The sequence below is a fragment of the Dendropsophus ebraccatus genome, chromosome 4 (assembly GCF_027789765.1).
Source record: "Dendropsophus ebraccatus isolate aDenEbr1 chromosome 4, aDenEbr1.pat, whole genome shotgun sequence".
Taxonomy (NCBI): Eukaryota; Metazoa; Chordata; class Amphibia; order Anura; family Hylidae; genus Dendropsophus; species Dendropsophus ebraccatus.
Genome location: NC_091457.1, coordinates 125,949,991 through 126,094,169, shown reverse-complemented (window position 1 = coordinate 126,094,169; position 144,179 = coordinate 125,949,991).

Sequence of the window (144,179 nt, the reverse complement as noted above, 5' to 3'; positions counted from 1 at the left end):
ACACAAGGGATTACACAGATCACCATGATTAACGAGGCCAGTAAAACTACTCCTAGCACCGTGCCCACCTGTGCTAGCCACTTCTGCCATCCGCTCATCCAAGAGAAGTACTGGTCCCATGGGTCCGTTATACCAGCATTCCTCTTTAGCTCTTCAGATATGTTGTCTAGTTTTTTTAATGGCTAGGGTTACTTTACCGTTTGGACCAGTATTGTCAGGTATATAGGTGCAACAAACATCCTTGATCATTTTACATACCCCACCATTCTCTGCCAACACCATATCTAGGGCCATTCTGTTCTGGAAAGTCATAATAGATGTGGGGCCTAGTTGGTCTACCAATCCATGTAGGGCATCCCGAGTGTAATTGACAAATCTCTGTTGATTGTAATAAATATAGTTTATCCAATCCACATTCTTGTTTATGGTTATCTGAGGAAAAATTGATTCAAATCCTGCTTTCACCTGGTCCCTAGCTTTAAACTCATCTGGCACCCCCCTTGGGACTCCTATGGCATCTATGTATATGTGTGGGTCAAAGCTTCCCTTTGGGGTCAGATCAACAGTTCTCTTGTGTCTGATGGAAGAGTCAAGGGACCTTGCAATTCTAGAATGAGAAAACCTCTTCCATCTTACCATCTTCAAGGGGTATTACATGAAGTGGCATTAGGGCCTTGGCTAGTGCACATTCCCCTGTCCAATTACCTTCAAGTTTGGGTCTTATTTTCATATCCCCACAGATCCAGAACACATCAGCTACTGATTGGACCTGGTTCAGGAGTTGGTCTCTGGTTACGTTACTGTAACTTCCACAATAGCCTGGTTCAAACTTACCCAGGTTTCTACCCTCCCCTTTGCTCATGAAGCATGTGTAGTTACCAGGGTATATTGTGATTCCCTGGCTTCGGGTGGGTGCTTGTGTGATTATGGGATATTTTACTTTCCAAGTCTCACAAATCGGGTTGTTAGTAGTACTGTTGGTAAACAGGCTGAGGAAACATTGTTCTGAAGCTGGGTCTAGATGTAGGGGAACTGACCCAAGGTGTGGGCGGGCACTAGAGCATACATAACAGTTTGATTGGTTGTATTGTGTTGCAGTGTATTTCATCCATTCTAACCAATAGTTAGTATCACTGTATCCTGTCGCTACTGCATATACCTCTTCTACCGTGGGGTCTGAGATAGCTACCATCTCATTATACATTTGCATGTGGGATTTGGCTAAATGTATTATATCCGTTGTTTGTTTCTCCTCTGTTCTCCACTCTGGAGAATGGAGCATGTCCTTCAGCTTGATCCCTGCCTTATAACCAGATGCCATTCCCCCATATCCACCTATAATATATGTTCCTGCATCATTAGCACTGGGGTTCTCTATGGTTATAACTAGTTTCACTTTCTTCCTCTTAACACACAGTGGTTTGAGTAAGGTCAGTCTATTGAGTAAGGGTTTCCCATTCTTGTCTTTCCTCTGTAGTATAGCCTCTGGTCTATATCCCCAATCAGTGTCTCCAGTGTTCCATCCCACTGCCCCCCAGGAATCGCAATGTGGACCCCAATAGTTATCATCAGTAACACACATATACCACACAGTCCCCTCATCGCATGTCATTCCCCTGGGTAGATTAAAATTGACCTTAAAAGTTGCTATATGGGTGTTGGATGAATTATACCAGAGAGTAATGAACTCCTCATCTTGTGCAATGGCTACATCTGGTGTTCCCCAACCCACCCAGGCAGAACACATTATAAAAAGGATAAAGACGTCTTTCATGGTGATGGACTGGTGGGTGACACCTTCTTGCAGTGAGAGGCGTGTATCCAGGTGGTTTTCCCTTCAAGTTTCACAGAAGTTGGAGACACCAAAAGCACTTGCTATGGGCCTTCAAATCTAGGCTCCAGAGCGTCTCTGACGTGCTTTTTCACAACCACAAAGTCACCTGGTTGGAGGGAATGAGTGCTCTGGTCAGATTCTGGATCTGGAATAGAGGAGAAAACTGCAGCATGTGTTACTTTCAATTCATTGCACAGGTTTACAACATACTTCACAAGATTATCATTCCCCACCTTCAACTGTTGTGGGTAATATGCCCCAAGCCTAGCGGGACCCCCCAATAGAATTTTATACGGGGTTAGACCGGTGGGCTGCCTAGGGGTGTTCCTGACAGAGTAGAGGGCAATAGGTAGGATCTCAGGCCATGGGAGGGATAACTCTCTGCTTGCTTTTAGAATTTTATTTTTCAGTGTGGCATTCATTCTTTCTACCTTTCCACTACTTTGAGGGTGATAGGGGGTATGTAAGCCTAAATCTGCCCCTACCATCTTCCAGATCTCCCTAGTCACATCTGCAATAAAGGCTGGGCCTTGGTCGCTTTCAATAACTTCTGGAACTCCAAACCTACAGACTAGGTCGGTCAAAAGTCTTTTCACAGTAAGTTTGGCTGTCATGTTAACAACTGGGTAGGCCTCCGTCCATCCTGAGAACATGTCCACCACCACTAGGACATACTTGTATCTTCCACTCTTTGGTAGTTCCATGTGGTCAATCTGGATCCTCTGGAAAGGATATAGCGGTTTAGCCAAGTGTTTCTTGGGAGTATGCACTGTCCCCCCTGGATTGCAAGTCCTGCAGATGTCACAACTCTTAGCATAGGTAGCTGCTGTGATAGAGATTCCAGGTGCCAGGTAAAACTTAGTGATGGTGGAAATTATCTGGTTCTTCCCTCTGTGGGTGACTCCATGGGCCCACTGCACCACTGCTGGGAACAATGCTCTTGGTACACAGAGTCTCTTGTCTTTTCTCCAGAATCCATCTTCTTGCATCTTAGCACCTTGTTTTTCCCACTCCTTCTTTTCTTCTGGACCTATCTGGGACTGGAATTGCTTCAACAGAGTAATTCCTGGATTGGGTATATCTTCTTCTTCTCCGGCTTCATCTTCTTTTTTTCCTCCCTGCTCTTGTTAGCACGTGTATAGCAACTTCTGCTTCCTCTCGAACTTCTGGGAGAAGTGCTGTGGCCTTTGCTGCTAGATCTGCTCTGTAGTTGCCCTTGGCTTCTTCTGTCTCTGTTCTTCCATGGGCTTTAATCTTCAGGATGGCTACTTGAGCCGGTAGATGGAGAGCTTCCATCAAAGTCTTCACGGCTTTGTGGTTCTTGATGGGCGTTCCACTAGCTGTCTGGAAACCTCGTAAGGCCCATTTCAGGCCAAAGTCATGCGCTATTCCATGCGCGTAGGCTGAGTCTGTGTAGATATTGGCAGTCATCCCTTCTACTAGCTTGCAGGCTTCGGTCAGGGCCCTAAGTTCAGCTTCCTGGGCCGACATGTGGGAAGGAAGGGAGCTTGCCATCACAGTTTCTGATAAGGTGACCACAGCAAATCCTGTATGGAACTGTCCTCTTTCATCCGCGTACCTTGAGCCATCCGTGAAGAGAATATAGTCAGGATTGTCCAGTGCTGAAGTAGAAACATTTGATAGACGTGAAGTCTCATCTTCCATCTGCTGGACACAATCATGTTCTGGATAATAATTTTCCTCTGCAGGGTAGTCTTCATCCCTGTGAGATGCAGCACTATTGCCTTCAATAGAATCACATTCCCCCCTTGAGAGAGGAAGCAGAGTTGCAGGGTTCAAAATTGTAGATCTTTGCAGTGTGACGTTTTCAGGCAAGAGGAGAGAACTTTGCAGGCGTGTCTTGCGCTGCATAGACAAATGAGGTTGTTGAGATAATTTCAGAATGGCTTGTAAATTATGTGGTGCCAAAATAGTAACAGGATGTCCCAAGATGAGATCAGCTGTTTTGTCGAGAAGTGCTTTTGCTGCAAGAACAGCTCTGAGGCAGGTGGGTGCTGCTCTAGCCACTGGGTCCAATCTGCAAGAGTAATATCCAAGAGGCTGTGTTCTTCCACCATGTTTCTGGGCCAATACTCCTGAAGCATGACTATTGTTCTCAGAGATAAAAAGGAAGAATGGTTGAGTATAATCTGGTATCCCCAAGGCAGGGGCTTGTAAAATAAGATTCTTAAGTTCATAGAAACAGTTCATAGCCTCTATGGGAAGACTATGTGAGTCCTTGATATCAGAAAAGGAGTCATAAAGCGGTTGCATCAAAGCCGAAGCGTTGGGAATCCATTGGCGGCAGTAGGTAATCATCCCAAGGAATGCTTGTAGTTGAGTCAGAGTCTGGGGTGGCTTGATCTCTGCCACTGCCTTCTTGCGGTCTTCTGTAAGGTGTTTGGTTCCACTTGAGATACAATGTCCTAGGAAAACAACTTTTTCACTGCACCACTGCAGTTTTGACTGTGACACCTTGCAGTTAATAGAGGCTAGGTGTTGAAGTAGGCTGATAGAATGATTTTCACAAACAAAGGCATTTGGGGCACATAAGAGTAGGTCATCAACATACTGGAGGAGAACCACATCCGGGTGTGCCAAGATCCATGGTTGTAAGCATGTCTGAAGTGCTTGAGTAAATTGGTTTGGAGAGTTTTGTGCTCCCTGGGGCATTCTTGTCCAGGTGTACTGTTTCCCACGATAAGTGAACGCGAAAAGGTATCTTGAAGATTCTTCCAGAGGAACGCTGAAGAAAGCGTTTGTAAGATCGATTACTGTGAAACAAGCAGCAACAGGAGGTATTTGGGAGAGGAGGGTGTTAGGGTTCGGAACCACTGGGGTTTCCAGGACAGTAGCAGCATTCACAGCTCTGAGATCTTGAACCAAATGGTATTTCTCAGGTTCACCTTGTGCAGTCCTCTTCTTGACAGGAAATAAGGGTGTATTGGCAGGTGACATGCACGGGATAAGCACACCGTTCCTTAGGAAGGTGGAAATCTGTCCTTCCAGAGCCTGTTCTTGACCAGCTTTCAAGGGGTATTGAGGTAGGTGGGGTGGTAATGCATCTTCTTTTAGGAAGATACGTACTGGGGTGACAGGAAGTAGGCCAATATCATCAGGGCCTGTGGCCCATAAACCATGTGGGATTAGGGGTAGTACTCTTGGAGGGATATGTTTCTGGCAAGGAAGCACTAGGAGTGTGTGTATGGCTTGTAGAGCACATACTTCTTCCTTGATAGGAGTGTTTTCGAGGTCTAGATACATTCCAGATGAATCAAATCGGATAGTTGCTCCCATCTTCTGTAAAAGGTCAGCTCCCAGTAAGTTGGTTGGGCATAAGGAGAAACAAGAAGTCTTGACAGTATACTCTGGTGTCCAACAGGTACTGGATAGGTAAGGCGAGTTTTGGTAGGTTGTCCGTCAACTCCCACACATGATATATAGTCAGGAGAGAGGGTGACTCCTGGTGGGATATCCGAGGTTTTTAAAACTGATCTGGCTGCACCCGTGTCCACTAGAAAAGGGATTTCATGACCATTTACTGGAAGTTTAACTGTTAAAACAGGGCCAGATTGATAAGAAAGGTCTTTGTCCGCCAGGTTAGTAAAAACAGTAGACACAGGCTTGCCAAGTTCCTATGCATCAGGGTAAAACCAGTCCTGAGGAGGAGGAGGAAATGATTGTTGATCAAGTTGGTCGTGCTGTTGAGATCTCTGTGGTTGACGACCCTGGCCTGAGGGTCGATTATATCCTTGTTGGCGGTCATGCTGGGTCATATTCTGTTGTCCCATGTTCATATTGGAGAATCCTCGGGTTGGTGGGTAACCTTGCTGGGTTTGAAGATGCTGTGCGAAAAAGAGACGGCATTGCTTCCTAATATGGCCTAGTTTGCCACAAAAATAGCAAGCAGGTTTAGGCCTTTGGGGCCTATTGTTGTTGTTGGGTATCTGTTGTTGTCTGCCAGGGAAAGGACTTCCTGGATAGAGTTGAGCTGGCTGATTATACATAATCCCCTCCACTCGTGAGGCATTGTTATTATCAGTCCTTCTTTGTGGCGCATTCTTAATCTGTTGCTTTTCAATAGCTTTGGAAATGAGCAAGACTTGGTTGTGGGGTAATTCTATATATTCAGGGCGAGTTTCTTCCAATTTCCTCCTGATGGGGTCAAGAAGGCCTTTGACAAAAGATTCCACAAAGAGGGTGCGCTGGTGTTTAACCTTCATATCAAATCCCTGGTCTTGGAAGAGTGCCAACATCCTAGCATAGTACTTTTCCACTGTCTCAGCGGGTTCCTGAGATGTGTCAGCCACACTGACAGAGGAGTCAGCTAGTCTATCTTTGGCCCATTTAAGAAGTCTACGGCAAAACTCTTCACCCGAGGGATAGCTGAGGGTATCTAACATCCCATCTTCCAATAATGCTGACCTGATAATAGGCCAAAAGGAGTCTCCTGCCTTGATACAGGTAATATTAGCTAGACCCTGCCAGTTGGCGGAGTAGGTTTTCTGCACTTCATTGAGCCTACGGTAAAAAGGCATTGGGTGTTTCTCAGGATCAGGCAACTGGCTCAGTAGATTATTGATTTCAGCAGGGTTGAAAGGAACATACTTGGGTTTCTCTTGATTAGTCAAAACGTGTTGAACTGGGGAAAATGGTGGTGGTGGTGTATTGGCAATTGGTGGTGGTGGTGGAAGCGGTAATGAGTCAAATGAAATCAACGGTGGAGGAGGAGGAGGAGGAGGATCCAGACCTGGAAGGAGTTCATCACTAAATGGATTGTGTCTCGATAAGGGTATCATCCCGGTTGAGTTTCCCTGCGCAGTGGGGAGAGGATAATCTGTACACATGTACTGCCAAGTTTCTGCAAGTAAGTCAGCTATATATGAGTCTTGAACTACGATCTTAATAAGCCGTACGCCGTAGCGTGTGGATGTGGCCAAAATCTCGTATTGCAGATAATATTGTCTCACAACAAGGCTTCTCGGGAAACCCAAATAGGCCAGCACAGATAAGTGGTAATGAGAGTGAGGTTAATTCTTTAACTTTGACATTCTGGAGTACATTGTGTATTGTCTGTCTTAGTAAGCGGGCAACTTCTTCATGAACATAATCTCTGTATATGGGGCCTACTGCATGTAGAATGACCCTACATTTCAGGTTGTAACCTGGAGTTGTCACTACTCCTGTCACTGGTAGGTAAGCACCCTGTCGGCATGTAAGGATGTCATCACAGTCTAACTGTACCTCCTTACCACCGTGCTTCACTATCTGTCTAGCCATACCTCCATTGTGCTTGAGGGCAGCGTTAGCTGGATTCACTAAGGCCTCTGTATCATGATGTACCACATCACCTATGCCTATGACCAAGGTGGTCGTGAGATCCCATATCTTGGTAGAAAATACTGGAGTGAAAGGTATCGGGTTAAATGTCACTCTATTAGGTCCCTCAGACCTTCTAGTGGTAGTGTGGCGTGGGGTTATTGGATGATATGAGTCAACTGATACACGTTCATCCTCAAAACCAAACCCTGGGGAAGGCTGGTGTCTAGTCCTAAGTGACCCGCGTTCAACTGGCCCGGGGGCAGATTCCCCTTCTGCATCACTCTGGTATGGAGATTCCTCCTTAAGTCTGATAGGGGTGTTATGGAATAGCTGAATTGTAGCTGCAGGTACTTTATCAAACTCATGAGACAGTGGACTGAATGGGTCACCTGATGGTCGCTGTGGAGATAAGATCATAATGGGAGCGGCACCTGGGGTGGGTACATAGTATGCTCCAGAGGCAGTCAATAAGGGATAAAGGTTGAGAGCGCTGCTGTCCGGAAGGGTGGGTTTGGGTATAGCAATATGGCTGCCGGAAGTAGGCTGTTCCCCTTGGGTGGATGGGGAGGAGCTGGGAGTCCCAATATGGCCGTCTGCACTTACAGCAGTGTCACTAGGTGGGGCAGATTGGGTGGTTCTACATTCAGGGGCTGGATTTGGGCATCCCCTTCCACAACTACTGCAATATTCAGCAGAGGGTGGATTCTGCTGATGGCAATGTGGACACTCCCAACATCGTGGTTCACCGTCGCCATCATGGGATGTGTCATCCCCCATACAGTACATATATGCAGTAACTTCCTCTTTTGCATTGACAAATTCCACCTCCACATAATTATCTTTTGCAATTGAACATGCGGTGCGATGCCATGCCTGGGCAGCCAAAAGCAAGTCATTATCCACCAAGGTCCCTCTGTTCTCTCTAAGGGCCTTGTCCCATAGTGTAGCCTGCAGTCTCCCCTTTTTATGCATCTGACAGACATCCATTAGTTTTTTCATGTTAGCCACATGTTTCTTTCCTTCTCTTCTGGTTACCAGCTCGACTGGGCTTTCAAAGGGATTATCGGGAGGCTTCGAGGCAAACAAGGATCGCAAGCTTTCCATCGCGTTGCGAGTTTTTTTTTTTTTTTTTTCAGAGCTCAGAGATCACGGGTGTGCCTACTCTACACTAATACCTAGTTCGTGCAAGCACGCGACCGTAAACCCAGCAAGTGAAACACTTATTTAAGATATCTGAGGAGACTAATCCTTCACAATATGGTCATTGGAGGCCCACCGGAGGGGAATATAAATGTATAACAAACTACAGAAACAAGTGTTTCCTGTCTGTTTGACTTCACCGGAAATAGGGAAGTGAAAGTCAAACTAGAGGAAGTGTCTGGAAATAACAGACCAGCTAACCGCAGCTGCTTAGACAAACTACTAGGCTACTACTCCTATCATACGTTCTTTGTGTTACATGCAGCCACAGTGTCTGCGCTCAGAAAGAGAAAAAAAAAGGGGAAAAAAGGAAGTAAGAAGTTCCACTTGCATTAAACTTTAATATTAACATACGGCCGCTCTAAACAATATCTTCAGAACTGGTCTTGCCCAGCACCACAGCCAAGGCTAATTCACTGACTTGAAACGGACAGGTTATCTTGCAAACCCAAAATATCTAACAGATTCTCTTTCAAACCCCAAATTCTATCAGGTTCTCTCCCAAACCTCAAATTCTATCAGGTTCTCTTCCAAACCTCAAATATGTATATCTCTGTAACACAGGTTCTCTGTCAAACCCAAAATTATCTCTATACTGACACCTGATACCAGTTCTGACAAGTTAAACCACCACGTGTCTCAGAGCCCCAGGAAGAAACCCATAGACAGTTAGTTGGTTACGACAAGCTGTACGTACACAATGATACACTTACATTTACGGGTTCTCGGGACGGCACAGCGGGAGGAACACCTCGTCGCTAAGGTCACCACGGGGATCGAGCAGGTTACCCACAGACTCACACAGGACCGCCTGACACAACAGGTAAGCTACAGATTTATAAAATCAGCAGACTTACCGTTGTGGTGGAGTTGATCAGGCTCGTTCAGTCGGTCCGGGATCGTCTAGCAGACAGCCGGGTGTCGGTCCCACGGGGTAGGCCCCCCCTGCAGATGCCGGCCTATTGTTCGGGCGCCAGTGTCGTGGCAGGGAGGTATGGGGTAATTAGGGTAATTTATTCTGCCACGCTTCAACTAACTGTCTATGTCTAGATCGTAAAATAGGGAAGTGTCGGCCGTAAGGAAATCACACCAACAACCAGTTTGGTCCAAGTTCCATATACACTCCTCTTTATTACTTCCTTGATCCATACATTTATACGGTAGAATATAGGGGTGGTTACAATATAACATTATTACATTCCTCTTTGATCTAATTGGATTACACCAAATTTCTATTCATTTATGCATTTTCTACTGCGTAGCTTAGGCCGTTAGACTCTTGTAGTAGTAACGTTTTCTATCTTCACATATCTTCTGGACGTGACTTCCTCTAGCTTCCTCTGCAAACCACCAGCATACCATTCTTTGTCCAGGACAGGAACCATTAATCTTCCATGTGAAGGCTTTGCCTTGCAGAAGCAGTTACGAGCTACTAGTATATATATATATATATATATATATATATATATATATATATATATATATGTCTCTGAAGCAGTTTGTTAAGAATTATATATTGTACTGAAAATCACGTGTTAGTATACATTGTAGATTTAAATGTTTCTCTTATGAGGGTCATACCTTGACCCCATACCTGACACAAGTTCTCCACTTTTAGCTGCATTTTTCCAAGGTAGAGGACCTAGGAGATCATGGTCATGTGATCATGATCATGACATCATCACAGGTCTATTATATACTGCCTGGAGTCCCTGCTATGTGTCGATGTAGGCCCAGACAGAGACCCTACACCTCACCAGACTGTAAACTGTACCTCACAGTTTTAGAAGCGCTGCCCCACACTACCCACACTCATAATGTGTATCAGTTCACTCTGGTGCATTTCAAAAGATATATGTTTCACTATTAATGTCTAGCCTGGTTCAGCATAACTGTTATGCCAAAAAAAAAGAAGAAGAAAATACTGTAGTTGTGACTCTCACATGACTTCATAAGGTTTCCAATGGGGCATAACAGAGAAAATGTTAGCAGAGTAAGTCTGTCAATTAAGTGTAGTACAGTTCGGATCAAAAAACGAGGGTTCCATTTACATGGGCAGCCAGTTGCCCTTTATAAGCCAGAGCATATTGTTCCTGTGACCAGTCAGCCAATGAACAAGCTTGTGTGCCAGCTGATAGGGCCATATTTATTCATACTAAAGGCATCCATAAACTTTAGTAAAAGTGACTTAAGTTTGGCTGACTTTGACCTATTCTCTAATATGTATAATGTCAAGGGAGAGAAGAGTCAGGCATGTTGGATTGCCCGAGCCTTCTGTTCTCCAAAAGATAAGCCTCCACTAGAGCTGTCTGGCAACAGCTTCTTCCTCTTTTTTAGATTCATAACACATAAATGTTTGGCTGTGCTGAATGTTCATGTGTATTAGGAAATCAGGAGAGATAGCCATAGGTTAAATCTTCCGCTGACAGCTATTGAAGGTGCATTGCAACCTTTACATTCATTCCTAATCATCAGTCCATGTAAAGGTCCCCAAAAGACAGATAAATAGAATAGAGAGTTTGTATGTCCACCAATATAGTGAGGAAGACTCCACTTGTTGGTATCTGCTTTATCGGTTTTGATTTCCTAAGCAATTATTATTATTATTATTATTATTATTATTATTATTATTATTATTATTTATTTTGATAATTGCTACAAATTATATTTTATTTTGAGAAACAAACAAACAAGCTGCATAATCACTTGTTGTTATTCAAGGACTCAGATCCACATAATATCTCGTGAAGCCATCTGGCCATCAGTTCTTGTCTCTTGTATCTATTTCTACAATTCTCTATTTTAAAAGCGATGGATCCACCACCCAGTTAGAAATAAACAATTGTATTGTTATCAGAAGAGACTGTCATCTTGATTCCATCTGATATCTCCCACTGCGAGTCCAGAAACCACCAGAATGATAGGCAGCACAATAAACATTGTGAGAGATAGTCAAATGATCTAGTAAAAAGAGACTGAAAGCGTTTAATAGACCATGGCAGAAAAAGTGTCATAAGGAAAATTGAAAGAATGGGAAATTGTGCCGGGTGACGGGGAATGATTGGCGCCAAGTGCTCTGATGTGTGAGAAACTCGTTGACATTGGTGTCGTGTTACATATGTTTTAAAGCCATAAGGTTTACAAAACATGTTTCTATCAATTCTCGTGCTTTAGCTGCTTATGTTACCTTGGTCCCTGAGAGATTTATCTAGGAGCAAAATCTGAAAATTCCATTACTGAATTAACTCTTCAGCTGAAAGCGTAATACATACCAGCACTTAGACTCGCGTACTGCTATCTAACCAGCTGGCACAACAGGGTTGAAATGTATGCCCAGGTGGTACACTTACAAACCAGGTCACACAGTTGCACCCTAGGGGTTGTTTGAATGGCTTGTTGTTGCACTAGAAGCTTGTACTGGAAACCGGATACCACTAATAATTGCAAAATTCCAGGCTGAGAATATGTATTGCCTTGCGAAAAGCAATCCCTGGTGTTTTTCCTACTTTGCTGCATTATAGTCTGGAATTTAAAGAGATTTTTTATCAGTTTTGAACCATTTTACACATCATGCCTACCACTTTGAGAGTAAGTTCACATAACATTTGTTTTCTGCTTTATTTTTGGCCAGACGTCATTTTGAGGTGTGAAATTAAAGAGCATTATCATTATAAACGGACATATTTTTGCCTTGAAATGATAGCTGACCAAAGATATGTCAGAAATAAACCCAGAGGTTTTTTTCACACTACGCTTTTTTTTTTTTTTTTTGCGGGGAAAAAAAATCAGTTATTAGCAAAATACACCCGTATTTCATGATGTTTATTTATGGCTGTTATTAGCAAAATATGGCTGAATTTTCAGTGAACATAAACTCAGCTCCACCTATAGTAGTTTATTTTTGATGTATTTTTGGTTGTTGTGTCAACATACACTAAGGCTACAGTATGTCCCCACTATGTACTGTTAAGCACAAACAATGGCTATTGTTGTGCAACAATGGCCGAAATTAATAATCATGCCAATTAATTCTGTTCCTTGTTTTACAACAGCCGTTTTTTGCGCTCAACAGTATGTAGTGGGAACATAGCCTAAAGCCCCTATTCCACAGGGCTCTCAGCGCTCGTTTGTTCCTCGTTCCCGCTCGCTGCCACCACTATTCCATGTGTCAGCAGCGAGCGGGTGAGTGCGGTAGGGGCCGCTGGGAGGTGCGGAGGGGCTGCCCGGGTAATTGCCCGGGCAGCCCATAAAGGATAGCGGTGGTCTGCTGCCGCCGCTCCTATTCCACGGACGGAGCGACGGCAGCAAATCGCTGCTATCAAAGTCCCTTGTTTTTCAACATGTTTGAAAAACAAGCGACGCAACGATCACCCTCTATTCCATGGGACGATTATCGGCCGTAACAATTGATATCAGCCGAATACGGACGATAATCGTTCCGTGGAATAGGGCCTTTAGGTTATGTCCACACTACGTAAGTTCCGCAGAAATCACAGTCGCTGTTACAACAGCCATGATTCCTGTGGCACTTATATAGTGCTGCAGGCTGAGTGAATACCAGCCTGAGTGTATACACATAGCATAAACTTTGTCCGGGATCCCTAGCTAAGCTGTAGAAAACGGACATGTCATTCAATGAATAGCAGTCTCCGAAACCCCTATCAGTTCACACGGTGGAACGAGCAGCTCCGACCACACGCTCCATAGTGTGCAGTAGGGAGTTCTGTTGTGGGTGTGCACAGATGTGCCCGCATCAGAACTCAGCAACGCTAAAGATCATCCGGCCGGTACTGCAGTACCGGCCGGGATGATATTTTCTGAGACCGTGTTACGGAACGGCAGGTCTCTTACAGGGTATGAACATGGTCTAATGGTGCAAACCAAACTACTAGTAACATCCTAATTAACCCTGGTTCTACAGGTCTAGGTCGCCCATTTCTAGTTAACAGGTATTCTAGAAATCTATAATGCAGTTTAGATAGGCCCATCTTTAACCCTTTACAGCAGTATATAAAGACCCTGCATTGCCCATGTATCACAACTGAATGCTCAGAATATATAGTAATACTACAGTTCCCCAACAATGGCAGTAGATAATTGTTGTTGATTTCTAAAGCTACAACTACCACCATAATGGTATAATTTACAAAAAATTGAGTCAGCCTCATTAGAAAATAGGAACATTAAGAACAGGTAAAGGGGTAGTTCACAAAAAAGTATATTTCAAATCATCTGGTGCGAGAAAGTGTCAGAGATTTGTAATTTACTTCTATTAAAACTAAATCTCCATTCCAGTCTTCCAGTACTTATCAGCTGTTGTATGTCCTGCAGGAAGCAGTGTTTTCTTTACAGTCTGACACAGTGCTCTCTGCTGCCACCCCTGTCTGTGACAGGAACTGCCCAGAACATTGGCAAAGCCCCATAGAAAACCTTTCTCCAGACTAGAAAGAATACACCTCCTGCAGGACATATACGGCTCATACTGGAAGACTTGAGATTTTTTTTAATAGAAGTAAATTGCAAATCTCTTTCAGGCACTAGTTGATTTAAATGTTTTTCTTGTGAACTACCCCTTTAATCCTTTTGAGGAGTCTTTGCTTCCTAGGTCTACAGTGTAGGCTGAGCAAACTAGACCCACTTTCAAAAACTTTTTGTTTTACTAAATGTACTGGATGAAAGAGAAGGTGGACATGTGTTCTTAATATTTTATTCTTTTTGGCTTGATAAATAGGATAAATACGCTAAGAATAAAATATGCAATTCTAGCATGCTTTAAATGATAAGAGTAGGCTATAAACTTACTATTCCTTTAAGAAAAATCTGAATCCTTTTAAATAAACTCATATTCAAGAATCTCACACTGAGTAGGTTTTAATGTTCTTTAATCTATTTGACCCTGATTCAGTAGGTACATTTTCACATGCAGAACACACTTATAATAAGTGACAAGTTATAAAAGTCTTCTAAGGGTTTCTTCAGGTGTGCTGTCAATTAGGAGCGGTAAATTAGAGCTATCAGCACGGCCTACTGTGTATGCAAGGTCAGCTGCTCCTTCCAGTAAATCTTTTTAATTCACTTGGTTTGAAAGCATTGATTGAACCTAAGCTCTTAGTGACAAGATTTCTGTGGAACAGACACACCTGGATCATTTATTACGGCTAACTATTGTCTAAGATGTACACAAAATACAATACAATGCTTCCTGCTATTCCTTAGGGGTTATCCAGTGTTTATTTTTTTTTTTATCTATTGCTGGCCTGTTGGTAAACATGATAAACATGTTATGCTTACCTCTCTGTGCTCCCCTGGTGTCCCATAGCTGCCTTTATGGTGTTCCCCACTGACCACGCAAACTTGTTTCAGGAGTTACAGCCAACTCAGTCAATTACCAGCCGATCACTGGCTGCGGACACTGGCTGCGGGGCCAGTGATTGACTGAGGAGGCTGTCATTCCCAAGACAAGTTTGTCTTAGGGGACACCAGAGAGGCTGTTATCTACCACCAAGTACCATCTCTTTCACTATAGCCATACAGAATTTCGTAAATGTGACACTTAGATACACTGAAAGTACTTACAGTAGATACAGTCCTGGGTTACCTAACAGCGTCATACAGAGCTTATCCGAGTGAACAGTTTATTTGATGAATTTCAGTGAATCTACCCAACCAAATTCTTAAAATGATTGCTCATTTGTACTCCTTACACTGAAAAGGAGGTATATGCATGTAACATATGTCTCTAAAAACACAGGACACTTTCCCCGCTCCAACATTTTAGACAGCAAAAAAGGAGCTAAAAATGTTCATTAAATGTGCCTTTAAAGTCAAAAACAGAAAAATTGTGCAAAATGCTCTGCAAAATGGATACACAAACCTTAGTAAAGGCTATTATAGCCGAAACGTTGCGCATCTGGTGTGATAATAAACTTGGATTCTTTTTGGAAGTGCCGTCTTCCTCTCTATTTCCCTTTATGTGGGTGGCAGTACCGATAGTCTGGGTAGGTGATAACTCCACTCCGGACCACCGTGATAAGTGCCCAAGGGACCCATCACAGCCCGGCAGGTCACCGACCACAAGGGAAAGGGGCATAGCCAGCCTCAAAAATTTAAAGCAGGTGTGCCTCCATACCTGTGTGCTGAGTCAGCACTGGCGTCACGACAACCTACCATCCGGCTGAGCTATATTTCACCGACCAACCACCACAGAAGTGGCGTCACCCGTAACAACTCCATAGGTGACTGGTCGAGCGTACACCACATGCAGCCCTAGGTCTACCTAGAAAACAGCCCTTTAGCTGTATCTATATTTTTCAGGTAGCTCTAGGGCTGCAGCCATCTTCTTCAACCACCTGAACTCAAATACCAAGCCCTCGGGTTTGTACAAACTTACTGTAAGTTTGCCCATCTCTAGTAAACACCATGCATTGCAACTCGTATGGTCTGTGGCTGTTCTGTATAAATGGGACCTGTACCAAGCCTGCATTACTGTTCCGGCCTAGCTCTGAACTCTTCCCACACACAATGGAGGAAATCAGCAGCTGCCAGCAGCCAGCAGCCAGCAGCCAGACCCTCCTGTCATTCTCCCTGCAATTGGTCTGCCTAGAAACATGGACCAATTGCTGTAATTTCTGGCTGGGGAGAGTGATGATAGGTTACTGGCTGATTTTGCATAGCAACAGTCTAACTAGTTCCTGTACATGTATATGAGGTTGCACTAACAGGCAGCAACACCACGCACATATATGTGATTTTGTGTCAAAGGGTTAAAGGAGGTTTATAAGATCATATTATTAAAATCTCCTTTTCCCAATCACAGTGTCCGGCATAACAGGGCAGCCCCAAACATGAATGGGGCCCGTGTCGTACTGGCCCATGGGCCCTCAGTTTTAGAACCTGCCCAAACACTGAATGACATTTTGTTTCTCAATGGCTCTTCATTGGTGGGCCCCCGGGATCATTAACTCTTGTGGGCCTCAGATATCCCAGTCCGACACTGAATGGGGCTTTGCTGCAATACCAGATACAGCTCGGGGATAAGAGTGAGGCTGTTTCAGAAAAAAACATAGCGAACCATTTTTCTTCTAACTCCTTTAAAGGGTAAATGCTTTAGAAAAAAAAAAAGAAAGAGAAGAACTCTTCAGAGTATATTATTTCATGCCTGACGAGAAGATCCCTGCGAGGGACTGCAACGTGCTGCGCTAATACGTTCAATAAAAGTTGTCCCTCGCTGAAGATCTCTGTGGACGATGAATCCTTTGTCCTATCTGATAGCAATGCCTGAGTAGAAAAAGAGCAGCTTGTTTGTTTCATCTGTCTATCAATATTGTTCTTGACGAACAAAAAGGAAGAATCAAATGTTTCAGTGCTCACCTTTCTGTGTTGTGTTATACAGGCACAACACTGCAGATGTGTGAGAAGTGGGAAGACTTGCTACCGCTTCAATGCAATCCTGAGCTTCATCTTTTACAGCAGCAACAACATTGCACAAAGATTTTCTCACATTGATGGTATACCAGAAGACAGTCACTTTGACAAATACCTGCTTAGAAGGGAATCTGCATATTGAATGGCAATTTACAATTTTCTTCTATACCAGCTTGCTGCCAGTGTTAGTTTAGGATTTCCTGGAGAAATTATTTCTGGGGGTCCACCCTCAATTGGTACAGATCATATGAATGTACAAATATCCCTCCAACATAATCTTTGCTTTTTTTAATAAGACATATGATCAATATCATGCAATAGGTTATCTTGAATCAACCCATAAAAAAATAGATCCAAGTGTTAAAGGAGAAGTCTGGCGAAAATTTTCAATATAGTATTGTATTGCCCCCCAAAAGTTATAGAAATCATCAATATACACTTATTACAGGAAATGTTTATAAAGGGCTTTTTCCCTGTACTTAAAACTGCATCAAGGCTTCACTTCCTGGATAACATGGTGATGTCACTTCCTGGATAACATGGTGATGTCACGGCCCGACTCCCAGAGCTGTGCGGACTGTGGCTGCTGGAGAGGATGATGGTAAGGGGACACTGAGGGACACAGGGCACTGGAGGGACACTGAGCATCCCCCTGCCATCATCCTCTCCAGCAGACACAGCCCGCGCATCTCTGGGAGTCGGGTCGTGACATCACTATTTTATCCAGGAAGTGAGGCCTTGATGCAGTAGTAAGTGCAGGGAAAAAAGCACTTTATAAGCATTTCCCGTGTATATTAGTGATTTGTATAACTTTTGGGGGGCAATTCAATACTTTAATAAAAATGTTCGCTGGACTTCTCATTTAAGCGTCTCCAACTGTGATTGTTTTTAAATAAACCTTTGAAATCTGTTGTAGCTAAGCCTAAGGATGGGCATAAATTTTTAGAGTTTTTTACAGTTATTTGTACTCCCTATACATACGAACAATTGGCACAGCCGAGCAGTCCTGTGTTCTCTATAGGTGGGTGGGCTAAGATGGTAGGCTAAGACACAGCCAAACCACTTTAACAGTTGCTTGTAGTATAAAGTGTATGGGTAGGCCAACAAAAGGACAACCTAGACCAGTTTAAGAGTTCTTTTAAATGGCCCAACTTGGTACATTTTAAAGCTTGCTCTGAAGATACAGTTTGCCCAGTCGTCAGCCGATCGCTGTCACTTTTACTTTCGCCAACTATCAGCCATAATCGGCCTGTATAAAAGGCACTTGACCCTCTCTGCTACATCCTAACATGGCATTGACTGCTTTAATGGTTAAAACCCTTTTACATACAAGAGTACATTAGTGAATATCTAATCACATTACTTGTTTATCCCTGAAGCATTCTTCAATTAAGTTCAGTGTTTCTTATCTTGAGGGGATCCATGTTTATTCTGCATGTTTTTTTCCTGTTAATGGTTGTTATCACAACTACTAATTTATAATATTCCAAAATATCACATATACAATAAACCTAGAAAATAAAAGAATTATAAACAGAATATTGTTCTCTAATATGGTTTAACATTCATTTATTTTAAAGTGAATCTGTCACCTACAAAACTGTTGATATGCTTACAAGGCTATGGGTAAAATAAGACTAATAGTATTGGACCTTTACTTTCTATTAAAGATGAGTGATCTTTTAAAAACTTTGGTTAAGCAAGTTTGCAGAACTTTATAATAACCAAACATTAAGGAACCGCATTAAAAAAAAGCTAAACCATTGTAGATTTTTAATTGTTTTAATGCGGTTTTTAAAGTGTGCTCCTTATACTTACATGTCCTTCTTCTCTAGTCCCATCTGGAGAGCACCGCAGCCTGTGGTTGGCTAAGAAGGCTGTCACTCTTGAAACAAGTTTGACAGTCCACTCAGCCAATCACAGACTGCTATGCTGTCCCATCCTAATCAGCCTGTGATTGGCTGATCGGGCTATCACTCTTGACTTAGGAGTGACAGCCCGCTCAGCCAATCACAGGCTAATGTGCAAGGGACAGTACCACGGGCTATGGTTGGCTGAGTGGGCTGTCACTCTATAGACAAGAGCAACAGTGAAGATTTGGTTCGGTAAAAAAACGAATATTTTGCAAACTTCAATAACTAATCTGGGTTTGGCAGGTTCGGTTTGCTTATCTCTACTTTCTATGTATGTGGCTAGAATGTAAAGAAAAAAGAGTTTAATGGCTGTTGTGAAGTGTCATAGAGGCATGGCCCCAGTGACTCAGGCTGCAACACCTCTCTTTACCCTCACTACATAAATCCAGTGATGGAGTTGGCAGACTCACCATGCATGTGCAGGATTCTATCAGGCCTTAGGGGTCTCTGTCTATACATGAAAGAATGAGGGGAAAGAGTGCAGTGAATTACAGGGGAGAGGGGCATTACAGTCTGCCGGACCATGCTTCTATGACACCTCCAAATAGCAATTGAACTTATTTTTATGTGTATTTTGACCACAGACATGAAAACTCAGGTACCATTAGCCTTATTTTACTATGTAAGCATTTCAGCCGTTGACTACACGTTTTCTAGCTGAGAGATTTACTTTAAAGGTCATGTGATATTGTGCATTGATGTGTGAACTAAACCATTACTATTACTAAAATATATATTTTCTATGCAGTATCAAACCTAAACCCTTAAACAGCCAAGGCTCATAGATGACATTTTCATTTAAAAAAAATAATAAAGTTGCAAGAAACCTTATCAAAGAGAATCCAGCAATATTTATACAAGGTCACTCTCACTGCCTTTCCTTTAAGTTATCATTGATGTTTGTCAGGATGTGTGACTATTGCACCCAGTTCAGTGTATATACAGTAGTTGTGTCCATGCAATTACAACTGAGATATCTTTACTACTACTGAGGTCTGCAGCTTCATACCTGATACAGAGCTGACAAATTACCTATTAAATCTACCTGCAAACAGAGAGTTCTCAAAATGTTAAAGCATTAAAAAGCCTCATACCTTTTATGCAACCGATGCATTTTATGCCATTAAAAAACCTTCCATAAGCTTTAAATTTCAGCTATAAAGAGGTGGAATTTATGACCCTATGTTGACCATAATTTGACTACACATCTATTGATGGCTTGGAAGCTAGAGGTCATAGCAGATGGGTAAGTTTGCAAGAAAAAAAAAGTGATTTTCACCTTAACTCAGCATTTTCTGCAATTACTCAGATGTCATTATGAGAAGTAGCGCCATTGATTATATCATATTTGATCCACCACAGACTTCACACAAATTCAATGTTTTGGACAGATGCTCACAAATGCACTGAGGCTATAGAAACCACTGATAGAAATCAATTGTCTGATGTCTGAGATAATGGAGACTTTGTGCTTAAAGTGATTGTCCACTCTTCAACCTTATTTAGCTTTTTTTTTTTACATACTGTAGGTCTAAAATTGTATATTGCTATATCTTTATAACTCTTAAAGTCCAACTGTTACAAAGATTAAAGAGAATCTGTCAGCTGCAATTCAAGTTCTAAACTGCTGTCACTGTTAGATAGCTGTTAGGTTAAGGTGACATGTTACCTTTTATGTAATCACCTGTGCTTTCATAATATAGAAAATGCTTTTATTCTATTGTATGAAGAGTCCAAGAGGCTTTCCTGAACTCCTGAAGTGCAGTAAGCTGTAACACCCCCTCCGCCCCCACACCTGACTCTGCTGGGTACTCAGCTTCCAGGTGTCAATCAAGCAGGGAGGAGGGAGAGGGGAGGCATTACAGCTTGCAGCTATTCAGGACATTGGAAAAGTCTCTTTGACTCTTTGTACTAGAGAATAAAATAATTTCTCTAACTCCTGGATGCACAGCTGGATATATGAAAGCTACCATGTTTTTTCAGAAAAATAAGCCCTACCCCGAAAATAAGGCCTAGTTTAATTATATTGGGTTTTTGGAATAGGCCTTAAATATGAGCTCTACACTAACAAGGAAAAAAAAATAGGACCCTGTGTTTTAGGGTTTTTTGTACCACGTGTCTTCTTGACCTTAAAGCTGTCCAACAGTGTCAGCAGTTTGGAATGTGAATTACAGCTGACTGATTCACTATCAGTTAAATAGTAACATTCTAGACTTACCACTAGTCGAAGTGTAAAAATCTACTGCATCCTGTTCATACACTGAACCTAATAATAACATAGTGTACACTAAAGGGGTACTTTAGTGATTTTTTAATAAATAAGCTGCTCCCAAACCTTCCTGGGCATGCCGTGAAACTCATTCTTTCTCCACCCCTGTCTGTGAGAAGAGTTAACAATTGCTTTGTAGAACTAACCCAACCCAAAGGTCACCTGATGCCTCCGATGTCATCTGTGGGCCGGGTTAGCTATTGATTTCTATATTTATTCCAGACCAGAGAGATAAAAGTCACATGTCCTCTGTGTCAGAGGGGAGGTTGAAGAGCGAGAAGAGGTAAGAGGACCTTGCACTAAAGATTTTGGAAGGGGTAATGTCGGTGCAAAATGCCATGAAACGGCACTATAAGGCTATGTTCACACAACGTAAAGAGACTGGCCGTTCCGTAACTCGGCCGGGTCAAGGAACGGCCATTCTCTGCAAAGATCATTCCAGTCGGTACTTAAGAACCGGCCGGATGATGTTTCCCGGCGCAGTGTTCTGATGTGGGCGCATCAGCGTGCACCCGCCTCAGAACTCCCCATAGGACACAAAGAAGCAGGCTCGCGGCTCGCTTCATTGTGTGAACTGACAGGTCTTTCTGCGGCCGCAATTCACTGAATTGAGGCCGCAGAAAACTGACATGTCAGTTATTTGTGAGTCCGCATCGGATGTGTATACGCTCCAGCCGGGATCCCATAGCAGATAAGGCAATGTTCCACTCAGGGCCGTTTCTTGTGCCGGGCCGGGCGACGGCACGGGGCACCGCCAGCTAGGGGGCGCTACTGGCTCCCAGCTGGATAGTGTGCTACGCGCCCCTGGCCGCCTGCACACGCCGCACTACACACTCTGGTGCCACCCCCTGCTCAAGGTGCCGCCCCGCCTGATTCCTGGCTGCAGCGCCCCCGCCCCCGCAGATCACCTGATCAGCACCCCCTCATATCAATCACTCTTGTGACCGCAAGCATTGTCTTGCTTGCGGTCACAAGAGTCCGTCTCCCCCCCGGCTGATGTGTGGCTGCCGGGGGTGTCCCATCCTATCCCCGGCAGCGTGCGCATCACACAGCTCCCTGTATGCCTGGGCCCTGACTTCCGGTACTGACGCTCTCTGTACCGGAAGTCAGGGCCCAGGCGTACAGGGAGCTGTGTGATGCGCACGCTGCCGGGGATAGGATGGGACACCCCCGGCAGCATAAGGCTGCATAAGGAGAGAGGCTCGACAGGGGAACGTGGGGTAGGTGAGTTGTGTGTTTTTTTTATTTTATTTTTTTACATCTGCCTGCAGGAAGGGGAGAGGGGGGCCATCTATAAGAGAGGGGGCCATCTATAAGAGAGGGGGCATCTATAGGAGAGGGGGGCCATCTATAAGAGAAGGGGGGGCATCTATAAGAGAGGGGGGTTATCTATAAGAGAGGTGTCCATCTATAAGATAGGGGGGCCATCTATAAGAGCGGGGGGAATCTATAAGAGAGGGGGCCATCTATAAGAGAGGGGGGTCATTTATAAGAGAGGGGGCCATCTATAAGAGAGGGGGGCCATCTATAAGAGAGGGGTGCATCTATAAGAGAGGGGGGCATCTATAAGAGAGGGGGCCATCTATAAGAGAGGGGGGCCATCTATAAGAGAGGGGGGCATCTATAAGAGAGGGGGCATCTATAAGAGAGGGGCCATCTATAAGAGAGAGGGGGCCATCTATAAGAGAGGGGGGCCATCTATAAGAGAGGGGGCCATCTATAGGAGAGGGGGGCATCTATAAGGGAGAGGGGGGCCATCTTTAAGGAGGGGGGAGAGAGGGGGCCATCTGTTAGGGAGGGGGGGCATCTATTAGGGGTGGTGGTCATCCTCACCACCATCATCCTCCTCACTATCACCACCACCATCCTCCTCCTCTTCCTCACCCTATCTACAAGGGGGTAGAGGGGGCTATCAATAATGGGGGGGGGCATCTACAAGGGGGGGGGGGGGCATAGGGGGAGAGGGGGGCATCTATAAGGAGGGGGGAGAGAGGGGGCTATCTATAAGGGATGGTGGTCATCCTGACCACCACCACCATCATCCTCCTCACTACCACCACCCTCCTCACCCTATCTATAAGGGGGGGAGAGGGGGCTATCTATAAGGGGGGGCATCTACAGGGGGGGGCAACATAGGGGGAGAAGGGGACATCTATAAGGGGACAACATAGGGGGATAGGGGGCCATCTATAAAAGGGATAACACAGATGGGGCATATATTATTAGGAGGTCACATAGATCAGCCTACCCACTATATGAGGGTGTAAAGGGGCCAATACAGATGTGCGGTGTGTAGAGAGATGAGGATGATGCCAGAGTGAGGAGCCTAATATGTTTCTCTGGTAGATTCTGTGGATTCGTGGCTCGGAGAAGTTCTCATAATGGCCCAGGGCAGATGGAGAAGACGTCCTCTGTGAGTCACTGGATATAACTGCACTGTAATGTATATGGTGTATAGAACCTGTGTAGAGCTGTGTCCACCTCTATATGACAGTATGAGGTGATAGTGATCTGTATACAGTGGATGTTATTCAGTAGCGGCGGTGGTGTTAGTCAGTATGTGGTGGTGTTATTCAGTAGCGGCGGTGGTGTTAGTCAGTATGTGGTGGTGTTATTCAGTAGTGGTGGTGGTGTTAGTCAGTATGTGGTGGTATTAGCCAGTATGTGGTGGTATTAGCCAGTATGTGGTGGTGGTGGTATTAGTCAGTATGCGGTGCTGTTAGTCAGTATGTGGCGTTGTTAGTCAATGTGTGGTGCTATCAGTCAGTATGTGGTGGTATTATTTCTTACTTGTTATCTGGTACTGTGTTTTATTGGTCTTGGTATACTGGATTTGGTCAGTAACAATATGGTGGTGATGGTAGTGGTTGTGGTGTGGCAGTAATATTTCCTTCCTATATACTGGTAATATTGGTCTCAGTATACAGGATTTGGTTAGTAACAGTATGGCGGTAATATGTATGGTGATAGTATTTTCTCTTCCTATAAGCTGGTGTTATTGGTAATATCTGTCTTGGTGTGTGTAATTCCCTGCTACCGCCTGCCATTCTCTGACCTGGACGTGATCTCCCCCTCTTGCAGGCGCACTGATATGACGTCACTGCGTCTGCTGGAGGATCCGTCCCTGCGGTGACAGGAGAGAAGATCCGAAGACAGAGGGACCCGCTCCATGCCAGGATTTGGTGAGTATATATTTTTTTTTTGTGCTGGGCAATGCAGGGGACAATGGGGCACTATTACAATGCGGACAGTGTTACAATGGGGACAGCACAGGGGAATGGCGTTACAATGAGGACAGCACAGGGGACAGTATTACAATGGGGACAGCACAGGGGGACAGCGTTACATTGGGGACAGCACAGGGGACAGTATTACAATGGCGACAGCACTGGATGACAGTATTACAATGGGGACAGAGCACTGGGAACAGAGCACAGGGGGATAATATTACAATGGGGACAAAGCACAGGGGGCATTTTTACTATGGGGACAGTATTACATTGGGGACAGAGCACAGGGGGGGTATTATTACCATGGGGACAGAGCACGGGGCATTATTACTATGGAAACAGTATTACTATGGGGACAGAGCACAGGGGCAGTATTACAATAAGGACCGAGCACAGGGGGACGTTATTACTGTATGGAGGGCACAGCAGTGGGCATTATTCCTATATGGGAGCACAACATGGGGCATTATTCCTATATGGGGGCAAAGCATAGGGCATTATTACTATATGGGGGCACAGCATGGGAACCTATATACAGGGGGAATCCCACATACCTACTGACTTCACTGCACAAACATGTGGAAGGAAGTTGTTGTAAAAGTGCGGAGCCTAGGATGTTCAGAAGAGATGAATTGTAGCTGCAAGAAATCATCATGGTGGTCTGGGCCGGATGGAGGGGAAAAGGAAAGTGACGCCTCAGATCAAAGAAGACGTAACCTGTGAGTCACTGTATGATGATTTTTGAAAGGTTGGGTAACACTGCTCTGTGCATCTCGGACATCATGGGGGGGGGGGGGGGGGCGCTTCTGTCAGGATTCACCCTGTACTCAAAATTACCTAGAAACTGCCCTGATGTATATACAGTATGTGTGCTTCTAGAAAGAGCTGTCAATCACTGAACAGGACCGCCCATATGACAAGACGAGTTTCCCTACAAATCTTCCGCTCAGCTCTTTTTTTCTGCTCTATAACATGATGCCTTCACATTTAGGCTGTATTCTCCCGTTCTGTGTTCCACACGGAACACGGACATGGAATGCCTATAACGGACTAGCCAACCCCCCCCCCCCCCAAGCCACTCTAAGCAGCATCTGTGACAAGAAGCTAAGAGTGGGGGAACTGTAGAGATATGCGAGCTCTTTAATGAATCAGCCACACGGCGCTGTCATTACAGCGTGGCGCATATCTGTACGGTTCCCCCGCTCCTAGCATCTTATGACAGATGCTGCCCGGGCAGGGGGGTAATGCGTTACAGGCATTCCACGTCCGTGTTCCGTGAGGAACAAGGGATGTGAGAATGCAGCCTTACCTTGAAGTTCTCTTTAAATACTTACCCACCAGTGATCATGAAACAAGATGGTGACATTACACTCTGATATTAGCATTGCAGTGAGTTCTCAGTATTCCGTTTCCTCCTGGCATTGGTTTCCCAATAGCTCAGTGAAGCCTCGTTCCCTATGTACAGACAAGACAGATCAGGTCATGGAGATGGGATCCAAGCTGCTTGTTTTGAACAGATGGAAAGGTCAATCTGGGAGGTGTTACCAAGATACCTGAACTAAATATTCCATCTATTCCCTATTCCCTGGGCTTTATAGTCGGCATTTAAAGGAAAATACTTCTCCAGGGGGGTAGTGCAGATTTATTACACAGTAGGCTGTCAGCCGGATAAACAAGGCTCCCTCTTCTATACACTTCTATATGACTAGTGTGTGAGGAGTTGAGAGGGCAGAGCAGTGGCGGAACTACCTCCGTAGCGGCAGTAGCTGCTGCTACGGGGCCCGCCTCATCAAGGGGCCCGGCAGTGCGGACTGTCTCCGTGATTTCCCCTGGTAAGCTGTTCAGGATGTTCGTCATGACACTAGCTAACCAGGGGAGAACGGTCTTTGTAAAAATGCAGGGCAAACACTCACCAGCAGGGGGCGGCATCACAAAGTAGGGAGAGAGAAAGACTGGCCTGTGAGCTGATGCACGGAACATCCTGTGAGGTTTGATGACCTTTGACCCCTAGCCCTCTCCCTTCAGGACCTCGGAGAGACAGTGACAGCTCCCTCCTCTTTCTCCTGTGAGTCAGCACTGACCTCTCTGACCTCTGAATATCAGCTCCCCTCTGTGTAATCCTTTGTTCTCTGCTGGCATATCTCCCTCCTTCCCCCTCCCCTCTCCATAGAACAGACAGGGGCATGTCTGATGCAACAAGACATAATTTCCTGATAATGAGCACTGAATGGAAAAGAGTATGGAGGGGGGGGGGGGGGGGGGGAGGACCTGGGGAAAGTCTTTTTGAATTTAGATAATGGCATATTTGCCTAATAAACCCAATTACAAAGTTTCCTAAAATCCTCTGTACTATTTCTGCAAAAAATAAGATACAACAGTGACACTTTAACATTCTCTAAGAGGGAAGCTTACAGCTGTCCATAGATGTCTATGGAGGGGAGTGGGAAGCTGAAGACTAGCCGCTATGACTACACAGTATACAGAGGGGGATCTGTATACCAGCAGTAGGGCCCCACAGATCACACTGCTATATAACTATGTCATAAGGAAACGTATGAGATTGTTGATCATTAGTTGAATATATTACATACCTCCCAACTTTTTGGACAGCCACAGAGGGACACTTGTGGTTCAATCTAGGAAAATTTCCATACTTTTTATTTCAATGATGCATTCACATATCCAGGATCTGCTGCAGATTGATGCAACCAAAATACAGGATCTGCTGCAGATCAATTCAATCACACATACAGGATCTGCGTTGGGGAATGGAGGCGGAGCCACGTAGCGGCGTGAGCTAGCTGCTGGCTCCTACACCACGCCGATCGATGGCTTCCCGGGAGGTACTAACTATCTGAGGCCGAGTCGATGTGACTTACCATGGGCCGCGCGGTGGTCTGTTTCCTGCTGGGCTGTCGTCGGGATGGCTGCCTGTGTGTGGTGGGGACCTGGTGAGGACGGTGGAGCCCCCGGTGGGAGACCGCGGCATGGAGGCGGAGGGAGACCGCGGTAGCGGACATAGGCGGGCAAGGAGCCGAGGAGTGAGGATGGTGACGGGAAGTGGTGATTCGGGAGGCCCCCGGAGCACCACGGACGGAGCGAGAAAGAAGTCCCGGTGCGGATTTTGGAGATCACTCCGCAGCACTGACGACAAAAGGCCCTCCTCCTCTTGCATAAGTGCAGTGGCCGGCTGAGACGCCACAGATGAACAGCGCGCTCCTATAACCCACATGCTTTTCAACTCAATAAGGTAAACTTAGGACAAATGAGGGGGAGTAAAAGCCTGGAGACATGGGGACCCCTTGCCTTGTAGCAGTTGCAAGCAAAGTCCGACAAATTGGAGAAGAGGAGCAGGGGGACCTAATTGAAAACTAATGTATTGGTATAACCTGGGTCTAATGTGGAGGATGAACAGGGGTCGGCGAATGGACAGATACTTATCCTGAGGGGGGTTTGGTAGGGGTCTGAATATTGGGGTAATGATTACTCACTGCTTGATCCTTTTTATCTTGTCTGGAAGCTTTATAACGACCTCCATGGCTTTCTCCCTGTATATAGCTCCTGAGCCTGCAAAGGGGGTCTCATATACCGAGTTCCAAGTGTGGTGCTTAGACGTATACACAGCAATAAGGTATGTCCATCTGCAACACATACAGGATCTGCTGCAGACTGATGCAATCACACATCCAGGATCTGCTGCAGACTGATGCAATCACACATCCAGGATCTGCTGCAGACTGATGCAATCACACATCCAGGATCTGCTGCAGATTGATGCAACCACAATACAGGATCTGCTGCAGATCAATTCAATCACACATCCAGGATCTGCTGCAGATCAATTCAATCACACATCCAGGATCTGCTGCAGATCAATTCAATCACACATCCAGGATCTGCTGCAGATTGATGCAATCACACATCCAGGATCTGCTGAAGATTGCTGCATATACTTAGTTACACTGATATCTGCAAATCCTGTATGTGTGACCGCATCCTTAGTTTTTTTGTGGCACAGATCTTGTCCCTAAAACAGCTCCGTAACACCTACAGATGTGTGTATGGGGCCTTATGAACTGCATGACAGGGGCCATAATGTCACATGATTCATCCCAATATAACAATACAGTATTATTTATATTTATACCACAAGTTGACAGTTATAAAATTAACCCCTTCAGCACTGGGCTAATTTTCATTTTTGCACTTAAATTTTTTCCTCTCCATGTTTATAAGGCCATAGCGCTTGCATTTTTTCACCTAAAGACCCACATGAGCCCTTATTTTTTGCAGCACTAATTGTACTTTACAGTGGCAGACTTAATCTTTCCATAAAATATGCTGTGAAACCAGAAAAAAATTAAATGTGCAGTGAAATAGAAAAAAAAAGGAATTTGTTTTCATTTTCGGGTGTTTCATGTTTACACCATTCGTTCTATAGTAAAACTGACATATCATATATGTTCCTCAAGTCAGTGCGATTACAACGATACGTAATTTAGATCACTTTCATTTTATCTGACTGCATTTAAAAAATTAAATCCTTTTTAAAAAAAAAAAAAAAAAAAGGTAAATGTGTTTAAATCGCTCTATTCCCATCCTTATAACGCTTTTATCCTTGGGTCTATGACGCTGTGTGAGGTGTCCATTCTTGCACCATGATCTGTTCTTTCTATCGGTACCTTGGTTGCATATATGCAGCTTTTTGATCACTTTTTATTACAATTTTTCTGGATTTGATGTGAGAAAAAAAATCAGCAAATTTGCACTTTGGCGTTTTTTTTGCGCTTACGCCATTTACCGTGCGAGATGAGGAAAGTGACAATTTAATATTTCAGACGATTACGCACGCGGTGATACTAAATTAGTTTATTTATTTAGCAAATGGGAAAAGGGGGGTGATTAAAACTTTTATTAGGGGAGGTGATTTTTTATTAACTCTTTAGCGACCCATGACGTATCTGGTACGTATCTGGTCATGGTGCCGCGGCGGGTGTTTAGAGCGAGGTCTAGTGGGTCAGATGCGATCGCGGGGGGTAGATCTGTTATTTTGCTCGTGCTGGGCCTCAGCGTTGCAATGACGCCTATCCCGGCTCTGCAATAGATTGCTGTGGCATGCAGCAGGCCAAAGCAATCTATGATCGATCTTTGCTGTATATATACACAGCATTGATCTTTATGAGAGATCAGTGCTATGTTATGAGAGATCAGTGCTATGTATATACAAGTCCCCCAGGGGGACTTCTAGTTCATGTAAAAAAAAGTAAAAAAGTGTTTTTAATAATAAAAAAATCCCCTCCCCTAATAAAAGTTCAAATCACCCCCCTTTTCCCATTTTATAAATATTAATTAATAAATAAACAAATAAATAAACATATTTGGTATTGCCACGCACGTAATCGCCCAAACTATTTAATTATCACATTCCTGATCTCGCACGGTAAACGGCGTAAGCGCCAAAAATGTAATAAAAAGAGATCAAAAAGTCGTATAAGTGCAATCAAAGTTCCGATAGAAAGAACACTTCATGGCGCAATAAATGACACCTCACGCAGCCCCATAGACCAAAGGATAATAGCGCTATAAGCCTGGGAATAGAGCGATTTTAAGGAAGGTATATTTGTTAACAATGGTTTGAATTTTTTAAAAGCCATCACATAATATAAAAGTTATACATGTTACATATCATTGTAATCGTAACAACATGCATAACTAATCAGTTTCACCATAGATCGAACGGCGTAAATGCAAAACTCCCCGAAATTAAAACAAATTCCTTTTTTTTTTCAATTTGACAGCGCAAATGATTTTTTTCCAGTTTCGCTGCATATTTTATGGAAAAATAATGCCTGTCATTGCAAAGTACAATTGGTTCTGCAAAAAATAAGCGCTCATACACGTCTCTAGGAGAAAAAATGCAAGCGCTATGGACTTTTAAACATAAAATGGAAGAAGCAAAAGCGCAGAAACGAAAAAATTGGCTTTGACCTTAAGGGGTTAATAAAAACACTTTTTTTTTACTGTGTACTGTAACTTTTATTCCCCCTGGGAGACTTTTATTATTACTGCAGTGTTCTTCCATAGAGATCACTGCAGGATACTTAATACAGCAATGATCGATTAGAGAGGTATCGGCTGCTGGAACGTCCTGAATGCAGCCCCATGGCCGGCAGTTTAACAGCGTCTGTTGCTATGCAACGGGAGCTGTTATACATAGTGTGAACATAGCCCAGATTATATATCCTCAAAACCGGATTAAACTGGAATAAACTCCTAGGAGAACATCTATACAGGTGGAACATTGTGCTTGGTGATGTCACAGGTGACAGATATAGGGACTATGATGACATCACCGAGCTCTAGACTAGATATCAGGGATCAGCAGCTCTAGCTGTCAGATTGAAGGAGAGAGAGACGCGGTTACTTGTGACCTCTTTGTATCTTCTGTGCCTTTGGCTTGTGGTTTTTTTTAGGGGTGGTGGAAATGATTTTTAGAATCATCTTTTTTAATTTCTGGATTTCATTGGTCATTGGACGTCCCATATCTCCACCTGGGATGGAGGAAGATGACCAGTCATCAGATAAAGAACAGCAGCAGATCCTAGTCAGTAAGTATCCACCACATGTAATATAGGAATTAGATAAATGTATTACCAGCTGGGATGTTACTGCAGGCGGCTTATACACTTATTACAGGTTTTATTGTTAATTCTTTCAATGTAACGGTAAGGTGGGGTCTTTTATCTTCAGGGGAGGATTAAAAATAGCTGTTTTAGTAATGAGATTTTGTCTTGTTATAGGAACCCGCAGATCCTGGCTGCTGAATATGGAGGAGATGACGGAACGCTGGAAGGACATCCCCAGAAGTGTGACCATTGGGTTCCCATTCCTGATCCTCCTTTTTGCTCTGCTCTGCTTTTGTACGTAAGTAATATTTCATTCTTTTTCAGAACCAATAACCATGTGATGTCATTTTCATCTCTCTCTCTATATAATATACTAAACTGATAACATTGTGTTTATTACAGCATCTACCTGGATCCTGAGGAACCGGACGACATGAGTGTGGACATTATGGACTGATATCTCGGATTGGACCTTGGCTATGGAACACGGAATACGATCTTGTCTCATCCTTCGGCCTAGTTCCTCTCTTTCCTGGTGATGAACCCTGACCTATTTCCACACTACGATTTTGTCTCATCCTCCAGCTCTTCCTCTCCTGACTGATATTATGGTGATGACCCCGGCTACGTTCCTGAGTTCTTTGTTACGGCACAACCACCACCAATCCCTGACTGTTCTAGGGACACAGAACTTCTGGTTTTGATCTATTACTTTATTAAAGTATTTTCCAGACCAATAAAGTTATTGTCTTGATTGTCTGAATGGTATGGGGGCATGGGGGGTATAAAAACGGTATGGGGGGTATACAAACGGTATGGGGGCATGGGGGGTATACAAACGATATGGGGGCATGGGGGTGGTATACAAACGGTATGGGGGCAAGGGGGGTATACAAACGGTATGGGGGCACCTGGGGGGGTTATACAACATTATGGGGACACAAGGGCGGTTTATAAAAACAATATGGGGGCACAGTGGGTTTTTTAACCAATAGTATGGGAGCACAGAGGAAGCCTATATAAAGTATATAGGGGTACAGAGGAGGCCAATAAAAGGTATATAGGGGCAGAGATATGGCCTATATAAAGCTTATGTGGGCACAGAGGAGGCCTATATAAAGTACATGGGGGGCACAGAGAAGGTCTATAAAGCAGTTGAAGGCACAAGGTAGTCCTAAAGAGAGCAATAGATCAAATTCAATATCCAAAATTGTGTTCTTTATAGTGGAGTCTTCAGTACATTACTCAGGCATCACATCGGGGCATGGAGAGAGGGAAGGGAAGCAGCTGCAGGAATGGGCATTTCCCGCTCCATTTTTTAAATTCGTATAAGAATGCCAGGAGAGCCCCAAGGGGACAGAGTGTATAAGGATCCATCTCAATACCAAGATGATGATGATTTTGTTTTTTTCAGCAGAATGGGGAAAACTGCAATTAGAAAGTTTATTTAAATTTCTGCTACTGACACTACAGAGGAAGGAGGAGGAGGAGGAAATAACCACAGAACTATGCAAAGCAACAACTGACATCACAACCAGACAAACCGAACAACAGAATCAAGCTTTTTTAAAACTTTTTTTTAAAACCTTTTTTAAAAAGATAAATTCCTAAGAGAGAAAACAGGACTTTGACAATAACAGTGTAAGTGTCCACTGTCTCTGACAGGAGCTGCGACATTATAGGACTACAACTCCCAATGTGGTCTGTCTGCTATCTGTACCCCCTCTCCCAAAGACACAGACAGACCACACTGGGAATTGTAGTCCTACACTGTCTATATAGAAAGCAGCCCTGTGACTGCAGCTCTTTCAGGACTAGAAAACTCCCTATGCATAGTAGTGCCAGGCTGGATATTTATAAATATATATATATATATATATATATATATATATATATATATACAGTAATACCTTGGTTTTCAAACGCTTTGGAACTCGAACTGCTTGGTATTTGAACAGAAATTTACCCAGAAGTAGTGTTTGGAAATCGAACTTTGCTAGTTTTTCAAACGTTTTTCGAACGTTTTTGCGAGCGTGGATGGTGGGTTGTACCTGGCGAGTTAAGCAGTGGTGAGGCTTCACATACAGTACAGTGCTGTATAAGACTGCTGGAGTGCATATACAGTGCAGTAGTGGTACAGGCAGTGCACCACCATCTCCCATACATTACAGTGCTTGGATGGGGGGGGACGCTATACAGTAAAGGATGGGTGAGGAGTTGGTGACTACTGTACTATAATTGCTGGTTCTGATGAACATTTCTTATGTTTAATGTCCTGTACAGTATAGTGCTGTTCTGTACTGTACTGCAGTGATTATACTGAGCACTTATCAGTGTAATAAATGAGTATTGTAGGTAATTATTGGTGACTGCTGGAACCAATTAATCACATTTATATTATTTCCTTTGGGAAGACACTGCTCGGTTTTCAAACTGCTTAGTTCTCAAACTGCCTACCGGAACCAATTAAGTTCGAGAACCGAGGTACCACTGTATATTTATGCAGTGCCAGACCGTAATATATATGGAGGTATCAGGTCTGGTGTGGCGGTGTTATCCAGTCACAGTATGGTGGTATCAGGTCTGGTGTGGCGGTGTTATCCAGTCACAGAATGGTGGTATCAGGTCTGGTGTGGCAATGTTATCCAGTCACAGTATGGTGGTATCAGGTCTGGTATGGTGGTGTTATCCAGTCACTGTATGGTGGTATCAGGTCTGGTATGGTGGTGTTATCTAGTCACTGTATGGTGGTATCAGGTCTGGTATGGCGGAGTTATCCAATCACAGTAAGGTGGTATCAGGTCTGGTATGGCGGTGTTATACAGTAACAGTATAGTGGTATCAGATCTGGTGTGGCAATGTTATCCAGTCACTGTATGGTGGTATCAGGTCTGGTGGTATTATTCAGTCACAGTATGGTGGTATCAGGCCTGGTATGGTGGTGTTATCCAGTCACTGTATGGTGGTATCAGGCCTGATATGGTGGTGTTATCCAGTCACTGTATGGTGGTATCAGGTCTGGTATGGTGGTGTTATCTAGTCACTGTATGGTTGTATCAGGTTTGGTATGGCGGTGTTATCTAGTCACAGTATGGTGGTATAGTTCAGGTCTGTTATGTTGGTGTTATCCAGTCACAGTATGGTGGTATTGTTCTGTCTGGTATGGCTGTATGCTTTTAATGAGCATTCTCTGAAGATGTTGTCTACCAATCCTGTGACAAGAATCGCTACAGACAATGCAGATCATTTAAGCAGTTAAAAACCATGTAGAGAAAAAAAAATTCAGACAGTGCATGTGGCTGAAACCACACGTCAATTTCTTTCCCAGTAGCCGGGAGGGGGGGGGGGGGGCATTGGAAAGTTTGCTATGGGGCCCAGCCATTTCTAGTCACGCCCCTGGGGCAGAGGCATAATACACCTGAGCTCTGGGCACTGAATTCTCTGCACAACTATGTGTCCAGATCAGGGCCGCCCGCCCCATCAGCTGCCCAGATCGCCGCCACCCCGCCCGGCAGTAAGCTTCCGGCACAGGCAGCTTGTCACACACCTGCCCGGAAGCTCACCGTTGTAGCCCCGCAGCGGCCAGACATCTCCTCTCTTCTGTTTGGCAGTGGACATGTGACGTGATCACATGACCGCCGCTAAGGAGAGAAGTCCGGGCGCTGCGGGGCTACAGCGGTAAGCTTCCGGGCAGGTGTGTTACAGGCTGCCAGACAGAGGGAGATGCTGCTGCAGGATCCAGCATCCAGGAGAGATGAATGTATTTTTTTTCTCATAATTTCTGCAGTGTGGGGCTACAAAGGGGCCAATAGTATGGAAGGCTACACAGGGGGGGGGGATACATGGGAGGAGGGCCATACTATGGGGGGGGCTATACTATTGGGGGCTACTCGGGGGGAGGGCTATACTATGGGGGGCTACTCAGGGGGAGGGCTATACTATGGGGGGCTACTTGGGGGAGGTATATACTTTGGGGGGCTAGGATATACTTTGTGGGTCTACACGAGGGGATAGAGCACAGGGGGGATTATTACTATGGAGGGAGCACAGGGGGGATTATTACTATGGGGGGAGCACAGGGGGGATTATTACTATGGGGGGAGCACAGGGGCATTATTACTATGGGAATAGAGCACAGGGAGGGATTATTACTATTTGGGGAAGCACAGGTGGGATAATTACTATATGGTGGTACAGCAGGGGATCTTATATACAGGGGGCAACCCACATACCTATTGACTTCACTGCACATGACACAAAAAAGTGGAAGTTGTTGGAAAAGTGCGGAGCCTAAAATGTATGTCTGGCAGGTTCAGAAGAGATGAATTGTAGCTGGAAGAAATCATCATGGAGGTCTGGGCCAGAAGGAGAGGAAAAGAGAAGTGACGCCTCAGATCCAAGAAGAATGGGGGTGCTTTTAGCAAGATTCGCCCTGTAGTCCAAATTACCTAGAAACGGCCCTGGTTCCACTCCGCATAAAGTACGGCCGTACTTTTAAGTAGTGTGAATATAGCCTAAAGGAAATAGTTGTATGTTACAAACAGGAGGGGGTAGATTTTTAGGCTTCTGCAATTTGTAGAATTAAGAATTTCTATCCAGAATATCCCTTCAAGCTCCTAAGCTTTCTCCAGCAGCAGACAGCCAAAAATTCTGAAACTTAAAAGGCTATTCATGTATACAAAACATGACACCATTCAAAAGTAAAAGGTACAAAGTACTGTAGGAATGCTTAATATAGAGTAATATTCTTTGGAGTACATTCTTACAGATAGATCCACAACAGGCCCAAAATGTGATGTAATGTAGGGTTACGACCTATTGTTTAGCTTCAGCTTGTTGGTCGAGCATGCTCATTTGCATTTCCTGTGTGTTGAGACAAGGACCAGGAAGCAACGAGATGATCAGTACAAGGACCATGTGCATTAGAACAGCAGCAGCCAGGGGATCGGGCAGTGTGACCTATGCGGAAAATATCTAAATGAAAAATAAGCATTTCAAGGTATTATGAGAGAATGGCTCTAAATGTGAACAGAGGGGGACGCCTGGGCGCAAAATACTAGATTTTCTCCTGAAAACATTCTTTCCACTGACATCACTTTACTTTTCTATGAGAATAATTGCTTTACTTCTTGTTATTTTGGCTTTTGAATCCACTGAATAATCATTTTTAAAATTTGTACCATTATTGATAAGGTCATTGCAGCAAAAAGTAGCATTTTGGAGCTTATTGGTTTTATTTTACAAACGTTTAAAACTATTCAAAGCATCTTCTTGAGGTTACCAGAATAGTCGCATGAATAAAAGGTACATACTGGATATTAAAAAAATTAGGTTGACAAACACAATTCCTCTAAGCCCTATTTATTCTCCTCCAGGCCACTTTCTGCAGATTATATAAGGATAATTTACTAAGAATAACTTCTTTAAAGAGAATCTGTGAGCTCCTATGCCCTACATAAAGTGCTGACAGTGTGCTGTAGTTTGCAGTCCCCTTGTAAGAATATTAACTTTTGTTAATTTGTCAGTGCAGTGGATTATGCACAATCTCAGAGTCAAAGAGGAGTTGTTTGTGCCAATCTTTGGCACACCTCACGACTCCTTCCTCCTCCCTCCTCTTCATTGCTGCCCAGTCTCCTGCTTGCTCAGCTGTCAGCCAGTGTCTCTGATTGCAGATCAGTCCCCTTAACCCCTTAGGGACCAAGCCTGTTTGGGCCTTAATGACCAGGCTCATTTTTCAAAATCTGACCTGTCTCACTTTATGCGCTTATAGCTCAGTGATGCTTTAACGTATGCTAGCGATTCTGAGATTGTTTTTTTGTAACATATGGTACTTTATGTTAGTGGCAAAATTTGGTCACTGTATTGTGTGTTTTTTGTGAAAAACATCAAAATATAATGAAAAATTTGAACATTTTGCACTTTACGAACTTTGAAATTCTTTGCTTCTAAAAAAAAAAAGGCACATGACAAAAATTAGTTAGTAAGTCACATTATCAATATGTCCTCTTTATTCTGGCTTCATTTCGTAAACATATTTCACTTTTTTAGGGTGTTACGGGGCTTAGAAATGTATCAGCAAATTATCAAATTTTCTTGAAATTTCCAAAACTTATTTTTTTAGGGACCAGTTCTTTTTTTAAGTTGATTTAGGAGGCTTGTATACTGGAAACCCCCATAAGTGACCCCATTTTGGAAACTAGACACCTTAAAGAATTAATCTAGGAGTATAATGAGCATTTTAACCCTACAGGGGCTGGAGGAAAGTATTCACAATTAGGCCGGAAAAAAATGGAAAATAGAAATTTTCCAATAATATATTTGTTAAGATTAAAGTATCTCATTTTCATAATAAATGTGAGAGAAAATGCACCCCAAATTTTGTAATGCAGGTTCTCCTGAGTAGAACGGTACCCCATATGTGGGCGTAAACCACTGTATGGGCACACAGCAGGCCTCAGAAGGAAGGGAGCACCTATTAGCATTTCCAGTTCAGATTTTGCTGAAGAAATTTCTGAGCGCCAGGTGCGTTTGCAGAGCCCCTGTAGTGTCAGCAGAATAGAACCCCCCCAAAAGTCACCCCATTTTGGAAAGTACACCCATCAAAGAATACATCTTGGGGTGTGGTGACCATTTTGACCCCACAGGTATTAGAGGAAAGTATTCAAAAGAAGACAGTAAAAATGAAAAAATAGAATTTTTCCAATAATATGTTTGTTTAGTTTGAAATTTCTCAATTTCACGAGGAACAGGGGAGAAAACTTACCCCAATATATGTAACGCAGGTACTCCTGAGTAGAACGATACCCCATATGTGGGCATAAACCACTGTGTGGGCACACAGCGGGGCTCAGAAGAGAAGGAGCGCCAATTAGCATTTCCAGTTCAGATTTTGCTGAAGAAATTTCTGAGCGCCAGGTGCGTTTGCAGAGCCCCTGTAGTGTCAGCAGAATAGAACCCCCCCAAAAGTCACCCCATTTTGGAAAGGACACCCATCAAAGAATACATCTTGGGGTGTGGTGACCATTTTGACCCCACAGGTATTAGAGGAAAGTATTCAAAAGAAGACAGTAAAAATGAAAAAATAGAATTTTTCCAATAATATGTTTGTTTAGTTTGAAATTTCTCAATTTCACGAGGAACAGGGGAGAAAACTTACCCCAATATATGTAAAGCAGGTACTCCTGAGTAGAACGATACCCCATATGTGGGCATAAACCACTGTGTGGGCAAACAGCAGGGCTCAGAAGGGAAGGAGCGCCAATTAGCATTTCCAGTTCAGATTTTGCTGAAGAAATTTCTGAGCGCCAGGTGCGTTTGCAGAGCCCCTGTAGTGTCAGCAGAATAGAACCCCCCCAAAAGTCACCCCATTTTGGAAAGTGCACCTCTCAAAGAATTCATCTTGGAGTATAGTGACCATTTTGACCCCACAGGTATTAGAGGAAGGTATTCAAAAGAAGACAGTAAAAATGAAAAAATAGAATTTTCCCAATAACTTGTTTGTTTAGTTTGAAATTTCTCAATTTCACGAGAAACAGGGGAGAAAACTCACCCCAATATATGTAACGCAGGTACTCCTGAGTAGAACGATACCCCATATGTGGGCATAAACCACTGTGTGGGCACACAGCAGGCCACAGAAGGAAGGGAGCGCCAAGCATTTTCAGTGCATGATTTTCCTGAAGAAGTTTCTGAGCGCCAGGTGCGTTTGCAGTGCCCCTGTAATGTCTACAGAATAGAACCCTCCCCCCCAAAATCACCCCATTTTGGAAAGTACACCCCTCAAGGAATTTATCTTGGGGTGTGGTGAGCATTTTGACCCCACAGGTATTGGAGGAAAGTATTCAAAACTAGACCGTAAAAATGAAAAAAATTGAATTTTTTCAATAACATGTTTTTTAGTTTGAAATTTCTCAATTTCACTAGGAACAAGGGAGAAAAAGCACCCCAAAACTTGTAACGGAGGTTCTCCTGAGTACAATGGTACCCCATATGTGGGCATAAACCACTGTATGGGCACACAGCAGGGCTCAGAAGAGAAGGAGTGTCATTTTAGTTACAGGCAATATGTGGGTGTTTACTGGTTATCTGGGGTGGTAATAGACAATCTCAGGGTGTTTACTGGCTATCTGAGGTAGCAGCAGGCAATCTGGTGGGGTTATGGGCAATCTGGGGTGGTTACGAACAGTCTGTGCCAATCTGGGGTGGTTACGGTCAATTTGGGGTGGTTACGGTCAATCTGGGGTGGTTACGGTCAATCTGGGGTGGTCACAGGCAATCTGGGGTGGTCACAGGCAATCTGGGGTGCTTACGGGCAATCTGGGGTGGTTACTGGCTGTATGGGGTGGTTATGGGCAATCTTGGGGTGTTTACTGGCTATCTAGGGGTGGTTACTGGCTATCTGGGGTGGTGATGGGCAATCTGATGGTGTTCACTGACTATCTGGGGTGGTGACGGGCAATCTGGTGGTGTTCACTGACTATCTGGGGTTGCAACGGGCAATCTGGGGTGGTGACGGAAAATCTGGGGTGGTGACGGGAAATCTGGGGTGGTTGCGAGCAATCTGTGGTGGTTACAGGCAATTTGGGGTAGTTACAGGCAGTCTGTGGCAATCTGGGGTGGTTACGGGCTGTCTGGAATGGTTATGGGCTATGGGGGGATACGGGCAATCTGGGGAGATTACGGGCAATCTGGGGAGATTACGGGCATTCTGGGGTGGTGACAGGCAATCTGGGGTGGTTATGGGCTGTCTGGGATGGTTATGGGCTGTCTGGGATGGTTATGGGCTGTCTGGGATGGTTATGGGCTGTCTGGGATGGTTATGGGCTGTCTGGGGTGGATACGGGCAATCTGGGGTGGATACGGACAATCTGGGGAGGTTACAGGCAATCTAGGGTGGTTACAGGCAATCTGGGGTGGTTACGGGCAATCTGGGGTGGTTACGGGTAATCTGGGGTGGTTAAGGGTAATCTGGGGTGGTGACGGGTAATCTGGGGTGGTGATGGGTAATCTGGGGTGGTTACAGGTAATCTGGGGTGGTTACAAGTAATCCAGGGTGGTTACGGGTAATCCAGGGCACTTGACTTTGGTGACAGGCGTAAAAAAGTGCCGGCACCATTTGGAACAAGCGATCAGTGGTATATAGTATATACCGCTGATCACTTGTACTAGGACCACACCGGGTGGTCACCGATCATTGCCCCATGCTCTCCGCCACCTCCGGTGGTGGAGAGAATGAAGCTTGGATCATTTTTAGGAATCCATCACTGTGAACAGAGTCTGTTCACAGTGATGACGGCGGCCATCTTGGATCAGATGGCCGCCCAGGGAGGGGAGGGTCAGTGGCCAGGTCACTAGGGTTAATTCTGGGGATGGGGGGACATGTTTTCATCTCCTCTCACTGTAGATTCACGGTGAGAAGAGATGAAAGCGTTCAGCTGCGCTGGCAATGCCCGTTACCGGTAGCCGCCTTTATACTGATAATAACGGCGATCACCGGTGAGGGGACTGGCCGGGACTGACCCCACACTCTCCCCCAACCCCTCAGCTACCGGAGGTAGCTGAGAGGAGGGGGCTGCAGGCATTACCGGCGCCGCTGCACTATTCTGCACCATCGCCATAAAGAGCTGATGGCAGCAGAATAGAGCCCATTAGTGATCGCCGTAAAAATCCGTATCGGCGGTCACTAATAACATAATACATGTATTCTCTGGGTCGCTACGGTTACGGCAATACCACATTTGTATAGTTTTTTTTAACTATTACCGCTTTGGCGCAATAGAAACTATCTTCCTAGCCAAAACACACAAAAACTGTCCCTGCATTGCAAGATCCATAGCGTTCTCATCTTTTGCGCGACAGAGCTGGTTTTGGGCTTATTTTTTGCGGGAAGATCTGTAGTTTCTATTGATACCAAGTTTTATATGTATATGACTTTTTGATCTCTTTTATGATGTATTTTCTAAAGTGGATTGATAAAATACAGCTATTCTAGTACTGTTTTTTTTATTTTTTTTTTACAGCGTGTGTCGTGCGATATAATTATTGATATAGTTTTATAGATTGGGTTGTTACGGACGTAACAATACCAAATATGTATAGGGTTTGTGTTTTTCATCACTTTTATGTAATGTTTTATAGTGTATGGGGAATGTAATGCATCTTTATTATTGGGGGGGGGGGCTGGGGGGGGCTGTGTTGTGTTTGGTGCACACTTTTTTCACTTTTTTTTACTTTTACACTAGTGTACATTACTGTACACTAGTGTAAAATACTTTGATCACTGATACAATACATTGCAGTACCTGATGTACTGCAATGTATTGTATCATGCCTCATGCTGACAGGCAATAGCCGTGGCCACCCCTGTCAGCATCAGGCATCTCCATGGTGACCCCGGGGGCCTTCATTAGGACCCCAGAATCACCATGGAGACATCGGGACCCCGGACGGCGCCGCGGGACATCGCGATCATGTAAGTGACCCACGGCGCCGTCCGGGATCCACCGGGACCCGTTAGATGCCGCTGTCATGGTTTGACAGCGGCATTTAACGGGTTAAACTGCCCAGAGCGGAGAATCCTCCGCTCCGGGCAGTTACAGGAGGGTGTCAGCGGTCACACTGACCGCTGATCACCCGTCCTGCAGCCGCCGCCGGGCGGTAATTTATTCCGATGCGCCCGCCGTTAAAAGGCGTACGCATCGGAATAAAGCCCATTAGTGGCCGCCGTGAAAAGGCAGCATGGCGGTCACTAAGGGGTTAAACAGTTTATGTCTAAAATAAACACTCCAGCAGTTCATTCTTTGGTTTAAATCGCTGTTGAAATTGAGTGGATGGCCACCACTTATTAACAAATAATTGCTGTTACTTTAAAACAATGGCTGTTGTTAAAAAAAAAGGGCATTATTTGCCATTCAATGATGGCCATCCACTCAATTTCAACAGGGTGGTCTTAAGACAGGTGAGTTATCTCTACATCACAGCTCCAATACATTTGGGATGAGAAATTCAACTATATCTCAGTGTTAATTTCAGACATAACCTGCCTACAGAGGACTGATCTGCAATCAGAGACATTGGCTGACTGCTGAGTGAGCAGGAAGCCGGGCAACATTGATTATTAACACAGGTCAACAGCATTTTTGGGGCCAAAGATATTTCAACGAATTTAGGGTAACTTTGGGGTGCTGATTCTGAATATGTCATCACTTTTGCCAGATTGGCTCAAGTTTTTGAGAATTTTCGTGAAATGTGTAAAAAAAAAAAAAGACGTAATTTGCTACACGCGCATTAACTTTATTGCTATTGTCATGAATACAATAAATTTTACAAAGTAAATGTTGATTTTAGTTTATTTTAACTAGTTTTAGAAAGTAATCTTCAAAAATGAACAAGACATGAAAAAAAACTTGAGCCAATCTGGCAAAACTGATAGCATATTCAGAATCAGCACCCCAAAAATACCCCAAAATCATTAAAATATTTTGGACACCAGTAATTTTTTTTTTTTTTGTTGACCTGTGTTATTAATCAATCGGGAGGAGAAATGAGCTGTGAGGTGTGCCAAAGTGTGGCACAAACAACACTTTGACACTTCATTACAGTAGGATTAAGCATAATCCACTGCATGGACAAATTATCAAAAGGCACCATGCTCACTAGGGGACAGCCAACTACAGCACAATGTCAGCAGCTTAGGTAGGGCCCGGGTGCTGACAGATTCCCTTTAATCTGTATCTAATTCTGGGAGAACTAAACATTATTACAGTTATTGCTCAGCCGTCCTAGACTTTTAATAGCAAATCTTTTTAGGCTGGGGCTTCATGGAGATTTTGGCCACAATTGGGGTTGCCTAACCAAATGTGTAGATCATGCTATGTTTCTGCTATGGTAAGTAAATGGGGTAACACCTTGGCCCAATAGTGGTTGCAAATAGAATTTTTCAAAAAGTAATTTCAGTAGGTTTGCTGAACTTTGAAACAAAGTTCGGGCTTGTCCAAACCGAACCTTAAACAAACCAAACCACACTGAAATAGCTAAACTATTGCAGACATTTAACTGTTTTAGTGCTGTTTAGAATGTTCGCTTATCAATACTTTTAATACTACTGTCTGCACTCCCAAGGTGTCCTCCTTCTCCAGTCTAAAATGTCCCCTGAAGCCAAGATGGCAGTCTGCTTACGAGAGCGACAGCCTGCTCAGCTATTTACTGTCCCGGTGACAGTCCCATCTTAGTCAGTGACTGGCTGAGCATGCTGAAGGTGGCTGAAGATACCTAAGACCTGGAAGAGGACATCGCAAGAGTGCACATAGGTGAGCATATCTTTTTATTTTTGTTTTTTTGGGTATATTAAATTGTGCGGCCACCATCTAAACAAACTCATTACTAATCGTGTAAAAGGTTTGGTTCAATCAGTACCAAATCTCGGTTTTTAACCTCAGTAGTTCCTAGTTTCAACCCAGCATTCCCCAAAAAATCCAACTGACATAGATTTATCGTGGTTGTCTTGTCCTGTTTTTTTTTTTTTTTATTTAAATTTTTATTTTATTTTCTTGTTTCCACAAAAATTACATTTTTATATTACATATAAAAAAGAAATAACCAATTATCATTATTATATTATTGTAAGTCCGCATTCTCATATCAAAAACCATTAACATTTCCAAGTTTATTTCTTAAACCCCCTCCCACCCCACTTCCCACTTCATCACCAATGGGGGTAGAACTAAAAAAAAAAAAATACTAATAAGAATTATCGCTTCTCCTCCTTCCTGGTCCCCACTATGCTTCCAGGTTCAAAAACATCTCTCTCCCATTCCGCCTTGCTAGGTACGCCAGCAGCTATCCATCTATGGACCAAAAGTAATGTTGCATAAAACAGCCACCTTAAAAGAACCTTAAAGCGCAACTATAATTTAAGTAGCCAAAAAATGAAATTCCTCAAATAAAAAGCCCACGTGTTACCCTTTGAAAAGAGCCCTAAACTGCGTTGATAGCTTGTGCGCTCACTGAGATATCACCAGTTGTTTGGCTCAGAAGAATAAATGAATTTTTCTTCTGGCTGAGACAAAGTGGGCGTGGCCTATCCCTAATCTCCCTGGCTGCATGAAAGTGGGCGTGGCCTATCCCTCATCTCCCTGGCTGCGTCCCACCATTCACTGAGCAGCAGCTTAGCAGATGTATCACACATAGCAGGATCAGATAGAGCCCCAGCATACAGTATGACACAGTAAGATTAGATACAGAGCCCCAGCAGATGGTATCACACACAGTGGGATTAGATACAGTCATCTGCTCTCATTACACTGTAGGATAATATCAGCGATGGAGGTGGGGGCACCTGTTGCAGACATCTGATAGTGAATGTTATACAGTATGTACTATGGAAGGACTACAGCTGTGTTGTGCTGGGACTTGTAGTCCTCCCCTCTGTGACTCACCCACTCTTCCTCATGCAGCACATTGGAGTCATGGCTGGGATGTCCCTCCTTGTTGAAGCTCTGAGTACTTGTCTCTCCATCCAGCTCTTCCCCTGCGCTGCTCCACACACACAGCACCCTCAGCTCTGCTTAGTCACCTCTGTGAGGGGAGGGGGGAGAACGTGCTGCTAGGAGGGGGGAGGAGGTTTTGTTTCTGTTTCTCTCTCTGTGTCAGGGCTGTTATCTGATCCTCCTGTCAGAGTCCGTACACTCAGGACGAGTAGGGCTAAAAAAGTGGAAAGGGGGCCATAGGGTGATAACGTAAACAACAGATTGTAGGTCGAACAAGCTGATAATAAAACTGCTCACCTGATGGTGTTGTGCTAAGAACACAACACCTGTATGCACTATCAGTGAAGAGAGAGGTAGTAGCCGTAGCAGCCAGGCTCCAAGGGTAGATGCCGAGATCCCAAGCCAGGAGATCAGGGAATGGAGAATGGTAGATGAAGTGTCGGATCCTCGGGGTAGGCGGGGACCACAGGAGTCAGAATGACGGCGCTTCACGGCTTCAGGTTTAATGAAGTAAAACAATGGATTTTAATGGTCTCATAAACAACGCGTTTCGAGGCATAAATTGCCCCTTTGTCAAGTAGGAGAGACACTCAGGACGGGTCTCCAGGGAGGCGGCGTGTCCAGCAGGAATGCAGAAATAAGTCAGAGCCAGAGAGGGCTGTAAGGGCATAATCAGCCTTATGTATTTAAAAAACTGTTCATTTTAGGTTATTAATGTATATTGCAAAAAGTCTTATCATGACCTAAGCTAACTAAAACTGAAAGGTCAAAATATTTTATAGTTGCGCTTTAATTTTTTTTGGGGGGGAGCTTGACTCTAGATGTGTCGCCCAATATAACCAGCTCTAGAGATCGAGGTATTGTTATTTGTATCTTTAGTTCTATTTCATTAATGACACTCACCCAGTAGTTGTGTATCTTCCCACACAACCACAGTATATGTACAAAATCGGTGCCCTCCTCACCACAACCAGAGCACTTATCATATGTCCATTTTTTAATCATAAGTAAAAACACTGGGGTATAATATAGTCGCTGAACAATGTTATATTAATTAATCCAATGACTTGCAGCTATTGAGGGTTTTTTCACATTTTTGTACTCAGTTGTCCAGTCTATATCCTTCTTGCCTCCACTTTCACTTCTCCACTTTCTTTGACTACCAAATGTATATTGCCCTGTTATGGTTGTTGCCACTTGGGCAAAATGTGACCCCATTCAATTACCTTAGCTGTGGTCCATTCTATTCAACACAAGGATGTTTGATCACATGACCCCTGTCATGGCCCAAATCATTGTGTAGTCCCAGGCTTATATGTTTAAATATACATGACCCGGGCACAGTTAGTTCTCAAGATTCCACTAAAGCTTAGGGGACCAAATCCTATAAGAACTATAATGCCATCCTTATTACTTGTCACCCAACTACATCAGGATCTGATATTATTAATAGAATTTTCAAGATCTCAATGGACGAGGGTTTTACATTTGCTAATGATTTAGTCATGGAAATGCTCCTAATTCTATCAGTAAACATACGGGATCATTATATTCAGAGGAATTTATTTTCATTATTCTCGGGGCAATTAGGACCCGATGTGTTTCCTGACATTTAATGACAATAAGCTGCTATTGTGATCGCTCCCATTAATTATAATTTGTCATAAATAGCACCGAACCAAGATTTACAGATTTATCTCGCCCTTATTGTAAGCGCTCCTCAGAAAAAAAAGAACAATGTTATGCTGAATAGGCTGAAAAAAGGTCATGTACTCGCAGGAAACTCACTGGGATTACATTTCAAACTGCCAGCCCAATTCCTTGGACACTCCGCTCGCTTTCAAGCACTGACAAGACCATCGCTTTGCCTTTCAAGTCGTTGAGGAACAATCCTCAGATGTAAAAATGCTTTCCACAAACATGTCTGCAAGGAAATGTCTTTAGCCTGTTTTACTGGAAGAGAGAAAAAGAATCTTTTGCTTATAGGTATGACTTAGTCACCTTCACGATAATTAGAATTGATTAGAAATAGGTAATAGTCAAAGCACAATGCTACCATCACATTCTGGAACTTTCCTTGACATAAATGTAAATAGCATTCACAGTAAATTGAGTAAAAGTATTGGGACAAACCTCTTCCTCAGATTCATTTTGGGAGATTTCCCTCAAATTAAGGCATTAAATTTAAACTCATTTCAGATTCAATTCCAATCCAGATTTGACCATACTTGAGTGTAAGGAGCCAAGTAGTAATGCATAGCATTGCCAATTATGCAGGGGTAAATCAAGCCTCTCTGCTTTTTGAGGCAAGCTATAGAAAGGCACTTTACCATATAGCCCACCCACCCCCCTAATTGGATAAAATCCCCCCTGTAGGCATCTCCCCAATAGTTACCCCCTCCCCCCACACACACACACACACACACACCGTAAATAACCCTTCTCTCCAAGTAGACTTCCCCCTGTAGTGTATTTAAAAAAATAAAAAAAAATCACCCATATTTCCCTGGGACAGGCATAGTCTCCTGGCATCTTCTGTTCTTCCCCCCTGTCCAGTGCTTAGTGACGTTACTTGAGAACTAAGTAACAGGAGAAGACAGTGACCTTTTTTGTCTGTAGGCATGAAGCTTCCTGCATTCAAAAGAAGCACTGAGGTCCTGGCAACCAGCCCAGGATTTGTCGCTCACCTGGTGACAGGTTCTGGGTTTGTTTGTTTTTTTTTCTTTCTGTGCCACCCCTCCTCAGACAAAAGGTTGTGCCGCTTAAAGCAGACACTTCAACTGGCCACATAGCAGAAGCGCCCCTGCACTTTAATCCTTATAAGAAATATGTGCATATCACTGTTTATTCTACAAGAACAGGGACTCCAGTCAAAATGACAGAAGCCCCTGCTCTTCCAGGGGTCATTTCCTCTGTGAGCTGTATGGATAACTAAGTGGTAAATAAAAAAAAAAAAAACAAGTGTTTACCTGCAATCTAGCTCTCCTGCTTGAGCTTGATGCTTACGAAAACAAGTGTTTTATTCAGTCCCATTGCCACAGGTATATAGAATACAGCACATAATGCAGTCTACCTTTACAAACATTTATGAAATACTTCCATATGAATGGCTATTGATTTAGAATGGGGTGTCCTAATGCTTTCGGTAAGTATATCAATATATTTGTTGATATTGTGTATTCTAAAGGGAGCGATGGAAGGAAGGAAGAAATACATAGATAGATGACAGATAGATAGATAGATAGATAGATAGATAGATAGATAGATAGGAGATAGATAGATAATAGATAGATAGATAGATAGATAGATAGATAGATGATAGATAGATAGATAGATAGATAGATAGATAGATAGGAGATAGATAGATAGGAGATAGATAGATAGATAGATAGATAGATAGATAGATAGATAGATAGATAGATAGCCTTCTATACTTGAGTTGATATATAGCTGAAATACAGCTATAAGAATACATTGACCCAGCCATACTAAAAGTTACATTATGTCAGTAGAGGTCTGGGCATGCAGCGGCTGCTGCTATTATCATGAAATTGTCACTGCCATATAGTCATAGAGCTCAGGAGGGGTAATTTAGATTTTCTTTTCAATATAACAAGCAGCTGCTATTTACACAGCAAGATTGCAACTGAACTTGATAAATTTGATACATTTGAGGAAAAATGGGAATATATATAATACGTTGCAGTTTACAATTTCTGCAAATGACACAACATTTCCATGTACTTTGATGCTTTCACGCAGCCTGAATTTATTTGTAAAACTTTATTTTACTTCCATTGGTGGGAAGGTGACCTATGAAGGGTTAAAGCTTTTTGCACAGAGTACATGGTGTTGACATAGGTAATGCAGGAAGGCAGTCTGCTCGACTCTAATTGTAATTCTAGTTTGGGTTGCATTTTTCCAATTTGCATAATCAAATCCCTTAATGCACTCTTCTCCCTGCGCTTCATTCAATAATTCCATTTGACAAGCTAAATATACATTTTCAAAATTGTTTTAATGTCACTTTTTCCAAAGTGGGACAGACATAAGTACACAAGTCTGAATGAATTCGGCTGGACCCACCGGATGTATAACATAATGAAGGACCAAATGAACATCCTAGGAGTGAGCTTAATGGCATTTTTAGATTGTGATGTAGATTGCATAGAACATTATGTTTTTCCATAATATGGAAAATATAAGAAGATGTTTGTGTGCAACTTTGCTATTAAACGTATGCACCAGAAAGTCTACCTCATAGTGTTTCATCTATAAATCCATTGACAATCTAATAGCGAAATACCAAGCTGTGCCTTCTTAAAGGAATTATCCAGCCCAAATCTTTTTCTTTTAAATCCACTGGTGTCAGAAAGTTAGATAGATTTGTAATTTACTTCTATTTAAAAATCTCCAGTTTTTCCATACTTATCAGCTGCTGTTTGTCCTGAAGAAAGTGGTGTATTTTTTCAGCCTGACACAGTGCTCTCTGCTGCCATCTTTGAGACAGGAACTATGCAGAGTAGTAGAAAATTCCCATAGAAAACCTCTCCTGCTCTGGACAGTTCCTGTTTCGGACCAAGGTGGCAACAGAGAGCACTTTGTCAGACTAAAAAGAATACACCACTTCCTGCAGGACATACCGCAGCTGATAAGTATGGGAAGACTGGAGATTTTTAAATAGAAGTAAATTACAAATCTATATAACTTTCTGACACAAGTGGATTTAAAAGAAAAAGATTTGGGCTGGATAATCCCTTTAACTTATCTCTAAATTTAATGACCATGATTTAAGTGAAAGCCACTGTTTCCTGTAGGTTTTTGGAGGCCAGTTGATGCGCTACAGGATAGGAAGGGTGCTGATACAATGCATCCCTGACGTTCAGTTGTTGAGCATTTAATTTTTAATTGGGGTGTAGCTAGGGTTCATGGGTTTCCATAGCGAGAAATTGTATGAGGCCCCATGAATGCTGTATGCCTCCCCCCATACTCACGTGACCTTGCGCAGTCCCGTGGCGTATTGTTCTCCCAGTTCCCTGGCGCACGAGTGACATCACTGGGCGCTGGGAGAATGGAATGTGAAGGGACTGCGTCAGGACAAGTACAGGAAGTATGTATATCAGAGAGTGGCCCTTTTGTGGCAATTGGTGCTGTGAGTTAGCTACCAGGGAGGCAGACCCCATCCCACAGGCCCCATAGCAGTTGCATGGTCTGCCTTCATGGTAGCTAGGCTCCTGGCTTAGCCTGGGCATACAACTACATAATACAAAATCCTTGTGACAGTTATTATTATTGCATATAGATCTGTGATGGAGAACCTTTGACACTGAAACTACAATTCCCATCATGCCTGGACAGCCAAAGTCATATCTTTGGATGTCCAGGCATGATAGGAACTGTAGTTTTGAAAAAGCTGGAGTGCTAAAACCTCCCCATCATTGGTATAGAGTGATCAGGCTTTGGTCACTGGGTCGGTTTTTTTTCTAGTTTCTAGTTGCGTCTGACATTATTCTAGCTAGATATATAGATAGATGTTGAAGTAGATGGAAGTAAATGCATTCAGTTTATTGTATTGTTTACAATAACAATACTGCAAATACTGTAAAAAAAAAATTCTGTAATTCTGCACCTCAAGTAACCAGACAGGATAAACGGAATTCCAGAATAAGACTCTGCCATTAATCAGATGAATCTTTTCTTGGATTATGTATAAAACATGAGACATTGCAACAAAAGCTTGGGGAAAAGCACCATCTGCTATTTCTAGTTGTACAGAAGAATTGTCTCTGACAGGAGCAAATAAATTGAATTATCAAAGATTAACATGTAATACTGCAAACTAACAGAAAGATTACAAGTGTAATATATGGAATAATATACCCTCTATTATACATCATAAGAATATCAGAAGACACACTGGTAATATAAAAGCATCTGGGTGGTTGATTCTTATTTTAGGCCGTATAACTCATTGCTTTACAGCAGCAGACCAGGATACCTGATGAGTCCAAGCGTAATGGCTTCATAGTGCCAAGTGGATGCTTCATCAGGTTCTACAGCCATCATAACAATACACCAAATGATATACATACCAGCTGCTGCAGAACCTCTTTAAAAAAGGAAGGGGAGGTTTCTGTAAACGAATGATTTATTGACCTTTGTGTCTTACTTCATTTCTATTTTACAGCAGAAACATAGTGTATTATATGCTGTATTAGAGGCATCTTGACTGAGCCACTAGTCATTGGCATTAAAGGTGTTATCCAGCGCTACAAAAACATGGCCACTTTTCCCCCTACTCTTGTCTCCAGTTCAGGTGTGGTTTGCAATTAAGCTCCTTTTACTTTAATAGAACTGAGTTTCAAAACCTCACTTAAACTGGAGACAAGAGTGGGGCAAAAGTGGCCATGTTTTTGTAGCGCTGGATAACTCCCTTTAAGCTCCCTATAGAAGCATATAACTGTGTTGGTGCTGGTTAATCCTTAAAGGGGTATTCACATCTGAATTAATATAGTTATACTTGTATGGCTCATCAAGAAATCATGGCTGATCAATTAATATTTTTGTATATATATTCATTTAGCAATTGTTTCCTTGTTCTGATATGCTGAACTTTTTCTTCCCTTGTTGACAGCTTGTTGTCTAGGTTTCTGACCACCACACCATTCTAAAAGCAGTGGTCTAGATGATGTATATACCAGCCAGACCACTGCTTTTACAGCAGAGTAGTAGTTGGTAACCTACACAGGTAGCTGTCAACATTGGGAGGGAAAGAGCAGTATATCAGGACAAAGCGGTATGTTTGCTAAATGAATGGAAGTGCAAAAATATTTATATTGACAAGCTGTACAAGTATATATAAAAAATACACTTTGGTTCAATGCCCATGGTAAGAAGGCAAAAAAATCTCATTACAGAGTATTCCACTATTGAGATCTCCAGCAATCAGTTGCAATATACAGTAGGTGAGCTCAGCGGCAAGTATTAAATTTTCCTTAAATTTTCCTTAAATTCTCTCTACAGGCAGAATAAAGCATTGCAGTGTACATATTTAGTAAAAATTGTAGAGCCATGAATTTTGTCTTTCAAAGCAGGAGATTTACTCATCGCTACTTAGAAGCAAAGTTCTAAGTCTCCATACACACTATCAGTTTTTACTGCCAGGAAATACTGATCAGGCAGCTTTAGAAAGTGTTCAGCAGTGTTCCCTTTAGGCTATGTTAACACCACGTATATTTTCGTAAAACCACGGCCGTTGTACAATGACCGTGATTAATACGAAAATATATGTTACCTTGCCGTCTATGGGATCCCGGTCGGAATGTATACACATAGTATACACTCTGGCCGGGATCCCTAGCGACGCCGCAAACAACTGACATGTCAATTTTCTGAGGCCGCTATTCATTGAATAGCGGCCGCAGAAAACCATGTCAGTGCACACTATGAAGTGAGAGGCTCCGGCCACACGCTCCATAGTGTGCTGTGGGGAATTCTGATGCGGGCGAGCACAGATGCGCCCGCATCAGAACTCTGTGGCTGCAAAGATCATCTAGCCGGTACTGCAGTACCGGCTGGGATGATGTTTTCAGAGACCGGCCGTTCCGCGACCCGGCTGGGTCACGGAACAGCCGGTCTCTTACGTAGTCTGCACATGGCCTTAAGCTGTGTGGCGTACGTCCTTGCACTGCTGCCAGCTGCCCGCTCAGCCCGAGATGTTGGGCACCGGCTGGCAAAGAACACAATATCTGTGTCCTCCTTCAGACACAGATGCAGTTAGAATGGCAGGGACTGCGCTGCTGGTACCCACTCTGCCATTCATTCTCATAGACCACAGTACAGATGTGCCACTATGTCTGTTTTACCACCTGTCAAAAGGCAGCTCTCTCAGGTGTCACACTCTGAAATGGTGGGAGCCTTTCCGCAATATGACCACTTGGTGTCTTCCTCTATACCATTGTCAAGCACAGCTGAAGGTGTAAGGGTTAACTGATGTTATTCAGTTCACTGTTTTGACCAATCACTGGTGCAGTTACCTCACACACTCTCCACCTATTACACTTCCTTCTCCTTTCTCTAGCCTTTTCCCCACCAATAGGAGGTTAGACCTGGTTAGCTCTTGATAGGAGAGTCTTTTGTCAGTCAGCTGCAGTGAAGAGAGAGTTGGTGCTGCAGTCTACAGCCAGGACTAACGTAGGCCAGGGCCCATGTAGCAACTTCTTGTAGTCTTCTATTCAGTAGTGGAGTTGGTGTGAGACAGAGACAAGGTTTCTTCAAAGAGCCTTTCCAAGTTAAGATGCACTGCTAAGCCAAAAGGTGGAGTAACTGTCAGTTGGGTCTACCTCCCCTATGCCTAAGATCCTTCTTACCAAGTCAGGATAATCTGCAAAGCTAAGGATCGATTCTCATTGGGACAAAGGGCCTAAGCCGAAGTATCTCACTGGTACATGTTCTACCTTGATGGGTTAGCTTCACCCAGTAGTTCAAGCCTGGGACTTGTACTACCGAACCTGACAATCTCTGGGCTGGATTGGCAAAAGGCGGTCTTGTTTACAGTTATTTCCTATTAACCGTGAGTACAAGGATTTAAAAAACAAACATACAATGAGTCACACTTTACACTATCCCAGCAAAGTACTGTACTATTTAGGCAAGGTCTCCATGACAGCCCCTGAACCGAGCTCAAGTCAAGCTATACTTCTTTCTGCTATCTGTCTCTACCTCAAGCGCAACTTACATTTGTACCTACACTTACCAAGCTGTTTCCTTTATCAACTCGCATTGAAATTCTCAAGTAAAGCCAATTTTTTGTTTAATTGCTGGACTCTGGTTAAATGTTTGGCTCCGCCGCACCTGCAACCACACCTTGTACTATGCCTTACAAAGCTCGATGCCAGTGTGTCTGGGGGTGGGTAACACCACTCCTGTCCAGCATGACAAGTGCCCCAGTAAAACACCAGAGCCCACCTGCTGTATACCACCTAAGCACCCCGGGGCCATGGCACAACTTCTCCAGCCACTGGGAGCCTTTGCTCAATACTAGTCAGAAAGCTTCAAGAAATCATCTTTGTTTCCTGTCAGTGGTGAGTATTTAAGTTCAGGAAACCATTCAGGATGTCCTGATCAGGAAAATAATTTAAAAAAAGAGCCAAAAGATTTGTTGCCTAGCGACGTCTCCAGGAATACAGACAGCTTACTGATCCGGAAACCCTCAAGAAGTGCAGATGCTACAATAAATTTCTTTGGGCTACTTTTTGTTTGGCATTCGGGAACAAATTACACTCTAGAAGTCTGGAATGTTGGACAGTTTTCCGGATTTGGAGCTGTCTGGAATTCTGGATGCTCCTACAGATTTTTATGGGGAGCAGGTGCAGGAATTCAAGATGAAAACAGGACCAGTTCTATATTTTCTGGACCTATTTTTCCGAAAGGACATCCTTCAGGAAAAATACTGAATGGTGTCCATGCCTAATATAAATCTATAGGTCCGGAAATTTATCCAGACTTCCTGAAATGCGGATAAATTTCACGGCTGTGTGCATTGGGCTCAAAAAGAATATTTTATAATATGTTTATTTAACAGACAATTGTTTATATCTGTTTATCTTACAGTATAAACCCCTGTTACGCAGTTAGAGAACATCTCGAATGCCTTGAATTCCTAATCTTTCTAGAACTTACTCATGTAGTTAATACATTAATACAACTACATATTGTATAAGTCACTAGAATTTCTCCATGAACACATTTGTAAATGCTTTCTGTATACACAGAGATACTGGCGTATATGTAAGTACTGCGACAATGTAATTCCAGTAAGACAGAGACATTTTTTTATGCGATTCCAATTGCTTCAAAGCGAGATCTAAAGCCATTTCTTCGGTCACAAACCAAATCTCTATTACTGTGTCATCGTTTCAAGAGTCAGTTTCGACTCTGCTTCTCATTCTCTTAATCCGTCGTCCAAGCCTCTCTCTATTATGCAGCTAAATGCATGTACAACACACGCGGTACAAGCTCTGGCTGGGAAGTGCCTGCCACCATTGATTGCAATAATAACACCTTAATAGACTGTGGGCTTCAAAATAAATTCTCCAGCCATCTTTGACAGTTAAATGAAAAGGCAGATTGGTGTTACTATGGTGATAAGACACAAAGTCGTGTTCTCATTTAGACGGCTTTTCCTGTAGTGTTACTAGAGGTGCAATTACAGATGTGGTAAAGCATAATGGAGCAGATCTTACCGAGGGCTCCACAGGTTCTGGATTTCTGAATAACAACGTCCTGTTTACAAAAGTTATGAGAAGTTTTATGTGAGAGTGTAAAAAATGCTGGATGTGTAGCTGGTTTCATGTTATGCATAGTAACACCAAATTTAAAGGGGTACTCCGGGCAAGGGACATTTTTCAACATATGCCCGGGGATGGGTTGTTTTAAAATAATAAATCACATTTAACTCTCTGGCTCCACCACCACTGCTGCAATCCTGCCACCCCATCCAGGTCCTGGGGCTGTGATGTTGCAGGCCTGCCAAGCGAATCAGCAGCTGCAGTGGGCCCTGCCTCAGTCACTGATTGGCTGGGAGGGCCTGCAAAGTCATGGCCCCAGGGCCTGGAAGCTGCTGAGCAGCCAGATGGGGTGGCAGGATAGTGGCTGCAGCCACAGAGGTAAGTGTATTTTATTACTTTATTTTATTTTTAATTTATTTTAATAATTTATTTCTTTCAATAAACTTCAGCCTCTACTACTGTCCATCTGGCAATTGGCTGAAATCTGTGTGGAGGCATCCAAAAGCAAGTGTCCAGATCACCTGTAGTGCCCCATAGCTGAAGCAGTATATATATATATATATATATATATATGCACCTAATTACTTCCCTATAAAGCTACACCTGTCCTGACATTCCCTGTTGGAGCCTCTGCATGCTTACCTTAGAGTGTAGTCCCAGCTTTCTGTGGTTCCTGCCCATGGTTTCTGCTATGTTCCCTGTAGCCTGTGGTTCCAGCCGTGAGTCTTGCTGTTCATCTGTCTGCCTACGTGTCTCCAGCTGCATCTCGCCCACCGCCTTTAGCAAGCCTAGCCAGGCGTATTGGCCTTGCGGCGGACACTGTTGAAGACTAGCGGCCCCTTAGACTCTGCCCTGGGGTGCAGCCTATGCCATTGCTAGCGGTGGTACAGTGGATCCGTGACTCCAGTCGTTACACTACTTTCTTGCAAAAACAGTACCATCCCCCAAGGTTATATATGCTAGTGGGTCTTGGACTTGCAACTGCCTAAAACAGTTAGTCCAAGTGTTAACTGCAGTTAATAGATGCACATGGCGGCTGAAAGTACCACTATATGTAATAGCACCCTAAAAGTAGGCTATCAATACCTGATCAGCACCTCCAATAATCAGCTGAATGAAGTGAACATTGTGTGCCTTTCATTGTTAACCAGTCACAGTGCCATAAACTTGGTTGTAGCTGTTCCTGCTACTGCAGCTCAATGACTGTTGCTTAGGGGTGCTTCGCCTGTGTTCTCCCCCAACTTGTATTGGCAGTGACAGCTCACTCCGCCAATCACTGACTCAGATAGGACGGCACTGTGGGCAATGATTGGCTAAGTTGTCTCTCACTGCTGTGATATATTTTCTTCTCAGAAGTGGCGGCGGCTGCAGTCAACGAGAAATCAGGAGACACCACAGAAGGACCCTAAGGGAGTGTGGTGAGGTAATAAGAAGTTCTTTATGATGCCCTTATGTTGCATATAAGGACAGCATTATATAACATGTTTTAAAGTGCCATAATACCCCTTTAATAGGGAAAAAATCTGCATTTGATCTCCACATATCGGCATAGGCACAACTAAATGTATAATATGTGCCCAATAAACAATAAAAAAAGTGATGCTAAGGCACTCTAACTCTTCATTCAGTATCTCAGCAGGGATTCCAGGCGTTGAACCCCCACAAACAGATGCTGATAGCTTATTTTAATGGGACAGCTTTTTTTCACAAATATCCTAGCTGGGTAAACTGTTGGTGGTATAAAGGATATAAAAGCCTGTATCCAGGGCATAATTATGAAATACTGTTTCCATAGTAGCTGATATCCGAGGATACATTCTTATTATATCATGCCCTAACAGTTCAAATCAACTGTATATTTAGTCTACATTTATCATAAATGGAAATCAAACATGAACGGTGCTAAGGGAAGGGACAGTAACATCACGCAAATCACTATTCAATGCATTGTTAAATAGCATTTGACATATTACAGTTGAGAGCCTTGCTATGCCATTGATTTTGCATTCTGGTCGTTATGAATGGCCTTTAATCAGTTCACAAATGCTGTAGTGTTTCTCATGAGCTTGTCATCTTGTCCTGCTGCGTTCCGGGGCGAAAACTACAAAAATCAATAACACATCAACCCAAGGGACCTGACAAATAAATTATTTTATTTAGAACAAAAGTCCAACGTTTAATACAGCTTTACAGGCAGAGATAAATAGGAGGCAGATAATGTTACATCGGCCATACAGAATGGAGACGCATTGACACTCTAGCCAAGGTATTACATAGCAAGTACAGTAGCTGTATCATTGCATGATCTTTCTGCCTTCTATTAAAGGGCACCCTTAATATTGCAATGTCAAGACTATTACTATCTATATACATGGCCGTATTTATGGCTCATACTGCCCTTTATTAATATATATCCAGAATTTAAAAAAAATACAGCTACTTGTCATGGCTGTGGTGGCGTCCCAAGCTTCAGGTCTCCGCCACCGCCGCTTCACTTCTCACTGTTCCCCTCTCACAGTGGGCACCAGAGCCCATGTGCAGAGTCCCAGTGCCGATGTCACTTCGGCCCCTCCAGACACGCTCCAGTCTCCTCCTGCTCTGATCGGAACGTGCGTCCCCACCTCCTAGGGTATGCACGCCCAGGTCTTTGCGATTTAAAGGGACAGTGCTTTCCTGATTGGTAGTGCACCTAATTACTTCCCTATAAAGCTACACCTGTCCTGACATTCCCTGTTGGAGCCTCTGCATGCTTACCTTAGAGTGTAGTCCCAGCTCTCTGTGGTTCCTGCCCATGGTTTCTGCTATGTTCCCTGTAGCCTGTGGTTCCAGCCGTGAGTCTTGCTGTTCATCTGTCTGCCTACGTGTCTCCAGCTGCATCTCGCCCACCGCCTTTAGCAAGCCTAACCAGGCGTATTGACCTTGGGATTGCCTGCTGCAGCAAGCCCACCCCGCCTTGCGGCAGACACTGTTGAAGACTAGCGGCCCCTTAGCCTCTGCCCTGGGGTGCAGCCTATGCCATTGCTAGCGGTGGTACAGTGGATCCGTGACTCTAGTCGTTACACTACTTTCTTGCAAAAACAGTACCATCCCCCAAGGTTGTGTGTGGTATTACAGTTCAGCTCCATTCACTTCAATAGAACTGCGCAAAATATTTCTCAGCCACACAACAACTCCTGGATGGCTGTAGCTAAGAAACTGGTAATAGGACACTACAATATTATTATGAAATAAGATTGGATGCCGTTGTATACATGCTTGGACAGACATGGGCACCACTTTTTATTTACATAGTCATAGTAAGACGGTGCCAACGTTTGACTGGATGGCGATATAACCATGTCTCAGATTCCCCAAATGTGATATGAATACTTCAAGTCAAGACTGCTATGTTGGTACATTTCTACCTCCTCTTCCAATGATCCTTTTCCTAAGACAGTAATAGAGTACTACTATTGTCTTCCAGCCATGTAGCTACTATGTGCCTCATAACCACACGATCCCTGAAAAATATTACAGCAATAAGATTATATGAAACAATAATATCTTCTGTTTGCCTGGGAGCGCAGTAATTCCACATAGCACTGAATGCTGCTACAATAATCTAACAGATTATTCACATGTAAAGATTACGACAGGAGAGAGCACAGTACAGTGTAATGTAAAGGTAAGGCTAGTAAGGACGGTGGAGGAGGGTGTCAATGAACTATGAACAAAGAACTCCTTTGCAACTGATAGAAAAAGCTATGTCTTACATAATACTGAGAACTGTGTGTTAACTATTTGTGCTTATTTTTGCAGGAAATGTATTGTGCAGGAGCCTCAGGGAACTGGGGCCAAGGGAGTTTTCACCAACGAACCGCAAGTCCATATTGTCGTCTCTGCAACTGTTATTCAAGTGTATCCCTCTAAATGAAAACTGTTAAAGGGGTTGTCCGGCGATAAAAAATTATTCACAGAATAACACACATTACAAAGTTATACAACTTTGTAATGTATGTTATGTCTGTGAATGGCCCCCTTCCCCGTGTTTCCCCCCACCCACGCTAGACCCGGAAGTGTGGTGCATTATACTCACCGCATCTCGTGTCGTCCACGGTCTCCGATCCTCAGCAGTGACGTCTTCTTCGGGAGGCCAGCGGATCTTCCCGAGTGCCGGCCACCCTCTGCAGCGTCATCCGAAGCTCAGCCGCGATTGGCTGAGCATAACTGTGCTCAGCCAATCGCGGCTGAGCGGCTGATGACGCGGCCACGTCATCAGCTGCTCAGCCGCGATTGGCTGAGCACAGTTATGCTCAGCCAATCGCGGCTGAGCTTCGGATGACGCTGCAGAGGGCGGCCGGCACTCGGGAAGATCCGTGGCCTCCCGAAGAAGACGTCACTGCTGAGGATCGGAGACCGTGGTCGGCACGTGACAGGTAATGTATAGTGCACCACACTTCCGGGTACACGGGTGGGGGTGGTGGGACACGGGGAAGGGGGCCATTCACAGACATAACATACATTACAAAGTTGTATAACTTTGTAATGTGTGTTATTCTGTGAATAATTTTTTATCGCCGGACAACCCCTTTAAGCATTAAAATATATAAATCTATAAGGAAAGAATTGCAATCAGGTGCCTTGTATCTTGTTCCCCCTATACATTGAGGGGTTAAACTACAAGGCCACCACTCACATTTTACCTCTTCTACAAGCTTTGTGCCATAACATAAAAAATGGCATTCTGAATTAAGACTTTGATAAAGTAAACAAGTTGGATTTCATTGACAGATGAGGAGAGACGTTACTCCCTGGCTGTATATCAGTATCCCAATGGGTCTCTGGAGTGGTACCAAGTATCATCAGTAACTTTGACGTGTCTGACAACACGTCAAAGGTTACTGCACATGACAGTAATGCTGTATAATAGCGGCATGCATATTCTCTTTCTTTCTCTATCTTCCAATTTCAGGTTTTGCAAATGAAGGTAGAAAATTCTAATGTCAGAACTCAACCTAACAGTAGTGCTAGGAAGAGGGGTGTACAGCGAGTGCACTACTTGGTTGGAACCAAGAACCAGCAAATATGAGTAATAGAAGTAGTAGGCTCTCTAGCGTAACTCCCCTTAAATTATCCAAGTTAATATGTATAGTCTTAGATATATATCATTGCTGGTTATATCATAAATGATTGATTATAATAAGTCAGAATTGTGTGTAGAGATAAATAATTTTTATATTCATAAGATGAAACAAATAAAAAATAAAATTAACCAGTGAAGAATACAAGCAAAATTAAAACACACACCTGTATCAAGATTCATAAGGCTCTATAGGCATATATATCAGTATTTATATTCATAGTATGATAATCACAGGAGTATACATATTTATATACTCCTGTGATTATCATACTATGAAGATATATACTGATATATATGCCTATAGAGCCTTATGAATCTTGATACAGGTGTGTTTTTTAATTTTGCTTGTATTCTTCACTGGTCAATTTTATTTTTTATTTGTTTCATCTTATGAATATAAAAATTATTTATCTCACAATTCTGACTTATTATAATCAATCATTTATGATATAACCAGAAATGATATACATCTAAGACTATACATATTAACTAGGATAATTTAAGGGAAGGTAGAAAATTGTTGTGTTCTCTTCCATAGCTGTGGGGTCCAGTAACTTAGACACAGCAATGCCCCACTCTAGGGTGCACGTGCTCCAAATATATAGCAATTTAATCAGGGTGCTAAGCCAGACCGATGGCCCATTCCAGGGCAGTGGGATCCTTTACTATATCTCCTCACAGGCTTCTCCTTCCTACATTCACAAACACTGTCCTCATTTCACACACCTCTGCATTCAGCTCCCTTCTACATGATCCACTTACTTTAGAAGAGGTTATCCACGATAACCTCTTCTAAAGGGGTTTAAAGGGGTTATCCACAATTTTTTTTTTGGGGGGGGGAGGCTGCTTTCTTCTAAATACAGCACTAGACCTGTCATCAAGTTGTGTGTGGTATCACAGCTTGCCTCCATTAACTTCGATGGAACTGTGCTTTAATACCATATGCCAACTGAGTAAAAGTGTGGTAATGTTTCTGGAATACAGCAGTTATGTTTTTCTAATCCTGGATAACACCTAGTGCCAACCTGTCAGCTCAGTGCTCGCTTCCCCCTTGTTCCCTGCTCGCTGCACTGTGCTATTACACACACACACACACAGACAGCGAGTGGGAAGCAAATGAAGGGCTGCCGGAACTGTCCTTAGATTGTTCCGTCGGCCCATTAAAGTCAGCAGCGGTCTGCTGCACAAATAGCAATCTTTCGACTAGAGATGAGCAAATTTACAGTATTAACAAAGCAAAGCTCTTTGGTAGTTTGGCAGCCAGCTTAAAGGGGTTATCCAGCGCTACAAAAACGTGTCCACTTTCCCCCTACTGTTGTCTCCAGATTAAGTGGGGTTTTGAAACTCAGTTCCATTGAAGTAAATGGAGCTTAATTGGAAACCACACCTGAACTGGAGACAACAGTAGGGGGAAAGTGGCCATGTTTTTGCTGGATAACCCCTTTAACAGTCAGCTGCATTTGAATTGTGGTGCTCCTTGCTCACTGCTCCAGAGGCTGATAAAGCAGACTGCTGAGCTAACAAATCACTTTGCTTCATTCAGGCCATGTTCACACAACATAAGTAAAGTATTAATCACCGCCGTTGTTGATGATTTGCAACACGGCTGTGATTATTACTTAACTTACACTGTATTGCAGCTAGAGGGAATTCCGGCTGGAGTGTGAACACATAGGGGGAGATTTATCAAAGGGTGTAAAATTTAGACTGGTGCAAACTGCCCACAGCAACCAATCACAGCTCCTCTTTCCTTTCAGCACTGCCTAAAGCTGAGCTGTGATTGGTTGCTGTGGGTAGTTTGCACCAGTCCAAATTTTACACCCTTTGATAAATCTCCCCCATAGTACACACTCCAGCCGGGATCCCTACCAGCGCTGCAAAAAGCTGACAAGAATAGCAGCCACAGAGAACCTGTCAGTTCACACAATGGAGCATGTGGCTCCGGCCACACGCTCCATTGTGTGCAGTGGGAATTCAGATGCTGGTGCACACTGATGCGCCCGCATCCAAATTCAGCAGAAGTGAAGATCATCTGCATGGAACTGCAGTACCGGAAGGGATGATCTTCAGTAACACCAACCATTCTGTGACCCCGCAGGGACACAGAACAGCCACTGTTATACGTTGTGTTAACATGGCCTCACACTGTAAATGCAATCACCTCTACTTTCAACGTAATGAAAGACCATGATCACTCGTCATTGTGCATGTCAGCTGATTGTGGCCTATCAGCATGTCCTATTAAACTAACCAATTATCGTCCTGAACCATAACCAAGTAAGGCCAATAATCATTAAGTATAATAGGGGTTTCACAGATCTTTCACAGTCTTTAAACATCATTGATATAGGGACAGAGAGGAGAAGAATTGCGGGAAATGGATGATTGACTGGCTGATTCTCTTTTTTTTCCTGATTTTCCGATTTTTGACACTTTTACAACAACATGCTTTAGCAAATTTGCCTTTCTGTAATAGTCCCAGTATTGTAGCTACTATGGTTTTGGCTGTTTTCATGAAATTCATTAAGATTCAATTTCTTAATCTTAACAACATTGACTAAAAATTTGTGAAGCTCGCAAAAGGAATTTCCTCCTGCTTCGCTAATCTCTACCTACAGCTATCCCCTTACACAAAATAGAAAAAGAGTAGCAGGGGGGCAAAGAAACAAGTCGTAGACCCTCCAGAATAAGGTAATATGGTTACATGAACAGCAGCATAGCTAAAAAATAGGATTCCCTCTACCTATTGTACTCTGGCATGAATATCAGCCTCCAGCAGATTCATAGGGAAATGGTCAGAGATTTTCTGTTATTTTCTAATTTTTTGTATAGTTCTCCACAAATTGGAGGTGAAATAAATTAGGGTTATTATGTAACCATTGCATTGCCCAACTGGAAGCTACATGCTGTGACATTACATCCCACTCCGCAGAAGATGTTAGTATTAGTCCTACTTTAGATAAGGCTGTGACAGTTGTAACACTTAGGTTAATGCATTGACTTATATTAGCAATGCCTCTCACCAGGTTTCTATTAAAATCATGCAATAATAATTACTTCCCTGACTTGAGTTTTAAGGATTGGTCACTGAAATTAACATTACAATAATAATAGTAGTCTGTATTTTAACAAGATCCCTGTAGTGTCATCAGCTGCCACTTCCTTCCCAAATCCAGCATGATACATTTGCAGAAACTAATACACCTTATCTTACTGTGCAAATTATAAAAATGAACGTGGGATCTTCTCCGGCTATTACCATGACAACAAACAACTGTGATTTGTACCTGATCATGTACGAGAGGACAAGAGACACAGCGGTGATGCATTTATGTGGAAATATCTAGAAATAATCATCTAAAATCCAAAAGGTTACAATTAATTAAGTTCAGAGCAGATCTATTTTCAATGGAAGGTATTATGGCTACTGATCTAATTTAATGCCAGGCATAAGCCTGACAGGTTAGAATGATTTCCTTTGATTAGTCAGGTTAAATATGAAAATACCTTCAAATATAAAAATTAATTTTAGAAATGTGGAGAATTAGAATCTGGATAGATTTACTTTATACATCAAAAGCGGTTAAAAGATATATTATGTAACAGAAAATCTAAGCAGCACTGCTCAAAAATGTTCGGGTGCCAGCGGTCCTGGATCCTGACCACAGATCGTTCCCAAATAGCAAATAGATAATCCACGGCACTCACGGGGTTAAACGGTGAAAAAAGTAAGTGATTTATTGCAGCATGTCTTGTTTTGGAATGCTGCAATAAATCACTTACTTTTTTCACCGTTTAACCCCGTGAGTGCCGTGGATTATCTATTTGCTATAAAAGATATATTAGAAATGTGCAGAACGTGTTATTATACAATGAATTAAGAAGCGCTTTGGCAAATTTTTATATATTTGAAGCTTGAATTGGCAATTAATTAGAGATACAGATGCTTTAATGCAAATGCTTTTGTGTATGTTTAGAGGGGGGTACATCAGGGGGGTACAGTGAGCCCTATGTAAAAGCAACCCTCTGTCCTAGCCTACTTGACATGCTGGCAAATTGCCCTAATACACCAAGTGATTATCGGACGTATTTGGCTAATTACCGGCCATCTGAAAATGATCAGAGTCTGCTGCCCATCGTTCCGTATAATAGGAGCAAAGGCAGCAGACTACTGCTCTCTTTAATGGGCCACCCGGATGATCTAAGGATCGTCCGGGCAGCCCCATATGCAGCTACCCCTCCCCCCACCACTGGCTACTCCCCTCTGCTGTCTGTGCGTGTGCTCCACATGTTGTGCTGTGTTATATGGCCCTAAGATGGCAGACCCCCAACTGGGCAATGGCCCTACACTGCTAATGTAATATTCAGTAGTCTACTTCAGCAATAACCAGTCTCAGTTAAGCCACTGGTTTAGTATAGCAAGCCAAAAAGTATCACGAGCAGTTATGGATAAAAGCTGACCATTTAAGTATCCCACCCTTACTGTGCAGAGTGTGTTGGGCTGCTCGTGATTGGCTCAGTGCTCCTGTATATTTGTTTGGCTGGCCTGCGTACACATAACTGTGGCTCACCTAAACCACCTGCCCCAGGTTCATTCTTTGGACGGAAGGCAGAATCCGCCCCACAGTATGCAGTCTAGGGTACGGGCAGAGACATGCGTGGCTGCCAGAGTCCGCGAGTGCATGCAAGCTGCGGAATGAGTGACAGGTTTTCCGTCAGGATTCCGTAGTGTGCATATAACCTAAGGCTATGTTCACACTATGTAAAAGTACGGCCGTTGTTGCCATCGGCAACAACGGCCATACTTTTTGCGGAGCGCAACATAACCTTATCTGATATGGGATCCCGGCCGGAGCGTATACACATCGTATACACTCCGGCCGGGATCCAATACGGGGCCGCAAATCACTGACAGTGAATTCCGGCCGCAGAAAGACTTGTCAGTTCACAGAGTGAAGCGAGCGGCTCCGGCCGCTCACTTCACTATGTGCTGTGGGAAGCTCTGATGCGGGCAAGCACTGATGCGCCCGCATCAGAGCTCTGCGGCCGGAAAGATCATCTGGCCAGTACTTAAGTACCGGTCGGATGATCTTTCCGGACGCAGAGCTCTGATGATCCGGCCAGAGACCGGTCGTTCCGTGACCCGGCCGGGGTCACGGAACAGCCGGTCTATAACATAGTGTGAAGATAGCCCGACATTGTATGTGTTTCAATAGAAGTGAAGACATTACCTATAAATCTCTCCCACAGTTTTAGAAAGGGCGGAATGGTCAGGAGATGTTGAATACCACGCTTTTTGTATATCCTTGGCATCACCTTCCCTGCATAGTTCTTAAAGGAAGATAGGAAGGAGTACGACTAGCAATTAGGCAAATGGTTCAATGTATTTAAGCTGGGGTAAAAATAAACAACAATTTAGTCTTCTAGTTTCAAATATTAAAAACCTGGCTGAAGCAAAGTGGCTTCTGGCACTAGCACCTAGAACCCCATTAAAAGGTAACTCCAGCATTTTATTTTCTTTTAAATCAACTAATGTCAGAAAGTGCCAGAGATCTGTAATTTATTTCTATTAAAAAAATAAAAAAGTCTTTCAGTACTTATCAGCTGCTGTATGTCATAGACATAGACATAGATATGTATGACATACAACAGCTGATAAGTACTGGAAGACTTGAGATTTTTTTTTCATGGAAGTAAATTACAAATCTTTGGCACTTTCTGACACTAGTTGATTTGAAAAAAAAAAAAAAAAAAAGTTGCCCTTTAGCTCCTCCCCAGCTACTCTCATTGAGGAGTGCTGTGTAAGCCTTTAAAGCGACTCTATACCCACAATCCCTTAATTTTCACAGAGCTGTTCACACACAGCAATTTTTTTACAATAATAATAATATTCATTTGTATAGCGCCAACAGATACCGCAGCGCTTGAAATGAAAGTAACTGCCCCATCCATCTAAATAGGCTTTCAGAAAACCATCAGATAACTCCATTCAGATGAATGAAACTTTTCAGTTGCAGAAAATTCTTAAACAGATCTATTGTATGTGTATATATTCCTACTGGGGTTTTATAGCTGTTTCACTTAGCAAAGAAATGTGTAGCATAAAAAACAATGCCCTCAAGGATCTTTTTCTAAACCTTTAAAGGAAGTTTAATAGCTAATTAAAAAATAAACCACAGTATAAACTATGACACAAAGTCCTAGAAGACCCCTAGGCAACAATGTCTGAAGCCCTAGGTCTGAAGCTCTTCCCCTGCTGGTTAATGACAGCAGACTTATCCACTCTGCTTTAGGATTTTTACATTTTTTTTAATTGAACTTGAAAATGCCATCCTACCATTTCCATATACGAAATACCGAATAATTCTAAAAAAAACCTAATTTTACCACTCCCATCTATTAACCAGTTTATGTTCAACTGTTAAATAAAAAGTCAAAAATGATATAATCTGCAAAAAATTACAGCTTGAGGCTCTGTTCCCTCAATGTCTTTTTAGGCAAAATAATTGCTGTTGTTTTTATAATAAGGCTGCCTGGAAAACATAGATACAGCCATAGGCCAGGTTTACATGCTGTAAGAAAGTGGCCGTTCTGTGACCCGGCCCTGTCACAGAACGGCTGAGGTCTGTGAAGTTAATACCGGACTGTACCTGATGGATGAACTTCATTTCTCATTAATTGGAATGCTGGCGCATTCGTGTGTGCCCACATTCCAATTAACTATAGCCGGCAATGTAAAGTACGGCCGGAGCTGCACTTTACATTGTCTGCCCTGTCAGTCTTGTGTGGCCGCTATTTATTGAATAGCGGCTGCACAAAACAGATATGTTAGTTTTTTATGTGTCCGAGCCAAGCATTATTGTGTTTGTATGGGGATAGGAGTGGTAAGCTGCAGCGAAAGCCAGAACTCCAACAGCATTAGGGCTCATTCACACTACGGAAAAAGGCATGTCAATTCTTTTAGCGGAGAGGCATGGAGAGTAGAGACGCGTGAGGCATCCCATTGAAACGGATAGCAGACAGGATAGCGAGTGAAGTTCCCGGACGGGGGTTCCGCTCGGAACACTTTTTTCCATAGTGTGAAGGGCCCTTAGGGTCCTGGTACTATTCTGTCCTTGTACTGTACTCCAATCTGATTGCTTCTCGGGTCTTTCACTTTTCACCTCCCCTAACATGGCTTTCAACTAAAAGTATAGCGAAAAAGTTTCCAAGCAGACAACTAGTGAGACAATTACAAATTCATCATGTGTTGTCTTGTCCTTTCTCCTGCGCACAGTAATGGACTTTTATCAGTTGATATAATATTCTTTATTTTCAAGTTGAAACCTGCCCTATATATGAAGTAAAATAATATGTTCTTTCAAGTAACAGATTAGATTGTTACTAAAGATGAAAACATTCAGATGTGGAATGAGAATTCTTGAAATGTCCTTTGTTTTCAGAGGCTGAAACGATAAAGGGATATTCACATCATACAATACCTCCATATTGCTAGGCAATGCCATTATGCAATGATAGAAGAGGTCTGACATCTGGGACACTGAACTCAAGAATGAAAGGGAAAAAGACCTTGTGACTTTCTACCTTTACAGCAAAGCTCTTTTCCTCGCATATCCTAGCAATATGCCATCAGAAACAACCAATTGAAATTAGTGGTACAATTTCTATCTGTTTAAGGCTATGTTCACATAACATATATTTTCTATTAATCACTGATTGTGATTAATAGAAAATGTATGTTGCGTTGAAATTAATGGAATCCCGACCGGAGTGTATACATATAGTATACACTCCGTCCGGGATTCCAAGCAGCCGCAAGAAAAACTGACATGTCAGTTTTTTTGCAGCCGCTATCCATTAAGTAGCGGTCACACAGAACTATCAGTTAACACAATGGAAAGTGCAGCTCTGGCCACAGTTTACATTGTGTGCTATTGTGAATTGGGATGCGGGCGCACCCGGCCGCTACTTCAGTGGCGGCCGGGATGAACTTCACTGACACCGGCGGTTCTGTGACACGGCCGGGTCACAGAATGGTCAGTTTCTTATTGTGTGTGAACCTAGCCTAAGTGTGCACTAGACTACTCGCCATCAGCAGTATATGGAGCAAAGAACTTTCTATCATCAACAGGTTCTTCATGGTAGAACCCAATACAAATCTTTGAAGTACCCGTCCATACAATAGAATAATAGAATCATAGAATCTCATAGCATTCCATATTTTATCTCTTTGCGCCTCCACTTTAACATAGAAAAATACTGGCATGCTTAATTGTACCCAATGTTTTCCTTAGAAGCTTTGCTGCACAGGTTCTCTGCATAAGAGAGAAAACATTGTAGAATTCTCTTTTGCAGCACACAATGTAAAAGTTTTTTGTGACTCTTCAGAATAGGCTATCAATATATTCAAGCCTATACTCAATGAATTAGGGCAGGAACAGATGTCTCTGTTCATTGTTTGGTGGGCATACCAGATTACTACAGCTCACTGATCACACATTGATGCCCTCCACTGGGCATAAACCATCAACAAAAAAAGTCCTGGAACCCCCTTTGAGGGTGAAGAAGGAAAAAAACAAAAAAACACCACCAGAAATAAAAAAATTGGTGCATACTCTTTTTGGGGGCCAAAAACTATAGCCGGTTAGCTGAGAGTCAAAGGGAAAGTGCAACACCCACGGGACATTTAATGCTAAATAACAACATACAGTACTTGCAATTTTTTTGTTTTTCGTTTTTAGTTTGTTTTATTAAAGCAAGGAAGGAACACATAAAGACACCACGAGAACTAGTGAGGAAGGAACACATAAAGACACCACGAGAACTGTTTGCACTCAATAAGACGTATCTAGGATTTTGTTGAGTACAGCTACAGAGGCAATCATGATACCTTAAACTACTTGAATTAAAGATTCAAAACCATCTGAGCTTTAGCGATTGGGTGACCAAGTGCTTCTTAACACTTCAATAGGGCAAGATGCTCAGATATAAAACCTACTTGACCAGAGTAATCTGAGCAACCAATCCAAGCTGCTGTTCTGGCAGCAAGCCAACCTCTTCATATCAGAAGAGAAACTATATAGTTCAATTTTGCATCCATGCACTATAATTGTGTCTCTGTTTTCTGTGGTGTTATTGTACTGCAGATATTAGATAGACAATTTTGCAAATGAGAAAAATTATAGATAATAATAAGTGAACCTCCCAAAATATGTTTTGGGAGGATTCACTCACATTGAAGATTGGATTTAATTCAGATTCCTATAGGAGTAAGGATTCTTTTTGGTGAGGTGCTGATAGCCTGGCTCAGAGAATTAAAGGCCCTATTACATGAAACGATTATCGGCCGATATCAGCCATTACGATACGATATCGTCTTGTGTAATAATGATCAGCTGACATGAATGATGTCGGCTGATCGTTGCAGTCGTTTGTCTTTCAACATGTTAAAAGACAAACAACTAATATACAGTGGCAATGATCTGCTGCCATCGCTATGTGGAATAGAAGCGATGATAGCAGACCACTGCTATCTGTTATGGGCTGCCCGGACGATCTAGCGATTTCCCGGGCAGCCCCCCGCAGCTCCCCACGGCTCCCCCCCCCCCCCACCGTACTCACCTGCTCTCTGCGGAGGTGTGTAATAGCAGCGGCAGTGATCGGGGAACAAGGAGCAAGCGAGCGCTGTCAGTGCTCGTTTGTTCCTCTCAGTCACCCCTTGTAATAGGGGCTTAAGTGAGTGTAGGCGGCAATGCATACTACTGAGCAACTTGACCATCAAAGGTGGTGCCTGCTTAACTGGCTTAGCCTTAAGGATAGGCTTTCTCACAGACCCCTGGTGGCTACCCCAGGATAAAGCCTCTATTACACGTGGCGATCTCCAGGATCAGGTCAGCGCTCACTTGCTCCTCGTTCCCTGCTTGCTGCTGGTGCTATTAAACGCACCAACAGCGAGTGGGTAAGTGCGAGGGAGGGGGGGTGCAGGGAGCTTCAGGGGGCTCATAGAAGGGAGCCCATAGAAGATGACGGCGGTCTGCTGCCACCACTCCTGTTACACGGAGAGACTGCAGCAGATCATTGCTCTCCACGTCCTTTATCTTTCAACATGTTAAAAGACAATGAAAGACAACGATCAGCCAACATCGTTCATGTTCATTGGCCGATCGTTGCCTTTTATTACAAAAAGCGATTATCAGCTATAATGGCTGATAATAGTCAAAATGAGGTCAATAATCGCTTTGTGTAATAGGGCCTTAAGTCTCCAAGGGTAGTGATGGCTCACTGATAGATGAACAGAAAACACTAATTTGTGGCACCAAAGCAGCAGCCAGGAATTCTAGTTGTTCAGGCTGAGATCAGGGTGAGGTGAGTACTTTCACATTTGTATACAGACAATTGGTCAGGGTGGTAAGCAACAGAAACACATGGTCAGAAGCAAGGACCTTATTGCACGGGGGCACTGAGCTGTATTAGCTTTTGGGGCTTCATTGTCGACCACAGGGGACCCCAAGTGCAGAACAGCAGTGAAGAGCAGGATGCCAGCCAGAACTAGAGATGAAAAAAACTTTTCAAAAGTTCGTTCCGACCGGACTTCCGGATTTTTTCGGAAAGTTCGGTTCGACCAAATTTCGGATTTCTTCGGGATTTCATAGTTTAAAGCATTTAGGGCTCTACATGTCAGTAACATCATTATCTTTTCGATATTTCATAGTCATTTTTTTTTTTTTTAGACTTTATAAGACAATATTCACCATTACAGGGTCTATGCAGGAAATTCACCATTACAGGGTCTATGCAGGAAATTCACCATTACACGGTCTATGCAGGAAAAAGGTCACAAATAAAGTGAAGGAGCAGCAGTAGTCATTGGAGGCCAGTGGAGGTCCAGCAATAGTCATTTGAGGCCAGTACCGGAGCAGCAGTAGTCAACATAGAGAACAGGCATCAGCAACAGTAGTCAACATGGAGGCCAGGCAGAAGCAGCAGTAGCCAACATGGAGCACAGGCATCAGCAACAGTAGTCAACATGTAGGCCAGCCAGGAGCAGCAGTAGCTAACATGGAGGCCAGGCAGGAGCAACAGTAGCCAACATGGAGAACAGGCATCAGCAACAGTAGTCAACATGTAGGCCAGGCAGGAGCAGCAGTAGCTAACATGGAGGCCAGGCAGGAGCAACAGTAGCCAACATGGAGAACAGGCATCAGCAACAGTAGTCAACATGTAGGCCAGGCAGGAGCAGCAGTAGCTAACATGGAGGCAAGGCAGGAGCAGCAGTAGCCAACATGGAGGCCAGGCAGGAGCAACAGTAGTCAACATGGAGGTCAGGCAGGAGCAGCAGTAGCCAACATGGAGGCCAGGCAGGAGCAGCAATAGTGAACATGGAGGCCAGGCAGGAGCAGCAGTAGCCAACATGGAGGCCAGTACAGGAACAGCAGTAGTCAACATGAAGGCAAGGGCAGGCACACCAGTATTCAACCTGGATGCCAGTTAAGGCCCTGCACCAGGTATTTTTGTCTGTCTGGATAAGATGGATGTGATATACACACTATCAGAAGGGTCCAAGTATAGAAATTGTCTATATGTATAGCCCTTTTTTAAAGACTTTTATGCTATACACCTAATCTTTCCTTTCCTACAATATCTTCTCAGTAGTACACAACAAGTGCAGCAGCACCAGCAGCGTTTTGATAATCACGAGCTGTGTGCACTGCAGCCAGTAACAACCTCCTTCCTCTCTCTGTGCAGACTGCGTGGTGCGGTCATGTGACCGCTCCTCTTAAAGCAATACCGACGTCACACAGGGGGTGGGCTATTGCAAGATCCCTGCTGATTGGATGTGTTCTGGGCATCATGGGAAAGCGCTTTTCCCGCCCGGAACACCTCCTGCTTTCTAGAATGGCGGCTGCCATTTTAGAAAGCAAGAAATAAAAAAAATCGGGGCGGATTTCCAAAAGTCCAAATCCGATTGGACTCGGATTCTAACCGGATCCGAACCGGATCCTATTACGGCCGAACCGGTTTGCTCATCTCTAGTCAGAGCATGCATGATACTGATTCCAAACAATGATACATGCATTACTTTTATTAAGTGTAATTTATTAGATCATAGGCCAAGAAGCACAGGGGTAGGAGACATGACCAAAATATTAATAAGGAGACAAGGTCACCTTCTATGAACTATTAAGCAGTCAGGCTAAAATATGCAGTCATAGTGCAAGGAACCAGTGGACAATTGCAGAAAATGCAACTTTATTATCCAACTCAATGAATAGAGAAGAAAAAGTTAATAGTAAGTTTAGCTCTGCTACATACCTATAAAAAAAAGTCTTATAACTGAATTAGCCTGTTTAGCAACAGCTGCTAGGTAACAACTGCTGCATGTTGTGCAAGATGAATCAAGCATATTCCTGTAGAGCGGCTGCATAATATAACTGGAAATAATATTACGGCAGCCACTATATAAATATAGTTGTGTGATAGTTTAAGTAGGTACTCTATGTCATAGGATGGCTGGAATTCTATTTACAAGAACACGTTAATTGAATTTTTCTGAATTACGAGAAGACCTGGCCAGACCTGAATGCCGCAATAAATTTCTGTAGCAGCTGCCTGTTAAAGGCAATGATTAGTCTTATTAGGGTCATTGTTTCTCATTATTTACATAGCAGAAGTAAGAAAATATGATCATAACACAGTTTTGGGGGAGTGTGTGAAGACCATTTGGCTCATCAAGGCTCATTTAGTTTAGTGCTCCATTTCCCATTATAGTCATCTGTTTGTTTACCGAGGAGCCGAATCCTCCTGCTCCAACAACCTTGTCTGGTAAACAATACAATAAATAAAAGCATCCGATGCACAGTCATAGTCAACATGTAAATTATCTCATATATTTCTTCATTTTTTCTACATTCTCCACTTGTCTATTTGTGCTTAATTGTGCGCTGGGATCTGTAGGTCAATGTTTTTTTTTTCCATTCCCTAATACCAGTAAAGGATTATACTTATATAAACTAGTCAAGAGTTTTCCTACAATTTAGAAAGAACCTATGGTCACAAGGCCAACATATTCTAGTATTATTAATAGTATGTCCTCTGGATTGATATATTGAGAAATTGAGTGTAAGGAGCCCCCAGGTAACCACCCTTAAAGGGGTTACCAGGACTGTAAAAACATAGCTATTTTAACCTTAAAACAGCACCACTCCTGTGCCCAGGCTGTGTGCAGTATTACAACTTGGCTACATGCACTTCAATGGAACTGAGCTGTAATACTACACACAAACTGAGGTCAAGAGGGATATGGAATGGAGTGGCTGAGCTAATCGCAGATAATCTATTTAAATAGGACAGAAAAAGACAAAGACTCCTGGTGTGATAACATCAGATAAATGTGCTCCGGAGAAAAGTGCAAATTAGAAGTACTCACCTGGTTGTGCTGGAGGATAAGCACAACACTATGGTGGGCACAAAAAAAAAAATTGGCACGGCAGTTCCTGGGGAGACCACAAAGTGGTGTATAGGCATACAAGAAGACGAGCCACATGGGACCAACAGACAGGTCACTTGACACATTGGGGGAGACTCATCAAAGGGTGTAAATTTTAGACTGGTGCAAACTGTCCACAGCAACCAATCACAGCTCAGCTTCCAGCTCTGGTGAAAGGAAAGAGGAGCTGTGATTGGTTGCTGTGGCCAGTTTTCACCTTTGTACACCCTTTGATAAATCTCCCCCATTGTATCATTTTAAAGTAGCGTCTTGTAGCAGTTTGTTCATAAGGCTGATGAAGGCCTGATTTTACTATTCTGGCCTAAACGCGTCCCAAATAAACAATTGGATTACATATACAGTTTGTGCGATACAATGTTTACTGCACATCTATACCTAGGAGTATCTTCTGCTACACCTGCGCAGATCCAGATAGAGGGGTTCCTATGATCCGTTGGTCCGGTGTGGATTGTCTTCTTGCATGCCTATTTAAATAAGCAAAAGGCAGGGTGCATGTCATCGCTAGCGGTGGTAGATCTTATCCACGATTTCAGACGTTACAGAAGGCCTTCTTACACCTCTGTCCGGAAAGGAGTCCAGGAATATAGTTTTGCCACAGAACCTGGATAATAAAAGTGATAATGCAGTAAAAATGAATGAATACATAAATAAATAAATTGATGTCACATTACACATGGTTAATAAACAGTGATGTCACAGAACACGTCAGTGTGTTTCACTTTACATGGCCAATGCACAAATTAATGTCACCATAAGAATAACCAACACAGTGATGTCACAGAACACGTCAGTATGTTTCACTATACATTGGCAATGCACAAAGTAATGTCTCTCCACATGAGAATAACCAACACGATGATGTCATGGAACAAGAATAACAGAGTTATATGAAAGGTTTATTTCTCACAGTGATGTAACAGTATAGGGATAATGTACAGAGTGAATGATGACTTTGAGTAATGGAAATGGTATGAGTGACTAGTGCTCTTGGCTTTGCAATATTTTTAAAAAAGTTGGAGCAAGTACCCTGAGTGCCAGTGGGTGTGCCTACAAGTCTCTCTGTCTTTTTTGTGGTATCCAGTTAGGGTAGCAGACTGTATCTTTGCCCCAGGTAAGGGAAAGCTTAGGTACACCTCTGGAAGAAAGCATAAGGGAGGAGGTTTGCTTGGCACAGCCACTATATTATACAAGAAGATGTAGGTTAGGGCAGGGTGGGGGCTGGAGGATACACAGAAATGTAAAAAAAAAAAAAAACATAAAGAAATTAGAAGAATAAAGAGTTTAGCTGCTATATTATATAAGAAGGTGTAGGTGGGGACACAGCAAGGGCTGGAGGCTACTTAAGGGGCAGAGAAGGACAATGCGTAGTCAGAGTGGGGGTGGGGGGATGTACGGTTCAGCAACAACTGAGACGAGTTATAGAATGTTCTATGTTCGATAGGACAAGATCACAGATGCACATCGCTGTGTATTTACAATTTCCAACCACATAACTTCTGCCTTAATTATCATTATTAAGTGGAATATTCAAGAAAGAAAAAAAAAAAAAAACGAAGCTGCGGTTTTGATTTGACTGTGCTGTAAGAAGTAATATTAGCTTTGAGAAATAAAACCTGTTGGGATCTTCATTTGCATAATGATTTCTACTTCGGAAACAAAAGAGGTGGCAGCTTTTGGCAAAAGTGTTCATTATGAGTACAGTTTAATGAATAAGTAGACTATGTAGCAAATGATGGTAATTGTTTAGCTGAAAAGTGTTCTCTATCTGGAAAAGTGCTACTTTCCCCACTTTTTCTAACGTCTTTTTAATTTAAAGTGTAGGCAGAAAACAAAGCGTACACTGTTATTTGCTGCGCTAAATACAAGGGACGTGTGACTGAGTTGTGTGCTGTTTGTGAAAGTGTGAATCAATCTGTCACAATGAATTTTGTGTTTACCGAAAGAAAAAGCCAAATAGGGAACTTGAAACAGTAAATAATGGTTACTGATATGAGGAATGGGTGCAAAGCTGCCATCTAGAAGTGCACACAAAACGGGCAGATATCCTAGCACCACTCCACTGCTGTACTGGGAAGTATCCTATGCATATCTGTTTTTATTATTATTATTATTATTATTATTATTATTATTATTATTATTATTATTATTATTATTATTATATACATATACATTATCAACATCAGTAAAAAAAACAACCCCCCCCCCCCACACACACACACACACACACTAAACTGAGAAAGTTTGCATAGTAAATTCACAGGATATTTTTTTTTTTTCTTTGGGGGGGGGGGGGGGGGTGTTATCATCCAGGTATATATTGGCAAAAAATAGCCGATTTTTGCGCAAACCAGCTTGTACAGTTGTTGTTTATAACAGAGGTTTTCAACTGTACTATAGAGAAGAGAACATGGATGCAAGGGATGAGCTACACCGTCATAACTTTGCAGAGAAAGCAAGAAAGCCTCTTATCCTACCTGCTCTCCTGCACTTCTTAGATGATAACTTTTGAAATTATGTGTGTGGGGGTGTTGGGTGTGTGTGGGGGTGTTAGCATGTGGCAGGCATTGTGTGTAGGCAAAAACATGGCAGTAGCTGTCTGATGTCGCTGTGATATTTGTAGCATCAGGCAGCTATTGGCCAGTGCCCAAAACATGCTCTCATCCCCCTCTTGTCTCAGAAGTTACCACTGAGAAGGCTAGAGGGAGGAAGTGCACATCGGAGAGCAGAAGAGCTAGAACGTTTTCTGCCCTCCCTTTAGAGGCTAGAAATGCTGATGTTTTCACTACAACATTTTTAGTATTTATTTGTTTCCTGTTCTTAATCCCTACAACATACTTTTGCAAATGTATTTGTTTTACCTACTTTTAAATTGTAAAAAAAAATGATTTAATTTCATTTGATGCACCTTGCTGTTGTGCAAAGTTTATTCAGGTTTAAAAAAACATAACCATATCTTCCAGAAACAGCACCACTCAGTTTGGGTGTGGTTCTGCAGCTCATCTGCTGTTTTTACAAGAAAGTAGCTGAGCTTTTTCTATACCTGAAAAATCCTTTTAAGGGTATAAACACACACACCGTATATGCAGCGTATTTACTGCTGCGATACGCAGCAAACTCGCAGCAAACTCGCAGCAGATTAGATCTAAATAACTGAACACAGCATCAAATCTGTACCAACAAATCTGCTGCGTATTTGTTGCATATCTGCTGCGTATACGGTGTGTGGGTTTATGCCCTAAAGGTGAGACTTTTGACCACTTTCATGCTGCCTAAAACACTGACACAGTCCCTTTGTAGAATGCTATATGAGTCAAGGCTTCAGTGTTGATAATAAAACGCTTAAGTGTTTCCGAGTAAGAAATAGGACTTTGGGCATTGCCTCACAGTGATTTATGCTGTTTGTGGTTCAGGCAGCATGAAACTGGTGAGAGTTTTACTCATTTATTTTACTGATTAATCTACAAATCAGTACTCTTCTTCTAATATATTAAGAGGTGCAGGCTTTTTAGTGAATTAGGTGCACCTGTGGTTGCCGCTGTATCTCTGAGTGAAATATAGGACATAACTTGTAAAATCAGCATGAGCAGAGGCCATACTCCCTTTTCACTAACTCTCACCCACTTAAAAAACCCAAGTGTTTTGAGTGGTGCAAAAAGGTAAAAAGTCCCTTTATGTTTTTTGCCGCCTGGTATATACTAATAGGTAATGGTATATTTCCCAAGTGTCCCTCTTTTGAAGGGACAGTCCCTACTTTTTCCTCACATCCCTCTGTCCCTCTTTGCCCCTTATGACCCTCTTTTTGACCTAGGAATTAGATTTGCATTAATAAACTTTCAATGTTGCTCTAGAAAGTGTCTGGTTTCTTACTGTATAATAGACCCAAACTTGCATATTATTTCATCATGTGGTGTAAGGTCGAACCTAAAAGTTGTTATATTTAGATGAATCATGTGACATTATAGCCCCTTTCACACATAATTTCACACATGCAGATCATTTGGCCCCATACACACATCTGTAGGTGTTACAGTTTTGGGGCCATTATCCGTGCCACAAAAAAAGCCATTATGCGTCCGTGTCACTTATCTGACAGTGGGTCCCTGCAAATGTGGATAGTTACTGACACACATTTGTAATCCTGTCCGCAGTTGCAAGTCTGTAATTACAGAGTTACTTAGGATGCGACCTTAGGATGCAGTCACACATAGAGGATCTGCTGCACATTTGCAGATATCAATGTAACTAAATGCATCAATCTGCAGCAGATCCTGTATGTGTGAATGCATCTTTTAATTAAAAAGTATAGAAATGTCTGTCAAATTTTCATAGACTGAACCACAAGTGTCCTTGTTGGGAGGTAAAGGTGATATAAGGCTTGTTGGATTACTTTTAAGGCAGACAATATAGTTAATGCTTTTGTTTTGAATATGTGATTTCTTTGAAGCTGTAACTCATTATCATACTCCCAGTATGTCCTAAACCAGCAGTGCCAACAACCTATATCATCTGCCGTGAAGAAAGACATAAAAACAAAAAACAAATTACATTCCAATAAACTCCCCGCACATTCACATAGACAACAAACAACAAATATCCTGCTTAGAGCAAAATATTATTTTGCTCATTTTTTAAATTACAGTTGTAAACTATGAAGCAGAAAAGTGGCGCAGTCCTCGCCAGAGCCCGTGCACATTTCAAAGAAGTTTCGTTTTCTACAAATAATTTCCTAAGGTGAGCTAATGCACATCACTTTTTATGTTTGCATATAGTTGTAAACTGTATGGCTTTGTTCACATGACATTTTTCTGTTCCCTTTTTTTTTTCTCAAAATGATGGACATCATTTTGAGTACCAAATGACGTCCATCATTTCGCCTTTTATGATCCTTCAGTACAATGACGGCTGTTGGTACGTCATACTAGTTCAGGCCCTTTTGGGTGTGGTTCTTTTTTGAAGGTCATTGAAGTTATTAGTAAAGACGGTGAAAGGACGGTGAAAAAAAAGTGTGGGAACAACTAAAAATAAGGTCAACTGTTGGCAAAATAATGGCCGCAAATAATTGTCAGGAATATTAATTTGACGTCTGCACAAACAACGTCCATCATTCAATATGCTATGTGTATTGGGTGTCCATCATTCCATTGTCTTCAATTATATTTCAGTAGAAAAGAGGGGTTATTTAAAAAAAAAAAAAAAGGTGGACACCTCTTTTTCTCCTCCCTCCCTCCCTCTCTTTCTTTTTTTTTTACACAGTGTGAACATATCACTACTGACGGAGTCGCCTGTTCTGATGCAAGGGAAGGTGATGTTTAATTACAATATACAAGGAAATCTATTTAACAACCCTGTTAGTTTGAAGTGCATCTGTACTACTACACTAGACAGCCCCCCCACCCCCCAACTGCTGGTCCCAGTTTAGTTTTTTGTTTCCTGGTGTCGGTATTTAGGAAAAAGAAACATTTTTTATTTCAGCGACACAGGGTCAAAGAGGAGGGGAGTACAGTATCCATGCCCTAGGCCTTTTGAAGATAAATATCCAGCTCAGGGGTGTACCTATAAAGTAGAAGGTTGAGAAAAAGAAGAAGAGAGAAGTGCTAGTGCACGGATGCTTTAGGCCCCCCTCTTTGATCCAGGGCTGCCAGAATAAAAGATGTTTTATCCCGAATATCAGAACTAGAATACAAACAAACCCTGGGACCAGACATGCATTGAGGAAGGCTAGAGAATGGTACTGGCGGTTCAGGGGGGCAGGGGTGGATAAAGATTTACTTTGAGTTTTGAGGGTCTGTCCTTACTTGTTATTCTTTTGTCATTTTTGGTATCTACTGTATCTAGAGACACACATATGTTGTCACTTTGCCTTTTTTTAATAACATGCAACTATTTCAGCCCCCCTCCCCCTACTCAATATATTGCTATAGACAGCACATAACCTTATCCCTCGGAGAGAAGACCTAACTCAAGGCAGATTTACGAAGTTTTTCAGAGCATATGAAGAGTACAAAAGAAGTGCATGGAGAAGGAAAGGAGTCTGTTAGCTTGAAAATGAGGCATTTTCTATAATAAGGTAAATTATAAAGTTTTTTTTAATGTTCTTTTGCACTATTGATTTATTGTTGAAATGGCAGTGACCTTTTAAAGTATAGTATCCAATTACTGTAACATGAAGCTTATAAAAAGTTATAATTTGCAGTTGGGCCTCTTATTTTAGGTCTGATGCACTTAAGATGGGGAGAAAGTCTATAAAATAAGTAAAATCTGAAAAGAAAAATGAGTGTCCTTTAAAATTGTTCTTTTTTTCTCTGTAGATGGTTTGTGTTACATTGTTCTAGATTAAATAAGGACATGATCAAAGTTAGACGGCATGCTTTGTTATATTTACTCTCAGATTCTCGCTCCCTCTTAAATAATGCAGGAGTACACTTTTTCTCTTGGATATTACGGCTTTAGAGTGGTGCACACATGATTTTTGAGGTCACATGCGTCTCTTTTAAATTATTTCACAGTGGATTTGGGCAGTTTCAAGAGTTTTATTTAGAACAAAAACAAAAGAAAATCTGATTTGTACAAAACTGGTTTGATGTTTTGCTGCTTTTATATAAGCATTTACCTTGGTGTAGATATTTAGCCGTGTTTTTAACATACCAAAATGTAATATATACTACTGTATATGAACTATATACAGTTATATGAATATACTGTATATAGTTTAGTTTTATTTGATATGAAATCCTTCCAACCATCCCATGAGTCCCCATTATAGTAGTGTTCATCTGTTGTAAGAAGCAGTGTCTGTGGACAGTAGCTCTGGAAACTACATGACTCACAATGACTTGCTTAGGTTTGACATAGGGACAAGAGGGAAGATCACATATAGCAGATACTATAGTTACATACATCAAGGAAGATGCTGGAAAGATACATGAATAGGCACAGAAGAAGCTGCAGACAGTATGTCACAGCCAGTATGTAACCTACGGCCTACTGCAAGAATGAATGGTGAACAATAGTCTCCCATCATCCTCTGGAAACATGAAGCAACCTAAAGAAGCTTAAAATTATAGAGGGCTAAAAAACAGTAATGAAATAAGTACAAAATAGCTATTTCACCTATTTGATTTACTTTGATGCACAGATCCACATTTGGTCAGTGCGCTGCATAATCCACCAAGACAAACAAAAGCACTTGCCATAAAATTTCAAATCTTTATTTTCAATGCAGGTTTAAAAGCAGAACATCACTTCACACCACGATTTTTGAGATATTGGAGGCTCCACTGGCTTCTTTGCATATTGATGTTTTGCCAGGGGGTAATGCACCTAGGATTTCACTGTATTGAGCACTTTAAGCAGCAGCTGACAGTAGGGGCGTAACTACCACTGTAGCAGACATTATTAGCTGCTATGGGGCCCTATTGCCTGCTCTTGCAATACCCTAAATTATCCCGAGCTGTCTGCTATACGCTGAGCCCCCTGAGCAGTCATCATTCGGAGTACCAGTGGCCAAGGAAGCCTCCGGGGTTCTGCAAACATTCCTTTAACTACAAGCACTCCTGAAAATCACTTTCATTTATGACTAGACTTGACAGCTAAGTGGTCAGTCGGGAAGGAAGGGGGGCCCAATCAAAAGTTTGCTATGGTGCCCAGTCTTTTCTCGTTACGCCCCTGGCTGACAGTGTCTTCTTTGGCTGGTCTCCATGAGATCAGTAATCTGTTTGCTGTATTGGTTTACTAGGCATTACTCTCAGCCATAATTTTACTTGACATTGATGAGGGAAAATACCCCAAAACAGCTGTCTGTGGATGGATACCTGGCTTTGGTATTTCCCTTGTCATATCCTTAGGGCCTTATTCCATGCGCCGATCAATAATGTAAACGAGCGCCGATCTGCTAGATCGGCGATCATTTTCTGGGCCTATTCCACGGCCCGATGATCGTTCAGTGATTGTTACCGATGTCCTTGCAGCCCTTGCAGCATATATTACTTAGCAGAGCTTTTCCTCCGCTCCGCTTTCATCCAAATCCCGCTCGCAGCATCAACTCTGGAGCGGCCTGACTGAGCTGTCAGACCGCTCAGCCAGTCACTGGCCATGGTGGTCCTGGCCTGTGATTGGATGAGCGGTCTGACAGCTCAGTCAGGCGGCACCGAAGCTGCTGCTGCGCGTGGGATTGGGATGAAGACAGAACGGATGAGAAGCCCTGCTAGGTAATGTATGCTGCTTGAATCGTCGTTCACCTGCTGCGCATTGCTCTTCCACGTAGATGCGCGGTGGGTGACTGATGATTTTAGGTTTGGGCTTAAATAAACGATCAGCCGATGACATGATCATTGGCTGATCGTTTTGTCTATTCTACCGAGCGATAATCAGCCGAATCGGGCCGATTCGGCCAATTATCACTTTATGGAATAGGCCCCTTAGACTTGTAACTGAGTTGGATCTTGACTGGAGGGGCCATTAAATATAATGGTTTTGGTGGTCTCCGTACAGAAGCCATCCCTTTGCTAGGTCTGCTACCTGGAGGGATATCTGGCTAGCTCTATGTTTTAATACTTGTTACTTAGGCTCCGCTGACTTTTTTGCTTATTGATGTTTTCACACCACGATGCAACAAACCACTAGTCTCTGGTGATGCTTTTTGAGCGCACACTATTGTTTAAATGCACAGAGGTCAGCTGTGTAACTGATTACAATTAACATGCACATGATGTGAAGGTTGATGCATGATGTGAAGGTTGCTAAGTGCATCCTGCCAGAATGCTTCCCTGTCATGTAAGTGTCAGGATAAATCTCCACCTTGTATTTTTGGATACGCTTCCTCAATACCATAGATTTTAAAATTTTTACAGAGTCCTCCCTGTAACTGTAATAAATGTAGTTAGGCCCCTGATTTTTTGTCTCTGTGGGTTGCCATTTATGTAATTAATGTCCCATTACTCTAATTTTAAATAACTCGTAGTGCAACTGTCGTGGTAAAATTTTATGATCCCAAAACCCCAGGATTTCACCATGATGTCTGTGTGCTTTCCCATTCTTGACTATCCTTCTGGAGAGTAAGCAGGGTCGGCTACAGATTTTTGTGGGCCCTCGTGTGACACAGCCTCAGCAGGCCCCCCACAATGCACCCATCATCTACACACTATGCACAATCACTTGAGACACTACTCCCATCCACAAACACACATTACTCACACACACACTGAATGACTGATTGACTGACACTGACTGACACTGACTAAGTGACTGACACGGACACTGACTAACACTGACAATGACTGACTGGCACATACACTGACTAACACTAACTGACTGACACCAACACTGAATGACTAAATGACAATGATAGACTGACAAAGGCACTGACTAGCTGAAGAAAAGATGAGTCCAGCTCCCGGCCAGGTAGATGAATGAAAGAGCTTTATTTTTCACCTAAGCACCGTGCACACACTGCGGCAATCCCCCCAACAGAACCTCCAATGCATTTCAGCTGCTGACCGCAGCCTTAATCATGGCCTTAATCACAGCCATGATTAAGGCTGCGTTCAGCAGCTGAAACTCGTTGCTGGTTTTGTTGGGGGGTTTGCCGCAGTGTGTGCACGGTGCTTAGGTGAAACGGTGCTTAGGTGAAAAATAAAGCTCTTTCATTCATCTACCTGGCCGGGAGCTGGACTCATCTTTTCTTCTACCATTGACGTATGCACCTGTCGGAGTGAGAGTCCGTGCAGCGAGGCTCAGGAGGAGGCGGTAAGCTGGCAAACTTTTTCTTGTATCACACTGACTAGCTGACACTGAATGACTGACAATGACATACAGCACTTACAGCTCAGTCTTCTCCCTCTTCCTCTGTCGGGCTGTTCTCCTATAATGTTTAGCCCACCCACCCTGCACTAAAGTGAGTGGGCTGAACATTAGAACACCAAGTTCTCTCTCCCACTCTGGGTCCCTAGAGGCGCTGTGGGCCCCAGCACTTGCCAGAGAGGATGCCGGAGAGGATGATGGCAGGGGAACACTGAGGGACACAGGGCACTGGAGGGTCACTGAGCATCCCTCTGCCATCATCCTCTCCAGCAGCCACAGCCTGCACAGCTCTGGGAGTCGGGTCGTGACATCACCATTTTATCCAGGAAGTGACATCACCATTTTATCCAGGAAGGGAAGCCTTGGTGCAGTAGTAAGTGCAGGGAAAAAGGCACTTTATGTGCATTTTCTGTAATAAGTGTACAGTATATTGGGGAATTGTATAACTTTTGGGAGGCAATACAAGCTTTAAAAAAAAAAATTGCTGGACTTCTCTTTTAATGTTACAATTCATCCAATAGGGTTCAGTCTTTAAGAAACTGTTTCAAATTAGAACTGCCCAACCCCCCATATGGGATGCGACCATCCGTTACAAATTACATACATAAACTACGTTGTTTGAATCGCAGTCAATGTGTTGTTTTATTTGATGATCTTTATTGTGTGATTTTACAAGGTTGAGTAAAATTGCACGGTCTAAATGGATGTCGGCCGCAGCGATGAAATTCATTATACTGTAACCATGTGACATTTTTATTTTCAGTTTGAATTGTACTTGGTGAGATTATGTCTCCCAATGTCCTTGCCCTTTTAGGGGACAACATGACGGCCTTCTGATAAAGTCTGTGCTAGTTTTTTGATGTGTAAATGTTTATGTATAATGGATTTAACTTGGATTGTATAAGGTGGATAGAATGTTTGTTTTGTTTTCCTTTTTTTTTTTTTTTAATATTTGCTACAATTTATTGTGCTCTGCTACAATGTAAATGGGTATATCTTCTCTGTTTTAGTCTAAATTGTAAGTCTGTTACTTCCTTGTTATAGTTTTACTGCCAGTGCTGGATTGTTTGTTTTCTAAGAAACAGTAATGGCCTTGAAGTTTAAGAATACATATCTCGAAGATGCTTTAGTATCTGAAATTCCTCCGCATTATGTTACCAGTTTGAATATTTTTTTCATCAGTTAAATGTCCCTGTCACTTTAAAGAACATTTGACATGCCCTTGAGATATGCTTTCAGACCCTCACAATTGTTAGGGAAAGCTGGGTGAAGCACTTGGCTAAATGTTTCACTCCCTGGTTCACTACATTTTCTATCTCACTGCAAGAGATTTGTAAGTCTATGGAGCCTCTCTATTGCAATGAGATGGAAATTACAGTGAGCCAGGGAGGGAAACAGGCATCCAAGTGCTTCTCTTGTCTTTCTGTAATACCTGAAACCCCCCAGCCCCAACTGATTGAATCATTTGTTGTGTTTCTAGGCCATGTCAAACATATTTAGGGACACATTCATTAATTAATTCATTCCATAAAAATGTTATTTGCATCAGGGGGATGTATTGTAGATTGTGACTGTAATGATTAAGGAGATGAGGAGTGTGATCCTAGGCTGTCCACTGTCCCTATCTACTAGGATGAACAACACTGATGGCCAACTGGGAGATGATACCTATACTGACACAGCGTATTGTGCTTACACTTTACAGACATCATCAACACTAGCACAGTAGAGAATTCTTTACTGTTATAGCAGTGAGACTCTGGAACTCTTGCCAGAGGAAGTGGTCATTGTGAAATGGGTTATCCATCTATGAGCTAAATAATGAAATGCTAGCTGGTCTGACTCACCATGTCCCCATCAGTATTTTGAGCCGTCTTCTGTCTTTCTAGCTGCTGCCATTCCTGAGTTAAAAGTTTTTCTAAAAGCCAATCTATATGCAAGATGGCGTCAGCCAGGAAACTACATTTCCCAGCATGCATCTCCCTGATTGGTCCGTTTGCATACTTGCCCACTTATCTTTCTTTCCTGCCCACTGCTGTCATTACTATTGCACAGTAAACACAGGACTGTTTTTTTCACTGATTTTGCATCACATCATCCCAATATGTATTCCTTACTAGCTGATGTAGCAGAGCTGCTGCGCGCATAGTGTAGCTGTGGGTTGCATATTGGGCCTCTCTTTACCGGAGGTGTAGTGTAGGTTTAAATCACTACTTGCAAAACATTCTAGTTCCATCCAGACTCTAAGAACACTTACAATATACAGAACTGTAACACAAAGACCATATATAGTTTATAGGGTCCATATGCCAGCCCTATAAACTATAACTATAAATGTTCATATTACAGAAACTTAGGCTCAGGGAACAAATGTAAGTCTATGGAAGCAGCACTATCACTAGAAGTGATGAGGTGCATGGAGATGATGCAGATAATGTCTCCCGGGAGTCGGGTTACCAAGTCAATAGACAAGCAAACCCAGCCCCCAGAGATGAGATCACATGTCCTGTGTCTACAAATGGAGGGGGAAAGAGGGAGCAGAGTGTTGTCAGAGTGGACGCAGATAAGATGATTTTAGACATCCAGAATTGGTAAATATGAGAAAAAACAGAGAAAGGGTGCAAGATAGGTTATACATATATATTAGACATAGGGCGGTATTGGGAACGGGGGTGGGGGTGGGGGTCATTTAGAATATTGTTTTTGTTACCTGGATAACCCCTTTAACTCAATAAAAGAGTTCAAAAAGGACTTGGATACTTTTCTGGAATGCAAAATTATTACATGTAGGGCTATGTTCACACTGCCTATGATTCCGTCCGTAGTTCGTACGCCGCCGTACATGTGCGGCTGAAACTACGGGCGTGGGAAAAATCGACATGCGGCCAGATGCGTACGAACCGCGAACATACGCCCGTAGTACAGTTATGCTTCCCTAGCTTGTTTCGAAGCGATCTGAGGCAGGTCATTTACTTGGAAATCTTCGCCCAGCCCCGTAAACCACACAGAACCTTTTGGATCGAAAAATCAAGCTCAATTTGGCTGAAATAAGTACTTCGTACGGGACCGCATGGAAATCCACGGCCGTGAGTTTCAACATTTCCGTCCTCAAACAATGGTCTTGTTCATTTTTCATGGCGCCGTATACGATCCGGCCGTAAGCTCATACGTAGTGTGCACTGTGCGGGCGTATATCGTATACTTTTAAGCGAACGCATCAACTTCAAAACTACGTGCGTATATTCACGGTTCGAACTACGGACGGATTCATACGCAGTGTGAACATAGCCTAAGGCTACATGATGTAGCACATATGTTTCCTTTGATCCATTTTTGAGCCATGGGTCTTTTTGGTAGAATAGACTAGGTAAGACCATTCAGGGGTGCAATTTATAAAAGTCTTTGGGAAATGTAACACCTTGCTGAAATTGGGAATACATAGCCAATCTTTCAGGAAGTTTCTACTTACAAGGCTGATGGATAAAATATTCTATACGTGTCTGTCAATTGATGGGAAGGAAGCAGCATGCTGGACTATTTATAAATGACATGAAAGTCATTGAAAAAAAATGACAGTAAGCCAAAGTACATCCTGCTAAAACTTTAGTAATACACCTATCTTGATGGATGCCAAGAAGAAGACAGTGAGGTGTGTTGGTGATGCGCCTACCCCGGAAAGCTGATGACTCAGCAGTGTAGAGCATCATCAATTACTTCTCCTTGTCATGCCTTGGTTTATGTTGAAGTTATTGCAAACAGATTAACAGGGAACTATGAAGGGATCATTCTTCACATGGTGCATTTATATATCTATCACTCTCCTAGCACTGGCATGAATTTCCACAATTTATTTCAAAAGAAACAAGGAATATATTGCACAAAAAAAGACATTAAGAGACTTGTATTAGGAGAGAAAAAAAATAATTTAAAAGGAAGATATTATTCTGAATGTGTTTTTTTAAAGTGTTACTGTCATCTGCAGAAACTTTTGCAGGCCATTAGCATCGTTAAAAGTTACTAGAGATGAACAAACTTGCTGAAATTAGAATCCTGCTGCATAAGGAAGGTGGATAAAGACTGAGGACTGCCTGGAAAAAAATGGAGGTCCTCAGGCTTCATAAAGTTTACGCCTCTGGCAGTATCCATGTTTTCCAGGCAGTCCTCGAGCTGCATTCACCTTCTTCAGGCTAAGGATTCAAATGCTAATGATTTGTTCTAAAGTTATTGATTGCACTTGGTCTCTCTCCGTAACCCTAAGCCCAAGAGACAGTCTGGGGGAATATATGTCAGTGAGCTCTACTCCTCAGATGGCCAAACATCCAACTCTTTTCCTTCATAGGCTGTAATGAAGCAAATGAGTCAGATTTAATTGACACCCAGGGAGATACATGTATTGCCGCATGCTCCCCCTGTATCTCAGTATAATAGTGGGCCTTAGAAATGAGACCTGGTGCTATCAGTAATTTTGATGTCTGTAATTTTTAAAATCTGATGACACATCAAAAGTTAGTACAAATGACAGTAACACTTTCAAGGGATAATCCGGAGGGGAGAAGAAATGTTTGCAAATGACTTGAAGCCAGAAAGCCAAAAAATACATATATTTTTTAATTTATTAATTTTACAGCTGCTGTAGGTGTAGCGTGCAGGAAGTGGCATATTCTTTCCAGTCTGACACAGTGCTTTCCCATGTCAGGGACTGTCCAGAGCAATAACAAATCCCCATAGAAAATCCTCATAGAAAGCAGGGTGTCAGACTCAAAAGAATACAACCCTTACTGCAGGGCATACAGCAGCTGATGAGTACTGGAAGACTTGAGATTTTTAAATAAAAGTAATTTACAAATCTGTATAACTTTTCTCAGCAGTTGAACGAAAAACTTTTATTTTCCTCGCCAGAGTACCGTTTTAATAAATGGTAAAGGGTTTTAACAAGACTAAAACCTATAACCAGGATGCAGCAAAAGTATCTAAATGGGTAGGATCTGTCTATTAGGAAGGAACAGCGAGTCCCTTGTCCACCACTTTTTATACACTTGTTATTGGACAGGGTTTAGATGGAACCTGCACATTCACTAACTGAAGCATAAGGGTTTGTTCCGATAGACTGCACATAGGTTTTGCTGCAGCACATTTTTACTATAAAAAATTTTTTAGGATACACTTGCTAGACATTTCTGATTAAAGAAAGTTTTACCACTTAGGTTATAAAATCATACTGCTAAAATTGCCCATGATGAGCGACGCTTTGTACAACTTTTATAGGCAGTGGCGAGCCTGCAGTCATGCTGTAATTTGGAACAATGTGTTCCTTTCCATGATCCCGGGGCTTCTATACACTGTAGTAAGTTCCAAAAACAGATAATACATAAAGCATCTTAGTACATTGAAGCAGGACTCCATAGCAACAAAGTGTCACCTGCAGGTCAGTATAACATCACAAGATTGATCGCACCATGATCTCAATGTTTCCCTACAAGAAAAAAAATAATTGTAAGCTGCCTTTTCCATAGGGAATTACTGAAGTTGCATCACAGTTATGGTTGTCCCACAGTTTTCTTGCCACACACAGGCAGCTCTATGTCAGCATGGAGCCCCAGCATTTTTCCTTTCACAATATAAAATAACAAAACTGAAATTTTACCGGGAATGTCATATTACCTTAAACTTTTCTACTTGTAAAAATTTTTGCCAAAAAAAAAAAAAAAAAGTTTTGGTTCTTTTACAAGAAGTTTGTTGGGCAAGAAGAGTACAGCTTCATTACGCAGCGTGAGGTGTTGAACTAACAGCATTACATGAGTAATTTTAAAAATAATAATAATAATAATAATAATAATAATAATAATAATTATTATTATTATTATTATTATTATTATTATTATTATTATTACATTTATTTATTTATTTTAGATTTATTTATGTAGCGCCAACGGATTCCACTGCTCTTTACAAATCTAGGTGTACATACATAGACAATAATCAGACATTACAGAGATACAAATGTAATTATCAAATTATTAACAATTTATATTTTTCTACAAACGGCAACGTTGCCAGTCCCTTTAAAGGGAACCATTCACCCCGTGGCCCCCGTTAGAAACAGACAAACAGTTACATAAAGGTCAATATACTTACCATATCGCTCCCGGTCCCGTCCCGGATCTCGTTGTTGACACGGAGAAATCACCGATTCTTCTTCTCCCGCCCATTATGGTAATGAGCTGAGATGAGTCCAACGTCCATAAGAAACGACGGACGAGTCCAACTTATTCATGAGGTCCTCTTCTCGTCGCCGCCCATCCACGCCTCCTGGAACTTGATTGACGTCTTCAGTCTTCAGTCTCCTCACGAATTCCCGCGCAGGCGCCGTTGCGAAGGTCTCGTCATCTCTTCTGCGCCTGCGCGGTAAACAGGATACGTGCTTGTGACGTTCCTGTGTACCGCGCATGCGCGAAGTCCAACACGTCACTTCAGCTCTGACAATCGGCGCACGCGCAGTAAACATTGAAGCTGTGGAGCGGCTTCAATTGTGAACTGCGCATGCGCCGAAAACGACCGTCACGGCGCCTGCGCGGGATCCGGCGAGAAGAAAGAAGACGAGGAGGAAGAAGACCCGGCGTCAATCAAGTGTCGGAGGCGGGGAGAAGGCTGGACTTCGGGCCGGCGGCGCTCATTACCATAATGGGCGCGAGAAGAAGAATCGGCGATTTCTCCGTGTCAACAACGAGATCCGGGACGGGACCGGGAGCGATATGGTAAGTATATTGACCTTTATGTAACTGTTTGTCTGTTTCTAACGGGGGCCACGGGGTGAATGGTTCCCTTTAATGTTCTCTGCAGCACAAATATTGTTCTGTGTAGGGCAATAGCACTTTATGGTCAGACATCAAATATCTTACCATGTAACTAGGTAAGTTATGAATAGTCTCCCTAGAGCTTCTCTGACTTGTATGAAGGGTGGTTTATGTTAATTTTGGCTTGAGTTAAATCAGATCTGCCATTTCCCACATCATCTATATGCAAGAAATACAAGCAATAAGCATATAACCTGATGGGTCCATGTCTACTGGATGAACAGAGATGTCATAACTCATTTACCTGTGCTTAGCTGCTGACAGAATGTCATCCCAGAAATTAAGGGATTGAATACTGATGTATAAATGCAGCAATCTCCCAGCCATCATACATACAATCGGCTTGTAATAATACAACAGACATCCATCTATCTCAGATGCCAAAAGGCAGAATCCTCTCTACATTAAGATAATAAATCAATATAGATTCAATGTAAAGTTCTGGAGCCAGATGTGCACTATATATGGAGCTTTTATCTAAATATAGAAGAATGACCTCTCTGGTTTGAAGAGTCTCATCAATAATAAAGGGTCATCCTCTATGACTAGAGGAAGAAAAGGCTTTTTCACCAACACAGAGAGGGATTCTTTACTGTTAGAGCAGTGAAGCTATGAAACTTTTTGCCAGATGACATTGTCAAGGTAAACTGACTACGACAGTTCAAAAGGGACCTGGATGGATTTCTGGAGCGCAATCATAATACAGTGGGAACAAAAGTAATACTAGTGATAACAGTGTCAAAAAGGCATTCCAAAATTCCCTGTGAAAGGAAAGCATCCCCTTCTGCAGACAGCTGTTTTATAGTTGTTGTCCCTCATCAGTGAAGAGCAAGGTGCTGACTGGCCAAGTGGGCCAAGGGGATACTAATTCTACTTGAGGAGAGTGTCGTAAAGATGTTTGAAGACTTAATGGCCATTCCTGCTCCAAAATTTTGGAAAGAAAGGATATGAACAATTGGACTGGTGGTAATTATCGTTTTGATTTTTTTTCTATTTTTCCAGGATGCCAGGATTTATTCTACAGTGCTGGAATACTAATTTAACTGTTTTATCTGCCCTTAAGCTTGTAACAATGCATTATATTTGTTTTATTCTGGAAAGAAGTGATGGATTATCACTCTTTTTGGAAAAAAAAGATGCCATATTAAGGGAGTATGTTTGTGATTTCCCTGTAAATTCAATCTATTTGCTTCCATTTTACATCTAATGCCATAGGGCATTAGAACTATATAGTGGTATGTCATGACATAAATTCATCCATTTGACCCGGATCTATTACTCCACGCTCCAATCTCTTTTTGATCTAGGCTGGCCTAATTAATGAAATTGTTAAAAACTTTAATAGTATTAACTTTATCCAGACCAGGTTAGGTCATTCGGGAAATTAGTAAGGGAAACTGGAGCAGAGCAAATCATCCTGGGAGTTGTAAGCCAGGTATGTTATTAGAGTCAGTAAAAAGGTACAGTACACAGTGTCTACTGCTATAAGACATACACATCACTATACAGACAAAAGTATTGAGGCCCCTACACACTACACCAACAGGAGGATATCCCATTCTAAATCCATAGATATAACCATACTATTTTAACCCAACAAGGCCTTTATGAAACTTGCTGAGTGACCACTTCTCCAAAGTCCAGTGGTGGCATGCTTTAAACATTCTACATTCAGAAATAAGCAGCACTACCCTTGTAACTAGAATGAGAATATCCACATCGCATAATTGATATTCATGTAGTTTATCAATCAAGAATTGTGATAAGAAATTGTAAAAGTAGCTTGTCCTTATGGAGCTGTCCAGTGCTGAAACACATATGAGTGAACTATAAAGGTTTGCCAAAATTCTCTGCAAAAGGAAAGCATACCCTTGTGCAGATAGCTGTTTACGGGTTACTGTCCATCCTCAGTACAGAGCAAGGTGCTGACTAGCTATTGTAGTGGGGCCAAAGGGATACTAATTCTACTTGAGGAGAGTGTCGTAAAGCTGGTTGGAGACTTAAAGGCCAGTCCTGCTCTGCTGGAAATTTTGGAAAGAAATGATATGAAAAATAGTTCTCTAACCATCTTTCCCTTCAGTTTAGTGTTTCGCTCCAACTAGGAGTCTTAGAATATTAACAAGGGATATTTGCCGAGCTAAAAAGTTAGCGAGGGAAAGAATACCCATGCAAAAAACACTGTTTTTGGGTTATTACCCTTGTCAGTACAGGCTAAGTGGGTTCACACTATGTATATTTGAGGCTGTATTTGGTCCTCATGTCAGGTCCTCATAGCAACCAAAACCAGGAGTGGATTGAAAACACAGAAAGGCTCTGTCCACACAATGTTGAAATTGAGTGGATGGCCGCCATATAACGGTAAATAACTTCCATTATTTCAATACAACAGCCGTTGTTTTAAAATAACAGCAAATATTTGCCATCCACTCAATTACAACATTATGTGAACAGAGCCTTTCTGTGTTTTCAATCCACTCCTTGTTTTGGTTGCTATACAGCCTCAAACATACATCCTCAAATATACGTACTGTGAACATAGCCTATAGATGCTAAATTTTGGAAAACATACTGTATATACAGCCGTACTGTGTCCATGTTTTCCTGGACTCATTAGGGCCACCGCTAATCAAATGCTGCAAAATAGCCAGATTTGAAAAGAGCGTAACAATAATACAGTGGGACCAAAAGGAAAACTAGTCATAAAGACGCTCAACTCTAACCAGAACCCTTTTACTGAAGTAAACTTAATAAATAAATAGCCAGATTACTAATTATTAACCCTTTCAGGCAAAAGAACCCCACAGAGTTAAATGGAAAAAAAGTGATGCTCCGTAAATGCAATGTAGAAAAAATTGCATTTTCTTCAGGGCTTTACCAACATTAAAAGTTCTCCTTTCCTTCCATTAAGAATGCCACCCATCCATCCAGAAAAGATGACCTATTGATATGCATATTATTCTATTCACAAATCCTTACCTGTCTTTAAGTTGGGTCTGGTATAACAGCTAAAATCCACTCCTTCAATAATCATGTACTAACCCTTTAGCACTAAAACTACAGTAAAGGGATGCACAAGATATAGCCTCCATGCGCCTTCAATTTGTCCCCAATGCATGTTGAAAGCATTATAAACTGTAGTTTAGGGACAAGTGAAAATTAGAATTGTAGCCCACAGAAGGGATAATCAGTGAAGAATGTTATAAACAATATAAGACTATGTTACCACAAAATATGTTTTGTATAAATCACAGCTGTTGTTACAATTTGCAACAACGGACGTGATTTATACAAAACATACATTGTATGTGAATGAATGGAATCCCGACCAGAGTGTATATTTGATAAATCTCCCCTATAGTATACGCTCTGGCCAGGATTCCATTTGGCCACACAAACAAATGACATGTTATTCCTTGAATAGCGTCTGCAGAGAACATGTCAGTTCACACAATGGAGCGTACAGCTCTGGCAGCACGCTCCATTGTGTGCATCGTGGATTCGGATGCGGATACACATAGATGCGCCCGCGTCCGAGTTCAGCAGAAATGAAGATCATATGTCTGGTACTGCAGTACCGGGCGGGATGAGCTTCAGTAACACTGGCCAGTCTGTGACCCAGCCAGGTCACAGAACGGCCAGTGTTTTACAATGTGTGAACACGGTTTAACTAATGGCCACAAATAGTGCAACTCCTCTTATACCTTGTGCTTAGGGCCTGGGTAATTGAGCATTTCTGCTCATCAGAATATTGGTGAGTATTGCATTGTACCAAAGCAGAGGCGGAGCTGACATATCTGATTGACCCCTGGTATAACTGGCTTAGTACTGTTTTCCTTTAATTTGCTTATTGCCAAAGTAACCCAGTATAAAAGAGAGACTTTATAAACCTAATCTGCCACTATTGGATTAACACTCTCATCATTCCATCAGTTTGTATAAGAGTCTCCAGATAACCTGCACTCCTTGTCTGCCTACATTAACAACTTTCACACCGGACTCTCAGGTCACACTGCTCTGTTTATTCATGATATCAAACATGACCGAAACAGATGCTTAATCCCTTCTTCAAACAGCACATCTCCAACCAGAACTTACTCAAAAGTCAAGAGCAAATATTTACTTTACAGCAAACATAAGCTGCACTATTTAAACATCAATTGGTTAGTGCGGCCCGGTGCACAGCTGCACAGCATTGACATAATCACTGAAAATGCACTGCAAATGTTAGATCCGATTTTTCAGTATAATCTGACGATGGCTGAAATAAGTCCTGTTTGTTGGGAAATTGAAAATCCATCCTGTAAAACATAAAGCTTAATACGAGATGGCATATGACTTCAAAACCTGCTGTAGCTGGGAGATTATATTTTCATGTATGTAGCTGCATGTATACAGATACAGATTACTGTATGAGAAATAAGTCAAAGCAGATACACTTAAAGATCTATCTATCTCCTATCTATCTGTCTATCTATCTATTATCTATCTATCTATCTATCTATCTATCTATCTATCTACCTATCTTGAGAAAGACCGCGAAAGGCATTTGAAACTCTGTTTATGGAATAAATTCACACTAATTTCTTCACAAAGAATCAAGTTCTTCTGGTTTATCCGTATCTATCTATCTATCTATCTATCTATCTATCTATCTATCTATCTATCCATCAAAATTGTTATATCAGTGATAATCTTATCTCTCATGCAGTTCCTTCCATCATTCCAGAAGATATACTTGTACCCTCCCTCCAAACCTTTCAATGCTTTCTAAAATCTTAACTTTTCCAACTAACTATAGATTCTCTCAACTGGATTTTCACCACCACCTTCACTTTCGTTTATGTACTGACTTCCCACATATATTATAAGCTTACAATGGCAAGGCTTAATCCTGTGGTAATTTTATTGCCAATGTCGTGCACGCAGTAATACTAAATATGTGTACTTTTCCCCCCTATGTTTATTATTTGCATTACAGCATATGGGGATTATGGGGACATTTATGAAACTTGCACTCTTGGAGTACAACAGGGAGAAGGCACCACCTTTTCCATGGCGTATGTCAGCTGTAACCCCTGCTCACATAATGGGCAGGAAGGGGAAGTGACCAGGCAGGGAGGAGGTATGGCCTTTTCCTATGCCTAATTTACCATAAGTTATGCCTACTAGCAGGCGTAAATCATGGCAGAAATCTACAGTATACCTGTGTCTGTGTATGGAAACTGTGAATGTATATATATGCAATGTGCAAGTGTGTATGTGTATAAAGTGTGTTTATTTATGCAATGTGTGTATGCATGTATGTGTGTATATGTGCCATGGCGTTTGTACAGATACACTTGTCAAAGTGGCCAGAAGAGGTGTTACCCACCCCTGGGCACTGGAACTTGAAGGTTAACACAAGATGTGGCTGCAAATGCAGCGACAAAAATACCCAAGGTGACTTTTACTGGCAAACTTCAGTGCAATACAGGTGAAATACTCAGAACAGTTGATCTGTCAGGATCAGTGTGGAGAATAGTAGTAAAGAAGAAAGAATACTCACAATTACCTATAGATATATATCTGTCTGCCTTCTTCCCAACCAGGTCAGAGAGTGTCAGGTTGGGTAACATGAGCTCCAGGACTTTATAACTGGGCATAGCAGACTTCCCAACACTTTCCAGGATAGCCGTGCAAGACCAGTAAGATACTTGCTACATTTTGTCTTACTGAGGATCAGTCCTGTACCTTCTTTAGAAAACTTTAGAGGGATCCCTAGTGTAGACAAGGTGGTCCCTAGAGGACGGATGGAGTCTCTTGCGCTCTCTCTTTCTCTCTCTCTCTCCCTCCCACTTTGGGTCTGTTTCAAGCCACCATCCACTACTGAAGACCTTCTACCAGGAACTAACTGGGCTTATATAGGGGTGACAGGTTCTAACACCTATTGGTGGGGCTGCGTAGGAAAGAGGAGAAAGAAGTGTAGTTAATTATGAACTGTGTGAAGCACCTGCATCTGTGATTAGTCAAAACAGAAAGCATATAGTAGCATAGTTAACTTTTCACCTTCAACTGTGCTCTGACAGTTAGGGAAGAGTGAGACACCAAGTGGTGAAGGTGCAAAAAGGTAGTTTCATTCCCTTTGTATGACACCTGACCTTTACCTGAGTGACATAGGACTTAGTGGACCTCCCGTACCCGGACACTCCTTATGATGTATGTATATGGTGTATGCAGGTAAAGTATGGGAATATAGGATGTATATATGGTATATGTATGTACAGTATGGGTGTATATGATGTATTTATATGGTGTATGCATGTACAGTATGTATGTATACAGTATGATGTATGTAAATGTGTATGCATGTACAATATGTATGTATTTGCTGTATGTATGTACAGTATGTGTGTATATGATGTATGTATATGATGTATGCATGTACAATATGTGTGTTTATGATGTATTGTATGTATGGGGTATATGCATGTACAGTATGCGTATATGGTGTATGTATATGGTGTATGCATGTGCAATATATGTGTAAATGATTTATGTAGAGTATATGATATATGTATATGCATGTACAGTATCTGTGTATATGATGTATGTATATGGTGTATGCATGTGCAGTATGTGTGTTTATCATGTATGTATATGGTGTATTAAAATTGCCCTGGAATGATGGTCCTAATGCAGAGATGTTGTTAAGCAGTGCTAAGAAAATTATGGCCCGGAGGTTGAAGAATATGATACCAACACCTGTGAGGGTAAGTGAATCTGTAAGTGAAGAATAATGGAGCTACTCTCCTCAAATACAATATTGACCAATAATAGTCAAGTACTGTCTGGTCCTTGTATTGTCATAATTCGGGTAGGCCTATAGTTGTATTGGGTAGCCTGCTACTGACACAGAGAGTTGGGTTTGGCAAAAAAGCACAAGGCCATTAGGCAGAAGGTGGGAAGTATAAGGGTACGTTCACACTAAGGAATAGGTGAGGAATTTCAAGCTGAATCCACACTTGTAGTCCAGTTGAAATTCCGCCTGTAAAATATGTACACAGCAATGTCCCATTTTGTTCAATGGGATTTCCACACAATTGTTAACACAGCAGAATTTACGCGTAGAATGTTCCATTGTGGATTTTCTTTCTGTCCAAAGAATTCTTAGCCTATGCTTGAGTGTGAACATACCCTTAGGGTCCGTTTAGGGGGCGGGTGATGATTCTGCAACTGGGCCACCAATTAGATTTTTTAATGAGAATCTGTCAGATTGTGATCCGCACCCCCATGTCATACAGTACAGGTATGTCATGGGTCCTCAAGGAGTTAAGGGTTTAATAGGTCTAGTTGCACTTTTTAAAAACATTTTATGGATTAAAATAATCATTAAAGGGGTACTTTGAAGACTATCTGTCTTGTCCTAGATCTGATTTTTTTTCTGTATAATCTCATGATAGACTAAAATAAGCCCTGTTTCTTGGGAACTAGAAAATCCATCCCATAAAACATAAAGCTTAATACAAGATGGCATATGACTTCAAAACCTGCTGTAGCTGGAAGATTATGTTTCAGCTAAGTATATCCTAGCTAAGCATGCTGATATATATTATTGTATGTGCAATAGGTCAAAGCAAATACATTTAAAGCCTTAATCTCACTGCTTTGCCCTATCATCCATCTATCTATCTATCTATCTATCTATCTATCTATCTATCTATCTATCTATCTTTTAAGTTTATATACTCCCCTTCTATTTAAAAAGGGTTTCCTCCAGCATACCTTAAACTGGATTCTTACTAAATTGGGTTTAGTGCTTGCTTTTACCTGAAATATGTATGTATGTTTGGATACAATCCTTTGCAGGTGTGTGTATGTGGGGTGTGTGGTTCTTACACAATGGATCAGTATATCCACGTGTACATTTATACTGCACTATTTCATTGAATCTTTCACTACCAATACTCACTTTGCTCTAAAATACCTTACTTGCTGTAGCCTGTAGTACTGCTTATTACCACTAGAGGGAAGCAGGCAATTATTCGTTCTAAACTACAGTATTTTGTGTGTGTAGCAGTGTGCAGAAAAGATGAACATTAATCTTTTGTAGATTATTCCCGCAGTAATGTGAAAATCCGGCTCTATACTTTTGAATACAACAGAAGGGAAGACTACTGGGTAATAATAATTCTTCTCTCTGCATTTAGAATACAACTGAACAGATTTTTCTTGCACGGGTCTCTATATTACATTTGTATTATGCTGTATTCAGTTCTGCCTAAAATGTATGTCAACGTATGGGGGTCTATATTTCTACTTTTCTTTTATACATGACTATATACTTTCCTACATGAGTATAGCCTTAATCTTATATCTGTGTCAGTAAGTTATTCTTTATAGATTGCTCCCACTAATTCAATATAGCTTATATTGGCATAAAGAACAGAGGGCTAATGCTGCCACTAACTATTTTTCTTACAGCCAATGGCAATAGGAGGCATCAGGAAGGCTTCGATCTATCGGTGCCCTGTCTGTAAGGGAGAGTAAGGGGTCAGGCAGGTCCAGCAAGTTATACAGGTAAAACTGTAGACAACTTCCTGGTGTCCTACAATCCTGCTTTTTGTGCTAACAGTACTAACATTTTGGGGGGTCTAAGGGTATTGTGTGCAATGAATGATGTTTAAACTGCATTTCTGTGTCTTCAACTTTGTATTACATTCACTGACAGCAAGCATATGCTAAAGGACTGATAAGGGTTAACTGTGTACATGATTTTCTGTGCATATTTGCTCGCCACGTGCTTGTGGAGAAGGACTGTCTCAGGTTTGCTCCCCCTTCTAGGCCAATCAGGGTCTTTGCTCAGTTCTTCTCAGTCATTCTTCTCAGCCTATCACTGGTAAAGTTACCTTATGATGCCTTCACCAATGGGAAACTCTCCCTGTAGTATGTAAAGGTAGTTACTGCAGATCTGAGGGGGTGGGGTGTCTTCTTCTCCTGACTTTGTTTCAGAGACGGCCCCAGCTAGTTCCTGCACCAGCTGTCCATTCCAAGTTCCTACGCTAAGAGGGTTATCAATTTTTCATTCTAAAGTCTTTAGTTAAGTCCTGCATTCCGCAGTAAGTCTCAATTCCAGTCTAACCAGGGGTTGGAGAAGTTCCTACACGTGAAGACTGCATTCCTAACAGCGACGAGGAGAGGAAAAAATACTTCAGATGCTCATCAGAACATTACAGTATTTTCCGACTTATCCCCTGAGACTCTACGACTACGTAGGTCATTTGCCAGCCTAACCAGGTCGCTCAGGGACAAAGGGATCCCATATCGTTGGCTTTCCCCAGCACGTTTACTAATACTCCATCACAGTGGCAAACACCTTATCTCCAACCCGGTGGAAGGTCAGCAACTGTTGAACTCTTGGACACCTGCTTGAGCTCCCGAATACCTTGATTATGACTATCGTAAGGGCCCTTGATATAGGCCGAACTCTGTGCCCCCCACTCCCCCTTGGCATGCCTGCTCATGTAGAAATCTGACACGCTGGTTCCACCAAGCTTATACCTGCTACACATTTTAGCTTTCCCTCCTTTATATGTTGGCTGTTTAAGCAGCCTCTGTGTGTTCTTTGGTTTTCTGTTTTAGTACGGTGGTCGTCTGTGTCTACATTTTATTCTCATCCATGTTCCTGTGCAGCGTTATAAACATATATTCTAGTCAGCATCACAACTGTTAGCATTCCCATATGGAGCATGCCAAGCTCATATCCTGCTTCTACACAATACACAAGTAGGACCATGTTTCCTCTGCCCCATGTGGTGTATGTCTTGTCTGTTCTTGTATACTGTTAATTTTCTTAGCATTATACCATGCTTGTTCAACCTGCATTCTTCTAAGCTGTGCGTTGCTTTTCGGTTTTAATAATTGCAATGTTTGCATTATAACCTGCAATATACCTATGACTATTTCTGTTATGTAAAGTTGAAAAATCCTGTCAATAAAAACCTATTGAAACATTAACAAGTGTAACATCACAGCAAGGTTGGATCTTTACAATAAGTACTGGTTCAATACCCAGCAGACCTGCTCCCAAGTTATACTCCTCTTGTGAACAAGGACTGTAAACCATTGACTTTATTCCTCCATATTTAACCTTACAAGAATTTTCCAATAAAGTTAAAGTGGCTCAGTTTTCCTATGACTCCTCATCCTTGATGTCACCCACCATCAGCCAACAGGAGTGTGTGTTGAAACAATAGGAGAGCTAGTGTACTACTCAGGCCCCATGACAAGTGCTGCTGCAGTATTGCACTACCTACTAGCTCCTGAACTACATCACTGCTGATGGTCCAAGACTGGAACTACAACAGACATATGCAAAATAGAGATGATTTAGGTGTATAGTAGGGAAATTAATAAGTGTATATGACATGGATGTATCTTAAATATATCTCAAACATTTTCTTCACCCCTTAATGGTGTTGTCCCATAAAGTAATGCAGCATGCTGGTTCAGTTTTTAGCACTGTTCCTATGTAGCACTGGGGCCCTAAGCTCAAATTCTACTAACATCTGCAAAAAGTCAGTATGTTCACCCTGTATTTGCGTGGATTTCTTCTCACACTCTAAAAACACACAAATAGGGTTATTTAAATTGTGAGCCCTAACATAGACAAGGATCGGAGTGATAACAATGCACCATGCTACGGAATATATTTGTGCTAGATTGAAAATGAAGTTCTTATTATAACTTAGTTATTTGTACACTAGGTGGTTCCCCTCCAGGAAATGTGCCAACACAGCCCAATACTTTTCTCCCCACTTGCAGATGATGGGACGTGTTTACAGTGTTGAATGGGGGGAAAACTATGCGTGCATGTGGTGGCCAATGGACAAGGCGGTTAGGTGAGATAACTGAGACTCATCCATACATGAGTACGAGGAATTCTTCAACCACTCTAAAGAGACTTCACCACATTCCAGCAGAGTCATAGAACATAGGCAAGGGCCCTCCTATCCGGTCCCTGACACCTCTTACCTTACTGTTTCGTCTATCAACTCACCTATCTAGTAAAATTTTAAAGTTGTTAAAAGTTATCTCTGCCACCGCACTTGCACCTTTACCTTGCACCTCACCTTAGTCCTAACCGAGGTCAGGTTGCCGTGTGTGCGGGGGGGGGTGGGGGGGGGGGGAAGGGGGTACCACTCCTGGCCATCGTGACAAGTAGCCTCCAAAACACCAGAACCCACCAGCAAGCCCAACATCTGTTCCAGCAACCCAGGCCACGGCAGAAACATGTTTAAAATTTTAAGATCTGGGTGTTCATCAATCGCAAGAATGGGTCAGTAGAAGGGCTTGGCAGAACTCTTTTCTTACCATATCAGTAACTTCTCTGTCTCACTGTAGGAGTCACTGTGGAGTCTTTCCTGTGTTGAAATGGAAAGAGAAGTACTCAGTCAAGTGCTTCTCCTGGGTCGGTCTAGATATAGGTGGAAGACTTAAAGGGGTATTCCACAAAAAATCATTTTTGCAGACCCATATCCCACCAATAGCTTTATAGCTTCCTATGGCTTCTGTACCATTTTGATGCATTCTAGGTGGACTCACCTCATCTGGATGCTTAAAATCATCTAAACTGAGTCCTCTCAGTCTTGCTCCTTCTTCCTGGTCCTCATCTTCTGTGTTGGGGAACATGTGCCCTCCCTCTTTTTTTAATGGGCAGGGATAGCTCTGAAGAGAGGGAGGACATGTGATCCACTGACATCACATTCTTTCCTGCAGGAAGAGCTCGCTTAACGCGCATATGCTCGCTCATTCGCTGCAGTGATGATTCACTGTGCTGTGCAACTAAATGCTTTCCTTGACCCTCTGTCTCCATTTTCCCCTGCACTCCAGGACTCTTTGTGAACTTACACACACTGCTGCTACATCTCCTTATTCCTCTGTGTCCGTTCGCTCCTTACCCTTGCACTCTGTGACTGTGTAGTCATACACACTATGTTGCCCTTGGCCCTCTGTCTCCCCCCTCCCATCTTCTCATCCTCTGTGGCCTTACAGCACAGCAGAGCTATATTTTAGTGAGCTTGGTCAGTTGTACCTACAAACCCATTTTGTGTAAACTGTATAAAGGATGAATAAATAAATATTGGTAGAAGGTGCAGCATGAATATTGCAAGGGGGTGTTGCATGAGTAGTAAGGGTTAAATCTGTCCTCTCTAAGCATGTCCACTATACAGACTTCTGCTCAGATGGATATTTTAAGCTCCAGGGCTCCAATACCAGATATTTAACCCCCCCCCCCCCCCCAATCCATTACATTCCTTTCCGTAAGCCCCAATGGGGACAGGGGCTTGTTGGTTTGACTCTTTGTACATCTTTATGATATCAGCCTTGCATTTATTTCATGGTAATAGCACATTAAGGAAACAAGAACATGAAAAGCCCTATAGGGTACAAACCCACTTGACGTATTTGCTGCGTGAATCAGTCTTAAAAATAAGCAGGCAAAACGCAGGTTGGCTTTATACAATTGTTCTGTGTTAAAATACGCAATTGCGTATTTTTGAAGCATGAAGCTACATACGTTTTTCACACAGCTTGTTAACAACTGATGCTTTGCTAACAACAAGCTTCATGCTTCAAAAATACGCAATTGCGTATTTTAACGCAGAACAATCGTATAAAGCCAACCTGCGTTTTGCCTGCTTATTTTTAAGACTGATTCACGCAGCAAATACGTCAAGTGGGTTTGTACCCATAGACTCATTTCCAGGGTTGGGGCTGGAAAGAGTGGCATGCTTGTTCATGCTTCATCCTGGAAACCAGTAAGGCTAGACATTGTCCAGCAAACACTAATGTGAAATTGGCACAAGATATTTAGCAGAAAGGACATCTTTCAAGGTCGAAGTAAATTGCTTTAGAGTCAAGTACAGACAAGCAGCGATGATAGCAGCAATAGGGGGATTTGATAGATTCTCATTTCTAGGAAGCAGATGTGGTCCTTTTAAGTCAGTGGTCAGTGCGTTTCTCATATCATGTCCTAATATCTCTGAAGCAATACATTTTTCACAGTCATTTAAGGGATGAAGAACAATGTATACGAGGAGAGAACAGAGGAATAGTCTTGAATCTGGGTGCCGGTAATGCTCTATAATAGATCTTCAAAGTTTCAATAGGATCATCTCATGTACTTTGCACAAAGAACTAGGAACATCTTAACACTATCTAGATGACTATATTAAAGGATATATGCAACCATTTTTTTACTACTGCACAAGTACATAGAAAATAAAAAAGAAACGGCTTTGCAAAGAACCCTTTATTGGAAATGTTCTACTGATTATATATATAGCTCTTATGTAGACCTATATGACCCTATAGATGCATTAATTCACTTTTTCTGCCCTTTTTCTGCAGAGTAATACGTACAGAGTATCACAAAATTATGTTTTTTACTGTTTTATTTTGTCGAGCTAAGAGGAGAGATAACGTAAGATATATCTGTGCATTTTGTATTTTTTAGCAAGGTCCGGGCATATAGCTGTCATCACTGTGGCTCTTTATTCAGGAGCCAAAAGCTAGGCAGTCATACTTTGGTTGGATGTTAAAAATACAATTGTGGTGATTGAAGGGAAGGTAGTGAAAAAAAAAAAAAAATCTCTCTGAATTTTTCAATGAAGCAAATACATATCTCTGTCATATTTGTTTGGATTATTTACAAATTAAATAAAAAAATTAACTAAATGAATTTTTTAATTAATTTTAAAAATATTGTTACACGCCTTCCTATACGATAATAAAAAGCCTGCTTACTGATCTTCACTGATTCTCCTGCCAATGCCACCATCAAGTTTTCTGGTCCCCACTTCTATCCATTTCTTCATCCTTCTAATGACCTTTTGTCTGCCCGCTCACCTCAGTGATTGACTAAGTGAGTATGAAGGAGGACAGTTAGGGGTGTATCACATGGCCCGATCAGCAATGTAAACCTATCTGCTAGATCAACCCTCGTTTACTCAGCCTATTAAACAGCTAGGACATTACACAGCTAGGATATCAATCAGTGATGTCTGTGCAGCCCTAATAATAATACCTGTCCATGCTCCCCAGTACTTCTGCACGCTCCCCAGTGTCTTCCTGGGTTCTGCCAGCTGTCCACAGCCGGTCCGTGAAGTGTAAGATTGCCCAGCTAATTACTGGCTTCAGCTAAGGCACTTCGGCTGAGTGGCTTGTCACTTCAGAAACCGGCTCTGAAGTTCAACCGGCGGCTGCAGATAGTGGGCAGAAGCCAGGAAGACGCTAGGGAGCATGGAGAGGTATGTTAATACTTTATTATTTTCTTTACATAGTCATCAGCCATCGGCCATGCATTGAAATTACACATAGCATATGCATGGTCAGCGGACAATGATTTTAGGTCTGGAGCAAAAGACACGATCAGCCGATTGGATTTATTACACAAACTGATAATCTTATTATTATACAGACTGATATCACTCTGTGTAATATGGCCCTAAGGACTGCATTGGGGCTTGACTGTGTCAGCAAAAGGTAAGTAGGCAAGGGAAGCATGCAGGCTTTTTCCAGTGTACATGGAGACATATGAGACAAATTTATTTTATTAGCAAAAATAAATAGTAATGTTAACTTTGTCCAGCTACTATTTACATGGAGGGCCATTCCATTTAAGTGTCAATATAACTTTCAAAATTTAAATCACCAGTAGATATGATATAAAGCAAGTTTGCAATATAAATTCTTTTTTTTTAATTTTTTTAATTAACCTCTTAAAGGGGTTATCCAGCGCTACAAAAACATGGCCACTTTTCCCCCTACCGTTATCTCCAGTTCAGGTGCAGTTTGCAATTAAGCTCCATTTACTTCAATGGAACTGACTTTCAAAACCCCATCCAAACTGGAGACAACAGTAGGGGGAAAGTGGCCATGTTTTTGTAGTGCTGGATAACCCCTTTAAGGACGGAGCCAATTTTTGTTTTAGCGTTTTCCTTTTTCCTCCTTGTGTTTAAAAGGCCATAGCACTTGCATTTTTTCACCTTCAGACCCACATGAGCCCTTATTTTTTGCGTCACTAATTGAACTTTGTAATGGCAGACTTAATTTTTGCATAAAATATTCTGTGGAACCAGAAAAAAATTATATGCGCTGTGGAATTGAAAAAAAAAAGCAATTCTTTTTCTTTTTACACCGTTTGTCTTATGGTAAAACTGACATTTTATATATGTTCCTCAAGTTGGTATTAAAACGATATGTTACTTGCATAACTTTTATATTATTTCATGGCTTTTAAAAAAATAAAACCTTTTACAGAAAATAAATGTTCTTTAAAATTGCCTAATGACCATGCTTATAATGCTTTTAACTTTTGGTCTATGGGACTGATGGAGGTGTCATTTTTTTGCGCCATGATGTGTTCTTTCTATCGGTACCTTGATTGTGTATATGCCAAGGCAAGATGAAGGGATCCCCCCTCTGCGATCGCATCGCGTGGGGGGGGGGGTCCCGCCACTAGACCCCAGTGAATGCCGCATAGAAGACTATTAGATGCAGCTGTCATGTTTGTCTTAATTAGCGGGAGCGGTGATTGCCCGCTCCCGCTAATAGCCGGGTTCCTGTGCTGCAGATAGGGCTCGCGGCAGTTCAGAGCGGGGACGCGGCCCCCCCTCTGAACTCCTCTTGCGGACAGATGTAGTACCCTTATGACATACGTCTTTAGGCTATGTTCACACTACGTATATTTGAGGCTGTATGTTTGAGGCTGTATAGCAACCAAAACAAGGAGTGGATTGAAAACACAGAAACGCTCTGTTCACATAATGTTGTAATTGAGTGGATGGACGTCATTTAATGGCAAATATGTGCTGTTATTTTAAAACAACGGCTGTTGTATTGAAATAATGGCAGTTATTTACTGTTATATGGCGGCCATCCACTCAATTTCAACATTGTGTGGACAGAGCCTTTCTGTGTTTTCAATCCACTCCTGGTTTTGGTTGCTATGAGGACCTGACATGAGGACCAAATACAGCCTCAAATATACGTAGTGTGAACCTAGCCTCAAGAGGTTAAAATGGAAATCACGGCACTTCCTGTTTTCTGAATTTTTCTCAAAGAGTCAGAAAACAGGAAGTCCTGTGTATCCTAGGCCATCTAAACGCTCAAAGAGAGAAGGCAGTCATGTTATTGATGGACACATTGAGCCGCGACTCTCTGTACTGGCCGGAATGGGTTTAGTCTGTTTTATTCAATGAGCACAAGTCAGAAAATCTGCCTTCAGGAGACTGTACCAGGATTATTTGTAAGTTCAGCTTTGTTTTACAGCATGAAATTTTTTTTACAAAAAAAATAATGAATGTATGTGACAAACTTGCTTTATATCACATCTACTGTTCATTTAGATTTTGAAAGTTACAGTATAACGACAGTGACACTTTAAGAAACACATAACATTACATTGCCCCTGTAGTGAAATGTACAACTATTCTTTTGGCAATACCAGCTAATCTTTATATCGGCTTATCGTTATCAGATTCGGGTATTGGGAATTTGAAATAATGACATATTGTACAAAAATATATCGGATCCATTATTAGTTTTAGCACTATAGAAAATTACCAAATCATGGGGCTTCCCTATGTTCATGTAATAACTGTGTATTCCATGCAGACTGGAATGACCTGCACTGTACTCGCTATCATTCTGCTCTAGAGATAAAATCATTACCTTTAGATTTGATAGCACCATAGAAGCAATCTGTTTATCTAGGCTGTTTGGATTCTACAAATTTTTCATTTGATAACTTTTAGCACTACATTCCAGGGGCCATATCAAAGGACAATTTCTGGTTGATGTTTGTAATCTCTCTTATATATAAAAATGTCATTACAGAAAGTAAAAGGAATCGTTCTGTGTGAGAAATGGGAATCAATAGGGGTCAGCTTTTTTTCTATCCTGGGATATGTCCAAGGTCTTTTCTCTTGGTGATCAGAGGAGCAGTTGCCAGAATTTAGTCTGAAGGCTGCAGATGTGCAGGGTGATGAAAAATCTCTTTGATAAATGGTGGAGGGGGGAGTCTGATGCAGTGGGCCACTTTTCTGTGTCAGATGCTCAAGTGCTTCCTTTAGGGTCTCTAATCTGTCATAATAAAGTGCACTAGATTTAATTAGTTTAACCTCTTCAGAGCTAAACAGCGAGGAACATATGAGGCTTTTAAACCCTGGAACAAACCATATGTACAGAGACACCCCTTCATTTATCATCTATGGTTTGTACGCCAGAGCAGAGAACTTGCTTGGTAATGGAAATGCTAAAACTTCCAACGTTAAAAGGAAAGGGCGATAACAATGCAAATGGTAAAGTCAATTTGAGTTTGCAGTATGGGCAGGAGGTTTAACCTCTCTACTCACTTCTCCCAAAGTTTACATTTTTGGTCAACTGTCATTTCCATAATGAGCTCTGCAGAGGCCTCATTCGATGTGACAATAGTCACCCTGTGATGCCTATTGTCGCAATAAATAAATAAAAAACTAAATACTTGTTGCAGGTTTCCAATGTGGTTTCACAAGGCTATTTCTATGGAATATTTGAAAGAAGGATACTTTGGGATTGCACATTTAACCAAAATGTTTAAAAGATTTGTTTGATTTAGACAAGTATGGGCAATTTAAAGCTAGATCGAAGCGGCCACAAGGAAATTAATTTCATTAGGCTTCCTGGTTCTTTTTAAGGTACCCGTTGCATAGGACACTGCACAATGAGGATAGGTATAGCTGAACTACAGATCCCGGCCAGCCAAGGTAATGTCAGCAACACAACAAATTGACTACTGACAGCTGCACTACAAGTCCAAGCCAGCAGCCAAGAGTAGCAAAAAAAAAAAAAAAAAACATGTTTTGAAAATGTTAAGCCCTTAGAAGCACTGTTGAGTTCTTCGTGTCGGATTCCTGCCTAACCGCACACTAATTCCCTGCCTAATACTCTCCCTGACAGACAGCAGTAGGGATGGTCCGAACCAAGTTCGGTTCGGGTTCGTATGAACCCGAACTCTCAGTAATGATTCCCGCTGTCTGCCCGCTCCGTGGAGACGGTGGATACAGCGGGAGGACCGCCTGGATAACTGGGAAACAGCCATAGCCATAGGCTGTATCCCAGTTTTCCAGGCGGTCCTCCCGCTGTATCCACCCGCTCCACGGAGCGGCCAGACAGCGGGAATCTGATGCCGAGCATTCGGGTTCATACGAACCTGAACCTCGGCAGTTTTGGACCATCCCTAGACAGCAGCTCTCTCCTTATGCTCATCCAGCCTGCGTCTGAAGCGAGTTCTGCCGGCCCAGATACTTATATGCCAGGGTCTTCTGATCTGGCCAGCCAATTGCTGCTATCAACATGTAGGGTTCCCACGTGATACTACAAGTCCCCAAAGACTCTCCTGCATGATGATTGGCTGAAAAAAAGCCGCCAAACATGCTGGTAGAGGAAGATGCCATTGTCTCGAGTATCATGAGATGCTCGTCTGAGTAACGAGTACTATCGAGTACCCTAATACTCGAACGAATACCAAGCTCAGACGAGCATGTTCACTCATCTCTAACGCCAACCTTTACCATGGTGTATTCACTGTGCGGCCTGAGCACTTCACTTCTTAGGAGTGCAGGAGGTAGCCTTAATAGATTAACTATAGACCCTGACTTTTGCCACAAGACAGAAAGCAGAGTAGTAAACCAGGGAGATAAGCACTCCTTCCTGCATGTTTAGTGATTGGTGGGGGTCTGAACAACCTGACCCTGACCAATAAAATTTTTTGACATGTCAAAGTTTTTTAAAAGTAACATTAACACATAAATGAACCAGATGAAGTCTAAGCATGACTATATTTGATCTATGTTTGAAAGATATAGACATCGCTTTATCCATTTTGTTTGATAGAAATCAGACATTATCTGGCTCATACTAATTATGCAAGACTCAAAAGGACAGCTGAGTAAACTTTGCAAAAGTTCGGTTTGACAGGTTTGCCAAACTTTGCAGCAAAGTTTGGGTTCGACCAGACCGGACCTCAAACGAACCACATTAAAACAACTATGATAGTGGGACTATAGGGGATCTATGGCTAGTGACATGTCACTTGTTAGAAGGGTTTGTGCTTGTTCCAGGCATTAAAAAGCACTCTTGCTGCAAAACCATGCTAACAAAAATGCATAAAAAATCTCACAAAAAAGTGTGTTTCTTAATATCTGTGTAAACAAACCCTTAAAGAGTATTACTGCATTAATCAGAAAGTAGTGGGCCAAAGATAGACAAGCGTGACATTTATTTAGAACTTACTTGCCCTACAGGGCCTAGAAAAGAAAGTTGAAGGTGGTGACACCAGCAACACTCTCTTGGACCCAGTAGGGCCTAGAAAAGCCAGTTGATGGTGGAAACAGAGAGCTGTAGCAGCATTTTCTTTGACCTAGTAGGGCCTTTACCAGCCAGTTGACAAATGCCACCGATTTATGGCAATGTGTTTGGCCTTAGTGTGAAACTCGAACTCTGTGTTTATCAATCCAGGACTGCAGGTCAAAATATGACTGGATCTTACAGGTACCTGCACCATGTTGCCGCGACTGCTGCTAACCCCATCTGTATAATCACAGTTTTTATGCTGCCAGACATGGTTTTAAGAGAGAACTGAAGATGTCACCTGAAAGATGATTCAAACAGTTAAATTGAACCAGGAGAGTTGAATGACTGGCGTATAATCATGGTTTTTTATCCTGCCAGACATGGTTTTTATAAAGTAGTGAAGATGTCTCCCGACTGGTGTTTATAAGGATTAAATTACCCAGGGGAGCTGTGGACACCGTGTAGTGACACAGCTACACAGATTACACCTTTCTCTGCCTCTCTCTGATTCTCTCCACCGCTACCTGTTCTGTTCCCTGGTCAGAAGTTGAATGTTGGGCTGATGTCGAGCTCCTGCATATACACTGAAGAGTGAGATCTCAAGTGGAGAAAATAAAAAGAAAGGAAAAACTGAGGTATAAACTAACTCATTTTAATATTTGTATGTGTTCTCCATCTGGGTACCTTCTTTCTGTCCCTTATTGACACTGTGATATCAATAGGCATTGCGATCGCTCACCCCGGTCCATTGTATTGCAGTACACCGCTTATCAGCTGGATCCCCCTCACTAACATCCTCCGCAACACTAGTGGAGTCTTGCTGCCGTCCCTTCACTCGGACATAGGTACAGTAGCTCCCTTTCACGGGCCTGCCCCATTTGAACTCTACAATGGCTGTATGTGGATTTTCCTGTCAGCCGCACTGATGTATGCACTCAGCCCAGCAGAATATTTTAGTATCGGTTTCAAAATATTTTTTAATTGTTATGTCTTGCTTTTTCACTGTGAACTTTCTCATTTATTATTTTTTGTCCCCCCCCCCCTCTCCACCCCTGTGTGGGCGTGTTTGGCGGGCTTTTTTATGTTTTCAAACCATGCTAATGTCATCAGTCTATAATGCACATTTGTTCTGAGGAAGGGAGAATGGTCTCCCGAAACACGTTGACTTTGTGCAATCAGCAATAAAGCTCCTTCATTTCATTCATCAGTCTGGAGAGTTGGTTTGCTTCGGTGATATACCTTATACCTTATATACCATATACCTCGGTTTTTCCTTTCTTTTTATTTTCTCTTGGCATGTACATTGACCCCCATACATTAGAGCATCCCGTTCTCAAGGTAGTTTCCAGCTTCTGCAGTTCCTAAATTCCAGCCTCCAGGAGAATCACATATTCAGGATCCACACCCTGTTTTGGGTGATAATCTATTAGCCCAAGGTGCTACCAGGTGAGCACATGACTGACCATTGATCCATAGCCTATGTTACAGTATCACACTAGGTGCCTGTGGCTTTTTTCTTTTGCTTTCACTCTTTTAGATCCCAAGGGGGTAATTGGCCAGCTGCAAGAGATTATGGCCGCTATCTTTATGTACTTGTCTTGAATTTTTCAGAGAGCATGGTCTAGTGTTGAACTGAAGTTTTTGCAAAGTTTGGTATTAATCGCAGTTTAGGAATTTTGGCTTGCTCATCTCTACTTAAAAGGTATTAGTAGATTATGTTCCGTCTAATAAACTCGACAGACAAACCTAGGTGTCGATGTCCAGACATATTCCAACAGAGTACAGCAAAAACATGGTCGTCAATTTTTGTGTTTATATTTTTTCCTATTGAGAGAAATGAACCCTTTAATTTTTACCATTTACTCATTTTATATAAGCAAATAATTGGATCCTAATAATTCCACCTCTAACATTGACTGCCTCTATTGGACTATTATGTATTTACTGATGTAGTTTCATGCCAGTGAAAGCAATAAATTACACATTTTAGACTCAGCAGATATTACAAAGAGAAAATAAGGCTATAGTAAAGTAATACCTGACATAAAAAACAATACTTTTAGGTACCAATTTGATAGAGATAAGCGAATACGATTCGATCGAGTAGGTATTCAATCGAATATTGCGGTATTCGAAGAAAGATTCAAATACAATCGAGTAGTGTGTCGAATATGCGGCAAACATTCAAAAGCCCTCCCATCACACTTGGTGCTTTTTTTAATTCAATCACCATGCAGGGAGGCCGTGAGGGACCCTGGGAGTACGCACCAAGCGTGAAAACGGCGTCCACCCTCATTGGATGGCTGAACTACATGACCTTGAATATTTAAGACTTGACTTCCGCCTCTTGATTGCAGATGCGCTTTCGACCTAGTCAGGGAGAGTTCTTCGAGCAAGGAGAGATAGGTTTTAATAGCGTTTTGGTTAGGCAGGCTTACTACTAAACCCAAAAGTCCTTTTCAGGGCTAATATCCAGGAAAAAAGTCATCTCTGGAGTCTGCATCAAAAGCACTTCTCAGTGCTAAGAAATAGATGACATAACAGCATCAGCAGCATCAGCGGCTGTATTCACTCCAGTACCCTGTGTGTACAAGTGACTTATAGTGTCCCTGGTTTAGCCCACTAAGGGCACGTAAACGTTATACATATTGTGCCAGTATCCCAGTAAAAGGCATGCGATACCTATTGTGCCAGTTGCCCAGTAAAAGGCAAGTGATACCTATTGTGCCAGTTGCCCAGTAAAAGTCAAGTGATACCTGTTGTGCCAGTATCCCAATAAAAGGCATGTGATACCCATTGTGCCAGTTGCCCAGTAAAAGGCAAGTGATACCTATTGTGCCAGTTGCCCAGTAAAAGTCAAGTGATACCTGTTGTGCCAGTAGCCCAGTAAAAGGCAAGTGATACCTATTGTGCCAGTAGCCCAGTAAAAATCAAGTGATACCTATTGTGCCAGTATCCCAGTAAAAGGCACATGATACATATTGTTCCAGTAGCCCACAAAAAGGCATGTCATACATACTGTTCCAGTAACAATCATACAGCATGATGCGTGATATGCGCGAATAACATGACGCTCTACAGACGCACATTGGAATCATGTATGTAACGCTGCGCAAGAAATACGAATGAAATGTGTGAACAATGCCGTAAAGGGTTTGCAAATATTTTTCCTTTGCAACTGCGGAGAGGGGCATTATACTGCGATTTTGGGGTGTTGGGTGCACCCAGGCATGCTCCCCTTAATGTCCCAATGTCATTCCGGAGGCTTTCACATCGTTTAGGGAGGTTTCATGGGGGACTTGGTGACCTCCAAGTGGTCAAATTTTGATTTCACATAGACTATAATAGGATCCAATATTCGTTCGAATAGTTGAATCTCAGTGCCTATTCGATTCGAATTCTCGAAAGTCGAATATTTTACTATTTGCTCATCTCTACAATTTGATATTTCCCAATGAATGCTCATGAACAGTAGCAAATATAGGCAATATTAGCAGTCAGTATAACTTTTACAGTAGGATCCAGAACAGACAGGACACAAAACATAAAAGTTGGACCAACAATTAAAGTTGTATTTGCAATAGATTGCCAGACTGTCCTTGAAGAGTAACCAAATAACAGAAATAAACTCTCAACAGAGCATGAAGTCTTCAGTTACCTTTTTTTTTACATATATGTCAATTCTCTGAAAAGCCTTAGGGTACAAACAAACACAGCAGATACGCAGCAGATACGCAGCAGATTTGATACTGTGTTCAGTTATTTAGATCTAATCTGCTGTGTATCTGCTGCATATCGCAGCAGTAAATACGCAGCGTATAAGCCGTGTGTGTTTGTACCCTTAGGGTACAAACCCACTTGACGTATTTGCTGCGTGAATCAGTCTTAAAAATAAGCAGGCAAAACGCAGGTTGGCTTTATACGATTGTTCTGTGTTAAAATACGCAATTGCGTATTTTTGAAGCGTGAGGGTACAAACACACACACCGTATACGCAGCAAATACGCAGCAAATATGCAGCAGATTTGATGGTGCAGATTTGATGCTGTGTTCAGTTATTTAGATCTAATCTGCTGTGTATCTGCTGCGTATCTGCTACGTATTTGCTACGTATCGCAGCAGTAAATACGCTGTGTATACGGTGTGTGTGTTTGTACCCTGAAGCTTGTTGTTAGCAAAGCATCAGTTGTTAAAATACGCAATTGCGTATTTTTAAAGCGTGAAGCTACATGCGTTTTTCGCACAGGTTGTTAAAGGGGTATTCCAGGGAAAATTGATAAATTGGTAATGGAAAGGGTTAACGAAGGTTAACCCTTTCCTAATATACTTACCTGTCCTTTATTGCCCCCCCCAAGGAGATCTCCGGTCCGGCCACGTGATCTTCCAGCTTGCGACTCGTGGATCCTCTTCTTCTTCCGGTTCGGTGACGTCACCATACCCGGCCGGAGTGTGGCTCTCTGTCTTATTAGCGGCAGAGCACTGAACCCTGACTGGCTTGGTAGCGTGTAGCCAATCAGGGTTTAGTGTTCTGCGTCTCCACCACACACCAGTTACATCTGCAGGGCCAGCGTCAGCACGTCACTGTGAGGGGTCCCTGCGGGGTGCCATCCGACATCACTCTGCAGGACACCCCCCCCCCCCCCCGGTGTCAGCGATGCCGACCTGAGTCCCGGGAGGGGAAGGGATACGGCGGGCGGCAGATTTCTTCCTTGCTCCGTACACAGCGCCTGTCAGCTGGGGATAGCTGTTTGAAAAAGGCGCCGAGATCGGGTCCAGCGTCGCTGCAGCATGATTACACCGGGGGTGAGTGATCTTTGTATCTGAATGATTACACAGGGGGCCAGAAGGATCGCAATGATTACACAGGGGGCCAGGAGGATCGCAATGATTACTCAGGAAGGGGGGCCGGGGGAGGATTGCAATGATTACACAGGGGGCCAGGAGGATCGCAATGATTACTCAGGGAGGGGGGCCAGGAGGATCGCAATGATTACTCAGGGAGGGGGGCCAGGAGGATCGCAATGATTACTCAGGGAGGGGGGCCAGGAGGATCGCAATGATTACTCAGGGAGGGGGGCCAGGAGGATCGCAATGATTACTCAGGGAGGGGGGCCAGGAGGATCGCAATGATTACTCAGGGAGGGGGGCCAGGAGGATCGCAATGATTTGATTACACAGGGAGGGGGGCCAGGAGGATCGCAATGATTACACAGGGAGGGGGGCCGGGGGAGGATCGCAATGATTACACAGGGAGGGGGGCCGGGGGGAATCAGCTAACTGTACAGCAGGTCACTGTGAGGGGTCCCTGAAGGGTGCTGTTGTGTGACATCCGACATCACTCTGCAGGACCTCCCCCCTCCCCCGGGTGTCAACGATGCCGTCCGCCGTATCCCTTCCCCTCCAGGGACTCAGGTCGGCATCGCTGACACGGGGGGGGGGGGGGGGGCGGTGTCCTGCAGAGTGATGTCCGATGGCACCCCGCAGGGACCCCTCACAATGACGTGCTGACGCCGGCCCTGCAGATGTAACTGGTGTGTGTGGAGACGCAGAACACTAAACCCTGATTGGCTACACGCTACCAAGCCAGTCAGGGTTCAGTGCTCTGCCGCTAATAAGACAGAGAGCCACACGCCGGCCGGGTATGGTGACGTCACCGAACCGGAAGAAGAGGATCCACGAGTCGCAAGCTGGAAGATCACGTGGCCGGGCAATAAAGGACAGGTAAGTATATTAGGAAAGGGTTAACCTTGGTTAACCCTTTCCATTACCAATTTATCAATTTTCCCTGGAATACCCCTTTAACAACTGATGCTTTGCTAACAACAAGCTTCACGCTTCAAAAATACGCAATTGCGTATTTTAACGCAGAACAATCGTATAAAGCCAACCTGCGTTTTGCCTGCTTATTTTTAAGACTGATTCACGCAGCAAATACGTCAAGTGGGTTTGTACCCTTAGAGTTATAAGATTTGTTATTTAAGCTACTTGCCATGTTTAATTTTCTTCCATTTTTTAAAAGTGCAATGTAATAACATATTTGTCCCATAGATTCCACTGCAATTGAAATGTGTTGCAGGGAGAGGAACCCTGGTGATCAGCTGGCCCCTAATATATTCTCATAAGAGATAATGTCTTTAAGGCTATGTTCACACATCTTATAACACCGTCTGTTGGATAGGAATGGACAGTGTTTTACTGCCAGCTGCCGGGCACGTTCCTGCAGCCAATACTGCTGTATCGCTTGCAGGAAGATTATTTTTTTACAATTGCCTTACGCGCACCTTTGGGTGTGTTCGCGAATCAATTAACCAGTTGGCCGTACTTTACATTCTGTGAACAGCTATTGTTCGCTAAACAGCATCTGGAAATCATAGGCATGTTCATGATTTTAACGCCCGTTCAATGCAATGCCACCCCTGCAGAAAAGAGCGGATGCTGATTTCATTACAATTACGTAGTGGGAAACATAGTGGGAACTAAGCCTAATAGTGTTGACAGAGCACTTAAATGCTCAAGTGCTCATTACTAAAGTCAGGCATTATTCAGTGCTTGATTGCTCAACTCAAGAAATGTATCCGATTTACATCAATGGGCGACACAAGCATTTACACAGGTGCTCTCTATACAGCAATGTTTAATTGAATTATACAAAAAATTTGAACAAATGTTTTTTATAGATTTTTGCAAGGCACATCTGACAGTATCTAACACATTTTTTTTTTGTTGTTGTTCTAATTTTTGTATATTTAGTTTAAACATTCCTTGAAGGGACAAAATATACAAAAATAAGAACAAAAAATTTAATAGGTTTCTGTGGAGGGGTGCGAGATATAACTCATCATTCGATATGACCACCTTTACCCAAGCTCCATCAAGTATCCTAATGCTCAATCCAGCACTATGCTTGACCAAGCGTACTCGCTCAATATTAGTCTTTAATTCTTACAGTAAAACAATATACACCACTGGGGACTAGGAGACATCAGATACCAGAATATATTTGGTCACTTTTAAAAATGAATGAATCGATTTAAAATTAACATTTTTTTTTCTGAGTTTCATAAAGAGTTAAAAATTGATCACTCAGATGTCGATAGCTTAATTGTGCATCACTGCATACTGATACATTCGCTGGGGGGGGTCTCGTGCTTCTGATACTGATGCATACAAATTTGAATTCAAACTAAATCCGACAGTCGATTTAAAGCAATCAAACCTGAAAGGAATTCCATGAGATTCCCTTATCCCTGAACTCCATGCCTGTCAAATTCAGTGCTTGAATATAATCATATTCTGAAGGACTTCATTTACAATGGAAAACAAATGTTACCTAAAATACACTTCAGGCACTCTCAGATATTTTAGATGCACAGTGTATGTGAGAAATGTCTGACAGGTGGGGCGTTCCTGATACACACAGTCACTCCGTCCACTCTATGGTCTCTTAAATATTTATGATATATTCTGTAGATATGCCATAGATGTCTCAGATGGGAATATCCCTTTAATTTATTATATGTTTCTTGCCTAAGGACTATGTACTTTCTTGAAAATTCTCAATGTGTTCACGTTACTGGAAAGACAAAAAAAAAAATCTGTTTTACTATGAGCAACTTAAAAAATGAAAGACTGTCTATAACTCTGTTCAGAAAATCTGTTGAATGTAGAACAGATTGCATATTTGCTATGCCAATAAGAATAATACAGATTGCTATGCAAACGGGAAAGGACAGATTGGGCGAAATCATCTCATTTGCTAAATAGTTTACAACTAGTTTTTCAGGAATTTTACTGAAAAAAGTAATAATAATTAAAAAAAAAAAAAAAGATAAAAATGCTTGATGCAATAAAGAATATTTATAGTGATGTATATTATATACATAATGGTATATAGCCATGCACACTAAATATTTACATATATGTTAAGGAACTCAGTCTTCATAGGTTATATGGTAATGAAGCTTGTTGAAGTTTGTGTATGTCATTCTGCTGCCACCAATCTAAAATGATGGCAGCCTTAGTTGCAAGTAGATAAAACCTTACACTGCTACAAACTGTGTTCTTTGTCTGTCTGATTGACACGTCCCTGTTCAGCCTAAATGACTATGTGTGAACTCTATAAGTAAGTACATCTTATATTTCCACAGTCCAATATGTCACATCCTTGCTATTCAGTTACTTTCACCCAGCCTGATGAAGGGTTGTTGCCGAAACCCTTTTGAACGCAATAATACATGCACAGTGCTTCTTATTCAGGGTATGGAAAATAAATATTGTAGTAAATGTACCAATCAGCTACATTAAGTTTTGCTGGTTATGCTGGTGCAGCTTTCCTTTTAATGAACCGCGTCCCGATTCCAATGCACAGCGCCGGTCCATTCCCAGACACTGGCATGAAGCACTGGAGGGGGGCCCACCCTCCCCCAGAATGACGGAACTCCCTCCCCTCTGTGATGCTGCTCTATTGATTCTAATGGATCTGCATCACAGAGTGGAGAGGGTTTCATCACACTGGGGGTGGGCAGGTGCCTGGAAATAGACTGGTGCCGTACACAGGAACCAGACAGCGGTTAAAAAAAAGGATTTTGTCACTGGGATTCCCTTTTAACACTAATAAGGAGCCCATGTGTAAAAAGAATTAGGCGTAAGCAGCTGCATCAGATAATGATAAATAGAGACTGGAAGACAGAAGAAGGGGAGGAAAGTCATTATATCTGTGAGGCATTTGTGCAATAGTAAAAACTGTGAAATTGCTGTGTCTGCTAATCAATGGAACATTGCTATCCCTTTTATAACAAGGGATGATGCCTAGAACTTTATGGGTAGAAGTGATTACTTTGATTTACCTATCAGACATGGCTCTACCTGCTGAAGATGGAATTCCCCTAACAACTGGCAGTGGACAGCAGTTTGTAGAATAGTCAGACACCTACGGTACTTTTCTGGATTGCAGTATAGTTTTTGGTAAATTAACAGCCTCATAATTGTCCTAGACCGAACTAGTAGGAAAAAAAACCCTGTTCAGTTTTGATAGTTTGGCAAAAAAAAAAAAAAAACTGGTCAGGTTTGCGAACATGATATATATATATATATATATATATATATATATATATATATATACAGTGATACCTTGGTTTAAGACTAACTTGGTTAAAGAGCATTTTGTTTTAAGAGTTCACAGTTTTTCAAAATTGTGACTTGGTTTCAGAGCATTGCTTTGGTTTAAGAGCTCCCTGTACTGGGTGCGAGGGGGAGTGGGGGAGCGGCATGGTCTGCATAGAGTGGTCTGCAGCACTGTACTCTGACCCAGGAAGTCTCCTTCACCTTCCAAATCATAGCAGATCCACTTCCAACTGGGGCTTGCATCAGGGGACAGGACTGAGGAGGTAACTCTCCATAGCTGTAACCCCTTTCTCCCCGGACAGAGACATGTATGTGCCCACATCTGCCCTGCTCATTCCTTCATGCTCCCTGCAGTCTCTGTCCGCCGTTGTATTTGCCATCCTCTTCATTACTGTACAGTAACTTATAATATCACATATTCTGCTGTTTCTGAATATTTGTTTCATCTGTTTTACATGTTATTCAGAATAATAAATCATTATTTTTGGTCTGCATATCAGTGATTTCTTATAGGAAAATTTGCTTTGGTTTAAGAGTGGATTTGGATTACAAGCACAGTCCGGGAGCCAATTATGCTCTTAATCCAAGGCGAGTGGGGGAGCGGCATGGTCTGCATAGCGCGGTCTACAGCACTGTACTCTGACCCAGGAAGTCTCCCTCATCTTCAAAATCATAGCAGATCCACTTCAGGCTGGGGCTTACATCAGGGGACAGGACTGTTGAGGTAATCTCTCCATAGCTGTAACCCCTCTCTCCCCGGACAGAGAGTGCTGCATGTATGTGCCAACATATACCCTGCTCATTCCTTCATACTCCCTGCAGTCTCTGTCAGTCCTGATGGTCCATGCTGAACACACACTCCTTCCCCATTGCTGTCATGTGACCACACAGACCTCTGACAGCAGCCCTGCATCTCTATTCTAGCCTGTCTTACTACACTACTCCATTATTGGGATCTGCAGTTGCATCCTCTATCTATAAACTGCTGCTGTGTTAACAGGTTTATGTACTTACTATACATTATACTCCACATGCCGATTGCTATACTGTACAGTAACTTATAATATCACATATTCAGCTGTTTATAAATGTTTGTTTCATTTGTTCGCCTGTGATTTATTTAGAAAATATATGTTAAATTTCCTTCTATGGGATCCCAGCTGGATCGTATACACATGGTATACACTCCGGCCGGGATCTCTCGTGGCGCCGCAAACAACTGACATGTCAGTTTTTTACAGCCGTTATTCATTGAATAGCAGCTGTAGAAAACCCTGTCAGTGCACACTGTGGAGCGAGTGGATGCGCCCGCATCAGAACACTGCGTCCGGAAAGATCATCCGGCTGGGTCACGGAACGGCCAGTCTCATACATTGTATGAACATGGCCTAAAGGGGTTATCCAACGAAAATCTTTTTCTTTCAAATCAATTGGTTTCAGGAACTGTCCAGAGCAGAAGATGTTTTCTATGGGGATCTACATTCTGTTCCCCATTCTTTGTTCTAGCTTCCAATATAGTTTTTGGTAAATTAATTGATTACCAAATATGGCTTGTCTGTGTGTTGACACCCAGTGATTGTTATGCAAATGAATCCTTTTCAGTGCTCCAATAGCATTTCATGATATTGTCTTGAATCGGTTTCATGAGAAATTGCAGCCTTTAAAGGTATTTCGTAAGACACTTCTAACAAGAAAGGATTGTCAGAAGAAGACAACCACTTAAAATGTGCAACAAGACAATCCATAGCCATTTCATTAAATATAGGTAACCTACAAATAAAACAGAGATTTTGACTTTACAACCTGCCCATTCATCTAAAATCTCCTGACTGTCCTTTCAAGAGGTCTAAATTAACTTTCTCTCCACCATGTGCTGAGGTAGAACTTGTTTGTGAGTTCAATTACAAACTGTAGCAGTTAAGATATAGCCGCTGTACCATAATCTAAAATAAATTGCTTTTCGCAGGAAGCTATGTCAGCTTTTGAGCAGAAACATTCCGGAGACCTTTTGCTTTCACTCTATTTGAATTTCAAACGTGGAACAAAGTTGTTCCCGAGCACAAATCTTCTCCTGAAAGGGTTTTCACAGCAAAGCTTCAAGTGTTTGTTTCTAAACAATTGTTGGCTGGTCTTTAAAAGCTGGATCAGTTTTCAGGTTGAACGGAGAGGTTTCCAAATGGGAAAATATCAACGGCTCACAAGTTTATTTTTGCAAAACTGAATAAGCAGTTAATGTTATTTTTCACTTCCATCTTCCTGCCTTCTCTTCTAAATTATACCTTTCACGTATGTAGATTCTTGTAAAGGGAAATAATACAGGAACGATAGCAAGACATGACTATTTTCTAAGTCAAAAGTATTAATCAGAAGGTACACTTGAAAGGGGATGTACGGGACTATAAAAATGGGTTTTAGCCACTTGAACAGAGATAAGCTGCTCTTTCGAGGTGGGGGGGGGATTTTTTTATTTTTGTATTTGCAACCCTTTGAATGAGAATCGGTATTGGCGGTGTGTTTCTGACTGAAGAAATTATATATTGGACAGTGCACACTATGCTGTATATTGTAGAAATGTGATACCAATGAGTTCCATGACCATAAGAAATGCCAAGGCTGCAGGCTGAATACATCAAAGGGGTCATGGAACTCCAAGGGGAATTCTAATATTCTTTATAATTTATAGTTCTTGAACATACAGTAATTCATTTTTATGCACACGTTAGTTTCTATAGCATACCTTCTTTGAAGAATAAACAGGAGATTTCTGTCCATGTATTGGACTTGTTTTTCAGCTCAACCAACAAATGGTTTATCGGATTGAGGTCATGAACTTAAAGGGGTTGTCCGGCATTAAGCATTTTTTTAACCAATTGCTGCTGGTGCATGTAAAACAATTAACATGTTATCCTTAGCTTTCCTTGCTCCATCAGTGTCCTCCTCTACTGTCGCCTGTGTTCCCCGCTGACTGCAGAGCCTACACTACTGGAACAAAATTGTCTTGGAAGAAGAGGCCCTGACAGATAAAGGACAGCCCCACGGCTAGTGATGGGCTGAGCAGGCTGTTACTCCCGGGACAAATTCATCTTGGAAGTAGAGGACCTGCAGTTGGCAGGGGACACTGGCGGCACTGCAACAGGAACCCTGGGGAGCGTACAGAGGTGAGCAAGATGTTTATTGTTTTATGTGCACTAGCATCAATATGTTAAAAAAATGCTTAATGCCGGACAACCCCTTAAAACTTTTGTAGCAGGGCACATTATCCTACTAAAAGTGGTCATTTGAATTAGCAGAGTGAATTTTTTTTTCTAGTATTGGGAAATGTAAGACAGGCCCTTCTGTGATATGGCTATGTCACAGAATGGCCGCTGTCTGTGAATTCACCCCTGCTGGTACTGCAGTACCGGGCAGATGAACATCACTTCTTTTGGATTGGAATTCAGGCACATTCCGGTGTGCCCGCATTCCAATAAACAATAGCAGACAATGTAAAGTACATCAGGGGCTGCACTTTACATTGTCTGCACAGTCAATTTTGTGCGGCTGCTATTCAATGAATAGAAATTGACATGTCTGTTTTTTGTGCGGCCACATGGAATCCCGGCCGGAGTGTATACAGTGTGTATACACTCTGGCCGGGATTCCATAGTAATTAAAGCGATCGGCCGCTGTCATTAAATAACAAACCTGCAACAACGGCCGTTGTTTAATGAAAATATATGTTGTGTGAACGTGGCCTTAAGATATTCTCTGTAGGTTGAAAATTATATTGAGGTCAATAAAATAACCAAATTTACAGAGTATTTGCTAGCTACGCCTCTGACAGAGTGAACCTCCTTCCTCTGCCCAACCATTTAAATGCTATAGTCGTAATTTATCGCAGCAAGTAGTTAAACATGTAGGATCTGTATAATCTCTGATCTTGGCTTCTGTATAATCTCTGATCTTGGCTATTGCAGCAGAGTATCAGCAGTGGTTAATAATTGACACCCAATGTGTATAGAGTAGGTTAGACTCCTGAGTCCACTGCATTAATGTCCTCCTGGCATTAGGCAATAGACATTGGGAAGGGGTTAACATGCTCAATCAGACTATGTTCACACAACATAAGTTCCGTACTAATCACGGACGTTGTTGCAAAGGCCGTGATTAGTGTGGAACTTACATTGTGCTGAAGGCTAAGCAGCGGCCGCAGAAAACCCTGTCAGTTCAAACAGTGGAACATGCGGCTTCGGCCGCACGCTCCATTGTAAGCGGCGGGGATTTCGGATGTGGGCGCTCACGGATGTGGATGTTGCTACGGCCGTGATTAGTGCAAAACTTACTTTGTGCTGAAGGCTGAGGGAATCCCGGCCAGAGTGTTTACTCATAGTATACACTCCGCCCGGGATCCCTAGTGGCGCCGTGAGAAACTGACATGTCAGTTTTCTGCTGCTGCTATTCATTGAATAACGGCCACAGAAAACCCTGTCAATTCACACAATGGAGCATGCGGCTCCAGCCGAACGCTGCATTGTGACAAGCGGGGAACTTGGATGCGGGCGCGCACAGATGCGCCCGCATCTGAATTTAGCGGCTGTAAAGATCATCTAGCCAGTACTACACTAACATGCCGGGATGATTTTTTTTGACACCAGCCATTCCGTGATCTGGCCGGGTCACGGTATGGCCAGTGAAAGTTCAAATCTCGTCACTCACCATTTTCATGCTTCCATAAATCAATCTGATGAATTTTCTAAAATAAAGATTTATGGAAGAATGAAAATGGTGAGTGCCGAGATTTGAACTTTCATGATGTCATAGGAATTTTTTCCTACTACGAGCACCACCATCGACACAGACATGCCGCCCAAAAAGAATTTCACGGAATTGCCAGTGTCTTACCGTGTGTCAACATAGTCTATATCTGCACAAGCCAAAAAGACAGAAATGGCTGCACATCGCACCCATGGCTGACACGAAAGCTTATTCAGCTACATTTAAAACCAACATCAGAAGTTAGTATATAATTTGGCCAAACCATATTGCCTCATGTACCACGTGCAGGTTTTCTGATACATAGGTGTGAGGTGCAGCGCTCTTTTTCTTCCCTGAACCGCATTTTGTTTCTCTATTTTCTCCGTGTTTTGCACTCCTCCTGGTGAGACCCATATGACCGCAGTTAGCAGGAGATACCTGAGTGCACATGGTTTTAATCCCTCCTGTCTTTTCCCATTCTGTCTGCAGCAGGTATGGTGAGCGCAATACCTCATCCAGACTTGTGCTGTTTGGGGGCGACCTTCTCCGCCGGCGGTGCTGGCCGGGTTCTGGTGTGGTGTTTTTGGGTCTGGTCCTGTGGCATGGGGGTCGCAGGGCCGTCCCATGACCCCCGTTCCCTGACTGTGCAGGCCTGCGGGATTGGTAGCCACTGACTAGCACGGTGTGGACTTAGTGTAGGGACCCATGTGTATCAGATACCTGCACGATGGTACATGGGGCAGTATGGCTTGATCAATTCATACACAAAATTCTGATGTTTTTTATTAAGCCTAGGGGAACTAGTATCAGCCATAGGTGTGAGGTGCAGTGCTCTTTTTCTTCCCTGAACCGCATTTAGTTTCTCTCTTTTCTCCGTGTTTTGCACTCCTCCTGGTGAGACCCACATGACCGCAATTAGCAGGAGACACCTGAGTGCACATGGTTTTAATCCCTCCTGTCTTTTCCCATTTTGTCTGCAGCAGCTATGGTGAGCGCAATACCTCATCCAGACTTGTGCTGTTTGGGGGCGACCTTCTCCACCGGCGGTGCTGGCCGGGTTCTGGTGTGGTGTTTTTGGGGCTGGTCCTGTGGCATGGGGGTCTCAGGGCCGTCCCATGGCCCCAGTTCCCTGACTGTGCACGCCTGCGGGGTTGGTAGCCACTGACTGGCACGGTGTGGACTTAGTGTAGGGACCCATGTGTATCAGATACCTGCACGATGGTACATGGGGCAGTATGGCTTGATCAATTCATACACAAAATTCTGATGTGTTTTTTATTAAGCCTAGGGGCACTAGTATCAGCCATAGGTGTGAGGTGCAGCGCTCTTTTTCTTCCCTGAACCGCATAGTCTATATCTGTATGAACAGTAATTAAAATAATATTTATTTGAATTTACTTCTCTTCCTTCAATGCTGCAGAAAAAAAACAAATCTTGCCAGTCACAATTAAGTAAAAATTCAACACATATTGTGCTTTTTGCTCAATAATATCTTATCCTCTGGGAATACACGAGGCTTCCACTCAATCAATACATAGCAGCTGCCTTTCTATGCAAAGAAGAAACATTACTTTATTATGGATCAGCATGATAGTGAATAAATGACTCCTATCATCATTGTAATTTATTTAGTGAAATTGATCTATGATTAACCAGAGCTATTTCTACCTACAGATACACATAGTTTATTAAATATAAAACAATTAAGACCTTATCTACCAATGGGTTGAATCTAGACTGCTGATGTGAGTGCCTTGCAGTGGAAAGAGACTGATTTGTTTGTGGACAGTCATTGCGTAATAAATGTTTTATAATTCCATGTTGCACAGTTCTTATTACTGCAAAAAAAAATAAAAAAAAATAGAAGAATAAACATGTAGAATACCATGAATATTATGTGCATGTGCATTACTGGTTTATCTAAAGCTATGGGGAAAAGGTGCAGAGGTGGCAGTTGTGCCTGAGCTTTGGTGACCGACTGTTCTGAATGGTACATGGTATGTATAGGACCTAATTACAGATATACTTACCTACCCCTGTCCCCTGCAGCTCCCATTGCCATTCCTGTTGCAGCTCCTTCAAGTTTCTTAATACTTGTTTTTTTTTCTACCTTCTGTAATTTTGAGACAAGAGGTCAAAGCAGGACCTGCCCTATCAGCCATTCACTGGGCCAATACTACAGCCTATGAATGGCTGGATGAGTATTTCCTGCTCTGATCTCATGTATCCAGAACCAGAAAAAAAAAGACAAGCAACAAGGGGCTTAAAGGTGCATCAACTAAAACTACAGCTAACACTGTGAAGGACCAGGGCAACCAGAATACCCTAAAAGATCCTGGGCCACAATGCATAATTTTATAACAGGGTTCCACAGTTACCATGTGCTGCAATTTTTAGGTGTCTCTCCAGGCACCCTGGGTTCATGGGAGACCCAACCCAGACATATGGCCACCCAACCCAGACATATGGCCACCCAACCCAGACATAAGATTTTACTTGTGCAACCTTTTGAGGTTAAAATTATTACAGGGCTTGCAGGATGTTTGGTACCATCATAGTCATATTTAAAAGGTCCTGCATTCCATCGGAGAGAAGAAGGAGGAGCTAAGATACATGACAAAGTGGGACAGGGAGGCTAAACCATCATTCAGTGGGGTACCATAGGGGAGTTTTCACTAAAAAGGGTGTCAGAATGGGAAACCAGTCCATGGAAGAGAATATAGCTTTAAAACCATCTGTTGGTAGACTGGGGGGAATATTATAATGAAAAAACAAAAGTTAATTGTTTAGCTCTGGTGTCTTGAATTAGTTTTGTGGTTTGGTCCAAAACTCAATATTTTGTACTTAAAGGGATATTCCACTCAAATATAACTTTTGATATGGTGCTGCGCATGGTGAGACCAACAATTCATTTTGAACTTGTAATTATCTACTCCTTCTCCCAGTTTTAAGCTGCTGCTTTCTGCTGAAGAAAAAAAAACTGTGTGGGAGTTTTTTTTTCTTTCTTCATCTCCCCCTTTTCCCCCTTCTTCCCCATTACTTCTGAGATGGCTAAACAACTCCCTATCTGCAACTTTGTAGCTTCTTTGTAATGCTGGGAGGGTTGAACTGAGGTCAAGTTGCTGATGAATGCACTGTGATTATCCCTCCGTTTACACAGTTGCTACAAAGTTGCAGTTGCAAACTTGTTTACATCAGCCGAAAGGGGAGGATGGGGAGAAGGGGAGGGGGAGATGGAGAGAAAAGCTCACAGACAGTTTTTTGTATCTTCAGCAGAAAGCAGCAGCTCAGAACTGGGGGAACGACTGAATAGATAACAGGCACTATGGGCAACAACACAAAAAAGTTATGTCTGAGAAGAATACCCTTTTAAAATTTTTAAAAGATGACCCCATTCCATATATGTTGGGTTCCACCTGCAATCAGTAATGTAATCATGGTGCTGATTGTTGCTATGGCAACTGGGGGCTATAGACAGAGTGTACTAAAAGAATTCTACCATTAAAAAAAATCTAAACAATGTCCACACTAATGATGTATAGCATTATATAGTACTATTATGTAGTGCTATTTCAACAACAATTTAGTGCTTCTATATAGTGTAGGGGGCAAGTTTTATAAACAGCCCAGGGCTTATGGTAAACGTAATCTACTACTGGCCATTTATACAATATGAGCTTTTTTCATTTACCTTCCCTATGGTCTAAGAAGTATCACAGAGACTTATGTACATGCATTTGATTACCGACATACTATATATGTGCAATCAGGGACTTAGTTATAGCGGGCCAATGGCACTCAGGTCCTGATGCCTGAGGGGGTTTAAAATAATTTCTGCTATATGAGAAGACTCCAGTAATAACATGGTGGGTGGGGGTCTTGCTATAGATTTTTCATCGGGGCCCACAGGCTTCAAGTTACACTTCTGTATGCAGAGGATTATAGTAAGTACTGTGTGTGTGTCCAGCAGTAATCCTGTAGTTATAGACATCGTGACATACGTGTTCTGCTCATCACGTTCTCTGATTTACTTTGATGTTTTACATCCAATCTGTTTTACATATTAATTTAAGCCTCTAATGGTAGAGTTTGTTCAATTACTTAATGGTATAAACAAGCCTTGCATCGCACCAATGGAAATCAATATGGATTGTAAGCTGGTAATTGGAGTGACCCCAGAGTGACAAAACAAAACGCGTTTGGAGGATCACATCAGCATGCAAAGGTGAGCTAGGAAAATGGAGATAGTTTCTGCAATCATTCAAGTGCTCGTTTAATGATAGCACAGCCAGACCCCGGCTCACACATATAAAAAGTATTCTCAAAATCCAATGATTCACTTATTCAGTGATGGAAAATTACACTGTGAATGCCAATGTATAAAATGAATATAATGGGGGGAAAAAAGATGAAATAGATAAACATTTAAAAGAATACACTGGACTACATAAACCATTCAGACATGGTGAAATTAGATATAGGAGTGCTGAATGTGTTATTTGGCATCAGAACACTAAGAAGTCAAATTGATATATCTGTAACAGATCTACCTACCTATACAGTGTAGATATAAATATATATAAGATTTCCTTTGTGGCCCTTTAGGCTGGGTTCACACACAGTATATTTCATCATTTCGTCATTTAATAGCAAATATTTGCTGTTATTTTTAAACAACGGCTGTTGTATTGAAATAATGGCAGTTATTTACTGTTATATAGCGGCCATCCACTCAATTTCAACATTGTGTGAACAGAGCCATTCTGTGTTTTTAATCCACTCCTGGTTTTGGTTGCTATGAGGACCTGACATAAGGACCAAATACTGCCTGAAATATACCGTGTGTGAACATAGCCTTAAGGTATAAGCCCCATCTGTGCCCAAATAGTAGGCATGCACATCTGTGTAGTCTTTTTATGGTATTAAGCCCCTTTATGAACCCATGTAATAGTTATGCAAACGAAGAGCCCGTGGAGCCTCATTAAAGAGTCTGACAACACAGGACTAACCAGATATCCCTCTGGGAAGGACCCAGCCAAGGGGTGGCTTCTTTAAAGAAAACCACTTAAACCACCATATTAAGTGGCCCTATAAGTTAATGTAATGACAAGGGAAAAACCAAGGCCAGGTGTCCATCCATATACAGCTGTTTCGGGGTGTTGTTCCTCATAAGTGTGGAGCAGGATTCTGGCTAGGTGGGAGCAATGCCTAGCAGAGCCATAAGAGAAAAAGATTGCTGACTGCAGTGTTATAGTTTGGCTGGTCTCCCTGAGATCAGCAATCTTTTTCTCTTATGGCTCTACTAGGCATTGATCCCACCTACTCCACACTGATGAGGGACAACACCCCAAAACAGCTGTATGTGGATGGATACCTGGCCTTGGTTTTTCCCTTGTCATTACATTGACTTATAGGGCCACTTAATATGGTGGTTTTGGTGGTTTCCTTACAGGAGCCAGCCCTTGGCTGGGTCCTTCCCGGAGGGATATCTGGCTATTCCTGTGTTTTGAGACTCTTCATTGAGGCTCCATAGGCTCTTCTTTTGCATATTTATGTTTCCCAGGGGGCAATGCACCTAGGATTTCACTGCATTGAGCGCTTTCACTAGCAGCCGGCAGTGTTTTTGTTTGTCTGGTCTCCCTGAGATCAGCGATCTGTTTCTCACATGTAATAGTTAGGCCTTCCTGTGCAGTCATCTTCCCAAGTAGGTAGTATCCCCCGTGTAGGCATCCCTAAGTAGGTATCCCCCTAGGCAGGTATGCTCAGAAGCAGGTAGTATTCCCCATGTAAGTAGTCATCCCCCTGTATTGTCCCCAATATAGACATACCCCTTCTGAAGTATTAGGGGGGTGGGGGGTGGGGACACACTTCAAGCTCAAACGCCCCCCTTGCATCTTCTTCTCGGCCCGTGCTTGCCACTCAGTGACATATCTCAAGTGCTGGGCAACAGGAGAAGAAAGAGACCTGTGGGCAAAGAAGCATAGTGATCGATAAGAAAGAGCCAGTGAAGAGCCAAATTAGAGTGACACATTTAAAGGGGTAGGACACCAAATTTTTTTTCTTTTAAATTAACTGGTGACAGAAAATGCCAGAGATTTGTAATCTACTTCTAATAAAAAAAAATCTCAAGTGTTCTAGTACTTATCAGATGTTGTATGTCCTGCAGTGGTATTCTTTCCAGTCTGGAGAGCAGGAGAGGTTTTCTATAGGGATTTGCTACTACTGCTCAGGACAGTTCTGACATGTACAGAGTAGTGATGAGCGAACATCCCGATGTTCGGTTCGAATCCCGAACATGAACATAAAAAAAAAAAAAATGATCGTGATCGGTTAGTGTTCACTGAGCATTCATGAACAAATAACAAATATACAGGAAAAGTCTACGTTTTAATCTACGCAGTTGGGCATGCATTTTATTTGCATGCATACAGATTATCAAGTGCAAAGCGTAAATTATGCAGTGGCATACATTCACAATTAGAGATGAGCGAACTGGTTCGGCCCGTATGGGACCTGGTTCGGATTTTCCCAAAGATCCGCGTCCAGTTGATTTGGATTTTTGGAAATCTGCTCCGATTTTTTTCCCCTTGCTTTCAAAAATGGCAGCCGCCATTCTAGAAATCAGGAAGTGTTCTGGGCGGGAAAAGCGCTTTCCCATGACGCCCGGAACACATCCAATCAGCAGGGATCTTGCACTAGCCCCTGTGATCTTGTACCCCGTGTGTGACGTTGGTATTGCTTTAAAAGGAGCCGTCACATGGCCGCACCACGCAGTGTGTAAAGAGAGAGAAATAGAGAGGAAGCAAGCTGCTGTTGTGTACTACAGACTACTGAGAAGATATTGTGGGAAAGGAAAGGAAAGATTAGGAAAGCGGAGAGGAGAAACAACTAGTGATTGAGAGAGAAATATAGAGAGGGCGAAAGATAGATAGATTAAGCATAAGAAAGCAAAGGGTGCACGGAACCAAAACGTGCAGTACAGATATACAAGTCCTATACTTCTGATAGTGTGTATATCACAAGCTGGCGGCCGATCCTAACGTAACGCTTTACTTCATTTCTACTATTTGCTCATCCCTACCTTCGAGCTTGGAAGATGCAAAGGTTTTGTGGCAGGCGGGGCACTGAGCATCAAAGGTGTGAATTATGGTACAAGGAACCAATGCGAACATGGCATGGATAGTGACAAGTCCCAACAGTAGCCTTGTGTTGATCCAGATTGACTCTTATTACAATCTACTACAGCACATCAGCCTCAATTTTAATCAATAGAAAATATGAAAGAAACAGAGTGCAGGATGCTATTCAGGTGGACAATCTGACAGCATTATCCATGATATACAGTCTTCTTTAAGGCCCTCAACAAGCTGCAGGAAAGAAGAAAAAACTGGACATCACAGTAAAAAACATAAATCATGTGAAAGATTGAACCGAGGGATCAAAGTATTATTAGGAGAAGCCCCAAAGGGTCAAGGCTATTATGGGATCTCCTTGACAGTTAAAGAGAATGTATCATCTAGGTTTTATTTTATCGATTGGCGACAGATACTGAAACATGTTCTTTCATTTCATTTTTTTTGTACAATATTATGGGGCTAGACATCTTTCCTGGACTGTTTTAACAGCATTTAGCGATATGCTTTACAGAAAGCTCCATGGACATATGCAATAGATAGAAGCTGTCACACTGACAAGAATGAGAAAGGTTTCGGGGCATGCTCTGTGACCTTTGCAGAGGTCATTCCACAGAAAATACGGGACTGAGCTGTGAATATTGTCTATTGTCTTCTCTATACTGCTGCCCAGGACCAAATTTTAGCTAGTGCTGCTCTAGGCATTTTGACTAAATATATAACAAATTAGGGTTATTCCAAAAGCATTAGACTTGTCATGCAGATTTCTAAAGAAAGAAACATATAGGTTTTTATTGAAACTCACATAAGTGCTGCCCCTCTCAACACTGCTCCCCTAGGCATGGGACCACAAGTGTCTAATGGCAAATACATTCCTGCTGGCATAACCTTTAACTGTAATTCTGTATAAGTTAGAGATGAGCGAGCACAATCTAACAAGTATAGTTCTCTATTGAGTATCGCGCTACTTGATTATCATTAGAAGGGGTGGGACGGCCAGGGGAGATTCGGCCTTATGGGGCAGGGCAGTGCTCCAATGCACCTAACAGTCCTACAAGACCAAGGGATAAAAATATTTCAGTATGGGAACGGTGCAGAGGATGAGGGTTAGAGACATACCTTAATCCTTGGTGACTCCTGCGCAATAGGGAACTATCAGTAGGTTAGATTAGTTTAACCTGCTGATATTGTTTTCAATGGGGCTAGTTACAAGTCAAGCACTCAAGCATTGAAACATGTTCGATTCGAGTAATGAGCTCTCGAAAATCACCAAAAATTCTAAAAATTTTCTCAAAATGTATTTAAAATAATTTTTTTGCTGATGACATATTCCCATTGAGAAGGTTGAGTTGGCCTAGACCTGTAAGTACATCCTGTACAGACATCTTTATATGTGATGTTTCATTAGAGTATAGGTAAATCTGCTTTAATATTTAAACTTTGGGGGACAGTTAAGGATAATTGATAACTGTTAAACTTAGTTTTGAAACGTTTGTATCAAGTAACCAGGGATACAGGTAACCATACAGTATAAAAGAGTTAAATGACAACTTCAGCTACATTACATTTGTATCAATGTGAACATTTCACCCCAAGCACCATGTATTTATCTCCTTACATGTCAAGAGAGACCTTTAAATCAACCTTTTACATGTGAGGTTTCACTATCTGTCTCTCAGCTTGTCATCTTCCTTTGTGATGGCCTTTAGACACCCATAGCCTCTTTCGCTGGGGTATGAAAATGCTTGTAACTGGCTTACATTCTGAAGTGACGAAGACACAGAAGAAGCAGTGCCACTTTTTATCAGGTTCAAAAATCAAAAACCTGTCGGAATGACAGATTCTGGCCAAACTTCCCCTTCTAAAGCCTGGAGGATACAGAGAATTAAGGGTAAGGGTCTATTCACACGTCAGTATATTTTCGAATCCGCAATTTTGAATCCGTAAACAATCCGCAAATTTTCATTCGTATTGCATCCGTATTGCATCCGTAAAATACGGACCCCATAGAGTTGTATTGGGTGTGTCAGTTACTGTCCGTATTAGGGCCTTTCCTTTTTTTTTTTGCGGAACGGATTGCAGCCCAGTACACAACACGGATGTGTGTATGGGTCCATTGAAATACATTGGTCCTATTTTTCTGCGGATCCACAATTGCGGACAGGAACAGGATGTGTGAATAGGGCTTAAGACACTGGGCACCAAAGGCCGCATGAGGTGAATTAGGAAAATAACTAATGGTACAATAGCATGAGATGGATGGCATTGGCTTTTATACTCCCACAAGGAGCTTTGTGGTTGCCTAGATTGACTGATATTATAATCCAACCCATATATACGTTTAGTCCCTATTGAAATATATAAAAATATTAACAAAATAGAGAGTGCAGGAGCCCTATAAGTAATACAATCTACCAGCATTGCCCATGCCATATAGACTTTTTTTTTTTTAGGCCTTTTAATGAAAACATAAATGAAACTGCCTTCGAGGATAAAAACATAGAACAAGTGAAAGATTGCATACCAGTAAAAGGATCAAAAGTATTATTAGGAGGAGCCTTAAAGGATCTTAGGATTTTACAAGGTCAGGTAAAAAAGGTTAATAGTTATAAAAAAAAAGTAGTAAATTTTACAAAAAATTATTATATGTGCTAACTGTCTAGGAGGATAAATATTATTAGCAAAGGGAGTTAGACTTGTAAGTATATACCTTTTGTTATCATGTCCAATACTGTGGTGGGCTGATAAATTTTTTAATACATCTCTATAGTGGCCTGAGCTTTGTTTTCTTCTGTTATACAGAGCTCCAAATCCCCTACATAGATGTGGATTTAGAGGATAAGACGCTGGCTCCTTTCCATCACCCCTAGAAAAAGCATGGGAGTTTACAGCATATACTATTGTTATTCATTGGTGTTCTAAAAGAAACTAACTTTTACTGCTATAATGATATATTACACAGGAACAAATAAGTCTGCAAATAGTTATATGATGTCTAAATCCAGCAGTCATTCTTATATATGTGCATAAACCATTTGGTGTATTTATATCATATTTTATCGCATTAACCCTGAGAAGCTACTACAATGATTTATGAGTAAAGTAGCTTTGTGTTTGACTAAGAACTAGCGATGAGCACGTTTTTTCAAAAGTTCGGTTTGTCAGGTTCAAGTTGGCTGTTACTCTTGGCTCAGTGGGCTGTCCTGGGAGTTGCAGCCCGCTTAGCCAATCACTGGTCGCAATAATGCAAAGTTCGTAATAGATCTCTTTGGAAAAAAAAAAGCTTGGTTCACTCATGTGTACTAACAACCCATTGCCGAAATACGTAAAGAAAGAGATACATGATGCACGAACATGTTCTTAAATTTTTGTATGATGACGCTAATTGTTTGTTGATCACAATTTGTTCGATGATTAGAATGGTTATAACTAGAGATGAGCGAAGCGGGTTCGGGTTCAAGTCGATCCGAACCCGCACGTTTGGCATTTGATTAGTGGGGGCTGCTGAACTTGGATAAAGCCCTAAGGCTATGTGGAAAACATGGATATAGTCATTAGCTGTATCCATGTTTTCCAGACAACCTAAGGGCTTTATCCAAGTTCAGCAGCCCCCGCGAATCAAATGCCGATCGTTCGGGTTCGGATCGACTCGAACCCGAACCCGCTTCGCTCATCTCTAGTTATAACGTTCATTTTTTAACATATTCGATCTGGCAAATAATTATCTCGCGATGTACGCAACTGCGTAATTTATGCTTTGCACCTGATAATCTGTACGCAAGTGCATAACTCTAGACCGAAATGTATGCAATCTGTACACTAGTGCGTAAGCATCTGATAATCTGTACGCATGTGCGTAGACCAAAATGTACACTTCTACTGTATATTCGTTACTTGTTAGTGAAATTTTTAGCCAACATGAACCTGAACCGATCAAGATAATTTTTTTTTTTTTATGTTTGTGTTCGGGATCTGAACCGAAAATCAGGATTTTCACTCATCACTACTCCTAAAATAGACGGCTGCAAATAATGATCATGATGGACGCCTTTCCCCGCTATGTTCCCAAAGTGGGCATAGCCTAAAACTGGTTATACCTAATTAAAAAGAATAAAAAAAAATAAAAATACACCGAACGATGATCTTTAACATTTTGACAGTTGCACCTCAACTAGATGTATTAGAATTGCATGTAAAATACATATATTTGACTTCTAAATAATATTATCCTACAAACCCTCCTATTAGAGGCATAATATATTCTTACACGTATAGACCTGTGAACCGTGTATAATTTGTTAATCCGCCAGGGAGATTGCCGGAGCCAGGAACCTGTAGGTAATGTCATTATTTAGTCTGGGCGTAATACTCCTTCTTAGAAAATGCTGGAACTTGATCCACTATGTAGCTGGAAGTAGGATTGAATTATGGGTAACATATGCAGCAGGTCTTCTAATTGAGTTGTAATCACCTCTGGATCCTTTAAGTATATGCCAAGATTACTCATCAGAAAATGGACAGACTGTCAATAGTATTCAGCTTTGGAGCCGGGAGACATTGTGCATTGCCTGTGAACATGTAGTGCATGTGTTCCCAACCCCTGTAACGTACTGTAGCAGTACATCCTACGCCATATGTATACCGCACAGCCCACTGTTGCAGCACATTCTCTTCCATTCCCTAACGTCTATGACTACTTCAGCTTTTTTGCAATTTCATTTTCTGATTCATTTTCAAGTAGAGCTGAGTACGAGAAACATGATATTATATAGCACATTTACAATTCTAATGTCAGGGGTCATTAATCATTGTTGTGTTTATCTGGGAGGCACAATATTTACATGCAGTTGGTATCTGTGAAGAGGAATCCATTTTGAAAGTCTAATCTGTGATTTATTCACCTCATCCCATGACTGACATTATTATAAGCATCAAAAATTACCGGTGAGAGCATCATTTCCATGTATTATACTCAGCACATTGGCCGTAATTCCAGATTCGGGGGCCTCCAAATTCAGATTATGAGAGTTTGCTAGGGAAATGGTATAAACATATTTTTTATGTCTGAGCTGATTGAGGAAAGAGCACAATGAGGGCTTATTTACTAAAGGTCACGGAGCTGTTCAGATTGAATTGGTCATTACCGTCATTTTTTTGCATGCTAAAACTCAGTGCATAAATGATGGGTGAGCGGATTGGCTAAAAGTTCACAAAATGCACAAAAATAAGTTGGACGAGTTTTAGTTTATAGCAAGGGCATCTATACTATATCATGTGGCTGAAATGGGGCCCCTATAAAAAGAAGGCAATTCTAGGGTGGTCTCATCCTGATTTTAATATATCGTGAGTGCCTACAATATATAGTGTTTAGTGTAAAATAAAGATGATGTCGCTAAAATGACAACATATGACCTGATTGTCGTAAATTTCTGCCGAATTCCCCAACTTGTGTTTCAAATCAATCAAGTTACATCACCTTCTGTCTTGGAGACATCACTTAAAGGAATTGTCACAGGTTTTGTTTTTGTTTGAGTTTGGGCTAACGTAAGAAAAAAAGAATACATTATGCTTAACTTGCCTTGTCACACAGCTGCAATATCAGCCGTGCCTGGTACCGACTCAGCAGTACTTTCTGCTTTTGTCTTGAGACCCAGAATATGGCAGCTAATGATTGGCTCAGCAGGCATTTCATGCATGTCAAGGAAAAAGAAGGAAAGCACTGCTGAACAGGGACACAGAAAACAGTGGTGCATGTCTTGTATTACAGTATAAATGGTGTAGCGCCGGTGGTTGGCACCCAATGGCGTAAAGCGTGTCGAGGCACTCACCGCCACCAGTCACATTTTCTGCTCCACCTCCCCACTGTCTGCCTTGAGCTTCTTCTGCTGGTCATGCTGTTTCCTCCATGGATGGTTCCTGGTAAGCCCTTTAGGTAAAGCGCTTGTGCACTGGCTGCAACTTAAAGGGCTAGTGCATGCCTCTCAAATGTGCCCTCCACCCATCCCCATCTGACGACATCTATTTAAGACTGCTGTGGCTGCTAACCTGTGCCTGAGCAATATTGTGGTTTCCCATTAGCAAAGGTGTCTGTTCCAGCTCTGTTATCCTGTATCTGACGTGTGCCAGTTTCCTGACTTTGCATTTGCCTGACCCTTGTGTAGCTCACTGAATCTCCTATGTATGACCCGGACTGTTGACTGGCAAGCCACTACCTAAACACTTTCAGCTCTGTTACATTACCTGCACTGGCTAGCCACTACCTGAACACTTCCAGCTCTGTTACATTACCTGCACTGGCTAGCCACTACCTTAACACTTCCAGCTCCGTTACATTACCTGCACTGGCTAGCCATTACCTAAACACTTCAAGCTATGCTACATTACCTGCACTGGCTAGCCACTCCCTGAACACTTCAAGCTCTGCTACATTACCTTCTGCTGACCAGCGACACCTACTGAACGTGCTTCACGCTACTACTCTGGACTGTTCAGTGGCTCCTGCAATAGACCCACCATAATTGCCCCATCCCTCCCTGGCCAGCCATTACTCCTACCTATGGATGACATAGTGGGTTCACACCAGCTGCTTCATTAGAAATGGACACGGATGTTGCTTCTTCTGGGGGAAAAGACTGAAGAAAAGCACCCTTTTTCAGGTCACCCCCTTTAAGAAATAATTCAGCTGTCATGGAAACATTCCTTTGTAGAGAATCATGTACTACATGACTGATGCTTATCTTCAGCCAGACACTATTGATATTGGTTTTACTATAATTGTTTGGCAATAGATGAAGATAATTGAGGATCCTATTAGAACACATTTCTTAAAGACCATATTCCTTTGATGAATGGGCAAGCTATTTTGCCCCCTATTATTAAAGAGCACTTGCTGCTTGACATCAAACAGATGTTGAACGATCATTGAGGCAGTAGTGTCTAAGTTATTTATATAATAGCATTGATTTACATGAAATGACTCCGTCCTGTCGACAGACGTTGCTTGTTGAACAATAGAAGAATATAATGATCCATCATCAAATGATAATGTATCCATACAATAAGGCTAAGTTCATGCTTACATTAAAATACCATATTAATACACAAGTGATTAGTATAAATCATGACACTTAGTGGCTTTAAGGGGTTGTCCACATTGGTGAATCACTACTTCTTAGAAGGTAATCATAGTTAGATATGAACGAAGCATCCGGAAATTCGTTTCATGAGCTTCGCTAATTTTACTCTGTTAATGATCGTGAATCGAATTTCAATAAAATAGCCAAACTATAGTAGTGACAGTACTAGGACTATTACAGATGGACAAATTTGTTAATGCATGTACCTCTATTAATCATTCATGACCATGTGTGTATATATATATATATATATATATATATATATATATATACTGTGGTACCTCGGTTTAAGAGTAACTTTGCAAGAAGAGCTCACAGTTTTTCAAAATTGTAACTTTGTTTGATAGCATTGGTTTAGTTTAAGAGCTCCCTGTACTGTGTGGGAGCGCGAGTGGAGGAGGTGTATGGTTTACATAGTGTGGTCTGCAGCACTGTACTCTGACCCAGGAAGTCTCCTGCACCTTCCAAATCATAGCAGATCCCCTTTCAGGCTGGGGCTTGCATCAGGGGACAGGACTGTGGAGGTAATGTCTTCATAGCTGTAGCCTCTCTTTCCCCAGACAGAGAGTGCTGCTATACTGTGACCACATCTACCCTGCTCATTCCTCCCTACTCCCTGCAGTGTCTATCAGCTCTTGTGTTTCCCATCATCTCCATCCCTGCTATAATGTTCCTGCACCTAGACTCAGCTACACACTGCTGCTATAATGTGCCTGCACTCACACTCTCGCTGTACACACTGCTGCTATTTTGCCTGCACTCACACTCAGCCATTCACGCTGCTGTATAGAAAGGTCACTGTCCTCCTGCACAGCGCTGTGATTCTCACTTGGTCCATGCTGAACACTCCCTCCCCATTGCTGTCATGTGACCACATAGACCTCTGACAGCAGCCCTGCTTCTTTATTCTAGGCTGTTGTCCTATGCTACTAAATTATGGAGATTACAGCTCCATTCTGTATCCACAAACTGCTGCTGTTTTTCAGGTTTATGCACTTCCTATACATTATACTCCACATGCTGATTGCTACTGTACAGTAACTTATAATATCACATGTTCAGCTGTTTCTCATTGTTTCATTAATTTTGCATGTAATTCAGAATAAAAAAAATAAAAAAAAATCATTATTTTTGGGGTGTGGAACCAATCGTCTGCATTTCAATGATCTCTTATGGGAAAATTTGCTTCTGGACTTGTAAAATGTTTTTATATAGCACTTGATATATTTGTATATATTTGCAAAACCACTAATAACGATTGTAAGTTTTTGAGTGGCGGGCTAGTTACAGTTCTTACATATGCTTTTTCTATGCTGGTTAATTACATGTAAAGTAAAATGTTCAACATTAATACCTTTCCAATGAGTCATGGACACTGTACCAGTTATTAGTCATAGATCCTATTCTTTACCTGCCATTTAGAGTTCAATAGCCCATAATTGCAAGTGTTACATGTATAAACACAATCACAGTTGTAGCACTATATAAATATTACATTACAACATGCTAGACATAAATATATTATCATATTAATAAGGAAATATCAAAGCGCATAAATGTGGCCCAATAACATGACATAGGTTATTGACCAGTTCTGTGTTTTCACAGCCATGTCGACAAATGCAAGGGAATGAACCATTAGATATTAAGCGTTTGCTATAACTAGCATCATCTTGCTCATCTTCTTAAACAACTAAATGTCAGTGAGCAGCAAGTACTAATTATAGTCAAAAGAAACCAAAATCAGAGACATCTGAATACAAGCTACAGAGAAGGATTATAGTCAAACAGAATCTTAAAGGAATCAATCACCTCCCTGAGAGAGAGTGGCCCCTGTACCTTACATCTCCCAGGCACCACTCTGATGCCATGCCGCCAACCTCTGTCAGGGCGGAAATTGTAATAACTTCACCTTTAGTCCTCCACCTTTAATCCTCCATCCTGGCTCTCTGTAAGTAGGCATGAGGTTGGAGCCACAGGAACATGAAGTCACGGTGCCTCAATCCTTTCCCAGCCATTCACACTTGATTGGCAGACTGGACGCTGGAAACTTAATTGGAACTTAATGCAAAGCCCAGAAGCTGGGATAGACAATTAAAGATGAAGATGTGGAATTTTTTGGCCCGTCAGAGACTGCCAGGCACAGCATTGGAGCGCTGTACCTTCAGCTTTAAAGTACCTGGTCCTACACACTTTCCCTCAGGAAGGTAAATGGTTCCTTGTAAAGGCAAAAATACAATGATGAACTATTTACTGGATAGCTTATCAGTGATTGACTGGTGGGGTGCAGGCACCTGGCTGTAACTGCAGCTCAGCTGTTATTAACTTGAGTAGGAGCAGAGCTGCAGTTACACATCATCGCCACTACACAGTGAATGAAGCCAATTTCTGACCCCATTCACTTTTGTAGGGCAGTGCCAAACAGCATGTGTCCTGGGTGTCGGCTCCCTGCCCTTCAGTGATTGATAAGCTTTCCCGTGGATAACTCATTAGTCTATATTGGCTGGAAAACCCCTATAATCAAACCAGAGAATTGGAATTGCATTTAAATGTTTGTCTTGGTCCGGATTTTGAGGCATCAGTAAAATGAACATATCAAGGTTCATCCTAGATCCCCTGTTCTCCTCCAGCATCTTCTACTGCTTTCTTCCAGTCACTGCTGCAATGCCACCCCTATCCACTAGGGTACATATGTGGCCACTTACCAAGGATTTAAAGACCTAGCATGTCTCCACCTATTTCTGACTTTTACTACTACTACTGCCTGTTCTGCCTGCACCTATTTAAAGTCGTTCTGCCGTTCCCTTCTTGCCTGACTGTTATTAGATCCTCATGTTCCTAGAAAAATTGTGTTCTTGTGATTGATATCCCATGTATCCTGACCTGTTCTTGTTCCTCAGTCTACTCTTGCCTTTCTGTACCTATTGCCTCTATCATTGCCAACTTGGACTTTCTGACCTGTATCTAAAGTCGTCTGCTCAGATCCTGTGCCTGTTCGACTTTGATGCTGTCTCATGCCATGCTGATTTTTCCATTGACGACCAGGCTTGCTCAATGCGCTTATTTGACTTGTTCTCTAGCAGGCCCGGACTGGTAATCTGGCAAGGCGGGCAAATGCCCGCTGGGCTGGCCAGAGTACCAGTCCGTGGGCCGCCCGGGCTGGATAATAAAAAAAAAAAAAAAAAAAAAAGATCACCGCTGCGGCCCGCTCACCTCGGCCCGGTTTGCCCGCCCCTGCCCGCTCATGACGTGCTCCTCCAATCTAATCAACGTGGGGCCGATGCGGCCGGCCGCAGCGGCCCCTAGTTAATTGGAGGAGCACGTCAGGAGCGGGCAGGGGCGGGCAAGCCGGGCCGAGGTGAGGGCTGTAGTGGCGGGAGGGGGCTGCGGTGGTGTGTCTCCGCCCCTCCTGATCCCCCCCCAATGCCTAGGCCACAGACGTGCCGCGCGCGCAGGCACGTCTGCAGGCACCTACATCACCAGGCCCCCAGCGGCTGACATCACTTCCCTGACGCGCCGCTGAGGACCTGGAGGACAGAGAGGAGAGGGGTCGCTGCCGCCGCCGCAAGATGAAACAGCAGCAGTGGACGTGGACCGAAGATCCAAGCTGAGGAAGAAGCTGCTGGGGAGCGAGGTGAGGTGAGAATGTTTTTTTTTTTCTTTAACCCCTTCACATGTGGCCACACAGCGGGAGGCGGGAGGGGGGAGGCACGCAGAGGGGGCTATTCTATGGGGGGGGGGGGGGTGCAAGGGGGCTATTCTATTGAGGGGTGTGTGCAGGGGGGCTATTCTATTTAGGGGGGAGGGGGGCTATTCTATTTAGGGGGTGTGCAGGGGGGCTATTCTATTTAGGGGGGAGGGGGGCTATTCTATTTAGGGTGTGTGTGTGCAGGGGGGCTATTCTATTTAGGGTGTGTGTGCAGGGGGGCTATTCTATTTAGGGGGGTGCAGGGGGGCTATTCTATTTAGGGGGGAGGGGGGCTATTCTATTTAGGGTGTGTGTGCAGGGGGTCTATTCTATTTAGGGGGTGTGCAGGGGGTCTATTCTATTTAGGGTGTGTGTGCAGGGGGGCTATTCTATTTAGGGTGTGTGTGCAGGGGGGCTATTCTATTTAGGGTGTGTGCAGGGGGGCTATTCTATTTAGGGTGTGTGTGCAGGGGGGCTATTCTATTTAGGGTGTGTGTGCAGGGGGGGCTATTCTATTTAGGGTGTGTGCAGGGGGGCTATTCTATTTAGGGTGTGTGCAGGGGGGCTATTCTATTTAGGGGGTGCTTGGGGGCTATTCTATTGAGGGGTGTGTGTGCAGGGGGGCTATTCTATTGAGGGTGTGTGTGTGCAGGGCGGCTATTCTATTGAGGGGGGATGCGGGGGGGCTATTCTATTGAGGGGTGTGTGTGCAGGGGGGCTATTCTATTGAGGGGTGTGTGTGCGGGGGGGCTATTCTATTGAGGGGGATGCAGGGGGGCTATTCTATATGGGGGGGATGCGGGGGGGCTATTCTATATGGAGAGTTGTGCAGCAGGGAGTGGGGGGGCTATTCTATAAAGGGGGATGTGCTGTGGGGGGCTATTCTATATGGGGGATGTATAGCGGGGGGGGGGGGCTATTCTATATGGGGGGATGTAAAGCGGGGGGGCTATTCTATATGGGGGGATGTACAGCGGGGGGGGGCGCTATTCTATATAGGGGGATGTACAGCGGGGGGGGGGGCACTATTCTATATAGGGGGATGTACAGCGGGGGGGGGGGCGCTATTCTATATAGGGGGATGTACAGCGGGGGGGCTATTCTATATGGGGGGATGTACAGCGGGGGGGCTATTCTATATGGGGGGATGTACAGCGGGGGGGGGGCTATTCTATATGGGGGGATGTACAGCGGAGGGGCTATTCTATATGGGGGGATGTACAGCAGGGGGGCTATTCTATATGGGGGGATGTACAGCGGGGGGGCTATTCTATATGGGGGGATGTACAGCGGGGGGGCTATTCTATATGGGGGGATGTACAGCGGGGGGGGGGGGCTATTCTCTATGGGGTTATGCAGGGGGGGATATTCTATATGGAGGGATGTATAGATGAGGATGTTGCTGGAGCATGAAACCTAAAATGTCTGTCTGGCAGATCCCGTGGAGAGGAGTCATGGCCAGAGAAGCCTTCATGATGGCCGGAGCCAGATGGAGAAGAAAAGGAAAAGTGTACGTCTCGTCATGCAGAGAAGACTCCTACTGTGAGTGACAGGATGTAACTGCACTATAATCACTTATAAGGTCTGCAGAACCTTTACACAGCTGGGATCTACCTTAGTATCAGTGGTGTCACACTTCGGCCCTCCAGGTGTTGCAAAACTACAATTCCCGTCATGCTTTAGCTGTCTAGTCATGATGGGGATTGTAGTTTTGTAACAGCTGGAGGGACGGAGTGTGACACCTGTGTTCTATGGTCACTGCTTTGGGAGAATATTGGTGTTTATATGATGGCTGTTATTTGGTGACAGTATAGTGGTATTATCCAGTCACTGTATGGTGAGAGTAGTGGGCATGTTGTGATGGTATAGTGGTATTATCCAGTCACTGTATGGTGAGAGTAGTGGGCATGTTGTGATGGTATAGTGGTATTATCCAGTCACCGTGGGCATGGTTTGATGGTATTACTCGTCCTGTGTATTCTGGTATTATTGGTAATATTAGTGTTGTATATAGTGGATTGTATTCAGTCACAGTGTAGCGGTATAAGTCATTATGTGGTGATAATGGCCGTGCTCATGGTGTGGTGATATTATTTGTTACTTATATACTGGTAGTATAGGAAATATTGGTGGGTTTGCTTAGTGACAGTATGGCAGTAACGTGTACAGTATGGGGATAATATTTGCTCACTGGTGTTAATACCAAATGACAGTATTATCATGCACAGAAAATTCTTACCTATGTTACCCTTATATATCCTAAAATTTGTCCTGGGACCCTACTTATACGATAGATAGATAGATAGATAGATAGATAGATAGATAGATAGATAGATAGATAGATAGGAGATAGATAGATAGATAGATAGATAGATAGATAGATAGATAGATAGATAGATAGATAGGAGATAGATAGATAGATAGATATCCAGTAGGAAATAGAAAGATAGATATCCAGTAGGAAATAGCTATCTAGCACCTCATTACGTATTGATTACACATGAGATCACAACCAGCAGACACATTTTAATAATTAAAACCTTACTACTTATACCGCCATTATATGGAGTGCAGATATAGTAAGGATAAAAGGGTTTTAAAAAATATAGTAACTTTTGTCCAAAATCAGCACCACCCCTGTCCTCAGACTGTGTATGGTTATTACAACTTGGCTCCATTCACTTCAATGGAACTGAGCTGCAATACCTCACACAAACTGAAGAAGAGTGTGGCGCTGTTTCTGGAAGAAGGTGGCCATGTTTTCCCCCTTTATAGGAAAACTGTGAGGTCCGTACCAGGTCTAGGGCTGTAGATCTCAGCAGACAGGTGTGAGGGAGATATCACTGACAGGAACTTTAGTCCAGTGTAAACTTATATAATTGTCCTTTTCATTTCCAACTAAAGTTTCACAACAGCAGCGGCAGCAGCAGCACCAGCACCCTATAGGTCCATCAGTCAGAGCAGGAAGGGGCGGGGGCAGAAGGTGCTGCTGTGGCTCCACCTCTGTGACACTCCAGGGGTAATGAAAAGAATGGTTACAGAGGTTTACAGTAGACTATAGATCCAGTCCCTGATCTGTACGCTGGGATCTACAGCCGTGTACCTGGTATAGATAC